The sequence below is a fragment of the Dipodomys merriami genome, unplaced genomic scaffold, assembly GCF_024711535.1.
Source record: "Dipodomys merriami isolate MVZ:Mamm:240054 unplaced genomic scaffold, mDipMer1.0.p SCAF_637, whole genome shotgun sequence".
Classification (NCBI taxonomy): domain Eukaryota; kingdom Metazoa; phylum Chordata; class Mammalia; order Rodentia; family Heteromyidae; genus Dipodomys; species Dipodomys merriami.
In genome coordinates, this window is record NW_027206221.1 from 9,802 (window position 1) to 153,980 (window position 144,179).

Below are 144,179 nucleotides of genomic sequence, written 5' to 3' on the forward strand. Positions count from 1 at the left end.
GTTTTTTCAGTTCATTCTGTCAGTGTCTTTTGATTTTAGTAAATTGGGATTGTTATCATTTAGTTTTTATTGGAAGTTATGTTACAATTTGTATCATTTGTTTTGGCAGTGTTTGATTCTTCATTTATCTCCCATTTGCTTATCTATCTATCTATCTATCCATCTATCTATCATCTATCTATCTATCTATCTATCTATCTATCTATCTATCTATCTATCTATATGAGATGTGATTTTTTTTTCATGATTGCATTTATCTCCCTCTTCTCTGTGTAACATTACTTTAAATATCTCCTGGTCATTAAATTTTTTTCAGATTTTATCATGTCAGGTTTGCTTTTTTTTCTGTGCTGGGGCTTCTGCCCTGGGGCTTGAACTCTGGGCCTGGACACTGTCCCTCATCCTATTTGCTCAAGGCTAGTACTTTACCACTTGGACCATAGCTTCACTTCCAGCTTTTCTGGTGGTTAATTGGAGTTACAAGTGTCATGAGCTTTTCTGCCTGGGCTGGCTTTGAACTGTGACCCTCAGCTCTCAGCCTCCTAAGTAGCTAGGATTACAGGCGTGAGCCACCAGTGCCAGAATCATGTAAGTTTTTTTTTTTTTTTTAATTTGCCTTCAAATATTGAAGGTTAGCTTTGTCTGGGAACAGTAATCTATCTTGGCAGTTATTTTCTTTTTTAAAAAAATTATTTTCTTAGCCGGGTGCCAGTGGCTCACACCTGTAATCCTAGCTACTCAGGTGGCTGAGATCTGAGGATCGTGGCTCAAAGCCAGCTAGGGCAGGAAAGTCCATGAGACTCTTATCTCCAATAAACCACTAGAAAAAACAGAGGTGACGCTGTGGCTCAAGCGGTAGAACACTAGCCTTGAGCTGAAGAGTGCAGGGACAGCACCCAGGCCTAGAGTTCAAGCCCGATGACAGACAAAAAAAAATTTTTTTTTCTTGTAAAGATGCTGTACAAGGAGGTTCCAGTTACATCAGTAAGGTAATGAGTACATTTCTTGTCAGGCATTGTTACCTCCTCCTTTGTTTTCTCCCACTATCCCTTCTCTCCCCTATTTCCCCCACACCTAACCCCCCAAAGTTGTAAGGTTCATTTCCAACATAGTGTCTTGTATCATTGTTGCAATGGGTCATCCTATGACCTTGTTTCGGCATTTTGTTATTCCCCTTCCCCTCCCCAAATTAGATAAATGTATATATACAAGATATAAAGTACCAAAATCAAATACAGTGACAACAGGAATATAGCATAGGAGGAAGAACATACAAAAGAAACAAAGAAAAAAATCTCATAGTACATTAAAAACAACAACAAAGAAACCTCTTGTGTCCACATCTTGTGGCTCATTTTTCACTTAGCATTTTTCATTATATGGTTATATGTACATAGCTTTTGAGCTTTTCTGTTCATCTGATAAGATTATCCTAGATATATACTAATTATTGCAAATAAGGGAAACTATGGGACATATTTTTTTTGGGTCTGACTTACTTCACTTAATATGATTTTTTCCAAATCTTTCCATTTCCTAACAAATGGGGCAATGTCATTCTTTCTGATGGAGGCATACAATTCCATTGTGTGTGTGTGTGTGTGTGTATACACACACACACACACACACACACACACACACACACACCCCACATTTTCTCGATCCATTCATTTACTGAGGGACAACTGGGTTGGTTCCACAGTTATGAATAATGCTGTGATAAACATAGTTGTGTTGGTAGCTTTAGTATGGCTTTGTTTGTGATCATTGGGTAAATGCCCAGAAGTGGGATTGCTGGGTCATAGGGGAACTCTATGTGTAGTCTTTTGAGGAACCTCCATAGTTCTTTCCAGAGTGGTTGAACAAGTTTACACTCCCACAAAAAGTGCAGTAGGGTTCCCTTTTAGCCATATCTCCTCCAGCATCTGTTGTTATTAGATTTCTTGATTATAGCCATTCTAAATGGGGTGAGGGGAATCTCAATGTTGTTTTGATTTGCATTTCTTCATGTGTCTATTGGCCATTCTTATTTCTTTTTCAGAGAAGTCTCTTTAAGTCTTTTTTGTTTTAGTATGTTTTTTATTGTGAAAATACTGTACAGAGGAGTTACAGTTACACAAGTAAGGTAATGAGTACATTTCTTATCAAGCATTGTTGCCTCCTCCTTTATTTTTCCCCTACCATCTCTTCCCTCCCACCTCTACAACTACATTCCCTCCCGCCTCCCCAACCCCCCACTCCCCATCTTTGTCTTTAGCCCACTTACTAATGGGGCAGTTGTTTCTTTGAGGATTTGTTTTTGGTGGATTTAATGTTTTCAGTTCTAAGTATATTTTAGGTATAAGGCCCTTGTCTGTTGTATGGCTAGCAGAAGATCTTCTTCCAGTCTGTGGGCTTTTTATCTTACTAGCTACATCTTTTGCCATGCGAAGCTCTGCAGTTTAATGCAATCCCATTTGTCCAATCTATCTTTGACTTGTGCTTCTGGGTCTTCATTATTTTCTTTAGAAATTTTTATTATTATCTTTAGTTGTACAAAGGAGTTTAACAAAGCAGGTTATAAATTCAATACATCTTGATCATTGTCACCCCTTTCAACATTCTCTCCCATCCCTCCCCTACCCACCACGTCTCTCTTCTTATTTTTGTAGGATATACATTAGATTCTTATCCACATTTCCCTCTCTTCTCTTCATTTGTCTACCTTTCCCCCTTGATCTACTTCACCTCTTTTGAGTATTTGCTTCATAGTATTTTATTTTGCTGAACTATGATTTTGGTTTTCTAAGGAATTACCTATTTGAGATCTCCTTTGAATCTACCATATTTAACTTAATACATTTGTATACACTTGCATACCACTCAACATATTTACTTGTTTGTAAAACTAAATCTAGCTTCCACATAAAAGGGAAAACATGGATCCTCTGTCTTTCTGAGCCTGACTTACTTATTAACATCATTTTTTCCAAGTCTTGGCAGTTATTTTCTTTTAAGCCTTTCAATACATTATTTTGTGCCCTCTCTGCTTTTAGAATTTTTCTTGGTACATCTCTCATTTTTGTGATTTTTCCTTTTTTTTGGGGGGGGGGTCAGTCGTGGGGCTTGAACTTTGGGCCTGAGTGTGATTTTTCCATTGTATGTAATTCGATTCTTCTCCCTTGGAGTTTTCAATATTTTCTTGTTTTGTATAGTTAGTACTTAAGGTCTTGTAAATATTCTTTTCTGGTCTTGTCTGTTTAATACCCTAAAAGCCGCCTGTATTTAGATGACCATCTCTTTCTCAAATTTTGCTATTACATTTTGCTATTATTTTATTGAATGTTTTCTTTGCCTTTAGCTTGCACATCCTTTTCTATGCCTGTGATGTCCAGCTTTGGTCTTGTAATGGTGTTCTGAGAGGGCTTGCCTTTTCCATTCCTGTTCTCCTAATTAAAAAAAACTGTATCTCAGTTTTCTAATTCATTTATGTTGTCCCCAGACCCTGAAATCTTCAACCTGATCCAGTCTGCTGGAGGGGCTTTAAAGTGAGTTTTTAAAATTTTTTAAATTATATTTATTGAGCCTTTTATTTCCAGAATTTAAATTTGATTGAAGATATATCATTATTGATTTTTCTCTTTTAAGAATTTTGTAATTTGACTTAGCAAAATTTATAGCAGTTTCCTACCTGCCTACTTAGTTTCATTGATTCCATTTTTTTTTTTCTTATCTATCCACAAGATGTTTGAAAAATGCTGGAACAACCACAGTACTTCTCTGTTTTCTATTGTTTCATTATAATACAGGATGAACTTTCAGACACAAAAAGGACAAATATAGTACGATTTCACGAATGTGAGAACAGAATGGTCAAATTCATAGAGAAGGTAGAATTTATCTTGATTATGTAGAAAAGAGACTGTGTTTATTATTATGCTTATCCAGGTGATATTGTGCTTTCTTTTACAAACTTGCTTATATGAATTTAACCTGTTTTTATAAGAATACAATACATAACTGGCAAAGTAACAATACAATAAAGGAGAATATTATTTTTGTAAAAAAATAATCTTAATACCTATTTGGCTGATAGCCCATCTTAGACTATGATTAAATAGTTATATATTATATAGTGCCAAAACATTAGAAAAGAAGAATATTGGGCTGGGAAGGTGGCTCAGTGGTAGAGTGCTTGCCTTGCATGCATGAGGCCCTCGGTTTGATTCCTCACCACCACATAAACAGAAAAATCCAGATATGTGGTTTGTCTCTGATCCAAAAAAGCCCACACAATATCTACCTACCTTTTTTTCTTTAAAAAAAAAAAAAAGGACATTTTGTTTTGGATACACAGTGTTTGTGCAGACATAGAGTCAGCCTGCTTTGTTTTTAGTCACTGGTCCACACTGCCAAGAAATTCTCTCATATCTGCCTGCAATGGTTGCAATGAAGTCCAATGGCTTCTTTCCCAACTTCAGTGTCACATGGGAAAACAGTAATCATTCTGCATTCTGTTCCCTTTTTCCTTGAAACTAGAACTTGGGACATTTCTTTGAGGTAGTTTTGGAGTAAGGAGGATAGTTTGGGAGTGTTGATAGGATGGGATTAGCACTTCCATGAACATGGTAAATTACATGGCAAAGGGGAGACTGTTCAGGTAAAATCTAATCGTGTATGTGTGTGTGTGTGTGTGTGTGTGTATATGCGCGCGCACGCACGTGTGCAGGCCAGTCTTGGGGCTTGAACTCAAAGCCTGATGCTGTCCTTTAGCTGTCAAAGGTACTCACAACTTCACTTCTGGCCTTTTGGTGGTTAACTGGAGATAAGAATCTCATGGACTTTCCTTTCTGTGCTGACTTTGAACTATGGACCTCAGATCTCAGCCTCCTAAGTAGCTATGGTTATAGGAGTGAGCCACTAACACCAGGCAACCAACATATCTATTTAACATGTTTCTCTGGCTGATGCCAGAAGCGGGAGTTTTCAATCCTGAGGTCTCAATGCATGACAAATTCTAGCCAATAGCTAGCAAATAAATGGGGAAATCAATCCTGCCAATGACATAAATAAATTATCAAAAAATAAATAAAAGTAGCTTAGACTTTTTTTAGTTGGTCATGGGGCTTGAACTCTGGGCCTGGGCATTGTCTCTGAGCTTTTCAGTTCAAGTGCTCTACCACTTGAGCCACAGCACCATAAGAGTCTCATGGACTTTCCTGTTCGGGCTGCCCTTGAACCATGATCCTCAGATCTCAGCCTCCTCAGTAGCTAGGATTACAGGCATGAGGCACTGGTGCCCAGTCAAACTTTTAAAAATAATTTAAAGTGCATGCAAAGGAGAGTTCACAAACTGAGAGCATTATAATCACAAGTTAGAAGTTCAGATTAGAGCAGCTACAGTACACTTATAAAGCATAAGTAGCTGTTAACCATTAACATTTCCTTGCAGGCAAGCAGAGTTGTTTAAGCTGATTTGTCTCTAGCTGGTCAATTTAATTTTATTGCATCACCATGATTGGGATACAATGTGTTTTGTTTATGACTAAGCTAACAGTGTTTGAGGCAAGTGGGATGAATTAAGTTATAGCTACATGGCTATACTCAACTGAGCTTTCAATGTTAAAACTGTGGCCTCGGGCTGGGATGTAGCTCAGTGGCAAAGCGCTTGCCTAGCAAGTGCAACGTCCTGGGTTCGATCCCCAGTACCAAAAAAGAAAAGACAAAAAAAAATACAGTTAACCCAAACAACAACAACAAGAAAACTGTGGCCTCTACCTCTACCTGTCTTTAACATTTGGAAGCAAATTCTTCCCAGAGTCACCAGATAAGAACCCTGCCTGGTCAACACTCTGATTTAGTCTTGCTACAGACCTTCAACATTGAACCTAACAAAAACTGCCCAGATTTCTGATTAATAAATAGATGTTTTCAACCACTATATTTGTGGAACTTTGATGACGTGGCAGAAACTAATATCAAGGGGGTTATAATACAGAAGCATAATTACCAGGAGGCAAGAACTATGCTGACCACTTTGAGTTTGTCACTGGAGTCTTGCCAAAACTAGCAAAATGGCCCAGTTAACTCCTGGCATAGGAGCAAAAATAAACAGTGGTTGTTTGAAGCCCCTAAGATTTAGACTGATTTGTTAAGCAGTGGAGAATAAGTGTGAGAAGTGCAAAGCCAGTCCTCTGAAGCAAAAAGTCCCATCATACTTCCAAAGATAGTGAATGGAAGGAACATGGGATCTAAAACATGGGATCTAAATTTAAGTCCACTACTTATGAAGTAGCATTTGTTGAATGTGTGTGTGCACACACACGCATGTGTGTACGCATGTGCATGTGTGTGCTGCTCTCAAATTCATAATCCTTCTGCCTCTATTTCCTAAATGTTGGGATTACAGGAATGTGCCACTATACCTTCTGTATAATGTACACTCTATTGCTCTATTAAGCAAACAGATATTCCTAAAACTATATATTTTATGCTATATTTTGACTTAAAAAAACTAAGGTATATTCAATTCACAAGATGAGCTTTTTTTGTTGTTGTTGGTCATGGGGCTTGAACTCTGGGCTTAGACACTGTCCCTGACTTCTTCAGCTCAAGGTGAGTGCTCTACCACTTGAGCCACAGCGCCACTTCCGGTTTTCTAGTGGTTTATTGGAGATAAGAGTCTTACAGGGTTTCCTGCCTGGGCTGGGTTTGAACCGAGATCCTCAGATCTCAGCCTCCTGAGTAGCTAGGATTATAGGCATGAGCCACTGTTGCCTGGCTAAGATTAGCTATTAACTGTGAATTTCTGTGAATAAGAAATAATAAATTTCTAGTAAATACTAGAAATTATGAAGAGTACCAGTTCAAAATTCAGTTTGCACAGAAGCACACAGTGGTGACATCAACACACTACATATGTGCAAAACATACTATTTCATCATGCGTATCAACACTTGGCTTCTGAGAGACATAACTCACATGAGCCCATCAGCTTTCTTACCTGATAGCCAGATGACCACTAAAAGAAGCATGAACAGAAGCTACTTGACAGGTTATCATTAGGAAGAGCTAATATTGCCAGGGTTTTTGTTTCCTGCTAGATGGCTGGCTTACATCAGTTGATTATGAGGAAGGTACCTGGGCTAAAGCCCCCCGGGTAGTTTCAAAAGAATCCCCAGGCAATTCTACTGTGTCTCTCTGACTGAAGATTACCAACAGGTTGAACCCCATTAATTCTTTCAGAAATCCTTTGAGACTGTTCATGTTTGTGCTTAGCAAACTTCCCCAAGGTCACACATCCTGTAAAAGCAAGCTTTATTACAACTTCACCAAAAGGACACATAGCTCAACAGAGGGGACATTCACTCCATGTCACTTTATATTTGTACTTGTGTTGATCAAGGCCACGCTGAACATTTCCTAGTCTCCAAACCTGATGACTGACTGGTAGATCATAGTGCTCTAGATTTGGGGTGAAATCCACTTGGGTACACACTGGAAATACTGATATGAAGCATTTTATACTTCTAAAATTTAGTTTTGAGCTAGGCACCAGTGGCTCATGCCTGTAATCCTAGCTACTCAGGAGGCTGCGATCTGAGGATCATGGTTCTAAGCCAGCCAGGCAGGATAGTCCGTGAAACTCTGTCCCTTAACTTTCCTGCCCCAAGGCCAGCGCTCTACACCACTTGGGCCGCAGCTCCACTTCTGGCTTTCTGCCGATTAGAACCTTGAACCTCAGATCTCAGCCTCCTGGTGAACTAGGATTAGAGGCGTGAGCCATCAGCTCTCAGCCAAACATTCCGTACTTTTAGAACCATTACAACCTAGTGAATCAATACACACCTTGACCAACCTAAGCAGAGTGCAGTCTATCCCAAACCCAGGGAAAGCGGTGAGTGGAATTAGACCTTTGGAGGTGATCTGTTTTCCAACTCAAATGCCCTTACATTTAGGGAAGTCAGGAAACCTAGCCGAGGTTGCTATTTCTGTCCTTCTGAGCAGGTTTCCAGAAAGTTATTTACCACAGAAAATCATTACATTGAACAGGGCACCTCCCCCTCCCCCCATTCCACCCCTTGCCCTCTGACCCGGAGGAGGGGCAGAGGTTTCTCTTTACGGTACTTTGGCTTAGGGAGGCGGGTAAATCAGGGAGGCTCCGCCCCCCTCCACCCGCTCCCGGCTGGACGCGCGGGGAGGTGGGCTGGCCGCAGAGGGAGGGCCCGGCCGCTGCCCCTGCCCCTGCCCCGGCGCCCGGTCCCTTTAAGGAGGAGGGCCGAGCGCGGCCCGCAGAGCCGGCGCTGCCCCCGCCTGCGCCCCAGAGCAGCTGCAGCCCCGCCGCGGCCGGCCCTCGGAGAGCCTCGTCCGTCCCGGGCGCCCGGCAGCCAGTCGCCACCATGGTGAAGATCGTGACCGTGAAGACCCAGGCGTACCCCGACCAGAAGCCCGGCACGAGCGGGCTGCGGAAGCGGGTGAAGGTGTTCCAGAGCAGCGCCAACTACGCGGAGAACTTCATCCAGAGTATCATCTCCACGGTGGAGCCCGCGCTGCGGCCGGACGCCGTGCTGGTGGTGGGCGGGGACGGCCGCTTCTATATGCGGGAGGCCGTCCAGCTCATCGTCCGCATCGCCGCCGCCAACGGGGTAAGGGGGCGCCCCGAGGCGGGAGGGGGGGGACGGGCACCTCCGCCCTGCGGGCCGCCGCGTGCGCTGCGTGCGGCCCCGGCCCGGCCCGCGGCGGCCCCGCCACTTCCGCGCGCCGCGCCCGGCCGCAGCGCCCTCCCGCCCCGCTCCGCTCCGCGGCGCTCTCTCTCTCCCGGCCGCCCGCTGCGGAGTGCGATGGAGGAGGGCACACGGGCCGCCGGGCGAGCGGAGCTGGGGGAAGAGGTGTCGGGAGGCGTGGGCAGCCTTGACCTTGGGAGGCCGGACCCCTCTCTCCGCCCCCTGCCCCTCCCTCCGCCGCCGCGGTCCTGGCTCCCCGCGGCTCCGCGGCCCTCTGACATTTACGTGAACCTTTGCTGCCTCTCCAGATAGGGTTACAGCCGTCACCCCGAAAGGTGAGGCCGCCGCCGTCCTGCTCGGAGCCCCTCGCCTCGCGCCTGCTATTCTGGGATGCGCCTGGCACCTCCCTCTGGCTCCCAGGCGGATGCGTCGGGGCCGGGGCGGCCGGGGCGGCCGGGGCGGCCAGGGCGGCCTGGGAGGCCGGGACAACCACTCCCCCCGGGGCAGCCGGGCCCGCGCACCGCAGCGGACCTCGGCCCAGCCTCGCGCTCCTCCCCTAGAGTTTGCTTTGGCCGGGCAGAGCTTCTGCCCTTGCTCGGCCTACTTTTTCCCCCGGGGCACACACAGGCTCTTGAAAAGTCTAGTCTCCGCGGAGGGGTACTCTGGATGGGAACTGAATTTTCATTCAAACGGAAACATGCCCAAAGGGCACTCATTCTTAGGCAAACAGTTTTGGCTGGCCAGGAAATTAATGCAACATCCTGGTTCCTCGCCTTCCACCCCCCCCCAGCCCCCCCAGCCCCCACCAGGGAACACTGTCTTAATTGGGCAGAATCATTAGGAGAGTTGAAACTTGAACAAGTGTGTGTGTGTGTGTGTGTGTGTGTGTGTGTGTGTGTGTGTAAGCCCCCGTTAGTGAAAATATGGATTTGTAAAATTGGTCATAGGGATTAGTTACTCAGTCATCCAAAGTTTCCTAAAGAGGTCTAAGGAGCAAATTTTCTTCCAATATTTAAAGTAAGATTTGACTTACACGTAACTCTTCTGGATTTCACTCTCGTTGGCAGTGTCTTTATTTTTTAAAAATTTTATTTTATTGTAAAGATGCTGTACAGACAGGTTACAGTCACATGAGTGAGGTAATGAGTACATTTCTTGACCAGCCTTGCAAGCTGTTTGGCCAAGTAGGAGGATAAGCTCTCCACTTGCATGCCATCCACCCTCCTGCAGTCCTTTCTACAAGGTAGTTGCCATACTACATTGAAGTCATCCATGAGAGGACTGAAGCCTGGGCAGGCTCAAGATCTGTAATGGCAACTCTAAGAACCCAACACACCAGTTCCAAGACCTAGAACACCTTCTGTGAATGTGAAGGGACCTTTGAATCTAAAGATCAATTTTCCAGACTTTATAATCTACACTGGGATCTATCTACACCTGGCCCTCTGGATCAGACATTGATAAACATTTGTGAGGGAAGTTGGGATTTGTTTTCTCTTTGCTTCTTTTTCAAACACAAATTTCAATGGAGAAGAGCAATCCGTGGCTGTATTCTAGCACATCCTTTAGTTCCTTATTACCGCATTCATTCATTCAACTGACCTCAGGAGGTATAGAGAAGTGCATGGACAGAAAGGCACAGGTCTTGTCCTTAAACAGCTTGCAACGTAATGGAAGCTTTTGGTCCAAATGGAAATCTATCCTTTTGAGAATAGTGAGAGTTAAGACAAAAAATGAGGAGATCTTAAAAGCTACTGCCCTATTCTCTATCCTCTTTAAGTCAAACTTCAAAGTTCTCTGTACTTACCATTTGATTCTTTTCCCATCCATTCACCCCCTCCCTGCCTTCTGACTTCTACTTCCTCCATCTCTACTGAAATGCTCTTGCTGAAGTTACCAGTGGTTGCTAAATCCAGAGAACAGAGATCTCATCCTGACCTTTCTCTTGCATTTGGCATGGCTGACTTCACCCTCTTAACAGTCTTACTTCCCAGCCTAGGTCATTCTTAAGATCTCACATGTTTTGCAATGTTCTCCATGGACTGTTCTCCAAGTTTCTTTCCTCAACTTTCTGATTTCTGATTTTTTTTTCTTTCTTTCTCCTCTCCTTTCCCCCTCTCTCCCTTGTCTCATCATGAGTTTAAACATACTGTTCCTCTTCCAGTACGATTTAGTTCACACAGTATCTTCACAAAGCCTTTCCTCACTCAGCACCTCTCCTTCTGTTCCCTTCTGCCTAACTGCTCCTTTCCCATAGATACTTCTAGTATGGATTAATGAAATCCAGTGAAAATGAAATTAGGTTTTCAGACCATAGGCCTAGACCCCAAGAAGCCCAAGTTAGTTCGGACCATTCACTCCCATATGCAAAAGAAAAAAGAAAAAAAAAAAGAGAGACAGGATGAAGGGCAGAGAAAGGAAATTTATTACATAGTAGCCATAGGAAGACAGCACCTCAGTACACCTTCAGTTATCTTTGAGGTACAGATAATTGGCTTCCTGTTAAAGAGGGAGAATTGGGGGCAGGGGATGAAACAGTTATGCATAGTTAAGGGGCTGGGAAGGTGGCTCAGTGGTAGAGTGCTTGCCTTGCATGCATGGGGCCCTGGGTTCGAATCCTCAACACCACATAAGCAGAAAAAGCCGGAAGTGGCGCTGTGGCTCAAGTGGTAGAGCGCTCGCCTTGAGCTGAAGAGCTGAGGGACAGCGCCCAGTCCCAGAGTTCAAGCCCTACAACCGACAAAAAAAAAAAAAAAAAGAATAGTTAAAACAGCACCAGGTCACATGTGACCTGGTTGACCTCTGGCTTGGTCTTTGCCCTTGGAGGAGTTCTGGAGAAGTTGTTATTATTTTGTTACTGGAACAGAACAGGAACACCAAAAGCTCCTGAATTTTTGGCTCTTTGAGGGGCCATTTGCTTTCCACACAAGATGCTTCCCTGTGAAACTGGTCTTTCTTGGAGTCCATGGTGATTGCAAAGCCGACTGCAGTAGAGAATACCTCAGGTCAAAGGTCACAGGTTCAAAGTCTTTTAATTAATTCAAAGCCTTTTCATTAATTCACAGGACCCAGCAGAAGCATCTTTTAAGTTGCCTCATATGTAATGATCTATTTACATATGATAGTCCCCCACTGGAGTGCAGGAAGTTTCCTTAAGATAGGCTATGTATTTTACCTTGGTAAAGCATACTCTTGGTATCCGCAGAGGGTTGGTCCAGGGCCCCCTACAGATAACCATGCTCATGTTCTTCTGTTTAACTAGGGTGATGAATGCATGTAACTCAGGCATATCCTCCCATATGTTTTTAAATATTTATAAGTTACTTGTAGTAGCCAGTACAATGTAAGTGTTATAGAAGTAGTTATATTGAATTTTTATTTTTTCTTTTCTGTGCTGGTCCTGGGGCTTGAACTCAGGGCCTGGGCACTGTGGTTAGTTGGAGGTAGCATTTCATGGACTTTCTTGCCTGGGTTGGCTTCAAACTGTGATCCTCAGATGTCAGCCTCTTGAGTAGGATTACAGATATGAGCTGCCAATGCCCTGCAATGCATTTTTATTTTATCATATTTTATTGTTGGTTTTTTTTTTTAAATCAGTCATGGGGCTGGACGCTGTCCCTGAGCTCTTCAGCTCAAGGTAGTACTCTACCACTTGAGCCACAGCACCACTTCCAGCTTTTTTCTTCTTGCTTGTGTGGTGCTGAGGAATTGAACCCAGGGCCTCATGCATGCAAGGCAAGCACTGTACCACTGAGCCACCTTCCCAGCCCCTTTATCATATTTTAGTGTTTCTGTTTTTTCCAAATATTACTAGTCTGTGATTGGTTAAATCCATGGTTGTAGAACCTATGGATACAAAGGGCAGGCTGCATGTACAGTATCTGGGAGAAGGTAGCCTTCAATGAATTCTTACTTAGTTGCCCTGATTTGCCACTCACCTATGTATTCCAGCACTTAACTTGAAGCTAGCAAATAGTTGGTGGCCAATAGATTTTTCCATTAAATGCTTTGTATGTGTTTGTTTTGTATCAGGAGAGAGAGAGAGAGAGAGAGAGAGAGAGAGAGAGAGAGAGAGAGAGAGAGAGAACGTGAGAGATTGCTGAATTGAATCTTAATGTGTGTGTGTGTGTGTGTGTTTGTGTGTTGTGGGTCCTGAACTCTGGGCCTGGGCACTGTTCCTCAGCTCTTCAGCTCAAGGCTAGTGCTCTACCACTTGAGCCACAGCACCACTTCCAGCTTTTTATGCTTATGTGGTGTTGAGGAATCGAACCCAGAGCCTCATGCATGCAAGGCAAGCACTCTATCACTGAGCCACCTTCCCAGCCCTTGAATTGAATCTTAAAGGAGGAATTGGAGTTAGATGTGCTACAGGAGGAATTCTGGGCAGAATGAGAGTGTTACTGTTCTCTTGGGCAAGTTAGTTACTTTCTGATCTTTGTATTTTCAGGGCTAGGAATTGAACCTAGGACTTCACTAAGGTAGGCAGTCACTCTACTAAAGTACACCTCCAGCATCATTGGTAAAAGTTAGGAATGCTCAGACATACTCAGAGAAGCTATTGTGAAAATTAGATAAAACACGTTTAAGCCAACTGCTGATGGCTCATGCCTGTAATCCTAGGTACTCAGGAGGCTAAGAGCTGAAGTTCCTCATTTGAGTCAGTCTGGGCAGACAAATGGAAGAGACTTATCTCCAGTTAACCAGAATGATGCCAGAAGTGGAGATGTGGATCGAGTGGTAGAGTGCCAACTTTGAGCAAAAAAGCCAAGTGAGAGCATGAAGTCCCTGAGTTCAAGCCTCACATCAACAAAAAGAACAATAACAACAGCAGAAAAACAAACAAAAACACCATACATTTAATAATGCCTGGCAGGAAAAATCAAAACAAAAAGCCTAGTGTTGGTGGCTCATACCTGTTATCCTATGATCCTGACTGGTCAGGAGGCTGAGATCTGAGGACTGTAGATCAAAGCCAGCCCAGACAGGAAGGTCTGTGAGACTATTATCTCCAATTGGTCATCAAAAAAGCCAGAAGTAGAGCTGTGGCTCAAGTGATAGAATATTAGCTTTGATCAAAAAAGCTCAGTGATAGCACCAAGGCTGAGTTCAAGCCAAAGGACACACACGCACACACGCACACACACACACAATTCCTGGCCAAAGGACACACACACACACATACACACACACACACACACACGCACACACACGCACACACAATTACTGGCAGGAAGCTAAAACATTTTGTAAGGGTTGGGAGTTTTAGGGGTGGGGGCTTGATGAATAGACTTGGCAAATACAGTCATAGTCAATGTATTTATGTGAAAATGGAGCCATAGATCTTGAGGGTGCAGATGGGGTTGGGAAAGTAGGGGGAGAAAAACGGAAGGGTTGATATTGATCAAGATGTATTTTCCTTGAAACTGATTTGCTGAATTAAAAAAAGAATATATGGCAGCTTCTTTTCATGTGGAAATTGTTAGACTGACATTTGTGAATGTTCTGCTGATATTAGCACATAGTTAATCCAAGTTTGTGCAGATACTATTACCCCCTTCCCATAAATAACAACATTGTCGCCCACTTTCTTTAAACTTTCAACAGCTTACCCAATCTAGAGGGACTCTGTGTCAGTCAGAACCACAGGGCTTAAGCTCAGGTTAGTCCAAGGGCAAGCGATGCTGAACAAACGCCTTGGTTCTGTTTTTCCCTACTCTCAATCACTTTTGGTTTATTGATTATGTAGGTGACCAATAGTAGAAACCAGAGAGAGATCATGTTCACAGATAAATGAATGTGTGGATTTTTTTTTTTTTGGGTAAGTCATGGGACTTGAACTCTAGGCCTGGGCGCTGTCCCTCAGCTCAAGGCAAGTGCTCTACCACTTGAGCCACAGTGCTATTTCTGGTTTTCTGGTGGTTTATTGCATGTTCCTTTCTTGCCATATTCAATTACAAAATGGAAGGTTTAGTGCAACTCTGCTTCAGAGCAGTAATGGATATTCATGATGTTTCAATATGGTAATTTGATATGACACCATTTATTGTTTCTTTTGATGATAAAGGTGCAGGTAGGAGTAACAATAAAAATAATAGTACTAGCCAACATAGTGTTTTACACCTGTAATCCTAGATACTCAGGAGATCTGAGGATTGTGGTTAGAAGCAGGAAAACCCAAGCAGGAAAGTCAATGAGACTCATCTCTAATTATCCATCAGAAAAGTCAGAAATGGAGCTGTGGCTCAAGTGGTAGAGCACCAGCCTTGAGTGCAGAAGCTCAGAAACAGCACTCAGGCCCTAGTTTAAGTCTATGACTGGCACACACACACACACACACACACACACACTCACATACAACTTGTGGCTTACTCCTTGCGTTTATAATTAAGATAATGTTAAATTTCAATAGAATTTAGTGAAATCAAACTTTTATAGTTTCTTTTTTCTGTGGACCTCTTGGAAACAGGAGAGGGTGCTGTCTAAGCATCCTAAGTTAAGAGCCCTTGTGCTAAACAAATGGTCCCCTTTTAGCATCAATTGCTGCTTGCACTGAAATGGCCTCACATGTATGTCCCAGAAAGTTAGGGTCTTAGGTTCTCAGACCAAACCAGCAAAAGGGCTTGTAGGTATGGCCCAAGCAATACAGACCTGCCTAGCAAGCATGAAGCCCTGAGTTGAAACCTCTTCCCCTAACCACACATACACACACACACACACACACACACACACACACACACACACACACACACACACACACACACACACACAGAACTTCTTTAATTTTGATGGGCATCTGCATGATTGTTTTCCCTTTGTATACGTGTTGTGATTTTTATATCAGCTTAAGAAACCAGGATAAACAAGATACTTTTTCTATCTGGAAGTATACAATTCATATGAGACCCAAGAGAAAGTAAGCAGAAATAGAAAAGTAAGCATAGTGAAAGTAAGCAGAAATAGAAAAAACCAGCTGACTTTAGAAAAGGGAGGGAACATTCTGGGCAGGGGAAAGAAGTAGAGTCAGACACTTAATTACAAAGAATCTTTGTCCTATAAAGTTGCATTTTATAATACACACATATAATATACATATACACAGCCCATTGTTACATAAAGTCTTTCAATCAAATTGTTGGGAGATTCGTTTTCTTGGTTTCACTAATATATGCTCAAAAACATTTTTTTCCTTTTTTTTTTTTTTTGGTAGTACTGGGCTTTGAACTCAGGACATAGTATCTCATATTTATGCTGGGGCTGATCTGGACTACAATCCTCCTATTTATGTTTCCTGAGAAGGTAAATGGACAAACACTTTGTACCATCATAACTGAGATGGAGCCTCATGGACTTTTTGCTGAGGTGGCCTTGAACTGTAAGCCTCCCTCCCTCTCTAAGTAGCTAGGATGCTAGGCAGGAGCCACCACACCCAGCTTTTCCTTCTTTCTGAGGCAAACCTAATTTCCACAAAGCCTTAACAAACTCTGAAGAAAAGCAGTCACGCTGTTTAAAGCTTTCTTTTTATCTTCTTTTTTGTAAACAAGACTAGATAAGGAAGAGTGACATATTAACCTGTACCAGGCAGAAGCAGAAGTAAGAGACAACAAGGTGAAGAGATAATGTGGTACTTCCCCTGTCATGCCCCTAACTTTATATTTGGGTTTTATACTCTACAAAAAACAACAGCTCTAAAAACATGCTTCATGTTGTATTTTGCAAGATGCTCTGCATGCATTGCTTCACTTCCTCTCCACAGTAAACCTTTTAGGTGTCTCAAGTCACAAAGTCAGGAAAAGATGTTGACTCCGATCTGCCCTCCTCCTTGCCTGTCCTAGACTTTAAGAGATTGCAGTAAATAAAGCCCCTCCCCCCACACAGAATCATGTTGCAAATGGCAGGTCCTTCTGGGAGAGGGGCCGAACACAGCCGGTGAGGGTGACATTTTAAGCAGGAAATGTGCATTTTATGCAGGGAAGTTGCATGCAGGTCATTGAGCTGAAGCCATTTTTTTTTACCACCAGATTAAATTAGAACCAGGTTATGGAATCCTGATGAGGAAGAGGAGGCAAAATCTACACAGGGACAACTATTCTCCCTTTGATATCCCTATTTTAAAAAAACAAAACGAAATGACCCCTCCCCCCCCACAAACCCCTGAGCTTGTTGACAACAGTTCTAGGACCAAGTGTTTCTCCTGAGATCAGTAGTGACCAATCAGCAACTACCATCCAGTTCATACACAGAAGTGACTTTTTTTTTGCAGTCCAGTAATTTTTATTAGATATTTTCTGTAGTTCCTTTGGCGGAAACATAAGAGAGAAAAATATGCTGTGTAAGTTCCAGTAATAACAGTCATAGCATGTAATTCCACAACAATAGGAAAGATAGCCAGGCTGAGCCAATTGGGGATGCCCAGAAACTGTGGAAGCATAATGCATTCCTATTGGTGATGTGGTAGGCAGCCATTGGGACGTGAGTTGATGATGGTTTGAGGAAATTCTTGATGTTTGATCATGTCAGTATCATCCTCAGGAAGAAGAAGTGGAAGTGACATTTTATCATGGGATGGGATCTATAATTGGAGTGGAAGGTGGCACTTCAGTAGAGTCCGAATCTTCCTTCTCATCCCTTACACAAGTATCACATTGGAGAACTGTGTGACACAATATATACATTGCTAAAGATCAGAAGAACACTCAGCACAGCTCAGACTTTGAGAGACATAGAGACCAGGACTGAACAAGGGTCTGTGGTCATTAGGAGAAATGGTAGCAGGATTGCCTGTATTTTTTAATCCTCTCCTTCCTCCGACCTTTTCCTCGCCATCTCTTTGTCAGTTATATGTAGTTAAATTTGTGCAAGAGAAATTACATGTGTGATGGGACTAAAGTGCAAATTCCTGTTGTCACTCAGTGATGCGCATATGGGAAGTATCACAATCGTAATTCAACACGTGTGACCTGGAACGTGATGCCCTTGGGGCTTTCTAACGGGCTCATATTTGAAATCTCTGTTAGATTTTTCCCATCAAAGCTTGGTTTTCCCTTTGTAGCTTAGTTTTGGCTGCTCTGTAAGATGACACTTTGAGATTCCTCCAAAAGTGAATCTGATGTAGCCTATATCTTAAGCCAAATAATTTGTACACTTACGTAAATTGAACTCTTATAGCAAAGACTCAATGCAATTGACTAAACAGATTTTTTTCCTTCTTAATCTGATGTAAACAGACTAGAACTGGTGTGATAGATCCATGTTTGAACCCAGCCTACCTTTAGCCTTGGTTCTGCCATCTAAAGGAGTTGAGCACCTGATTACCGGTGGCTTCTTATTGAACATCTGTTTTTTAGCCAGTGGGAAGATGAGTGTGTTGGTCAGCTTTCTGTTACTGTAACAAATATCTCAGGTAAATTCACCATAAGAAGAGGAAAGGTTTATTTTAAGTCACAGTTTCAGAAATGTCAGTTGATCATCAAAGGTTCTGTTGCTTTGGGCCTTCAGTAGCACAGTACTGGCAGTGTGGCAGTATGTGGTAGGGAGGGGGCCTATATACCCCTCAGTTGAGTGCAAAAGCAAGCAAGAGAGGACTGGCATCCCTTTTTCCACTAGAGGGCATCCTACAATGACCTAGAAACTTCCACTGGCCTTCCCTCAAAACTTCTACTGCTTCCCAATAGCCATGGGCTAGGGATCAAACCTTTAACTATGGGTCTTAGCCCTTTAAAATTTGGAAATTTTGTTGGGCACTGGTGGCTTACACCTGTAAATTTAGCTCCTGAAGATCATGATTCAAAGCCAGCTCAGGCAGGAAAGTCTTTGAGACTCTTATCTCCAGTTAACCACAGAAAAGCTGGAATTGGAGCTGTAGCTCAAGTGGTAAAGTGCTAGCCTTGAACACAAAAGCCCAGGACAGCACCTAGACGTCTTTCAAGCCCCTGACACACTCTCTCTCTCTTTCTCTCTCTCTCTTTCTCTCTCTCTCTCCTTCCCCTCCTCTTCCTTCTTCCCCTCCTCCTTCCCTTTCTCCCAACCTCTCCCTCTCCCTCTTCCTCACCATCACCATCTTTCTTTCTCTCTCTCTTGTGCACGTGCACGCACACACACACACACACACATACACACACACACACAATCTGGAAAGTGTTCACTTCATTCCTGTTACCAGTCCACTGGTTTGATCTATCGTTCAGGATACATTTATCCATGAGAAAAGCTAGAAAATACTGACTTTACATTGGGAGGCATATGGTCTGCTAAAATGACATTATTACTTTAAGAATGGGAGGAAAAACTCAAAACCCATATCCTGAGTGTGGCCTCTTATGCTATATAGACAGCCATGCCTATCCATGAAACACATCAGTCTTCCTCAGGGGAGATGTCCTGCCTTCCTTCCTGTTAGGCCGTTTAGTGTCTCCATTTGTTTTGTTTTCTCCATCAGGCTCCTTGTGACTCGACTTCCAATAAATTTAAAGATAAATTATCAGTCCCTTCTACCCCATTAATTACATGTATGTGTGTATATGGATGGATAGGTAAGTAGGTAGGTAGGTAGACAGACAGACAGACAGACAGACAGACAGACAGACAGACAGACAGACAGAGAATTTCATGATGCTAAATGGTGGGGAGAGGAGAGTGCTGTGCAGGTATATATGGCCACATGTGTAGGGTAGCCACCAGCCTAGATTTTGTATTGTACTGGCTGACAATAGGCTCCCTTCCTGGTTATGGGTACGTCCACAAACAGCTATGATTTCACTTAGTAGTGGACATTGGCAAATAGACCCTGAGCCTTTTTAAGGGTTGCCTAGCTTTTTATACTTGCTTCCTGTTGATGGAAGATGGGAGCTAGGAGGGAAGGAGCTGCTTTTATAGGCTTGGTTTGCAGTAACACACACACATGCACATGTGTGCATGGAAGGGGATAGTGTAGTTCTTTCTGGTTTCTCAGCAGACTCCCTATCCAAGGTGGACTGTGAAAAAGAGAAGGGGCAATTAGTCCAGGAGAATAGCTTCTTTGTTTTCATCAGTGTAAGCAGTCAGATTTCTTCTTCTTCCTCCTCCTCCTCTTCCAAATATATTTGAACTTTAGATCTCAATTAGTATTGTACCCTGTCAAATCTCCACTGTGGGAACTGCACATTTACTCCAGCGATGCGTCCAGCACTTGGAGCATTTGAAACTCCTCTGTGGGAATTATTTTTCAGCTAGTCAGTTTATGGGTCACCAAGGAAAGCCAGTCATATTACTTCATAGTCATGCCTCATTTTTCACGTAAAACGATGTAACAAGATTTGATCACCCACTTTATTCATTAGACAAGGCTCCAACCAATTTTTGTCTCTTTCCAAAGTTCAAACCTATTCTCAAAGGATGAAATTTGTCATGACTGAAGACTTTCAAAGAAAGTGCCACAGACTAGAAAGAGTTAGTGTAGCATGTGTGTTGTTTGAATATACTTTCCGCTTCTCTGGGTGGTTGTTTTGAAGGAGATAGGCTGATCACCATAAATATACTCAGGCATAACTGTCTCAAATGAGTCATACGTGTACTCTTTAAGCACTGCCTTATAGAAGATAGCTTGTACTGAGGGGACTGCTATTCCAGTGTGTGTGGTGGCTGGGGACATGGTCTCTTCCATTCTGGTGAACATTGAAGTGTGTGTTTAGACATTTAGGAGCCATTCAGAGTGGGAAAGTTTGTTAAAACACAATGTGGCTGCATACTATCCCAGTCCTGACTTAAGAAGAGAGTCCTGTCAGTTCTGAGCCACAAACCCAAGCATTAAGCCAGTATCTACATCGACTCTGAGATAGGGTTCTATGGCAGCAACAAGGCCAGAAAATGGAGCTGCAATGGTATTTCTGGGTGGAGATGAGGAAAGGCTTTGTGATTTAGCAATGCAATTATTATGTGATAAGACTTCCATGGGCCTTTGGAAAAAAATGCATTCTGTGCAGCCACATGAAATATAATTTTTTTGTGTGTTTATGAGCTGTCAGGCTTTTTTCTTTTATTATTTTTTAATGTTTTTTTATTGTAAAGATACTATACAGAGGGGTTACAGTTAGATGAGTAAGGTAATGAGTACATTTCCTTTCGAGTATTATTACCTCCTCCTTTGTTTTTCCCCTACCATCCCTTCCCTTCGCACCTCCCTGACTCCCCCCACCCCACCCAGTTGTAAAGTTCATTTTCCAGCATAGTGTCTGGTACATCTCATTGTTACAATGGGTAAACTTATATCCTTATTTCAGCATTTTGTTATTTCCCTTCCCTTCCCCAAATTAGAAAAATGTATATACAAGATGCAGGCCACCTATATCAAATACAGTGAAAATGGGTTATTCCATGGGGAAAGAACATACAAAAGAAACAAAAAAATCACCTAGTACATTTAAAATACATTAAAAACAATAGCAAGAAAGAAAAAACAAGTTGTGTCCCTATCTTGGGGTTCATTTCACTTAACACCATCCTATATGGTCATATGTACATAGCTTTTGACCTTCTCTGCTTGTCCTAGACCTATACTAGTTATTGCAAATAAGAGAAACCATGGGACCTATATCTCTGTGGGCCTGGCTTACTTCACTTAATATAATTTTATGAAATACAATTTAAGTGAAGATTTTCAGTGAAGCAAAGTAAAATCAGGAGTAAGAATGGTGTCTGCCAAGAAAGCTGAACTTCCTCTGTGGGCTGGGCCACACAGTTAGTTAGCTTTAGCTCTTTGAGGTCAGTTCACCATGATTTGCTTTTCTGTCTGTAGATTTGATAGGAAGAGAGTACTAATACCTGCCTTGAATGACTCATGTGAGGATGTGCCGTAATTTATGAACCACTGATACTGTATTTAGTAAACAGTATACTCTGATCACAGAGATTTTTTTTGTTATTCTAAATACTGAGGCCATTGGAAGGCATCAGGAAGGGACCAAGAGCTGGACCAAGCAGACATGTCTTCTGCCAGCCACTCCGTGGATATCCAGTTCTGTCTATCTGCCCACAAGTTATCTCTTGAATTTGCTAGTTCCTATGAAGATCCATTGCAGACTCCATCAGCCTCTGCCTGATTTGAGTCATGAGCTAGCAGCTCAGGATGGATCTTTCTTCCTTCCTTCTTTCCTTCCTTCCTTCTTTCCTTCCTTCCATCCTTCTTCCCTCCTCCTCCCCCCTCCCTCCCTTCTCCCTCCCATCCTTTCCTCCGCTCCCTCCCTTCTCCCTCCCATCCTTTCCTCCGCTCCCTCCCTCTTTCTCTTTTTCCTTTTTTCTAAAAATATTTTTTCTTTTTTCTTTTTATTGACGTTGAGTAGTTGTACAAAGGGGTTACCATTCAAAATATCAGTTTATGAGTACAATGCATCTTGATCAGTGTGACCCCTTTCATCATTCTCCCTCATTTCTCCCAAACCAACCTCCCTCCTCAATTTTCCTAGTTTCACAGGCTATGCATATGAATATGCATAGGCATTTATATGAATGTTAAGACTGCATTCTCCCCTATCTTCTATTCTTCATTAGTCTGCCATTCCCATTCATCTGCCACCTCCACACTTCCATTTCAGGTACCAGCATCCTGGTATTTATTTTATTGGACACTGAGTTTTTCTAAGGAGTTAAATTATTTGATTCTCCCCTGCATACGCCATAGTTGAGTTAATATGTTTGTGTACATGTGCATATGACCCAGTATGTGTTTGTCTACTTATCAACTAGATCTCATTTGGGGGTGGATATTTCAAGATGGATCTGAAATAGTTCCTTTCTCCAGGCCAGTGTCATGCAGTAGATGGGAAGCTTGTAAGAAGTGCATATCGGCCTTGGTGTCAACACAGGATTTGTTCATTCAAACAGTAGTTGAATATTGTGGGGCTGGCACTGTGTGTGCTGGCTGAGAATACAAAGATGAGCGTGACCAAGCCCTTCAGCCCTGGATGTTCATGTTAGTGGAGGAAACACGTCTGTGGTAGTTACAAGAATGCCGGGTCCATGCTACAATAGCTTCATTAGGATGATGAGACAACTGACCACTAGTTAGAGGCTTGAATATAAAGAAATTTATCTGGGTGCTGGTGGCTCACACCTGTAATCCTAGCTACTTAGGAAGTGAGATCTAAGGATCGCGGATCAAAGCCAGCCCAGGCAGGAAAGTCTGTGAGACTCTTATCTCCAATTAACCACCAGAAAACCAGAAGTGGCTCTGTGGTTTAAGTGGTAGAGTGCTAACCTTGAGCTGAAGAGCTCAGGGACAGTGCCCAAACTCAGAGTTCAAGTCCCATGACTGACCAAACAAAATTAAATAAAATAAAGAAGTTTATGTTTTCAAGGTATTAGTAGTCCAGGTGCTTCAGGAGCATGTCCTTCCCTGCTGCATTCAGCCTCTGGTAGCTCTGGATTTTTCCCTGGCGTATGTCTGTGTGACTCTAGTCTCCATGGATTTTACATGGCATCCGTGTTTGTCTTTCATGCTGCTTTTATCCTTTTCTTCCTTCTTCCTTCCTTCCTCCCTCATTCTTCTTTTTATCATTCTTTCCTTTGCCTACACTGCAGGACAGGAAGAGGCAGGCAGCCAGTGACAGGGTTACCGCCATCCTGATTCTTGACCCTCCCCAGGCTTTCTTTGAAAATTATTATTTTTTGCTATGTAATAATTGTATGTAATTATGCAGTAGAGTGTGATAACTTGGTAGATATATACAATATGTCCCATGTATTTGGAAACTTCCATCTCCCTTCTAATTTTTTATAAAATGTATAATAAATCATTGAAAGTTACCATTATTGACCGTGGTGTAGAGCATTAGAACTATTTCTCCTATGTAACTGTATTTTGGGACCCATTACCCACCTACAGCTATGAATTTCTGTTCTCTTCCTAGCCTCTGCTGACCACTTTCTACTCTCCACTTCTATGAAATAAGATTTTCAGCTTCTACAGATTAATGAGAACATGTAGCTTTTGTCTGGCTATGTCTGCCTGGCTTGTTTCACTTAACATCATATTCTCTAATTCTACAGTGTTACCACAAACGACAGAATTTATTATTTTTTTATGGCCAAGTATTCCATTGTGTACCTACATCCTATTTTCTTTATCCATTTACGCACTGATAGACACCTCAGTTGATTCTATATCATGGCTAATGTGAACAAGTGGTTGAAAAAAACCATTAGATTACAGGTTTAATTTTGTTTTAGATATAGAACTAGTTGTGGGTAGTAGAATCATGTTTTTGTATTTTTGAAGACTCCATATCCAAAATAATCAAGCTGAGCAGGAGGTGTGGCTCAAGTGGTATTATGTCAGCCATGACCAAGAAAGCTGAGTGAGAGCACAAGGCCCCAAGTTCAAGAGCTGGAACCAGCAAAAAAAAAAAAGTTTCGCTTTTTCCAAATCCTCACCAGCGTTCGTTGTTCTCAGGCTATTCTTTATACAAGCCAATCTTAGACCCAGTAAGAATTACCTCATGACTCTGAGAGAACAGTCTTAGGGACTTGGTTAACACACCAAAAAAACTACTTACAAGTGAAACTGGCCCACCGTATTGGTTCCACATTAAGACTGCAGTAGTTTGCTGCAGCTCTTGTCTAACCAGCAGGTTACGTGACATGGCCCACGTGACCTGAGGCCTTCACCAGGGCAAACCATTGATCTGAATTGGCATTTTGAAATACATGATGTGTACTTAGATTACACACTGATAGATGTAAAAAAAAAAAAAAACCCAACAACCAACCAAATTATCAAATTAAGCCAGACAGATGATAGGTGTGGTTTTCCTACAGAGCTCCCTGACAGGGTCCATGGGGTCTGCTGTCTCCTTTCTTCTCTTGTTTGCTTTGCTCTTCATCTCTGCTCAGCTCTCACTGGCAAGAGCCACCCTTTTCATCCTCACAGCCCAATATTTGAAGAACACTGTCTTTAGTCTGCCCACAGTTATTCAGGGTTCTTCCAGGAGTAGTGGGGAGCTCTCAGCCACACAGACCAGCCATTATTCTCTCCTCACCACTGTGGGGCTAGTTCTCTTCCTAACTGCTGTTGAACACATGTGTACGCTCTGAAGCTACTTATGATGCAGTTCTCAGGTAGAGAGCCCTCAGCCGATAACCCCAGATGTTGGGAAATTGCCTTGGGAAATATCCCAGAGGATGGGGGAGTAATTTTATAATTGAGGATGATCCAGGAAAGGAGATTTCTTATGTGGCTGCCGTCTAGACCAAGTCCTATGTTCATTAGACACCTCATTAGTTGCAGAATATTTAATACTGTCATTTCAGTGGTTTAGTCACTCAAACATGTATTGATTGTCACGTGCAGACTCTATTGTAGGTGCTGAGGTTAACAATGACTACGATGCAGTCCCTCTTCTTCCTTGATCAAAGGAGAAAGTGTTATTGTATATGCTGAGTAATGGCTCATACTGTGCTACCTGATGATAAGGAGCAAACTTTAGGACATCCAAAAGGTATGTGGGCTGGGCATGGGGAAATTCTACCCTAACTGCCTCTCTCAGACCAGCCACCTTGGTGAAAGATCAGATGTCCCTGGGGCTGGGCTTGTAGTTATTCTTATGATTATTACTATAATTTAAATTTGCCATTAACCATAAAAAAGCACTACTCTGTGGTTTCAAACAGCAGTTATTAATCCTTTCCCAGTTTTGGAGGCTTAGAATTCCAAAGTCTAAGTAATAACAGGACCGTGCTGCCTCTTTTTCTCCTTCTTCCTTCTTTCTTCACACATGCTAGATAAGCACTCCACCATGAGCTCCTAGAGCCTGGCTTCTTCTGCAGCTCTAGGGAAGAAACCTTTCTTGCATCCTCCCAGCTCCAGTCCAGGATAACTCCCATCTCTGCTTGTCTCTATATAGCACTTTTTCTTGTGTGCTTCTCTATAAATCTCTGTATTCAGATCTCCTCTCCTTACCCAGATGCCAGTCCTAATCCAGTATGACCTGGTTACGTCTAAAAAGATGCTATTTCCAAGTAGGAGCACATTTGCTAATACTTGGGGTTAGGAGTAGAAGAGGGTGGCACAAAATTCAACCATAACACTGTTCTTCAACCAACTGCAGTGGTCAGGACAAGCAGTGACACATATTTTGCACTTGGCAGTATTTCTTTGGGATTACCCTGGGGTTTATTTCCTCTTCATTTTCTCTGAGTTCAAACTAGCTTGGTTATCCAAAGGAGCCATACAGCCTGCTGATGAGAAGCATAGACATATACACAGATATACACAAACATAGGCATATATGTAATACATATATACATAAATCTATATATACATATGTGTGTGTATATATATGCATACATATATAGACATTAAGTATGTATGTCCCTATGTGTATATAAATGCATCTATCTCCATATCTCTCTATAACTAGAGTTATAGTTCTCTATAACTATATACAGTTCCACTGTAGTCTTGATGAAGGGGCCTCCTGGAGTTGTGCAGGGTTGCAGTTCTGGGAAGGAGTCAATGCCATAGCCGGTTAGCAAGGCCTCCTTATGAGGCTACAATAAATCCAGCCTTAGTATTTTTCTCTTTTCCACCACAAGAGGGAAACATACAACCATGAATGATTTGAAAATAAAGTCATTTTATAGCTAGACCTCTTTTTTTTCCTTTTATTTATTTAAAAAAATTTTTTTAGTGTTAACCTTTCAGGATCAGGAGTTGTACAGAGTTGCCATTCAATACACTAGTGTATATATACAAGGAAACTTAATCAATCCTCCTTTTATTTTTTAAAGTTGATTCATAACAGTTGTCTGTATTTATGGGGCAATTAATATGGTAACATGTATTATGTTATTGGTGTCTGACGATCAAATCATGGTACCCAGCATTTTCCTCTCCTTAAATGTTCAGAGTTGGGAAGCTTTGAACTTGAGCTTCTTTTCATCAAGAGATTTGAATGACTTGGTTCCTGGTAATAGCTAGAGGTGGAGAATTCTTGCTCCAGATAAATATTCTTAAGGTATTCAAATGAAAATTGCCTTGATAATATTCCAAGAAAGAAGGAAATAAACCATTAAATTAAGCATTCAATATGAACCATATAAATTTCTGTTTTCATCAGTCCAGATGGTTGACTACTGGTAGCTTTCTGAAGAAAATACAGAAGTTTTCTTCTCAATTACAGTACTTAGGAAGGCGATTCCTGAGCATTCTGCATTGTCAAGTTGGTTGCAAGGTGGGGGTGGGGGGATAGTTTTAATCAACAGCATGAATTTGTTAGCCAGGCACTGGTGGTTCATGCTTGTAATCCTAGCTGAGGATTGCATTAAAAGTCAGCCCAGGCAGACAAATATGTGAGATTCATATTTCCAGTTAACTAGCAGAAAGCTGAAAGCAGAGGTATGGCTCAAGTGGTAGAGCACTAGCCTTGAGGAAAAAAACAAAACAAAACTAACAACAGTTTAAACCCCAGTACTGATAACAAACTGTACACTCCTTGCCCCTCACCAGAAAAAAAAGATCGAGAATGATGTGCAACTTCTCTTTTGAGCCCACAACTCCCTTGTAAGCTCCTACACAAGCCCTTTTTACTTCTTTTTTACTTTCATGTCTCCTTCTACACCAAAAGTCAAAGGAGAAGGGTAGGGAAGTGCTTCTCTTCTTCCTGCCTGCCTAGGACAGCAGGGGGAAGCTGGCACAGGACTAGCAAACAGGAGCCATCACTACAGAGCCTCTATCAACAGTGAAGAGGGGTAGGTAGTTGCAAGTAACAGAAGCCTAGTGAGATTCCAGTGAGCTGCCAAGAGGACTGGCTCCATGAGGCCTAGGGGCTCCTGGAAGCCAAGGCTAGGTTGGACAGGCAGCTCCCTACACAAGAGCTCCCAGAGTCTGATGCAAGAGAAGCCCAGGCAGCTGCCATCTCTCATCTGCTTGGGGTTCTTCCTTCTGCTGACTCACTTGTCAGCCTACATTGAGTTTTTGTATATGTGTGATTTTATCTATGAACTCATTTATTCAAGCTTTTAGGAGTATTTCAAACTTACAAATCAAATGTTTGTTTTCTTCCAAAATCTTTTGAGTGGAGCTGGCTGCCAGTGGTGGCTTACATCTGTAATCCTAACTATTCAGGAGGCTGAGACAGAGAGGATAACTGTTCGAAGCCAGCCCAGGCAGGAAAGTCAGTGAGACTCTTATCTCTAGTAACTACCAAAAAGCTAGAAGTGAAGCTGTGGCTTAAGTGGTAGAACACTAGCCTTGAGTTTAGCCCCAGGACCAACACAAACACACACAAAAATTCTTAGTATAACAAGATAACATATTCAAGTTGTTCTTGTGTTATCTGTAGTGGTAACAGCAGGTACTTGTGTGGGGTGTACTGTATCAGCCCAGTTGTTGGGGCATTGTTTTTGGTAAAGTCCTTTCACTAAACGTTAGAATTACACTTCTAAATGTACCTAAGTACATGTTATTGTTACAATCACAAGATAAGCTAATATCACATATTTTTTTCTTTTTTGTTCCATTCTTTGGCAGTACTGGGATTTGAACTCAGGGCCTCATACTTGCTAGGCAGGCATTACACCACTGAGTTAGGCCTTTAGCCCCTTTTTTTTTGCACTGTTTTTGTTTCGCTTTGTTTTTCAATAAGGTTTCACTGCGTACCTAGACTGTGACTCTCCTCTTTATGCCTCCCTTGAAAATAAGATGACGGGCACACACCCCACTGTGTCAAGCTGTTGATTGAGAAGGGACCTTGCAAACCTTTTTATCTGGACTAGCTTTGAACTGTAATCCTCCCTACTTACCTAGAAGTCCAGAATGCTCCTGAGTTTGAATTTTTTTTTTTACCTGACATGGAAAGTTCCACACCTAACCTCATGACAGGTCACCATCAAAGCGCAAACACACTAAAAAGATTGCATAAAATTACCTTCATGCTTTGTATAATTGATGCATATTCTACATAAATTAATTTTATCTAGAATTTAGTTCCATCCCCAAGATCTGATCTAAGTATAGTATACAGATAACCCAGAATCCAGAAAAATCCAAAATACTTCTGGTCTTGAGACTTTCAGATATACTCAACATGTACTCTAACTTGATTTCTTATGTCTTTATACTAGGAGATAAACTTTGTCATCTTTGTAATTAATTATGAATCTATTTTTAAAATGTTCACTTTAAAAGAAAACATATGTTCGCTAACTTCAAGCGATTGGGATTTCCTTTTCTGGCTGAATGGGGATGATGTCAGCTGGATAAGGTGCATTTGGGCCAGGGGTCTGGATGTGGAGCTATTCTGGTCCAAACACTAGTGCCTTAGTGATTCTCGAGTGACTTGTATTCACAGAACATGTCACCTCATTCTCATGTCTGATGAATCTGAACCTGTACCTTAAAAAGATTCATCTAACCTATTTTCTGCTTGATTCTCTTCTGAATTCGTTTCTGATTCTTCCCATTTATCAGTGCCAGAACTCTTACACATGTATAAATGATCTCAAGTCACATCCTACTCATCTCTCTTGTATCCTCATGTGTCATCTGGCTGTCAGTAACAGTTCTGTGGATATGTTCCTGACATGACTTTTCTTGCTCCCCCAGAACACCCTTAGTTTACTTGTCTTTCTGGTCTAAGGGCTAACTGGATCTACAGTTCTAAATTCCAAGAACAGCTTTGATCTGCTTGCTCCTGGGGATTATGTCCCAGAACTAGGGTCCCCTAGTAGAAACATGGCCCCAGGGCTCCACTTCTGTAGGATAGAGTAAGGGACAGTTGTCGGAGAAGAGGAATGAGTAGAAGACGAGGTCAGACTACCGCTCTGTGAATGGACCTCCAGAGCAGCCCCCAGGTCACCACACCACCATGACGATGGCTCCTTATGTGACTTCTTGAGAACACATCCTCACTTCCCTGGGTTTCTGTCCCTGCTGTTCTTCAGAATGTGGGGAAAAAAGATCATGGGTCTTCTAACTGACAGAGACTTGGGTCTTGACACAGTCAGTGAGATAATAGTCTTTACCAGTCTTCATCTTCTTGTGAGGCAGGTATTAAGATCCTACTTGAGAGGCATGGAGGAGTAAAGGTCAAGGGCTAAGATTTACTGACAATCTGTGGTGTGTTGAGCACACCACTAGGTGTTCCCAGGGTGGGTTACCCGTTCCATTTTACAGGCTAGATTCAGTGAAATCACTTGTTCTGTAGCTAGGCTTATACACACAAGGGAAAAAAAATGAAGGAAGGTGCTAAGGAGGAAGAGAGAAAAGAGGGAAGGGAGAAAAGGAGAACAGGAGGAAGGCAGGTGGAAGGGAGGTAGATGGATGGTCTATACTTCCTGCTGCATCCACTAGGAAGGTATCGTTGCTGGTAAGAATGGAAGCCAACTCTTTGTGAGGCTGGAAATGAAGAGGTTCATAACTCTGCCATTTTGAAATTGATTGGACCCAAGACCAGTGTGAAAGTTCCTTGTCTGAAGGGAGTAATCCTTAAATCCCCCATATGGTTTCAATGTAATTTGTGTCATTGTGAAGGAGTACTGGCAATGCAGGCGAATTCATTAGGCCAAATTGGGTTTGCTATGCTCGACAGTAACGTTTCTGAAGATGAAGTTTAACCTTTGCTGGAGAGCTGAAACAAATGAGTTTCTTAATAGCAGCCCCAGTTAGTCTCCATGTCTCGGGAAGCTTAATGTTTTTAATGCCTTTTCTTTTTTACCATACTTCACAGTCCATCTAATATTGCTGCTTCTGGTAATATTTTTATATGGGGTTGAGTTCTATAGTGTCCATAAAATTATGACTCAGGCCCATTTTTAGAATAGAAGCTTTTCTGCAGTAAGAACAAACATCCTTCTGGCTTGCATATTGACAAACAACAGGCCAGACATATGCAGTTGCTCAAAATGATGCTCTCATAGTTCTTAAGAAAGAGCTTTACCCGAGAGTAGCAGACCACCAGCAGAGAACATGCTAGAATGTGATGAGAAGCTTTGGTGGGGGATGTTGGAACCTTTTTGTGCCCAAGTACCCCCAAATTTCCCTTGGGATTCTGAGATCTCATTAAGAAAACATAACAATTACATGGTTGGTTGCTTTGTTATTCCAATGAAGAGATTATTGGAATATTTCATAAATCTGGATCTCTTATTGACACATATGACAGCCACATTGGCAAGCCTGTATAAAACTAGAGGAAACTTGGCACACAGCTTCAAAAGTATGAATTTAAAAATGTATTTGTATTAAGTTGAAAACCGTGGTTATGTAGCTTGTAATAATGTAAGCTTGCTTTTAAAATTCATTTGTAAGGAATTTTCTTTTGAAAACTCATTAAGAGCCCCATTATAAACTGTAAAAATGTAGGGTTTTTTTTGTCTGACTGGTTTTTAGTTGAATAGTGGTGTGAATTTTCTATGTCTTGAGGGATTCTCTGCACATGAATTGTCCTGCCTGTCATTTGCAGGGCCCTAGGCGCTCTTGCCAATATCCTGCTTTCTCCTGATGAGTTCTTCTGGTCCTATGCAGAGCAAGCCCCACAAAACAGGCTGCTGCTCCCTCACATAGGCAGTTAGCCACCTCCAGAGTCTATACACTGGCAGAACTTGCTTTACATGTTAGGAGGAAAACAGTTTTGGCTTAAGGGAGGTCTCTCTTTACTTAAAAACTTTGGTTCTTTGGTGCATGTCACTCTCCAAACATGGGATGTGACTAGTTTTGGTTTACTTTTGAAGAATCTTTAACAAGTTCAAAACATGGATAACAGAGCTACTGTTTTTGGTTTTGTTTTGTGCTGGTTCTGGGGATTAAACTCAGAGCCTCATGTTGTCACTTATCTTTTTTTTTTTTTTTAACTCAAGGCTGATGCTCTACCACTTTAGCCACATTTCCAGTATAGCTTTTTTTTTTTTTTTTTTCTGGTTAATTGGAGATGGAATCTCTCAGACTTTTCTGCCTGGGCTGGCTTTGAACCTTGATCTTTGGATTTCAGTCTCCTGAACAGCTAGGATTATAGGTGTAAGCCACTGGCGCTCTAGCTACAATGGAGCTTCTTGTCTTTTCTTTTTTTCCTTTTAGCACTGGAGATTGAAATCAATGCCCTGAGCTTGTTAAGCAGGTTCCCTACTGCTTGAGCCATACCTCCAGTCCAGCAGAGCTTCTTAATTGACAGTTGGACCAAGTAAAGAACACATCTGTAGGGGCTGGGGGTTTAGCCCAGCGGAAGGGTGCCCGCCCGGCACGCACAAGGCCCTGGGTTCAGTCCTCAGCCCTGGGGGGAAAAAACACATCTGTATATAAAAAATAGATTATTAAGAAATCTCAGCTGGGCTGGTGGTGGCTCATGTCTGTAATCCTAACTACTCAGGAAGCTGAGATCTGAGGATAGCAGTTCAAATCCAGCCTGGGCAGGAAAGTCCATGAGACTCTTATCTACAATTAATCACCAGAAAACCAAAAGCCATACTGTGGCTCAAATTGGTAGAGTGCTAGCCTTGTGCAAAAAAGCTCAGGGATAGCATCCAGTCCCTGAGTTCAAGCCCTACAACTGACTGAAAAAAGAAAAAGAAAAAAAGAAAATCTCAAAGATCAAATAGAATTTTGTAATACATTCAGTTTGGTAAAATGTTTTTAAACATTTTGCTTTCAGAAATGCAAAAGACAAACTGCTTCACTAAAATTGTTTTCTTAAAAGTCAGATGTGTTTAAAACAGTTTTTTAAAAGAATGTTTTAAAAATGAATCTTACATTCCTATCATTTTTCTAAATATAATAACCTCATGTACTGGGAAAACATGTATCTTTCCTCTCTCTCCCCTCAACCCTTGTTTTTATATTTCTCAAAGATTTGATAGATTCTCATCATGTTTCTTGGTAAATTTAAGTGAATGGTCAAGCTGTTGGCCATTCAACATATTTGTATGTATCTCTTCTTCTAGACTTGAGTACTTACTATTGGTTATTATTAGTATTTTTTTAATCTCTGAGTGTGACCTCTTCCCCCCCCCCCCCCCCCCCCGATCTTGGCATGCTAGCTTCTTTGCTAATGAAGAGACTGGAATAAGCTCGTCACCATTGAGCTATATACCCAGCCCTATTCTTAGTGGCCATTGAATGAGTTTGTTCTGTTAGATGATTGTTTTTCACCTACTATTTGGGGTTATAGGTGGGAAATAAAAAGTCCTTTGGGTATCAGAATGAGTGAAATAAGGAAACCAACAGTCATGAGATCCCTCACTTCCATTTTAAGCTTGACCTTTAGCTTGCTAGGTGGCAGGGAGCAACTTTAGCTGCAGATGGCATTCTCAGTGCTCCCTGCCCAGAGGCTGGCTCCAGTTTAAGAGGCAGCAGGGGCAGTGAGAGATGCACCTGCTGTCTTTTTCACTAACCTGCTTGTTGGGGCTGTAGCCGCTCTGTCTGGGAGTGGAGTCCGGCAGTCTTTGGTGACTGTAACTGAAGGCCAGCAGTACTCTTGGAACTCTCTCTGCCCTAACAGGGAGATGAGACAAAAATAATTGAAGAATATCTGGCATAGTTGTGTGGGCAGAAGTAGCTTCACTGAAACATCTTTGAAGATTTACTTTGTGCATGGCTGTAGGTGGGTATGTGGCTCTTAAGTTTTTCACATGGGACAAAACCCACATGGAATTAACCAAGCTTTCTCACTGAGAGTGATCGTGTAGGCAAAACCTGTATGCTAGTTCCTCAGACGACACCGTGGCAGCTTCATGTTGGACAGATTATCTGAGAGAATCTCAGCTGCATCCTGGAACCAAGTGGTATAAATGAAAGATGAGTGATTTTGAAGAATGGATTTCTGGGAAATATAGGAAAATGGAAGAAGGTCCTCTCCCTCTGTTGACTTTTGCTACAGCTCCTTACCATGACCAGAAACCAGGAACAAGTGGATTACGGAAGAAAACTTATTATTTTGAAGCAAAGCCATGTTATCTGGAGAATTTCATCCAGAGTCTGTTCTTTTCCATAGACCTAAAAGATCGCCAGGGATCATCAATGGTGGTCGGTGGAGATGGGCGGTATTTTAATAAATCAGCAATAGAAACAATAGTGCAGATGGCAGCTGCCAATGGGGTTGGTATACAATCAGTATTGTTTTATCTCTAGCTCTCCAAATAACCTCTTAATTCTGCAGCAAGATACAACTATCCAAAGATGGGCACATAGTCTACAGCTCAATTCTACTAACAGCCACTTAGGTTTCATTGTGACTTCAGCCATTGAATGTTGTGAAAATACTCCAGAATTATCTGGGAACGTAAGTTCCACTGTGTATGTGTTGTGCTGTGGTCCTGTTGTTTCAAAATACTTGTTGCTTTTCTGACATTCACAGCACATTCCTGGCCTTAAGCTTTTGTGTCTGTTTTCCAGCTGGCTTCCAGGGCACTCCTATGTAAGAGAGTTGTCCTGAATGATGAGAAGAGGAGGATTTTGTTATACTTTCTATGGCTTCCTTGTTGAAGTTCAGTCATTTATCAAACAGGAAAACAAAAACCAAAGCATGTTGTTGTTTATGAAGCCTGGTAGTCATGTAGAAACGCTAGGAAGGGAATGGGAAATTTTAGATGTGAGCCTTTCAAAGGGGATTTACTTATAATGACCCTGGACACAAAGAAGCCCGGTGCATGGTGAATTTGTGCAGTAGGATAAGATAACAACTAGAATATAACCAGGCTCACTAGAACTCTGCATCATGAAAAAAAAATGTGTTGGCTGGATTATTAAGCAAATCAGAAGGAATATTGCACCAGAACACATTGATCTTGATAACCTAACAATTTGCACAGCCTGCTAAGTTATAGGAGTGAGCATCAGTACATTGCTGGCTCTGCTCTGCAGATTCCTCTGTGGGACCAAAGATAGATTTTTAGTGTTTTAGATAATGCTTAGCAAGAGTTTTCAGCACACGGTCCTTTGGTACCTGTAAATTTTAAAAGATTCAGATTCTGAGAACATAAAATTTAGCATTACAATCCAGTGTGTTAGGCATTCATTTTCAGTCTATCTCAATAATACACCAAGCAGGTGTTTATAAAAACCCAAGTTAAAAAAAAATCTCACCAAATTAAACTTAAAAAATGTTTGTGATTCATTATCTATAATATGAAGTTTCCTTTGAGGTTTTAGAATTTGAATGCCTCTCATGTAAAAATTGCTGATAAAGCACCCAAATATGAAATTATTATGAAGCATACCACATTTTTAAGATAAAATGTGACATGCCGTAAATTTCATTTTTGAGGAGGGCTGCACAGGGAATGGTATTAAGATGCTTTTAATCTTTTGAGAGGGACAAATGGAACATTATTTCTCCGCATATATCTAGACTGTTGAGTGGGTCTGGTACACTGTCCACTTTGCTATGATGTATTTGGCTTCATTTCATTTTTGTGTGGGGCAGAAGGATGTGGATGAGGTGGTCGGAATATGTAATTTAGGCAGGCCCTATAGGCTAGCTCAGATTTACTATCTGGAGGTTTGCTAAATAATGCATTTCCGTGATAATAATTGACTAAGTATGGTAACTGCCTATTTGTTAGGATTGTGGCAGCCCAAGTGATATTTTCACATCTTTTCAAGGACATTCCTTATTAAAGAATGGCATTGCATTTAAAACAGTCATGCAATCCATCTGAATTACTTGAAACATTTAGTGGATAGATAAAGCACATTAACCTGATTAAAAAAAAAACAACCTCTGGAATTCTTAAAGGTTGGGTTTCTTCTTCTTGTAACATATCCTATATTCTGTTTGAATAGCCTCTTGGTTGTGGGCACTACAAGAAAACAACAATAATAACAAACAATAACTCTTGCCACAGATTTGGGCAAAAGGTAGTGTTCTTCACCCCAAACCTCACTTACTCTGCTCATGGGCCAATCTGTGAGGGCTTTTCAAACTGAACTAAATAGAGAGCATTTTATTTTCTCCTCTTAATATTCTTTTTATCTGGTGCATTTATTGGCTGCAGAATATAATTAGCTTTCACTAGAAATTTCTCTTTGTTCTCATTTGCATAGAACTGTCTACTTTTACAGGACATTTTAATGTACCCAATAAATCACCAGTGGGCTCCATTTAGAATATAGGGGTCTCACTCAGTTCCAAGAGCTTTGAACTTGGAAGGAAATTTAAAACTCAGACAAGAACCATGTGTGTGACCAGCAAAACAAAGAAATTTGGCTTGATTTTTTTTTCTAATGAGACATGAAAACACCATGCCCTATTTTCAATTAGAAGGAAAATTTAAAACTTTGCTCTTTGTCATGCTTGATTATGGACCAAAGTTTGACTTTGGGTGACAGTGAGGTACCCATTTAGGGGGTGACATGTGAGTCATGAGGAAGGGAATGATGGGAGAAGAGGCTGGGGGAATCATGATGAACTTGGAAGCTAGGAAGGGTAGCATACAAATAACATCAGACTCATCATTTTAACCATTTTCAGTCCAGGGGTAGTCATGACCATTTCAGTGTTGGGTAGCCATCCTCACTATCCATCTCTAGAAGTATTTCATCAGTGTCTCCCTCCCTCCAGTCTCTGGCCACTTCAGTTCTACTTTCTATTTCTGTTAAGTTGCCTTTCTAGGACCCTCTTCTAAGTGGTATTATTCAAGACTGGCTCTTAAGTGTCTGGATTATTTCCCTGAGTATAATGTATTCAAGCTTCATCCATGGATGAGAATTTTATTCTCTTTTTGAGTTTCAAAAAGAATATCCCACATATGTCCATCCAGGCACAACCATGTCTATAGATAAGCAATGCCGTCTTTGAATACAGTAACAGATTTATAAGCCAATTTAATTTTAGTAAGAACATAGTTTACCATATTAACCACTGCCTACATAGTTCAACAGTTTCAACTGTACTCACATAGTTCTGCAGCAGATCTGAAGAACTTTTTCATCTTGCCAAGCTGATGAAACTCTACACTCACTGAATAGCAGTTCCCCATTTCATCCTCCCCTGAGTCTCTGGAAACCATCATTGTCCTTTCTGTTTCTATTATTTTGATTGTTTTAGATACCTCATGTAAGTGGAATCCTGCAGTATGTGTCTCTTTGTAACCAGCTGATTTCACTCAGTATCTTATGCTCAAGGTTTCTCCACATTGCAGTATGTGACATGATTTCTCTCTCTCTCTCTCTCTCTCTCTCTCTCTGTTTCTCTTTATCTCTGTCTCTGCTCTCTGTCTCTGTCTCTGTCTCTCTCTCTCTTTGTGCCAGTGTTAGGGCTTGACCTCAGGGCCTAGGCACTGTCCCTGAGCTTCTTTTGCTCAAGGCTAGCACTCACTTGAGCCACAGCACCACTTCTAGATTTTTCTGTTTATGTGGTACTGAGGAATTGAACCCAGGGCTTCATGCATGCCAGACAAGCACTCTACCACCAAGCCATATTCCCACCCAATTCCTTTCTCTTTTATTTATTATTATTTTGTTGCTGTTGTCAGTCGTGGGGTTTGACCACTGGGCCTGGGCGCTGTCCCTCAGCTTTTTAGCTCAAGGCTAGTGCTCTACCACTTGAGCCACAGCACCACTTCCGGCTTTTTCTACTTATGTGGTGCTGAAGAATCGAACCCAGGGCCTCATGCATGCAAGGCAAGCACTCTACCACTGAGCCACCTTCCCAGCTACTTTCTCTTTTAAAACCTACATTATTTCTTCACATTCCTGCTCATCAACTCTGTGTGTAACATCCTCTAAACTGATTTCTTTCTCTTGTAATTCCATGTTGTATCTGTGCCATATTTTGTTTAGCTGTTCATCTGATGAAAGATATTGGTGTTCCCGCTTTGGGCTATTATAATACTGCTGTAAACATTGGTATGCGAGTTCCTTAAGTCTGGCTTTCATTTCTTTAGGGACATCCTGAAAGTCACATTTCTGTATCACGCAGTATAAGGAAGATTTTTGAGAAGAGGTACACAGAGTTATATTTAGAAATATGAAGTAGGTGGTCCAGAGTAGGTGAGATGGATTCAACCTGGAAGATTATGCGAGGGGCTGTTACAATGGTCTAGGCATCTTTAAGGGAAGGAAGGTGATATGGAGTAAAACTTCCCCTATGTTAGATTGAGGTATAATATTCCTGAGGGAGATATGTAGAAGGATGCCCTGAAAGAGGGAAGTATATTGACCAAATATACCTCAGGCTACTTCTTGTTTTGTTTTGTTTTTGTTTTTTGTTTTTTTGTTTCTTTTTTGGGGGGGGGTCCGGTTGTTGATCCTGAACTCTGGGCCTGGGTGCTGTCCCTCAGCTCTTCAGCTCAAGGCTAGCACTCTACCACTTGAGCCACAGCGCCACTTCCGGCTTTTTCCTTTTTGCTTATGTGGTGCTGGGGTATTGAACCCAGGGCCTCATGTATGCAAGGCAAGCGCTCTACCACTGAGCCACCTTCCCAGCCCCTCGGGCTACTTCTTTTATCCTCCTTTCTTTTTTTATTTTGTCGGTCATGGGGCCTGAACTCTGGACCTGGGCACTGTCCCTCAGCCCTTCAGCTCAAGGCTAGCGCTCTAACCACTTGAGCCACAGCACCACTTCTGGTTTTTTCTGCCTATGTGGTACTGAGGAATCAAACCCAGGGCCTCATGCATGCAAGGCAAGCACTCTACCACTGAGCCACCTTCCCAGCCCCTTATGTTTCTTTCTTATACTTCCCCCTGGCATAATTCCCTCTACTGCTGATCTCACCATAAGAAATTATGGAAGAAAGGAGAGTGAGTCTGGCAGTGTAGCTTAATGTTCATCATCCTCTTCCATACATACAGTTTCTAGATAACTCATCGGCTCTTCTGATTGGTTAAATGGTCACTGCTAAGTCCCTCTTACAGAATTCTGGAACTACCAATCTCTAAACCTTTAATCTCCTGGAAAGATGAGATGTTGCTATTCCCACTGTATGGAGTCAGAGGATTTCAGTGCCTTTTCCACCATGACTAACCTGCTGTTTGATCTTGTCATATCATCTCCCGACACTGTCATGGCACCCTTCCATGAGTGCTTATTGCTATCAGGGTTGAATGGGTGCGAGAGTGAAGGAATGAGAAGGATCATAATAACTGGCTGTGGTACTTGGGAGCAACAATTATAAGAATGGACTAAAAATTGCTATGAGATGTACAAAGTAGATGGTAGCTCAGTACTAACCATCACTATGGATTCTGTATCATCTGTTGTTTCTTCTAGCCTCTAACAGAGCCTGCATGTAGCACCTATCCTTCTGGTTACCTCTTCCTGGGGGCGGCAGGATGTAGCAAATGCCTTAGGGAAGCTGCGATAAAAATTGTTGAGAGATAGACAAATGGGAGCCCAGAGGTGATGGAAATAAACCAACTGTTTCCTGGGAAATTCTTGGTAGTGGGGGAAGGATAAGGATGTCAAGTTTTCAGTGACCTGTACTGAAGCGTGAGGGTAGTGGCAAAGTTAATAGTCTCAGAAAAACATTCTTCAGGAAATCCAGATGTCTAGTGGCCAGATGTCTAATGGCATTGTGTGTCCAAATACCTCATGGCAGTGTGTGTGTGTGTGTGTGTGTGTGTGTGTGTGTGTGTGTGTGTGTGTGTTTGTGTGTTGTGTTATAGATTGAATCCAGAATTAGTGCATGCTTAGCAGTCATGCTATCATTCAGTCTGTACCTGAAGCCCTTTATTTTTGTTTTTATTTTGCAAATTCTCTTTTACTTTCCATTTTTAAATATTTTTATTATCTTTAAGAAGTTATACAAAGGAATGTTCATTCAGCTGAGCAGTTTATGAATACAGTGTGTCTTGATCAATGTCATCTCCTTCAACATTTGCACCCATTCCTCCTAAACCTTCCCTCACTCTTTTTTAACTTTTTAGCATATTTCTTAATTTCATAGGAGTTTTGAGTGCATTCTCCCTCTTCTCTTTATTCATCTACTCCCTTTCCTTCATCCCCCCTCACCCCTTTCAAGTACCCATTTCCTGGTGTTTATTTTGTTGAACTGTGATTTTGCCTTTCTAAGGAATTATACTGTGTTCTCCTCTGAATCTACCACATTTCAGTTTATACACTTGCATATACTTGCATTCCACCCAGTGTGTTTACTTAAATATTTCTAAACTAATTTTAGCTTCCACATATGAGAGAAAGCATGCAACCTTTGAGACAAGATTTCATTGACCTTTGCCAGGGTGGGGCTGGAACTCACAATTCTGCCTACACCTTGCATGTAGTCAGGATTACAGATGTGTGCCACCTTCCTGGCTCTCTAGTGGCATTTTCCACATTAGAAACACATCTTCCACCATCAAGTCATTTCTTCAACCATATTTATCTTGGGGGAAAGGGGCCAAAAGAAATAACTAATGGAAAAAATTTAAACATTCCTGTCCCTGTCTTCTCTCAGAAAGGAGAATGTAGGAAAGGCAAAACTCCAAGATTATAAGTCTTTTTCATATAGCAGTCCCATCTTCTCCAAGTTAAAAGAATAGACAAAACTTGCAACCTGGGTTATGTTGAAACAGATGTAAATTACTGTCATTGTAGCAAAGGAAGAGGCAGGCTGATAACATCTGTGAGAGATGGAAGGAAGTAAGGAATGCAGCAAAAGCCCAAGCTGTTGTCCCACTGCATGAAAAATCCAAAGTTGATTGGATACTACATTTATAACGTGCATTATAGATTATGATTTATAATGTTTGATCTATTTAGTTTTAAAGAATCTTATATTACAAAAGCTTTCTCTTTGGGTCAAATCCCTTTAACTAGCCCAACCTGTAACATTTTCCCCATTGTGGGTTGAAAGTATGACTGGGTTGATTAAAAATGTGGGCCTTCTCACTATTCTTTAGTATATCTAACTTATGAACCAGATCTGGAAAGGCTCTGTTATGCTTTCCTGCCAGAGTCTTACAGCACCCCCAGACCACACACTGTTCTAAAACTACAAAGTCCCCAAAAAGCTATCTGGAGGAATGTCTTTGTTCAACAACATTGATTCTATTTCAGTAATATGGTGAAGACATTCAGGATGTAGATGTTCACAATGAAAATGTTTTCTGGTCAAACAGTGTTTGGTTTGTCCATTTTCTTATTGCTCTGGTATTTTCATGCAATAGCTCTGGATTTCTGGGCTGTTCAAGGGTATACTCTGGATTTCTTCTAGATTGGTCGCTTGGTTATCGGACAGAATGGGATTCTCTCCACTCCTGCTGTATCTTGCATCATTAGGAAAATTAAAGCCATTGGTGGGATCATCCTAACAGCTAGCCACAACCCAGGAGGACCTAATGGAGATTTTGGAATCAAGTTCAATATTTCTAATGGAGGTAAGCTGACTGTTATCTTGAGATATATTTTACATTGAGTTTTATATTGAGTTGATAAACCACTACCAGAAACCTTGGGGGCCATGGTTCTCACTCTCCTTTGCAAGGAATCTTTGCTTTTTTTTTTTTTTTTTGTGACATTGAAATGCTTCTCCTGAATAGGAGCAACCATCACAAACATTTTCTGTTAGAAAAATCCTGTTACTCTGCTGTGTGAGTGAAGCAATTGTCAGTGTGTTAGGGAAGAAGAACCTGAAACTTTGGAGGTTTTCTATTTTCAGGTGAACCATATAGAATGGCTCATTGTTTACTATTTGATTTCCAGGTCCTGCTCCAGAAGCAATCACTGACAAAATTTTCCAAATCAGCAAGACTATTGAGGAATATGCAATTTGCCCTGACCTGAATATAGACCTCGGTGTTTTGGGAAAGCAGCAGTTTGACTTGGAAAACAAGTTCAAGCCCTTCACAGGCATGGTTATTTCTTCTTCCTGCTCATCTCTATTCAGATTTGAGCAATTTTCTTTTCATGATTTTATTAAAGTGGCTCTATGGCTTTGGAAAGATGGTAGACACTGTGTTTTAAATGTATTAATTTATAATCAGGTCTGGAATTAACTTTCACCAGTCCAGAGATTTGAGCTCTCTGAGCTTGTGACTTAGGTAACTCATTCCCAAATTTCCCAAGGGTTCATTTCCACAAGCAAACCGAATGGCTTTGCTGTGTGCCATAGGCTCACACGTGTAATCCTAGCTGCTAAGGAAGCTGAGATCTGAGGATCATGATTTTAAGTCATCCCAGGCAGGAAAGTCCATGTGATTCTTTTTTTTTTAATTTTTTTTTTTTATTTTATTTGTGAACATACTGTACAGAGGGGTTACAATTACATGGGCAGGATAATGCGTACATTCTTACCAAGCATTGCAGCCTCCTCCTTTTGTTTACCCTTCAGTCCATGTGATTCTTATCTCCAATAAACCACCCAAAAATCCAGAAGTGGAGCTATGGCTAAAGTGGTAGAACACTAGCCCTGAGCAAAAAAAGAAGCTCAGGGACAGACACCTAGGCCCCAAATTCAAGGCCCAGGATTTGCACATGCATGTGTGTGGGTGCATGTGCACGTGCACACATACACCTTCACACCTCCCCCAAAACAAAGTGGCCTTGACTAGGAGACTGGGAGATCACTGTGATTGAGCTCTTCCTGTACCCCAGGCTCTTTCATTGTGTTATTCCATTTATTCTCACAGTAGCCCTGGTAGGGATGTACTGTGTATTTACAGAGGAGGAAACAAAGGCCAATAAAGGTTAAGTGACAGATTCCAGGTCACTCACTGAGTGAGTGAATGGTAAAAACACGACTCAAACTCAGTGTGAATGATTCTCAACCTGAGCTTTCAGTTTTCTTCCTGCCCCAATACTCAGTAAAATCAGACTGATTTTGAGCTGCATTTAAATGCCTTACAAAGGTAGCTGTTGATAAATTAACATTTTGTTGAATGTTAAGGCATTGCAGTAATTGATGGACTAAATGTTTATGCATTTATTTTTGTTAATAAAATGAAGATGTCATGGTTAGCAGTGAAACCTGGGTTTTAACTTTGCCCTGTCATGGGTTTTCTCCTCTAGTTTGCAACTTATATTTGGCAGTTGCATTCTAACAAACATAAAGTGGCCCTGTGGTGTATCTCAGAGATATTATTGGTGCTTATAATACCCTACTAGAGTGCTTCATCAGCTGTTCAATGTTGAAAATATTCAGAAACCCAAATGTCCAGTAATTAGGATAATACCAACTTTCTATGTTTCTTTTATTCCATTATCAGGACATACAAAAACTGACCCTTTCCTTTTTTCTCTCTTTTTTTAATGCCAGTATACTAGGTCTTGAAAAGCTGTGCTCTCACTCAGCTTTTTCACTCACATCTAGTGCTCTACCATTTGATACATGTCTCTGTTCTGGCTTTTTGCTGGTTAATTAGAGATGAAGTCTCTCAGACTTTTCTCCTGGCTTCAAACACCAGTTCTCAGATCTCAGCCTCCTGAGTAGCTGATGTTATAAGCATGAACCACCAGTGCTTGGCTTAAACTTATTCTTTAAAGAAAAAAATTCCTTGCTTTTTAATTATTAAGTCTTGATGAGAATGAACTTGTAAATAAAAGTAGGTATTATCTTTTTAGTTATACATGACAACAAGATATATCCATCATGGGGACACATACGGAGGCAGTGTGGCAGCAGAGTGGTTTATACAGAAGCTGTTGAAAACCTCATGTGTGTCCTATCCCAGCTGTATATTCAACTTCCTTAACTTTTCAGATCCTGAGTTTTCTCATCTATAAAATAGGACTAATAACATTTACCTTCAAAGAGAATGATTGGTAATGAATAAGATGTCATGAACAGTTTTTCATATTGGAGTTGCTCAGTAGTTGTCCTTTTGAAACAGTTACAGTTTCATATCAATATACTTGTTTCACTGTTAACGATTTCTAAATGTTTCATCCTTTATTCTTCCATTATTGCTTGTTCTCACAGTGGAAATTGTGGATTCAGTGGAAGCTTATGCTACGATGCTAAGAAACATCTTTGATTTCAATGCACTGAAAGAGCTACTTTCTGGTCCAAACCGACTGAAGATTCGTATAGACGCCATGCATGGAGGTACGGACTCACCACTCTTCTGTTCTCTCCTCTCAGAAACAGGCAGTTGGTTTCTGCGGTGGGGATCATAGCCCCTCACAGCTTCTTCTCAAGGCTCTGATGGTATCAACAGTGATTTCACAATCATTTCATAGGTAAAAATCTAATGGTAGGCCCCCAATTAGTAGAGGCACTTCTTGGGATAAGCTAGTGCAAAGGTCATGTTTCCATATTAAACATCAGGTTTTAAGTCACTTGCAACTGTTACTGTGGATGTTGCATGTCCCTCTGTCGATCACTCACATTCTTAGTGGGTGCTTCTGTGGATTTCTGAGGGAAGTAACCATGTTTCTGAGCTGTAGTGAACATCCTCATGAGCACTAACCCTCTGCACCCCTCACCCCATGCTTCTTTTCTTAGAAAAGAACAAGAGCAAGCTGAAGATTTAATTCAGGGAACAAGAGGATATGTGTCTCTCTCTCTTCCTCCTCTGTGGGTTACTTGTATGACTACACCAGTGGAGACAGCAGCCATGACTGTGAACCAGAACTGAGAATACAACGATTTGCTTTACAATAGTTAAAAAAAAAAAATGGATCCTCTAGCTAGTGAGGATTCTCCCTTGCATGGAATCAGCACTTTGCACCAGCCTCCCAAGACAGTTTGCAGTCCCACTGTTGCCATAGTGCTTTTCCAAGAATGCATGTTTGGGTTCTGATCCTTCTCACTTTCACTTGTGCTTTATATAGTCGTGGGGCCATATGTAAAGAAGATCCTCTGCGAAGAACTCGGAGCCCCTGCAAACTCAGCTGTTAACTGTGTTCCCCTGGAGGACTTTGGGGGTCACCACCCTGACCCCAACCTCACTTATGCAGCTGACCTGGTAGAGACCATGAAGTCAGGAGAACATGATTTTGGGGCCGCCTTCGATGGAGATGGGGTGGGTACAAGTGCATGGAATGCCACAGCTTGCAGATGGAAAAACAAAACGAAAACAGGTGCTTCTGCCAAGCTCAGGATTCTTCATTGTGCTTGGTTCAGAAGTACGTTATTAAAAGACCCTCTTGAACAGAAACAAGAGTGTTTGGAATAAAATTCATGCATTTGATTTCAGAAATGTGTTAAGAATGGCGGGGCTGGGGCTGGGAAGGTGGCTCAGTGGTAGAGCGCTTGCCTTGCATGCATGAGGCCCTGTGTTCGATTCCTCAGCACCACATAAGCAAAAAGAAAAAAAGCCGAAGTGGCGCTGTGGCTCAAGTGGTAGAACACTAGCCTTGAGCTGAAGAGCTGAGGGACAGCGCCCAGGCCCAGAGTTCAGGCCCCAAGACCGGACCCCTCCCCCCCCCCCAAAATGGCAGGGTTATTAGGTGCTGGTTATGATAGAAGGATAGGTACATCATAAGCTGATGGAATTCTGGATAGGTTTCTCCTATTGACAAACCTTTTAACATCTAGAAGAGATTTTGGTTTTATACCTATTCTCATCACAGCTGAACAGTGAAACTATAATTTTATTGCCTATATAAAGACTAAATCGAGAACTACATTTTATTAAAACATTTATAAACATTGTTTTGCTTATACTGGCGACCAGGTAAAGACAAAGAATATATGTGTCATAGTCAAGTTTATCTCCTTGTTATCTCATAAGCATTTTGTACTCAACTTTGTATTTTTTGATGTTAATGTTCTTTATAATAAGAGTTACTAATTTGGAAAAATTAAAGGGACTTCTAGCAGACATGATTTTGTGATATATCTTTCTGATGCAGTGCATGCTGGGAGTTTCTCCCTCTTACAGTTACTTGAAGGAAAGAGTATACTAGGCAACTCAGAAGCCATGAAGGTAGCAGCATATTTTGTGGGGTCCAGTACCAAATGGAGGGACCATGATTTAGAAACCCTATCTTAAAGAAACCTGCCTTTGTTTCTCTCTGGATGTCTGGAAGACCTATCAAACTGTATAAACAGCCAATATTTCCTTTCTGTGCATCCTCTCTTCTCCTCTGGGAGAGGCATGATTGGTTCCAGAGTTTGGAAAAGGTCTAGGAGGTTAAAGTTAGCCAGCCTCTGGAGGGAGAACAGAGGATTTAGCTCACAAGGAGTTTGTGCTCACAGTTTAATTGAAACCAGTTTTAACTCTTGGGCATGGAGGTACCTTTGGCTCATTGGTACTATTCAAATCCAATAATAATAAAACCCCATGTTTAAAGCTCAGGATGAGATAATGGGTCAGTTTTATAAAGCTTAAAGGTCTTCCTTTGCCTCTCTCACTTATTCCCAAGGATCGGAACATGATTTTGGGCAAGCATGGCTTCTTTGTGAACCCTTCAGACTCTGTGGCCGTCATTGCCGCCAACATCTTCAGCATTCCATATTTCCAGCAGACTGGGGTCCGAGGCTTTGCACGCAGCATGCCTACAAGTGGTGCCCTAGATCGGTAGGTCTGCCAGCCCCTCAGCCCTCCCTTCTCAGATCATCCTGGTGGTCACCATGCCCTTCACTGTTCCTGAAAGCCTTCCTCCCTTCTGCGTAGCCATAGTTCTTGTATGAGAGGATGGGTGAGTGTTTTCAGGGTTAGAACTTCCTTCTGAGCTTCCTCAGCAACCTGTACTTCCTCCATCCTGGCAATTACCACACTCCTTATAGACCATCTGCTTGATTGGCTGCCCAAGAAGCCTACCCACTCCTGTGGAGAACCTGTCTGACTATAGCTTGCCTGAAACAGTAGGTCACACACATTATTTAAAAAATGAATGAATGATTGCATGTTAGTGAATGAATGGATAGATGGCACTTCCACCGTATCTAAGACATTATTCTAAAGGATTATTTCCTTCAGCAGTATGCAGTGACTTAGCAAAGGAAGAGTTTGAATTAATATTAAAGTTTCAAAAGAACTAGATTGGCCATACACACACACACAATTGGACTTATTTTTTGTCCAAAATCTAAAACAGAAACATGAAATTGGTAAAAAAAACAAAAACAAAAAACAAACTTTTAAATTACATTCAGTTTTTGTGCAATAGAAACCAGTGACAGTAAACAATTGATATCTCAGATTTGCTTATTGGTAATTGTTATATTTTTCTATTCATTATATATGACTTTATTATATGAAGGCTTTAAGGGGGCTTATGAGACCATACCCATAAAAACTAAAAAGTAAGAAGTAATAAATAACAAATAGAAAACAAGGAAAATGTTACTAGAATATGTCAGATGCCCTGGAAATTTTTGCTAAATGAATAGTCAAAAATGAGTGAGTAACTGGGCACTAGCTACTCAGGAGACTGAGATCTGACGATCTGGACAAGAATGTCTGTGAGACTGTTACCTCTAATTAATAAAAAAGTCAGAGGTGAAACTTTGGCTCAAGTGGTAGAGCCCTAGCTTTGAGCCAATAGCTCAGGGACAGCATCTGAGTTCAAGCCCCAGGACCTGCACAAAAAAAGGAGGAGGAAAGTAAAAGGTCAAGAAATAGGGAGAAAAGTTGAGTATATAAATGTAGTCTCTTATACAAATAGCTAAGCTTTTCCTGAACATTACCTTCATGCTAACTACTTTGAATGTTTTAGTCATTTAATCTCATACCAACCCAATGAGGTAAAGGCTAGGTATAAACTCATTTTACAGGTAGAAGACAGAAGAACAACAGAGTTAAGTTCTTCAAATATCATCCAGCTAGTAAATGGCTGAATCAGGACTGGACTCAGAGCCTAGCCCCTCACCACTTGCCCATACATTTTCCTCTTAAACAAGCTACAGAATTAGTTCTGGATTCACTTCAGCTAACAAGAGTCACTAATATCTACATAGTCTTTGGGAGTTCCCATACTCCTTAGGTTCTTCACCTCATCTGATTCTCCCAGCAGTCCTTTTTTTTTTTTTTTTTTGGTTGCCAGCCTTGGGGCTTGAACTCAGGGCCCAGGCACTGTCCCCAAGCTTCTTTTGCTCAAGGCCAGCACTCTACCACTTGACTCATGGGACCACTTCTGACTTTTTCTGTTTATGCAGTACTGAGGAATTGAACCGAGGGCTTTGTGCATGCTAGGCAAGCACTCTACCACTAAGCCATATTCCCAGACCCTCCAGCAGTCATTACTTTAAAGAAGGGAAAGTTAAAAGTCAAGAGTTAGCAGTCTTGTCCAAGACTTCACAGCTAAATTGGAGCAGGAACTAGAATCTGGTGCTTGTGTTCTCAGTTCCTACACGTGAGGCTGAAAGTCAGTTTGTGGACATGTGTTTGTTGAGCCTTGAAACACCTCCAAGGAACAGTATAATTCCAATTTTTGAAATAATAAGATATACTGAGAGACTTGTAACCCAAACACCTTATTGCCCAAATTAAAATTCAGAATTCTAGATTTGATTGTCTTTAAATGTAAGGTTCCAAATATGATTGAGCTTTGTTAGGAAGAAGACAAGCTTACTTGAAATAGCACATGAAACTTAGCAGCTAACATTTTCTGTTCCAAGGGAAGAGGATAGGTTATTTTCTAAAAAGTCACTTAAACATTTTATTGTGTATTTACATATTTTATTTATTTATTTATTTATTATTTATGTGCTAGGGATTGAACCCAGGCCCTTGCATATACTTACCACATACTCTACTACTAAGCTCCAATCTCCACCCCAAGGTTGTAAACAGCCTAAAGCTACCTGCTGAGGAGTAGAAGATGTGTCCGAGGAAAAGAGGGTTGGAGAGGCTGGGGTAAATAGGAGAGCCCACTTGGTGCTTTCATTGGGAGCCTGCTGATGAGATGAAAGGAATACTGGTTGCAAAGCTGAATGCAGGCTGTCAGTCGTCCTGCCTGTGTGACCCAGGCTGATCTGGACCCTATTCTCTCCTCTGTAAAAATGCTGACATTCCAATTCTGTGATTATGTTTGTCAAAACACCATTCTTTTGTCTTTATAGATTGGGTAGACACAATCTGTACCCAAGACATAGGAATTTAAATATCTCTCCCAAGATATCCCTGTGTATTTTCTTGCTGTTGCTTCTTTTCTTCTAAAATATTAAACTGTAATTTGAATGACTTTTTTCTTTCTTCTTCATCTCCCCTTCCCTCTGAGTCCATATAGAAGAACCCATTGTGCCCAAGTTTTCTCTTATGATTTTCCACCAATCTTAGAATGCTGTCTACCCGAGCAGTACTGAATGGGACCCTTGATTACAATAACGGTTGCTCTTTTCCATCCCTCACACGGCCCTGCTCACAGTCCTGCTGTGATGTAACTTTGATTTCATGCCTTTGAAGGGTGGCTAATGCTACAAAGATCGCTTTGTATGAGACTCCAACTGGCTGGAAGTTTTTTGGGAATTTGATGGATGCAAGCAAACTGTCCCTTTGTGGAGAGGAGAGCTTCGGGACTGGTAAGTTGCACCCCTGTGCTAGCATTTTCTTCTCCACATCTGCCACCTCCAGTGAAAACTTAAACTGCTTAAGATAGCACTGAAATAACCAGGGTAGCTGATGTGTTCTAAATCAAAGCACAATTTATTTATAACAACTCCAATGAAGTATACATATCTGAAAAGCAGCAAGTGCATTCAGCCAGGAGGGCTAATTTTACTTTCAGAGGATCACATCTACTGAGACAGGAAGTTTGGGGACCACCTTAACAGCCTGGCCATTGAGTCTGCAGGGATTAAACAGAGTGATAAACATAGATTTCTTGCCTCAGTGGCCAAGGAAGCCTTAAAAAATGTTTTCATTTCTGAGAAGAAATATGGTAGAGCGAGTCAGCTTTTCCTTTGTATTTAAGAAGAGGTTTCAGAACAGCATTAAATCTTTCACTTTCATAGGCCCAGGTTTTCCATAGCAACTAGTTATGATTTATCAACGCTAAGTGAAGGGAGACCATTAGGGAAATAAATTGGTAGGTGGTCAAGAAATTAAAAATACATCCTTGTGCATGTGTAGCACGTTGAAAGAGTACAATGGGGTATGCTCTGGGGGTGATCCAAGACTTAGATTCTGCTTTTTGTGCTCTCCCTCCTCCTCTCTACCCATCCAAGTACTGATCTGAGCTCCCTCCTCCACCATGACTTTTTCTACTACCCCATGATGCCTTTATCAGTCTCTATTTCCCTAAGATCATCTCAGGTGTGTGCTTTGCCCTGCGTTGGTCTCCATCCAGGTTGTAAGGTATATCTCTTCTATTGCTCCTACCCAATATTTTGAAGTAAAGAAAGTAATCTTCTTATGCTTTGTTATTCTATAGCCATCATTCAGCAAAGCAAAGGGGATCAAAACTCAGTATTCTCTCAACCTTGCAATTGAGTCAGAATTCCTGCTATGATGAATAGATCAGAGTATTGACTTCCTTTCCCACAAATGCATAGGTAGGCTGGGTGGGAGGAACTGGTAGTTCTGAGGCCCATATTTACAAAGTTCTAAGCACTTTAACATCCTTGGGAGACTGGTGGCACTCTTTGACAATGAATAGATATGATAGAACTAGAAGGTATTTAAAAAGATAGATGAAGCTGGGAGCTGGTGACTCACACCTGTAATCCTAGCTATTCAGGAGGATGAGATCTGAGGATCATGGTTCAAAGTCAGCCTGGGCAGGAAAGTCCGTGAGACTCTTATCTTCAATTAACCTCCAGAAAACCAGAAGTGGCGCTGTGGCTCAAGTGGTAGAGTGCTAGCCTTGAGCTGAAGAGCTGAGGGACAGTGCCCAGGCCCAGAGTTCAAAGCTCCACAACCGACCAAAACAAAACAACAACAAAAAAAACGATAGATGAGGCCAGGCACTGGTGGCTCATTCCTGTAAACCTAGCTACTCAGGAATCTGAGATCTGAGGATCGTAGTTCAAAGCCAGCCTGGGCAGAAAAGTCCATGAAACTCTTATCTCTAGTTAATTACCAGAAAACTGGAAGTAGAGCTGTGGCTCAAAAGTGGTAGAACACTAAACTTGAACAAAAGAGCTCAGGTATAGCTTCTAGGCCCAAAGGTCAAGCCCCACAACCAAAAGAAAAAGAAAAAATAGATGATTTGGTGGTTTGTACTATGTCCACCAAGGGTCCTAAGTAATTTCCCAAAGATGTAGGTCTTTAATCAGAATACACAAGACTACTGCTTAGTCTTGTCATACTTCAGAAAAGGTGGGTAATACTACATTCTCCCAAGAGACACTAGATGAATGCTTAGGGAACCTAGGAGGTAGTCTCAGAATATACCTCACTGTCATGGATATTCATGGTAACAAAAATATTTGAATGTTCCAGAACATTCTCCTGCAAGGAACTCTGTTAGTACAGTTATACCCAAATGTAGAGGATCACATCTACTGAGACAGGAAGTTTGGGGGCCACCTTGACAGCCTAGCCTTTGAGTCTGCAGGGATTAAACAGAGTGATAAACATAGATTTCTTACCTCAGTAGCCAAGGAAGCCTTAAAAAATGTTTTCATTTCTGAGAAGAAATGTGGTAGAGTGAGTCAGCTTTTCCTTTGTATTTAAGAAGAGGTTTCAGAACAGCATTAAATCTTTCGCTTTCATAGGCCCAGGTTTTCCATAGCAACTAGTTATGATTTATCAACGCTATGTGAAGGGAGACACCCCCCCCCCTGCTCCGCCCATGGTAGTACACCCAAGTAACATCTTTTTTCATTCGACCCATGTGGAAAACACTGAGCAAAGAAAATAAGAACCCCAGAGCCAAGCAGAAGTGCCTGGTTTGTTCACTAGCTGGGGAGAGGCCTGAAGACAAAGCAGCTATTCTGTCACACACACAGTAGGGCTTCAAGTATTAGAATCAGCTTTCAGGTTCTGCCTTCTCCAGACCACCTATCTGTCTGTCAGTCTTTCTTCATTAATATTGTTTATAGACCCAGCCCCAGTTTCTAGATATTTTGACCTTACTAGTATTTGCTTTGGAAATTTATGCCTAGAGCTGAGCCCAGATTTTCCAAAGTTAGCCTGGCAGATGAAGAGTAGGTAGAATGATTATTTCTAGAGAGTTGGACATTGTACTTCTAAATTTTTCTTGGTTCAAACCTAGGACCTGTGCATGCTAGGAAAGTACTCTACCATGAAGCTACAAACCTAGCCCCATGCACTTTTCTTAATATAAATTTCGTTTTTAAGAAGTTTTATAGTATTGTTGAGGTTTTAAAATAGTGCACTAGGTTTTGGATAGTTAATTCATAGTGGCAGAGGGCAGAGAGCATCAGCCCTGTTCTACTTTGGGCTTCAAAGGGAAATCACTGAATAGTACAGAATGTTGCTATTTTTGAAACATTCCTTCAGGAAAATGAGGCATTTGGGGAAAAGGAGAAGAAACCTAGTTGAGGTTGAACTTGATAGAATATACCAGTAAGTTATATTTTTTTAGATGTAGAGATTGGAAGTATTTTTTCCTTGTCCTATCTATGAAAGTGATCAAGTATCATATAGAAGTGATCATTTGAAGAGACATACTATTAATGCTTTGTATATTTCCATTGTCACCCTTTCTTTCCTTCTTACCTTTCATCCTTTTTCTTTTTCTCTCTCCTTTCCTTCTTTCTTTTCTCTCTTTCTCTCCCTTTCTCTTTCTCTCTTCCCTCCTTCCCTCCTTTCCTTCTTCCCCTTCCTTCCTTCCTTCCTTCCTTCCTTCCTTCCTTCCTTCCTTCCTTCCTTCCTTCCTTCCTTCCTTCCTTCCTTCCTTCCTCTCTTCTTTCTTTCCTTTCTTCCCTCCTTTCATCCTTCCTTCCCAGTACCAGAGTTTGAACTCAAGAGCCTCATGCTTTCTCAAGTTTCTTTGCTGGTGTTCTACCACCTGAATCATACCTCCAACCCAGTTTTGTAGCTTATTTTAGAGATGGAGTCTTGCAGACATTTTTTTTTTTTTTTGGCCTAGGCTGGCTTTGAACTGTAACCCTCTGGCTCTCAGCCTTCTGAGTAGCTAGGATTACAGGCGTGAGCCACCAGTATCTGGAAACATGTTTTTTTTTTTGTTTGTTTTTTTTTTAAAGTCTGTATTTGCCCTTCTTTGTACCAATTTATCCTTCAAATACGAATTGAAATTTGTGTCTCAGATACTGGGTTAGGCTGACAGCGAGTAAGGTCTTCAAAATGAATTTCTATCTGGGAAGGGAAATCTGACTTTGCTAGGTAATTACAATTCAGTTGTCTACTGGGTATTCTGGGAGATTGTACTCAGGGTACCCAGCCTGGTTCTGTGGTATAGGGGCCTAGATGTTCTGTCTTGTTCTCTGGCCATTCTCCCTTGCATAGCTGTGAGTACATTTTCCTTTAGGCAAAGGCCCCAGGCAATATTGCTGCCTCCCATATCTGGAGGCATCCCACACAGAATATCCCAACAGAACGAGATTTAGAACTTAGTTGGAACTAACTTGGTTAAACAGCATCTGCCTGTCTCTTACCTGTATGTATGAACTCATCTATGAGAGCAGAAGACATGCCTTTTACTCATATTGATTGGTACTCGGAACATGTAGGCACTGATTCATGTTTATTGGGTATAAAGTGAGGTTTATGTTAAAGATACCTTATGGGAAGGAAACCAAGTCCCACGGTGGTCACAAGTGCAGAAGGAGTGCTGAGGGGAGCCCCTGGGGCCACCTCCCCAAGTGAGTAGCCAGGCGAAGGCTTTCTGCAGAGCTTACCATCCTTCCCAAGTGACAGTGTCCATTTTTCAAGCAGAGAAGGAAGCAAAGGAGGGGACTGGACAGAGTCTCCTGGTCATTTACCACTCTGGAACCAACTGCAGGCCCTGCAGGGGTGACCGTGGGACAAGATAGTGACACAGAGTGGGACAAAGAGGGTTGAGTTGAAGGTTGTTGGAGGAGATCTTAGCCAGGTTAATAGTAGTATGTGCGATGGAAATCTCTAGGCAGAGAATAGCACATTCAGGGAATTCAAGGAGAGAGAGAAATGGGCAGGGAGAAGAAACAGACATTGATGCTTCTGAAAGCTCCATGTAGCTGTTTGTCAGCTGTCCTATCCCTGTCCTGCTGCCACTTCTCCCTTCCCCTGTCCCCACTCCCCCCAGCCACCCGGCTGTCACCTGGCAGGGACAGAAGCCAGGGCAGCTCCAGAGATGACTGTGCTGGCTAGTGTAACCCAATCCCTAACCGTTAGCTCTTGGCTCCCTCAATGAGAGTTGACATTTTTCTTGGCTGTGACCCAGAGCATGCCCTGACTGAGTTTGTACTTAACACAAGGTGCTGATTAGGCCAAAGTGCAGTGACAGGTGTTTGAAGATGCTGAAGGGGTGGAATTCCCGGGTACTCAGTTGCTCCCTGAGCTGGAGTGAAAATGAAGAAACTCAAAGCAAAACCCAGATTACCTTTGTGCAGGCTGGGACGGCAGCCTGCTGCTCAGAATGCTCTCCCCGTCCTCACACTGAAGTGAACTTGGCTTCCTTTACTCTTTAAAAGTTAAACCGCAATGAGGCAGGCTAATTTGTGTTCATCAAGAGAAAAGAAGAAAGAACTAAAAAAATCTGTTTGCACTGTCCAAAGCATGTTGGATTATATTGTTTCCATCTTTTTCTCCAGTATGTATAGTTGAGGGACATTATTTTTGAAAGCTTAATGAGGCCATTGGAAAACATGACATTTCCCTAAAAGCTGAAAAAAATTGTCTTTCTTCATAGTGGGTATCTGGAATTTGTGTAGTCTTTGACACAAAGTACTTCTTGTTATATCATAGCAATGTCATAACAATGAGAGAGGTTTTTATAATTGATAACATAGATGCTCAGAAAAATTGTGATATACTCCATTTCAAAAAGCTCAGAAATGACAGAATTCAGTCTCATGGACCAGCCTTTCTAGTCCTCAGATATAAATCTGTTGAACTATATACATGAACCATTGTTGTTTTTTTGCACTAGTCCTTTTGGTATTCATTGCACTACTGCAGGAAATAGAATTTACTCAGTCTTCCCGAGTAATAACCAAATGACTTAGAGTTTTTAGATATCCAAGATGACTAATGAAATTAATCAAAATACCCAAACAGACCAAGGATCTTGTAAAATGAAATGGAGTGTTTGTTCCTTTTACCTAAGCAGATACTTTATTTATAATATTAGGTGTGTGGTTTTGTTATCTCCAAACAATTGGGTCACAGTTGAGTAAGACTTAGATTTTTATTTCCACATGAAAGAACAAAAATCAAGTCTCTCATTTGGAGGAGAAACATTACCTCCATGCTTTCAGTCTTGTCTCTTACAAAAATTAATGTATATTTTTATGTATCAGTTAACTTTTTTTAAATAAAAAGGGAAGTAGAACATGGACAAATAGTTTCAAGTTGTATACTGCTGTTGTGAGCTCTTTATATATTGGGGAAGCTGCCAGAATTCTGCTTTATGAAGAACTGTTGCCAAAAAATAATCATCGTTTGCAAAAAAATGTGTGTAGTGGCAAAGTTATTAAAAATCAGTAAGGGTAAGCTGGGTGCTGGTGGCTCATCCCTATAATCCTAGCTACTCAGGAGGCTAAGGTCCAAGGATCATGGTTCAAAGCCAATCTGGGCAGGAAAGTCTGTGAGACTCTTACCTCCAGTGAACCACCAAAAAGCCAGAAGGGGAGCTGTAGCTCAAGTGGTATAGAGCTAGTTTTGGCCAAAAAAAAAAAAAAAAAGCTCAGGGACTGCATCTAGGCCCTGAATGCATGACCTGGGACCAGCACCAAAAAAAAAAATAATAAAGCTACAAAGGCACATAAAAGTCCATCGCAAATAAAACTGGGTAAACATTGCCAAAATTCGTTGTATAAAGCATGACAAATACTACCTGTTATCTCTAATTTGCCAGTTCTCGGTCATGAGGATTATTACTTTTATGAGTGATATCTGATCAAAGATAAAAACTTGGGGGGCTGGGAAGGTGGCTCAGTGGTAGAGTGCTTGCCTTGCATGCCTGAGGCCCTGGGTTCGAAATTCCCCAGTACCACATAAGCAAAAAGAAAAAAGCCGGAAGTGGCGCTGTGGCTCAAGTGGTAGAGGGCTAGCCTTGAGCTGAAGAGCTGAGGGACAGCACCCAGGCCCAGAGTTCAGGCCCCACGACTGGACACCCCCCCCCAAAAAAAAAACAAAAACTTGGGGAAACTGGGCACCCGTGGCTCATGTCTGTAATCCTAGCTATTCTGCTGAGATCTGAGGATCATGGTTCAAAGCCAGCCTGGGTAGGAAAGAAGTCTAAGATTCTTATCTCCAATTACCCACCAGAAAACCAGAAGTGGCACTGTGGCTCAAGTGGTAGGGCACTTGGCTTGAGCTGAAGAGCTCAGGGACAGTGCCCAGGCCCAGAGTTCAAGCCTCACAACTGACAAAAAACAAAACAAAAAAGAAACTTGGGGAAAAGTTGCTTATTTTTATGAACCAAAAAGAAAAAGAGATAATGTTGAAATTGAGGAATGAATGAATGAATGATTCATTCATGTATGCCCTTTAATTTTCTGCCACATTCCATGTACTTGCTAGTCATCAAACTTAGTTACAAAGATAAATAACATATGCCTCAAGAGGTGCATTGTTAGTGGAGAAAGCAGATGATTGGGGCTCAAAGATGATGGCACAGCCTGTCTTGTCTCGTACAGGTTTCTCAAAGACATCTGGGCTCATTTTGCAGTTTAAATAAGCTGGGAGCTTGTCTAAAAGAGGAAAGGCCATTTGGTCTGGGTATAAAAGGAGGAAGTCAGGAAGGAAGGGAACTTACCATTTGCCTACCGTGTGGCCAGTGTTTTGCTAGATACTTTGAAAGCTCCAAAAACCTGGTGGGAAATCACATATGGTAAGAAGACCCAGAAAGGACACAAGATAGGACACAAATTTTTTTTACACATAATTTTTGCACAATATGACACAAGAGGGATTGTATTGAGTCATACTCATATCAGAAAGAAGAGCTCAATATTATCTGTATTTTATATTGTTTAGAGTAAGGAGCTTAAATAATAAAAAATGAAAATTCTGCTCCATACCTGACTCTTGGAATAGTATTTCCCTGAACACAAGTGCATCCAAAAGAGCCTTTTTTTTAAAAAAAGAAAATATTTTTGGTAAAGATTTTTGCTACGCCTGAGCATGAGAAAGATGTGGCATGGTTTCTTTGACTAATCCCTACTGCTTAAATTCAGATGATTTAGAATGGGAATTGCTTTTCTATCAGAAGGCTTAATTTTAAGGCTTTGGAACTTTTTGCCACATTGGATATCAGTGCATTCTCCTACTGGATCCTGTTAGATTCCCATTTCCCTTGTATCTCCCCTAGTTTCAAAACTTGTGGCATCAAGGAAGTAGCATTGTGGTTCTCTCTTTTTCATCACATTGATTTATTACCTGTAAATTTTTTTGTGTGTGAGTTACCTATTTATATCTTTGTTTTTCTATTGACATTTTTCTGAACTGAGTGTATGAAACATCTGGCTTATAATTATGCATATCCTTTTTTTCTTCAGACTATGCTAGTGGCCTTTTAATTTAGCTGTAGTAATGTAATATGTAATTGGAAATTTTTAAGTAAATTATTTTCCTGCATGAATAGAAAATTTGCATGTACTTATCCCCCCCCCCCAAAGTTTAAAAGAGTATATGTGTCTTTTAGTATTTAAGTTTTCAATTTTTGCCTTGAAGGTTTTATGTCAGATAGAATTCTCTTTGATATTGTTTTGTAGGATGAATAAACATTTTTTTTCCAAATGAACCAGTTATATAAACACCATTTTAAAATTAATCCATTTTGAGGTAGAAATCAGGAAGATCATGGTTTGAGGACAGCTCAGTCAGAACTTTGGAACTACCTGGGCATGGTGGCTCATATAGCTGTCATTCTAGCTATGCAGGAAGTATAAATAAGCGGCTTACAGTCCAGAACAACTTGGGCATAAATTCAAGACCATATATGAAAAGCAAAAAAGAGATAAGGGCATGGCTCAAGTGGTATAGGGCCAACTTCAAACCCCAGTATCCAAAATTTCTAAAGGAAAGAAAAATTAATCTGTTCTTTCCCTACTGCCTTGAAGTGAGACCTATTATGCAGTCAAATCTTTCCCTGACTTTGGGTCTCTCTCTCTGTAGATTTTATTTTTGATTTTTTTGATTTATTTATAAAGACAAGATCTTACTATATATCCCAGAGTAACCTAGAACTCACAATACTTTTGCCTCAGCCTCCTAAGCACTAGAATTAAAGTCATGCATCACTTTCTTTTGTTAAATGATGCTATAGTTTTATTTGTGTAGTGTTTCTCTCCTGCTTATTTAAGCTTTATTTTTTCCCTTAGTTTTTTTTGGTAATTGATACATGCATTTCTGCCAAATTATTCTACCTATATTTACTAACATTTGTCTTAAATTTCTGAATTACTTTGGGAAGCAGAAACTTCTTGCTTAGTATTGTGTTTCTTTATTCAATATGTGACTCTGTTTACTCAAAATTTTAGGCAAGTTTTGGGACTATTTTTATTAGGTTTGTTGTGATCACTGTTGAGTTTATGCCCCATTGGTGGAGCCCCATTTCTGATCAAACGTGTCCCTCCTGCCAGGTTCTGACCACATCCGTGAGAAAGATGGGCTGTGGGCTGTCCTTGCCTGGCTGTCCATTCTAGCCACCCGCAAGCAGAGTGTGGAGGACATTCTCAAAGATCATTGGCAGAAGTTTGGCCGGAACTTCTTCACCAGGTGAGACAGGCCACCTGTCTGGGGTTTGAGGTGGGGGGGGGGGCATGGGCAGAGAAATGTTTTATACATACAATGTCTTTTTTTCTTGTTTGAAGCAATAAGGAAGCTTTAATTGATCCAGCTTCTACCAGTTGGGAGCTTTTAAAATGATTTGTTCACGGTCAAGATGAAGTATTTTTTTTATCACCTATAAAGAAAGAAGCTTAAAGTATTTTGTCAACATAATCAAATGCTTTCATAGAAGCATTTAAAAATGTACCTGTTGGATGAGCATAAAGAATAACATTGGATTCTGAATGAGAAAAATGGATTTGAATTTCATTTCTTCCCTTTATTTAAATTAGGAAGACACTTAACCTCTTTTTATACTTAGTTTTCTCATTTGTAGAAATGGGGATTAGTCTACCTACTGAAAGAATCAAAGGAAATATGAGTTGGAAAGTGTTTTCTAAACCATCAAACACTAAAGAATAGAATTTTTCTTTAATTATGGAAGTAATTATGCTTAGGGCAAATAAGAATAGGTTCTCAAAGACTGTAGACTTGTCAATATTTCATTGATTCAACAAATATCTACCATATATATGCTTTCTGCCAGGTTCCAGGGATTCGGCAGTGAATAAAACAGAACCTTTCATCTTTTCCGTGCATACTTCTATTTTGAAGACATATGCATCTGAGCCTGTAGGTCACACATAGCACATTTAAGTATGCTCAGTGTTCATGAGACTCAAGAACACAAAGAAAAATTTCTTTACCAGTACAGGTTTTCACCAGTTCCAATGTGCCTGTCCTCTAATAAGTGTAAAATCCCCTCCCCAAGATCTCAGTATAAATTATAAAGAGAAAATATATAAATTATAAAGAGAAAATGTTAAAAAAAATTTAAAAAGAAGTATAGTAAGAAATGGATGGATGTAATTTCTCTGGACTTCAGTCACCTTTTTATAAAAATAAAATTAAATGGGTGAGTTGGACTAGGTCATTATTTAAAAATGTATTTCAGATTCAATATCCTTGATCTTCAGAGAGTCAAGAAAGAATGCAGAAATAGGCAACTTGGGCTCCTTAAGAGGAGTATCATCATAATCAAGGATACTGGTTAAGAAGCATAAGTCACTGAAGTTAAGACACTTCCTTGTTGAAAGCTTAGATAAAAGCTACTACTATGTAGCAGTCCTGTCCAGGAGCCAGAAAGCCTGGTGGTTCACAGCAGCAGTTATGAATATGCTAGAGTCTAGATTCTACAAAATCAAGACCAGATCTGTTTTTGCGTCCCCTTGTATCCTCTGAGTCATAGAAGTCACTGTGTAAATATGTTCTGAATAGATAAGTGAATAACTCAATGCATGAACAGCAGTCAGAGTGAAATCAGGTAAGAAGCAGTTGTTCAGAGAGTTACTTTTTTGGGAAGAAGTGGTAGTAACTGGGGTTTGAACTTGAGGCCTGTGCTTGCCAGACAAGTTTGCTATCACTTGAGCCATAGTTGAGGTATGCCCCAACTCTTTCTGCTCTTGTTGTTTTTCAGATAGAATGTCATTTTTTGCCTAGGCTAGCCTCAACTACAATCCTTCAGTTTATGCTTCCCATGAACCCGGGGTGAGAGGAGCATGCCACTGTACCTATCTTTTTATTTGTTTAAATAGAGTTTTACACACTTTTTTTGCACAGGCTAGTCTTAAATTGTGATCCTCCCAAGTAGGTAGGATTACAGGCATGAGCCACTGCATTTAGGTAAGAGAGTCATTCTTAAAGTAGTTAAAAATTTCCATTCAGGGGCTGCGAAGGTGGCTCAGTGCCTTGCATGCATGAGGCCCTGCGTTCGATTCCTCAGCACCACATAAGCAGAAAAAGCTGGAAGTGGTGCTGAGGCTCAAGTAGTAGAGCACTAGCCTTGAGCTGAAGAGCTCAGGGACAGTGCCCAGGCCCAGAGTTTAGGCCCCACAACCGACAAACAGGCCCAGAGTTTAGGCCCCACAACCGACAAGCAGGCCCAGAGTTCAGGCCCCACAACCGACAAAAAACAAAAACAAAAACAAAACCCCTTCCATTTAGAAACTATTTTACCATATTTTCATTAATGATAAACTAATTGGGTTGTTTGCTAATGATAACTGCTAACCATAATTACAAATCAAGTACTCAGAATTTCCACTTTTTGAATCACAATACTAGTAGGCACGTTATATTAATTATGTCGCATCTGCCTCTAAACAGTTATTGACAAGGTAATTGATGTTCCAGAAGATCAGAAAACTGCTAAACGTTACAGTTAGCAGCCAGCAGAGGCTGGAGTCATAGCTTGGTCTACCTGACAGTAAGGCCCAAGTTCTTACCATTCCACCCCCCTGTGCCTAGGATTCATAAAACAGTTCCCTTGGACAACCAAAGGGGTCATAGACATAAAGCATAAGCACCTGGTTGTAATTTCTTGCTCTTTATCATATTCACTGTGGGGAAGAGGCTGACTTCAAGATTAAGAGGTCTGTCTTATTCTTGACTCATAGACTACTGGAATAAGTTGACCTTAACCCCCTAGTATTCTCATGTCCCAAAGGTGTCATCTTATATATATTTGTATAGTATTTGTTTTACTATTGCAAACAAATACAGACTCTGTTCATTTGAGCTTCTGAAAAAATTATTCTCTTAAGAGAGAGTGCGACAACTGGATCAAGAAAACCTGTAAGAGGGGCTGGGAAGGTGGCTCAGTGGTAGAGCGCTTGCCTTGCATGCATGAGGCTCTGGGTTCGATTCCTCAGCACCACATAAGCAGAAAAAAGCCAGAAGTGGCACTGTGGCTCAAGTGGTAGAGTGGTAGCCTTGAGCTGAAGAGCTGAGGGACAGCGCCCAGGCCCAGAGTTCAGCCCCCCCCCACCAGCAAAAAGAAAAGAAAAAGAAAACCTGTAAGAGTCTTTAACCTGATAGGAACAAAGTTAAGGTCAAGTTTTAAAGGAAAAATAGGAAAAAGGAAAAATTTCATTTTTGTCTTGGCCCCTTGGCATCCTCAAGGAGCATCTTCTATCAGGGTGAAGTCAGAGCATTTTGGACCTGAATCCATCCCTCTGAAGCAGTATGGGCGGATTTTCAAGTATAAAAAGTTAGCTGGTGGCTCCTTGTTCTGATCAGTGAAACCCTGGCTTTGCTAGGAGGCTCCTGTGGAGCCTGGCACTCTCCTTAGCCAGACTCAGCAACCTGAGGCAGGTCACAGACTGGGAAAAGTCCCAGCCTTCATCCCAAAATGGTGGGAAGAGATGGGCTTGAGCGCTGAGCTTGTTGGTGTGGAGTTCTCTGGAGATAATAAGAGCTTTGATTTTTTTTCTTCCTCAGTAGGTGAGGGTACAATGTTAGTTGGTATCTCTCCAGAGCCTTTAAAGCATCTTTGAGCTTTACTCCATACAGAAGCCAAGATAAGAGTTTTCTGCTTATTCAGAAGACCCTGCCTTTTCTATGAAATCATCCATTGATTCTGGCCTGCTCCATCCCAATGGCTAACAGGCTGTTTCTGCCAGTTGAAGTTAGAGAGCTCTAGAGGTGGGCAAGGAAAATGATGAAGACAGGGCTATGTACCTCAGTGTGCTCTGAAGTCAGCCTAGAGTTTCAACAATGTGACTCCTTCCAGGTATGATTACGAGGAGGTCGAAGCGGAGGGCGCAAACAAGATGATGAAGGACCTGGAGGCCCTGATGTTGGACCGCTCCTTTGTGGGGAAGCAGTTCTCTGCAAATGACAAAGTCTACACTGTGGAGAAAGCGGATAACTTTGAATACAATGACCCAGTGGATGGAAGCGTTTCAAAACATCAGGTAGGACCAGATTGGAGAATGGTGAGGAGAACCCTGGGATTGTATCTCTGAAACTTCAAAAGAAACTTGAACATGCCCCTGGCCAGGGTATCCTAGGCTGGCCTATTTTTTTCTCTGGGGTAATCATTCTCACCTGATTTCCCAGAAAGACTCTCATGCACTCCTATGGACAATGGATTTTGCCCTGGTTTTGTGCAATCACCTGTGCTCTGGAATTTGGAATCAACATGCAGAGGGACTTTTGCATTCTCTGGAACCATGCATAGATTTCAAGTGTATGTGTGGAAAGGAGGCTAGAATCTAGGAAAGGTAAACTGTAGCCTTCCATCTCAACTCCTCTCTTTCTCTGACCAAAGATTATAGATGAAGGACTGTGAAAGTAGTATTGTCTACATGTTTCTTTCATAGGATCAAAATTCTTACTAAACATTCCTGGACTTAGAAGTATTAATGGTTTGATGTCTGTGACTCAGCCAACAAGGCAGCACATAACGGGATACCACAGTGAGCAACTGGACGATCCTGGGTGGTGACAGAATTGTTAAGGTTTCTGTCATTGTGTGCCAGGTACTAAGGGCTGGAAAAAGTAGAAGCAGGGATTATCTTCGTAACTATGGGCTGCTCTATGTAAGGAATAGGCTGCAGCATTGTTTTGTAGAATTTGAAAACCTGAGCATTTACGAGGAACACCAGCTAGGATAGAAAATATTCCAAAGAAGGCAGAGCTTCTGCAAAGTAATCAAAATAGAGTTTAAAATTTAGAATTTCGATGTTGTGGGGGAAGGAGACTAACCTAGTGTGTCCCTCTCTCTGGAAAACAAAAAACAGTGAGTGAGAACTGAGCACATTTTTATGACAATCAACTGGAGAATGTATTCAGTATTCCATTTGTCTTTTCTGAGGATGGTTAATAAATGGCAGGATTGAAACTAGATGAGGATTGGTGCCAGCAACAGCCTCTCCTTGCACGAACACAGTTCACCCTCTTATGCACTAATAGACTGACTGTCTAAGGACAGTGGCCTGGCCTCGTCTTCCTCCCTGTGGAATATCTACTCCAGAGTCCCCAACTTTTCCTTGAAATGAGTCTCAGGTACTTCCAGAGAGGGAAAAGAGGACGATGGCAAGAAGGATGGGCTCATCAGCCCTGCCCCTCATGGGACCCCACTTGGAATTATCACACACACGCAGGACATTGGCCAGCGGGTCCTGTCTGATAGGTTGGGCACAGCTGTCACCTGCAACACGTGGCCTCCCGTGCTCGCCCTTTCCTTCATCTGTCTGGAAACTCTTCTGCTCTGGTTTCAGCCAGACTGAGAATCAAATTTCTGTACCCAGCAGTTCTACTTACTTGTTTAGTAAGCTTCACATTGGAATGGGGAGTCCATAAATCAGAGGGGAGGGGAGAGGAGCCCTCCTGTTCTCCAGCCTCACCCAGATCATATCTCCCGCCTGACCTTGGAAATGCATCTCCCGCATTAGCTAAGTCCCATGGTCTGGATGCAGTGAGAGGCGGGCAGAAGGCAGACCCCTGAGGCGCAGTTGCTGCCATTTATCAAGTAGCTAATCCTCTGATGGGTTGAGTATGGATGAGATTAGGTCTCTAAATGGACCTCTTCTAGTTTGCCAGTCCTCAATCTCCCTTCCTGCCTGTTGTGGAGGAAAAACAAAACAAAACAAAAAACCTCTGCTTACCTTTTGTAGGGCTTGCGGCTCATTTTTGCAGATGGATCTCGAATCATCTTCCGTCTGAGCGGTACTGGGAGTGCAGGAGCCACCATTCGACTATACATCGATAGCTACGAAAAGGACGCTGCCAAGATCAACCAGGACCCCCAGGTAATACCCAGTCCCTGCGCCCTGACTACTTCAGTGCTTGCACTGAGTTGTGCGCACTTTCCTCTATGTCTCATTCATTAGGTCAACAGCAACAACAATAATAAGAAACAAAGATCTGAGCATTTGCCCAACTATTACTTTAAACCTATAGCACAGATGTATTCATTTAATTCTCAAATGATGTGAAGTATTATACTCTCAACTAACAGATTAGGAAACTGAGACATAGAAAGGTTAAGCAATGCTGAATAGGTTTGTATGCCTAGAAAGTAGGAAACACTGGATAGTGTGTGTGTGCGCGCACGTGCACCACTACTGGGGCTTGAACTCAGGTCCTATGTGCTGCTGTCCCTTAGCTCTTTCGCTAAAAGTTGCTAGTTCTCTACCATTTGAACCACAGGTCTGTTTCTGTCTTTTACTTGGAGATAAGAGTCTCATGGACTTTCCAGCATTGAACTTTGATCCTTAGATCTCAGCCTCCTGAGTAGCTAGTATTACTGATGCGCACCACTAATCTTCATATCAGCCCCTCTCTGGTGTTCTGGCCTGTCACTCGTCACTTTGCTTGGTGGATCACCTGCTCCACAAGGAGAGGCAGTTTTATGAGTATTCAAAGAAAAGTCTGCCAACTTGTAGCCTGATGAGTTGAGTTCCCAATCCTACTCACAGAGTCTCCAGGGGTAGGTCAGAGTGGGAAGGTACCCGGGGTGAGACCGTGAACTTGGAGGATAGTCACTAAAGTGGAAGAATTAGGAGGAGTGGGGCACAGGGGCATTTCCCCAAGTGAGTTCCTCCTTCTTGCCACATGCCCTGCAGCCAGAGCTTCATAGCTACAGAACATTTATGCATGCTACATTCCCTCCTCTTGGCCTTTCACAACACATACTGTACTGTAAAGGCGCCAAGAGGACTTGTACTGAGATGCCCTGTTAAATGGCACCTGCATACAAACGGTCAACATGTATGCAAAAAGTTGACCAACATCACTAATCACTAGAGAAATGCAAATCAGAACCACAATGAGATATAACCACACCTGTCAGGATGCTTATTGTCTAAGATAAATGTTAACTGTTGGTAGAGAAATGGAGAAAATAGAACATAATTGCACACTGTTGTAGAAATATAAATTGGTGCAGCCGTTTTGATATCAATATAGAAGTTTCAAAAAAAATTGAAGAATGGGGTCAGTGGCTCATGCCTGCTATCCTAGCTGCTGAGAAGGGTGAGATCTGAGGATCACAGTTTGAAGCCAGTCTGGGCAGGAAGGTCTTTGCAACTTACCAAAAAGTCATAAGTAGAGCTATGGCTCAAGTGGTAGAGCCCTAGCCTTGAGCACAAAAGTTCAAGGACAGCCCCTAGTCTCTTAAGTTCAAGCTCCAGGAGTAGGACAAAAAAAAAAAAAAGAGAGAGAGAGAACAGAACTACCATGTGATTCAGCATTCCCTCTTCTAATGTATATCCAAAGGAACTCAAGTCATTACTCTCAAAAACATCTGCAATCTATGTTCATTGTAGCATTATTCACAACAGCCAAGTAGTGCTAACCTAAAGTGTACATCAGCAGATGAAAGGGATAGAGATGGGTCACAATCACATCACCAAAAATGATTCCATCTTAGAAAGATGAAGAAGTCCTTCCATTTGTGGCAACCTGGGTGAACCTGGAGAACATTATCCTTAGTGAAATAGGCCAGGCTCTGATCAATTCTGCATGATCTCATGCATATATGCAATCTATAAACAAAGAAATAGTTAGTAGAAAGGTAGTTAGCAGGAGCTGGAGGCTGCAGGGATAGGGAGATTGTGGTTAAAGGTACAGGATTTCAGATACATAGGCTCCCAGTAGCTGAGATCTGAGATTTACTAGATGCCTATAATCATTCATGTGCATTGTATGCCTAGACTTAACAGAGTTAGAAGAATCTTGTGACATCTGGAGTAGACTCTGGAATCAGGGGCTGTTAGGTTTGAAGCTAAGCATATATTTAAAACGGTAGAAAAAGTTCTTTGTTTTGTGTTTCCCTCAGGTCATGTTGGCCCCCCTCATTTCCATTGCTCTGAAGGTCTCTCAGCTCCAGGAGAGGACGGGACGCACCGCGCCCACCGTCATTACCTAAGAAAACCGTCCCTGGGGTATGTCCCTCCACTTACAGCAGAGCCACGCCATCTGATTGAGGAGTATGGACAGACACAAAAATGCATTCGCCCAGGCTTTTTTAGGATTTGATTTGTCCACTTCCTAGTTGTTGACAAACGGTGCATTCATAAGACACTGCCAATGGGATACCCTTGGGAGCTGTGAGGGTGAGGAAAAGAGGACCTGTGGGCTCTTTTAATGTCCACTCCTCCTCATGCCCTTCTGCACTGCCGCTGTGTGGGTGTTTGTCTCCTTAGCATCAGGCCCTGTTTACACCGTAGCGGAAGCTGAGGCTGAGTGCCAGCCCTCCAGGCCATCTTTCGTCCCTAGGATGCACCCATGAAATGACAGCAAATGTTCCTCTCCCTCCCCCAGTTTACTGTTTACATGTAAGTCAACAAAGTGCAAATTCTGGTGCCTTCTCTCCAATCGGCTTTCTTCTGAGTGAGACGTACTTGTCTGTGGATTTCTGCAATATAGTTCCATTTGCACATATCTTTGGGGATATTAAAGCAGAATAAGCTACTATTGTTTGTTGTCTTTTTTTTGTAGCTATAAAGTGTTCTTTTGACTTTAGAAAGAAAATACTTTGGGTTTTTTTTGCAGATGGGAGTAGATTATATTTTGTTTTGCTATCTTAGCTAGAAAGCAAAATGGTCTCTGGTCTAGGTTGAAAATCCTTAGACTCAGAAACCATAATTTTCTGGGCTGGGAAGGTGGCTCAGTGGTAGAGCGCTTGCCTTGCATGCCTGAGGCCCTGGGTTCGATTCCTCAGCACCACATAAGCAAAAAGAAAAAAGCCGGAAGTGGTGCTGTGGCTCAAGTGGTAGACCGCTAGCCTTGAGCTGAAGAGCTGAGGGACAGCGCCCAGGCCCCACAACCGAACCCCCCCCCAAAAAAAAACCCCATAATTTTCAATGTTAATAATGTCATCCTAGCTCTGGATCCTCCCAAGGTAGACAAAGAAGTTAACTTGGATCCAGGGAAAGGAGTTCAAATTGACCGAGTGAAGCAATGCCTTGCAGTGTTGAGATGCTATGTACCTATTAAAGGATCAGAGGCACAACTCTCACAATCTGAGAGCAGGATTGCTGGCATCTGGCTGGAAATCAACCACTGGCATTCCAGCCATCTTGGAAAGAACATTTCTGTTTAACCCACACATGACTGAGGAGATACAAACACAAACCTGAGAGCCAGCAGATCTGAGTGTGAACTCCATCTGCAACCTTGAGTGATTCTGTGGGTGTCATTCCCCACATCTTTAAAATGGGGGAGGAAAAGAATCCTAACATTTTGGGTGCTTGAGGAGCATTAGGTGAGTAGACCTATGAAAGTCAGTGAGCACAGTATTTGGTTCATAGAAGGTTGTCAGGTAAACAGAAACTGCGATCACATTTATGTTACTTTGTCTAGATTTTGAAATATTACAGTACAAGAGCTATAATACTGATAGTTACAATACATTTTATGGCTTGCAAGTCACTTTGCCACATTGGCTCTTCCAGAAAGGCAACCCAGCCCTGCAGCCCTCTGCCATGCAGTGTGGACTCTGTGGTTAGGTGGCAACATTTTTACCTGGGATGAGATTTTCAGCATTGCCAGTAAACAAGGGAGTCCAGCCCAATACACAAGAGTTGAGCGTTCATGACTAATGATGATGGTTGTGTTGGTAATGGTGGTGGGGCTATTGAGGATAATACAGTGATGGTAGTGGTGATGCTAGTGGTGCTAATGATGGTGGTAGTAGTGGTGGTAGTGTGATGCTGAAGGTTGGTGCGGGTGATGATTATAATGAATGATTGTGATGATGGTAATGATAATGACTGATGGTAATAAAGAAGAATACTTATTCAACATTAACTCTAAATGCTTTTTACATACCCTTTTTTAAAATTATTATTAATTAGGTTTAATTAAGTTGTGGGGCCTAAAATCTGGGCCTGGGCACTGTCCCTCAGCTCTTCAGCTCAAGGCTAGTGCTCTACCAGTTGAGTCACAGTACCACTTCCAGCTTTTTCTGCTTATGTGGTACTGAGGAATCAAACCCAGGGCCTCAAGCGAGGAAAGCACTCTACCACCGAGCCACCTTCCCAGCCCTAGTTTTTTTTTTTTTTTTTCTTTATCGGTCATGCAACCCAAACTCAAAATCTCAGGGCTCTGTTCCTAAGCTTCTTTGCTCAAGGCTAGCACTCTAGCACTCTACCACAGGGCCACTTCCAGTTTTGGGGTGGTTAATTGGAGATGACAGTTTCATGGACTTTCCTGCCAGGGCTGGCTTTGAACTATGATCCTCAGATCTCAGCCTCCTGAGTATCTAGTATTACAAGCATGAGCCACCAGTGCCTTGCTCCACATAGTCTTTAAATGCTCCCAATGACTTCATGAGGCAGGTACTCTGAATATCCCCATATTATAGGTGAGTTCCAATTATTCACAAAGTCACACTATTGAGAAATGGTGGATACTCCAGACAGTGTCACTCTAGCCCTGTGCATAACTCGCCACTGCTCTACCTGTTCTGTGGACTGGCTACTTGTAAGGAAAAAAAATAAAAGTTGTACAATATCCCTGTATTTTATTCATTAAGGGGAGGATTCTGTGTGCCTTGAGTGCTAGAAACAGCTAAGCACTATTGTCCCCTAGAAATCTCAAAATCTGGATAAATCAGTCTCCTAAGATATAGATACTAAGCCACATTAAATGTGAGAGGTATGGGAAGGAAGGGTGTGTGTCACAGTTACTGCCTTCACCTGCCCATGAGAGTAACTCGGGTGGGGCTGGGGGGTCAAGTCCAGCACCAGTAGAAGATAAATGTAGGATAAATGTCATGAGGCAAGTAGGCAATAAAATACTTGCTATTAAAATGAGTATTTCCCAGGCACTTATTTTGTTGTAGATGCTGGGAGAGATGCAAGACATTATTTTTCCTATTTTATAATCAAATCATCCGAAACGCAATAGAAGCTTAAGTAACGTATACCAGATCCTCAGGGATTGTGTGGTGGGACTGGAATTCTGTTTACCTTTCATGGCTCTTTTCTGCCTCTCCATCCAGTCTTGTGGCCCCTGGAATGGCTTTGAAAATTGTCTCCTCATCCCTGATTATAATTCAACTACTTTTTCCTGACCCCATTTGTCTACAGCTTGGGAGCTGAAAGCTTAGTGGATGAATGGGAAGGTGGCTAGATCCTAGGGAGGAGGTGTGGGTGTGGAGAAGGGCTGGTCTTTCTCTTTCTGTGGCTGTTAGAGAGACACCAACACCTGAGTCCTGTGGAGTGTAGGTCAGACAAGGCTGGCCTACAGCAGCAACAGGCCTCCGGCTCCCGGGGCTGGTGTGTTTGGTGAGTCACACGTGTCTTTGGGGTAAGGCTTATAATAAGAAAACTGGATTGGAAATTTGAAATTGAAATGTTAACTTGCCCCTTGCTTTGACGTTTGACGTTCAATTCCTACTGAAGAAGTCCAGGATGTTTCCCATGGCCCAGGTAAGGCCTGGCTTCCCAGGCCCGCCTCATCGAGAAGGAAAGCTCAGCCCAAGTTCTCCGCAGCGCTGAGGATGCCGTCCCCTTGGCCTTTCTAGGCCATGCTCTGCAACCTGGGTCTCTTCCTGGGCCCCAGAATTCATCCATGCTGCTTTCTGTTACATGTCTTGACTCTTAGAAGCCAGGCTTTCTGTAAAAGAATCCTCTGGAAGCCAGTCTTCAGACATACCCCACCCCCCTCCAGAGGCCCCAGTGAAGGGGTGGGATGTGTGAGTTAGATAGCATGTGGGGGGTCTTCACTGCATTCCCTGCAAGCCGCCCCCTGCGTGGCCTGTGCTCCTGTGCCCAGTGATGCATTCCCCCAGCACCTGCCAAGTGCTCGAATGCTGAAGCCCAAAGACTCCCCACCTGCTGCTTACCCCATCAGCCCTGCTCATGGTTGACTTTGTGCCTTACTGGGAGAATCTTGGGGGCAGCCTTGTGGGAATGCTTGTAGTTTCTTATAAATACCATGCCTCCTCGCATTTTTCTGCCTGAGCTGCTTCCCCCTCTACCTCATCCTCCACCATACCTTGAAGATTTCCTGTTCATTCCCCAGGTCTCAACCTAAACAAACATCCTTTCCTCTGAGCTTCTGTGTCTATCTAGTTGAGCTTTTTCTAGTGCCCTGGACTACTTGCTTGCTTGCTTACATTATTTTGGAGATAGTCTCATGGATTTGTCTGCCCACGCTTGCTTTGAATTATGATCTTTGGTCTCTGCCTCCTGCGTATCTACTATTACAAGCCACACTGGTGCTTGTCTAGAAGGATTATCTTTATTTTACAGGTGATACCTAATACAATCAGCCTTCACAGGTAGTATACCAGCTCAGTAAGAACTCTTCTATCAGGAGCTTTAGAGGCTGAAGGTGGGAAAGTCTCAGAGGACAGGGATACTAGCCACAGTCAGGAGATAAGCATCATAATCATTTTAAATAGACTTAATTTGCTAGGTGCCAAGACGCACACTTGTAGTCACTGAATACTTAGGAAGCTGAGGAAGGATTGCTTGTGCCCAGGAATTCAAGGCTAACCTGGGCAACATAGCAAGTCCCTAACTCAAATCGACAACAAAACCATGTTAAATATCAAAAGACATGCGGTTAACTGTTGCTACAACAATTAGTTAGGGGATTAGTTGCAGAAAAGTGATTAATTGGAGATAATTTTCTATTTCTATTGAAGACAGAAAGAGGTGGTTTTTCTTCCAGGAGTAGAATCAATGGAGCCAGGCCTAAGCCCTGAAGTGCCCATTGAACAAATTTGCATAAAGGGACCTGGGGTCCTGGGCTGTGTGTTTCAGAGCACAAAGCAGGTACATGGAGTCTTATTGGTTCCCATCACCAGAAGGAGATGCACACATTCCCACAAGTTGCCATGTTATCATGTAAGTGCAGGGTCAGCATTGCCTAGTGAGTCTGCCTGCCATCTGTCTGACAGTCTGTCTGTCTGCCTTTGGGAACTTCTGAGAGTTTGGCTTTGGTTTTCACCCAGTGTGGAGAGCTCCACCTAGATTCATTAAGTCAGATCTGAGGATATGGGCTAATAACTTCCCAGAAAGCACATCTGTGAGTCACAGCCTGCTGTTCTTCAAGCTGCCAGAAAGCTCTTCTGAGGAGCAGTCTGCACTGCTGGCTTTTCACAAGCTTTGGTGCAGAAAAGCTCTCTGTCTTTATTGTTCTCTAGCTTCATTCTACACCATGACAGGAGGGCTATTCCTATCCTAGGGAATGTGATGTACAGTTTGAGAATTTATGTGGCCCATGCAGAGTCCTGCCCCCATGACCCACCATCTCCACTTGCTATTGGGGGCGTGGGAATTTTTCCTGGCTGATTCTGATCTGACTATAACTAAGCACCCCAAATCTAGTAATATTGAAGATGGGCCTGATTTCCTTACTCTCTGTTGGCCAAGAGGTCAGACAGGACACAGTGGGGACAGATTATCTCTGCCCTACAATGTCTGGAGCTTCATCTGGGAAACAAATGGTGGGGAATGTCTAAATGGTTGAGGGCTGGAATTTGTGAGCGTGGCATCACTCACATGCCTCTGATGGCTCCAAGTCTGGGTGCAGCTGGGACTGCTAACATGGTGCTGGCCTCAGGAGGGAGCAAGAGAGCAAGTAGAAGCTGGACTTGCCTTTCTGTCTAGCTTTGGGACTCCTGCAGTATCACTTCAGCTGTATCCATCTGATTCCCATCAACCTCCTGAAGCCAGCCCATGTTCAAGGGGAAGAGCATTGCATTCTATCTCTTGTTGGGGAAGTGGCAAGGACATATTGCAGAAAAATATGTGTTTTTGAAGGGAACTATGGTAGCCATCTTTGGAAAATATCTATCACATTCTCAAATTAGTATTCTCTCCACAAATTAGTATTCTCTGGGTCATGTGTAGATGAGAATGAATGTAACTTTGAAGTAAGTTTTACCAAGAGAATCTTTTTTGTTTTTTCTTGGTATTAGTCCTGGGGTTTGAACTTAGGGCTTGGGCGCTGACCCTGAGGAAAGAAAGACAGAAGGAAGGAAGGAAGGAAAGAAGAAAGGAAGGAAAAGAAATGCCAGTAAAAGATTTTGCCACCTGGCATGGTGGTACAGGTCTGCAATCATAGCTATTGGGAGGTGGAGGTAAGAGATCAAAGGAGACCAACATGGGCAAAGTGTGAGACCCTATCTGAAAAAACAAACTAAAAGCAAAAAGACTGGGGACATGACCCGCTTAACAAGTGTTAAGACTCAGTTCAGTCTTCAGTACTTAAGATATTTGCATATAAAGGGAATAATCCTACTTCTTTTACAAATATGTGGAAGTGTGAAAGCCTATTAAAAATGGACCAGATAATCTTCAAACTGATGAAGAATCTGTGATCAATATGGAGAAAATTAGTGGCTATTGTTAAGTGAAATAAATCACAATTGAGTCTCAGAAGTGGTATAAAATAACTTCACTGACTTTAAAAACAGATGTAAATTACAGCTTGATTTCACTATTTTGTTCCATGGCTTCAGCTCTTTTTTGAATCTAGGATCTTCCTGCCTTCCATGTTGCAGCCTTGACTTTTAAGAGTTCCCACATCTAACATCAGCATCCCTGAAGCTCATGTGGCACTTTTGAAAACACTTGAACATGCATTCTTCATTTGAACTTCACAGCTGTGTGATGAAATAGATTTGCAGTAGGCATGACATTGAACGACGAGTATTTGCTAGATTCCCACTTTAGTACCCAGTACCATCCCATTAACAATAATTAATAATAATGACTTCTATGTAGTTGGGGCCATCGTTACTTTATACTGTTTAATCCTTATTACAATCCTAAAGGTTACTTTGTGTCTGGCTTACTTCACTTAATATAATTTTTTCCAAGTTTTTCCATTTCCTAACAAATGAGGCAATGTCATTCTTTCTGATGGAGGCATAGAATTCCATTGTGTATATATACCACATTTTCTTGATCCATTCATCTACTGAAGGGCATCTGAGTTGGTTCCATATCTTAGCTATGGTAAATAATGCTGCAATAAACATAGTTGTGCTGGTAGCTTTAGTGTGGTCTTGTTTGTAAACATTTGGGTAAATGCCCAAAAGTGGGATTGCTGGGTCATAGGGGAGGTCTATGTGAAGTCTTTTGAGGAACCTCCATACTTCTTTCCAAAGTGGTTGAACAAGTTTACATTCCCACCAACAATGAAGTAAGGTTCCCTTCTGTCCACATCCTCTCCAGCATCTTGATTTTTGCCATTCTAACACAGGTCCCATGGTTTCCCTTATTTGCAATATCTAGTATATGTATGAGTCAAGCAGAAAAAGTCAGATAATGTGATGTTAGGAAAATGAATCCTTAGATAGGTATTTTAATGTTTTTTTTCTTTCATGCATGTGTTTCTAACGCATTTATAAGTTTATTTCTTTGTTGCTTTGTATGTCCCTCCCCCACAGTATAACCCCCGCTTTCAATATATTTGATGTCAGTATAACTTATGGAGGAGATGGGGAAAAACAAGTCATTTAAGGATTCAGGTGGACCTGTTGCAACAATGAGAAGTACAAATTGTCATGTCAAAAAGGAGCTTTACAATGTCGGTGCTGGGGGAGTGGGGGGAGGAAGGATTGGGTGGGGGGGGAGGCTGGGAAGGGAGGTGAAGGGTAAACAAAGGAGGAGGCTGCAATGCTTGGTAAGAAATGTATGCATTATCTTGCCCATGTAATTGTAACCCCTCTGTACAGTATGTTCACAAATAAAATTTTAAAAAAATTAAATTAAAAAAAATCCTAAAGGTTAGTAGTGTTAGTTTATGGTACAGGTGAGGCAACACAATCTGTAAGACAAAGTAATGCTTAGAAATGAGGGCACTAGGGCTGGGAAGGTGGCTCAGTGGTAGAGCGCTTGCCTTGCATGCATGACACCCTGGGTTCGATTCCTCAGCATCACATAAGCAGAAAAAAGAAAAAAGCTGGAAGTGGCGCTGTGGCTCAAGTGGTAGAGTGCTAGCCTTAAGCTGAAGAGCTGAGGGACAGCGCCCAGGCCCAGAGTTCAGGCCCCACGACCGGACCCAAAACACACACACACAAAAAAAACAAAAAAGAAAAAAGAAATGAGGGCACTAGCCTGCACCCAGGCTAGTGAGACTCTAAAGTCAAGTTAAAAAAAATAAAAAACTAGAGTCAAGGTTTCAGGTACTTCCTGTGGGATATAAAGTTTTATTCAGGTCTTATTTTTAGGGTGAGATATTCACTTAATGCTCATGTTTTTGATTCCAATATATATATATATATATATCACACACACACACACACACACACACACACACACACACACACACACACATATAACTAGTACTTGGGGGAGATATCAAGATCAGTGTAAAACAGCAGCCCCGATTTAAGAGTCCCAAGTATCTTTTTTTGGGGGGGGAATGGGGGTCCGGTTGTGGGGCCTGAACTCTGGGCCTGGGCGCTGTCCCTCAGCTCTTCAGCTCAAGGCTAGCGCTTTACCACTTGAGCCACAGCGCCACTTCCAGCTTTTTTCTTTTTGCTTATGTGGTGCTGAGGAATCAAACCCAGGGCCTCGTACATGCAAGGCAAGCGCTCTACCACTGAGCCACCTTCCCAGCCCCCCCAGGTATCTTTATGAGAGAGCCCTTTGAAGCCTGTACCAGTGGCTCATACCTGTAATCCTAGCTACTCAGGGGGCTGAGATCTGAGGTTTGCAGTTCAAAGCCAGCCAGGGAAGGAAAGTCTGTGAGACTTATCTCCAATTAAACACGCAAAAAGCCAGAAGTAGAGCTGTGGTTCAAATGGTAGGTACTAGCTTGGAGCAAAAAAGCTCAAGTATAGAACCCAGGCCCTGTGTTCAAGCCCCAGGATCAGTGCGCACCCCCCACCCCCACCACACACAAATGGGGCTAATAGAAGAAAGGGGACACTTGGGTGTCACCCATTTGCCATGCTTCCTGAGCCAGTGTGTTCCTGGCTGCTCACCTGTAGAAGTTGGGCATCATAAGGACCAGGTTCATCCCGGGATACCAAAATTCATACTATATTCCATATTCAGCCAGCCAGATCTTTTCTGTCATAATTCCCAGAGAATTAAGGATTTCCCCTCAAATAATCTTTTTTGGGGGGGTGATGGTCATGATCTCTGACTATAATGACCAGAGATTTCCATTCTGGCACCTGGGGCAGACCCCAATTCACAGGGGACCCCATCTCAGAAAATTCCCTTTGACTATCACTTCCACCTCACAAGGAATGAATGTCCTGACTTCCAAAGCCAGGGGTTAAAGGCCACCCCAGCCAGCCCTTCCCAGCCTTCCTTTCTAGCCTCACCACCAGTCACAACCAACCCTTCTGTCCTCCACCTGCACACTCCCCCACACCTAGCCCATTACTGTGCCACACTGACTTGACTTTGCACATGCTGTTCTATCTGTTGGAAAACTCTTCCCGTGGTAGAATAATGTCCTGGTGTCTGCTCTGCCCAGGTCCTCTCTAAGGGAAACTGGCTTCTGTGGGGAGGCCCTGGCCCCGGTGGCATTGTACCACAGCCAATTATATCATTTCCTGGTCACAGCTAACTGAAATAAAAGCAGGATTGACAGTTCAACTTTGTGGGCTGGCCAACAGCCAAGTACCTATGACCAATGGTTTGATTCAAAGAACATCCAACTCTTAGGAATTTGAAGTAAGATAAAAGCAAAATGCTATATTTACCTGGTAGGGAATAGGATTGTCACTTTTGAATGATGTTAGCCCTTCATTCCTCCTTACAGTCTCTGCAGGAGAAAGAAGTGGTATCTTGCATTGTATCCTTAGGGTAAAGCTTAATGCCTGGCCCTGAATTGGGGCTCTAGAGTTATATAGCTCACCCACAGATGGAAAAAAGCAAGAAAAATGCACATTCCTTTCTTAGCTTAAGGCAATTTAAACCTAGCTTTGACCCCCTTTCACTGGACCTGACATTACTCCTGTAATATTCACAATAGAGGCAATGTAATTTTTATTCTCATTTGGTTGATGTATAAAATTTATTCTAGGGCATCCATTACTTAGATTTGCATTGTGAGAGCATTTCTACAATTCACCAGTACATCTCATCAATCCATTCTTCTAGTCTACAATGGTCCATTCTGTGAGAATGCGTTCTGTGGTCTAGTCTACTTTTTATCTCATCCTTGAACAACTGTGAGATTAAATGTGTCTCTGAACATTTAGTGGGCTAAGAAAGAGGAAATTCAGTTTTTCTTTCATACTTATTTACTCTAATTTTTTTAGATGAAAAACAGAGGTACAGGAAGTTCAGATAATTTGCAGAAAGTCACAGTGAGTATAGGAGATCACATCCCTGCTCTTTCCACTACCTCTCAGATTCCTCAGTCACTGTATTGAAGCACAAATGAGTGAGTGAATGAATGAACACATGAATATGATGCTTTTCAAATCTACAAGTCCTTTCCAACATTACTTAGTTCTTGATTTTTCACGTTTCCTTTGTACTTTTTCATCCATATTTACTTTATTCCTGTACTGTAGTAATCAGCTACAGTACTGGGCACTTGAGCCACTTGTTATCCTAGGAAATATGGAGAAAAAAATGATTAAAGATGGTGGGAAATGATATATTTTGAAATATTAATCCAAGTTGCCATTCGTTTGAGAAAGTTTTTATTTTTAATGCTTGAATTCTTTTTCCCTTTGTTCCAGATAGTTGGCTCTCGTGTGAGTTTGCTTTCCTTTGGAAGGTAGAACATGAATCATGGAGTGGGATAGTTCCCAGTTCTGTAGGTCATGTGATGTCCAATGTGACAAAACCTGAGCATTATGTTTGTAAAAGAATTTTTAATGAACTTTATTCTCACCCCACCCTGCTTGGTGCTTTGGGATGGTTTTGTGGTACAGCAGATTAAAATCACCCTGGCAAAGCCCACATGCTGGGTGAGTCATTTGTGTCAGTGCTCCATGAGATGACTCTCTGGTCTGTGTCTCCATTTTACTGAAGAGGAAACAGTGACACAGATATGCCATCTATCTTGTCCGAAGTCAGATGTCTCTAAGTGACAAGAAGGCAGATGGTAGAGCTCTTGGTAAGAAATTGCTGGTGGCTCACACCTGTAATTCTAGCTAGTCAGGAGGCTAAGATCAGAGGATCACAGGTCAAAGCTACCCCCACCCCCTGCCCCCCACCCAGGGAAGTCCCTGAGACTCTTCTCTCCAGATTAACCACTAAAAAGCCAGAAGTGGAGCTGTGGCTCAAGTAGTAGAGCATTATCCTTGAGGGGGAAAAAACAAGCTGAAGGACAGCACCCAAGCCCTGAGTTCAAGCCCCAGGACTGGCACAAATAAAAAGCGGAGATATAACCACAAACCATAAAAGCCATCCTCTTAAGGTGCACAGTTCATTGGTCTGTAGTATATTCATAGGTTGTGAAACCATCACCATTGTGTGATTCCAGACCATCCTCTTCACTCACACAATAGACCTGGGGCCCGCTAGCAGCCACTCCCCATGCCATCTTCCCTACAACTCCTGGCCCCCACAAATGTACTTCCTGGATTGATTGATAAGCCTGCTCTGTGCATTTCACGTCAGTGGAATTATAAAATATGTGCCCTTTTGTGCCTGGGATTCTTATTTCAGCCAAAGACCCAGACTATGAGCTCCTCTAGCATCTTAACCTTTGGCTTCATGGTGCCAACTTGACCAGGGTATCATGAAGCAAATGGATGTGGAGGTTAAGCTCCATGTCTGATGCTCCCTGTCCAGTGCTTACTGTGAGCCCGGCATGACGCTGTGTGCTTTGCACAGTGATCATGTGATACCTTCCTAAGCCTCATGCAATGACCACTAGGTACCCGTGTCCCAGAGGGCAAACACAGGAGGCCAACCATTTCTTTCCTGCAAGTACTTGAGAATGGGTGCTAGAGCCAGATTTGAAATTCTCTCTGTGGCCTTTGACCCTGTGCTTCTAAATTCTATGCAAGGCAAAGTCTTTTGGAGACGTTGAACCTTTCCATCCCCGGTGGAACTCTTAAAGTCACTGAACCCCTACAATCAGCAACAGCCTGCATGATGGCGGAGGCCAAAGACCAGCCATCAACAAAGCGTAATTGAACTCACAATGGGAACTCGCAGTGCCAGGCACTGGGGGAAGATCTGTGCTTGGAAAATGCATGGGAGCAGAGGGGCTTGTGGTTCAGGGCCTGCTACAGTTAGCCTTGTGTGGCTGCCTCCCGGCCCCCACAGGGCTGCCTGGGAAGGGTGCCGCACTTGCTTATGTTCCTGCCTGTTAAGGCCAGGAAGAAAGTCCTGTCCTAGCCATTGCTGCCAAGGCCGGGCCTTTGTCTCAGGAAAGCCTCCTCCCTGCTGTCCAGGAGGGCACAGCTGCCAGTCTGGCTACTTTGTAGTTTCTGGCTCACCCAGGGCTTTTCTCCTCTCACAAAGACCACTGTGTTGGATCTGTTTTTATAAGCCAGATAGGTATTTGCTTTCTACCTCAGAACTCTGTGCCAACCTGGCTGCCACAGGCTGAGGTGTGAGGAGGAATTTACATTCCCGGAGGTGGTCAGGGAAGCTACTCCACATGTGAGGGGCCCAGGAAAGACTCCCACAGTTACAGTCTTGCCACCCCTTCTCAACAGGTGGATGAGGAGACTATGGAGAGAGGAGGGGTGATGCCACGTCCAACATAGCATTAGGCTGGAATGAAGAGCCACCCAGAGCCAGCTCCTTCCTAATTCTCCTGTGCCCTCTGTCATGGGCCAGCATGCCTGGCCAGGGAAATGAAAGAGGCACACATCATGTAGGATCCCAAGGCCGTGCTGGGCTTCAGTGGTGAAGAAAGCTGTCACTGGGTGCAGCCTAATGGTGTCCTAACTGAAAGGGGACCCCAAATGAGGTTGAGGGAGAGGCAGAGGCCTAAATCAGAGAGTGACATAAATCCAAGGGCACAGTGCAGGCCTCAGGCAGGAGGAGGAGCTCTGAGCACACACACAGGTCAGAAAGGAGTCAAGAAGGCCGAGGTGGCTGGTGGCCAGGTCCTGGGTCATTAAAGGAGAATTGCTGGCTGAAGGCACAGGCATGGAGCTGTGGGCCTCTGCTCAGGGCGATGTTTCTTGGGGAATTCTGGCATCCGAGGTTGAGAGTCTCTCAGGGAAGCTGTGCTTAGTTTTCCAAGGACCTCCCGGGCATTTGACTAGTCCGGAACAGTTTTATCAGCTTGGGGATTTCAAGGCCATATATGTAGTAGTGCAGATTTTAACTCAGATCTATGGAAATGTTGGGTTAAGAGCCATGGAAACTTGTTTATAAAGTCTCCACCGCTTTTAGCTAGCCACAGTTTAAGCCAAGACACGCTCATCCTCTCCTTGGCCCTGGCTTAATTCTTCCTTATCCAGCTCCATTATTTCACAATTGCTGAAGTGCCCAGCCACATGCAGGCTTTGACTTCTCAGCTCTAACCACACCAAAGCTTTCACCTATCTAAACAAATACATTTTTTTTTAACTAAGAAAAAAAAAAAGAAAATTAGTTGGCATTCAGTTTTTGTCACTGGTAACAAAAAAGTCTTAGCCAATAGGGAGCTGAGTCCTTACTTACCATACCACTTTGCAGCCCTGTGTGGTTGGTCCTTGCTTATGGACACCCTCAACTCACACTACTTGTTCTTACTTTCAGTGATCCACAAACAGAAAACTTGTCTTGGTTGTTCACATGTTCTAGGCTCCATCTTGTCTGAGGGCCTTCACACATGCTGTTCTCCTCATTGCATTACTTAGATAGTTTCCACATCTCCTCCAGGTGTAGATCATGGCCCTAAGAAAGGCTTCCTAGACTGCCTGACTAGGCCTGCGACCTTCCACCCCCCACCTCCCACCCACTGTGCTTTCCTTGCTTTCCTCTCAAGGACACACCACAGCTGATGAACAATCCATTGCCTACAATAAGGTCATTACTTGTTGACAGCCCATCTTCTCTACTGGCCTGTCAGCTTTATGAAATTTGGGACCATTTATCTTGATCATCATGTATGGTATATAGTAACACAGTGCCTGGCACCAGAACAGGTATCTCATTCATACTTGTCAAACAGAACAAAAAATAGAATGGTTGAATGTTTGACTTGGAAATTTCTGATCTTCGTGGGCTTGTTGACAAATAAACACTGGTTGTCATGAATCACCATGTGACCATGGAACAATCCCTAGAGATACTGGTGGCTTCAACTCTTCAGCCAGGGAACCTGAGCTGGATTTTCTTTCTTGTCTTCCTAGGCCAAAAGTGGACCTTGCTCCCAGGAGATGGCAGTGTTGCATAGTATCTGACTTCTCAACGTTTCCAAACATTTTTCTGAGGCCCTGAGAGCCATGGAGCTGATCTTGTCCCCCGGAGCCACAGACCTCCGCCAAGTGCAGCTCTGAAGGAGCTGTGTATATTTAAAGCAGCTTGAGCCTTTGTTCTGGAGATGGCGGGCCCTACGTCCAACATAAACAACCCCCTGATAGATCTATCTAGTTTCCTCTTTGGTTCAGTAACTTAACCTTTGTAAGCCTGTCTCAAAGGTGCCTCCCCAGCCTTCCAGTTTTACTATCTCCTAGGGAGAAGAGTTACTTCCTGGGGCCATGGCAGATTCTCCCTCCTCATAATTCCTCTCAGAGACCCTGAGGCTCGTGTTGTAAGTGCAAGCTGGCACAACTGCCCCACACATAGACAGTTCTCTGCCGAAATCCCAGCTCTGTCACTTAGTGTGCGACCTGGGACGAAACCCTAACCTTGTCATCATAAAATAATAGTAATGCTTATTTCCCAGGCTGAATGATTCAACCACGAGTGTGGAGAATGTGCGACTTCATGCCTGGAGCATAGTAGATGCTCAGGAAACACCTCAGAAAACACCTTCTTCTCTCAACTTGGTATACTCGTTGAGAGAGAGAGAGAGAGAGAGAGAGAGAGAGAGAGAGAGAGAGAGAGAGAGAGAGAGAGAGAGAGAGAGGGTAAACATGAAGCCTCTTCTTAGCTGGGTTTTATGAACAAATGTCTGAAAACAATTTCCTTCGTTTCCAAGCACCTTCCCATCCCCAGCGTGACATGACGCCAGATTACAAAGCGCCTCTGGTTATGGGAACTCATCGCAGGCAGGTGGCCCCGGTCCACGTGAGGCTGCCCCCTGCTGCTCCCATGATGGGTGTCCAGGTGCTCCTGGGAATCTTGAGCTGCACCCAGAGGCTTTGGCTCCTTTTCAGTCTGTTTCTTTCTTCTGTGGCAGAGCATGTGGGCTGGAGTGCTGGAAGCGTTTTGGCCCTGGTGCTGGGGTTCTTATCTCCAAGCTGACTGAGCCCCATTTCTCCCATGTCAGAACCCATTAGAGACTCCTCTGCTGCAGCTTTTGAAGGAGTAATGGGTCTGTGGAGGCCAGGGATTGTGCCAAACCCAGCCAGATGGAGTAAGTAATGAAGGCCCCAAATTAATCTCGCTTGTCTCTTCTTTGCAACATGAAGGCTGAAGCGGAGCACTTGGCAGTCTCAAGACAAATTATACATGTCAGCTTCAAAGCCTGACTTCTTTTCCAAGCCAGAATACTTGCACTTTCTCTTTCTCTCCCCCCCATCTCCTTCTCCCTCTCTGAAAGAAGAAACTAGAGTAATAAATGGGCTGTATCTGAAATGTTATGACATTTTTGCATCATTGTAATAATAAGGACTTCCATTGTACATTTACTGTGTGCTAGCGACATCCCTAGTTCTCTCCATGTATCCCCGTTTTTGATTTCTCAACACAATCCTACAAGAGAGGCATATGCTCCTAGCTCCATTTTTCAGATTAGAAAACCGAGGTTCAGAGAATGCCTGCCTTGAGCTCATAGAGCGAATAAGTTATGGAGGGAGGGTTCAAACGTGTGTTTTTCTTTTCTTTCTTTCTTTTTTTGGTTAGTTGTTAGGCTAACCTGTGTTTTTAGTACTGTAACTTAACCATGAACACATTCTTTTGCTGTTAATCTCTCTAAGGTCTTTGCCTGAAGGGAGAGTCCAGCTCTGAACCCCAAAACACAGTTCCTACTCTTAATCATTGCTAAAATTGCCCCTGGAATCATGGGCTGAGAGTAAGTGGTTAAGGATTAGGCTCCCAGAAAAGCATATCCTGGAGGTGTAGTCTGAAAATCCTAATCTTTGAGATGTGTAGGAACAAAGATCCAGTGGCTCAAATAAACTGGGGAATCAAAACTTATAGTTAATTCCTTCTTTGAACCAAAAGATATATTGGGCAAGAGGTTCTCAAAGTAGAACCAGAGGTGGTGGCACACAGTTTGTAATCCCAGCATTCAGGAGGCTGAGTCAAAAGGATTATGAGTATGAGGCCAGCCTGGGTTGCATAGTAAGACCGTGTCTCAAAATTCTGAACGTTCAAAAAAAAAAAAAAGAATTTTGCTGTACTCAGTTTCCCCAAACTATATTTGAGTTATATTTCTCAAAGTACACTTGGAAGCATCCATGGAACTAAGCCCTATGAAATGGGTCCATTCTAGGTCTTGCTACTTAAAGTCTAGCCTTAAGCAGCCCTGGATGAAAATTCCCTAGAAACAGAATTGGAGGCCACATGTCAGTCTTGCTGCATTCCTAGGTGATTGCAGGCACTCATGTAGCCAGTAACCGAAGTCAGGTCAGGAGACTGGCTGGTTTACTAAGTAGCCACACATCCTTCTGTTGTCTAGTTTTTGGAAACATCAACAGGAGTTTTGTACATTTGATAACTAAATTAGAAAGATGACTTGATTTCTACTTGGTCTGGGGCCTCAACTGAACATAAATAATATGGCATGGTAATTCCTTATTACAAAGGTTGAGTTCTATGAATCATGATTTTCACCTCAATTTCATACATCCTGTCTCAGAACTGAGTTCCTGTCATTTTGGTTAAAGATTTGTTACTGAAGCAGACCTGGCTACCCTATCACCTGCCATGATCCGCCCCCATCCCGGCTTCTCTTCCCCAGTTCTTGACTTCCTTTCCCATAAGCATCTCCCATTGGCTGAACCCATTCTGTGGAGAAAGGAGTCCGAGAAACATTGCCAGCATGGCTGAGCAAATGACTTGCCAGAGCAGAAGGGGAGGGAGGAGCTCTGAGAGCATGTGGACAGTGACAAACACAAGGCCCAGCACCCAGAGGCTGAGTCCAGATGGCTTTTGCCCCTGAAGAATGAGGCTGGGAGCGGATGAGAATACTATTGCAATGCACAGGAACCTCCAGTGAAGACATGGGGAACCTGTACTCCAGTGTCACCTGCAAGGCTGGCCTTCACATGCTTCCAGTGTGTCCAACAAGTATACTGCCAAGAGCAGACCCAGTTAATCTGCCCAGTCCACCACCTTGCACTTACATCTCCCCTTCCCTGCCCCGGCATTACCTGTCTCTCCCTGCCTTCCTCTCTTCTTGCCTTGCTGTCTCCCCCAGTTCTTCTGGCCACTCTCGTTAAGGGGATCTAGGTCGCTTGCTCCTCCAGGGTTTGGATCTGGTTGCAAAATCTTTCATTACTCATTTCTCCAAAGGCTGATGCAGGATGGTGCCAAAGGGAGGATCAAAGTGGCAGAGTCGCTGTAGGGGGAATCTGCCAAACATCTTCTTTTTGGGGGGGGCGGATTTAAAATCTCACATGGAGACCTAGACATTCTAATAATCTTATCTGGCAGATGAAGGAAAAAGCAGTTACCCGGTGGCTACTGTGTGCTCTGAGCTGTGTAGGAGCACGTGCAAGGCACACGGGTCACTGGACAGGGCATATCTCTTTTGTTCTAGACAATTCTTTCTCAAAGACTACTGAAAACTTTTTTCTCTCTCCCTCCCTGCCTTCCACTTTGCTTGCCTTCCTGTTTCTCTCTCTCTCTCTCTCTCTCTCTCTCTCTCTCTCTCTCTCTCTCTCTCTCTCTCTCTCTCTGTCTGTCTCTCTGTCTCTCTGTCTCTCTCTCTCTCCCTCTCTCTCTCTCTCTGTCTCTCTGTCTCTGTCTCTGTCTCTGTCTCTGTCTCTGTCTCTCTCTCTCTCTCTCTCTCTGTCTGTCTGTCTGTCTGTCTGTCTCTCTCTCTCTCTCTCTCTCTCTCTCTCTCTCTCTCTCTCTCTCTCTCCTCTCTGTTCTCTCTCACACACGAGTTTAAGACTGGAGCTTGAACTCAGAGCCTCATGTTCTTACTTGGCTTTCTTACTCATGGCTGATTGATACTCTTTTACTTGAGCTACAGCTCCAGTCCAGCATTTTTCTGGTTAGTTGGAGAAGGAATATAGTAGGTTGGCTTTGACCTGTGATCTTCCTGTATAGTTAGGAATACAGGTGTGAGCCACTAGCACCCAGCAGGTTGTTTTCTAATTAGGTGACCTCATCCAATTCCTTTTCTTCAAAGCCATTCTTAATACATTTCAGATTTAGGCCTCCAGTTATGGGCTCTTCCCAGAACTTGAAGCTTCTATATCCCACTGTCCATTTATCATTCCAGGATTTCTTAGGCATCTCAGATCAATGTGGTTTAGACAGAAGTCTTAATTCTCTGCATTATTTTGATCATCTTCTTTTTTTTCCTTTGGTATGGTATTTAATTTTATGTGTCAACTGGATAGGGTCATGAGATGTCCAAATATTTGATTAAACATTGAGTGTGTGCATGCAAGTGTGTGTGTGTGTGTGTGTGTGTGTGTGTGTGTGTGTGTGTGTGTGTGTGTGTGTGTGTGTGTTTCTGGAAGAGATTTGAACATTTGAATCAGTGGAGTAAGCAAAGCAAATTGTCCTTCCAAGCATGAGTGGGATTCCTGGTGAAGGAAGTAATAGAATAAAAAGCTGAGTAAGAAACAAGTATTATTTTTCTTTCTGTCTTTGAGCTGGGTCATTGATATTCTCCCAGCTTCAAGCTAAGACTTAGAGTTTACAGCATGGGCTTTCCTGGTTCTCAGGCCGTTGGACTTGGACTGGAATTATAACATTGACTATCCTTAGTCTCTAGTTGGTCAGCTGAAGGTATTGGATGACTTAGCCTCTATAATTGCATGAGCCAATTTCTTATGGTAAATCAATCTCTCATATAATAGGACATATCTAGGCTATGTATTCTATTTCTCCAGAGAACTCAAACTAACACATCTGGTTTTCCCCATCTCAATAAATAATCCCTCAGGCATCCAGATGCTGAAGCCAAAATTTTTGGAGTTATCTTTCCATTCTTTCTATCCAATACTGAAAGTGCTATGAAATCAACCTCCAAACTGTCGCCTGTATTACCCACTGTCTTCACTGTATTTCCATCACAGATCATGGTACTGTGGTCTGCCACCCAGGTTACAGCAGTGGCTTCTCTTTACCACTTTTACTGCATCCCTTCTGTGTCACTCAGAGAAGTAGCCTGTTCTGCTTTTTGGCTTACCTTCAAGTAAACTATCTGCATATAAATCTTTGTCCTGAGCTCTGCTTTCAGAACTACCCAAACTATAATAATTCAAGTGTGGTAGATAATTTCAAAGCAATTTAAGAAGTGTTCTCTGCTATATGTTTGAACAATAGTATTAAGCTATTTTCAAGCTGGGCACTAGTGGCTCATGCCTATAATCCTAGCTACTCAGGAGGCTGAGAACTGAGGATCATGATTTGAAGCCAGCTCAGGCAGAAAAATCTGTAAGACTCTCATCTCCAATTAACCATCAACCTGGAAGTAGACCTGTGGCTCAAGTGGTAGAGCATTAGACTTGTACACAAAAGCTCAGAGATAATACTCAGGCCCTCCTTATATAATCTATAGATTTGTATGGCTTTTTATGGTGTTCTGCTTTTGTTTTTTTGTTTTTGTTTTTGACTCTTGCCAGGCAATGGTGGCTAACGCTTATAATCCTAGCTACTCAGGAGGCTGCGATCTGAGGATCATGGTTCAAAGCTAGCCAGGGCAAGAAAGTCCATGAGACCTTTATCTCTGATTAACCCACCAAGCAAGAAGTGGAGCTGCGGCTGAAGTTGTGGAATATTATCCTTGAGCACAAAAGCTCAGGGACAGTGGCCAGGACCAGAATTCAAGCCACAGGAACAGGATACACACCCACACCTGTCTCATCCAGCTCTCATTTTACTGATAATATCCATTTACAAAAGGATAACGTAGGTTTGCATACTTAAAATTCCCAAGTTTCTTTCTATCTCTTCTTCTTCATTTTTTTTTTTTTTTTGGTGGGTCGTGGGGCTTGAACTCTGGGCTTGGGCGCTGTCCCTCAGCTCTTCAGCTCAAGGCTAGCGCTCTACCACTTGAGCTGCAGCGCCACTTCCTCTTTCTATCTCTTCTAAGTCATTGGCCAGTTAGGTTCTAATTATTCTAGACTGTGTGACCTCAATGAATATCCTCCACTTCTCTCTGCCGTCACACAGAAAATCCATGGTTTAGATACTTTCTGAAGTATATTTCAGGTTCTAGAGGTCTGCATGTAAAAGTAGACTGTATTGACAACTGAGGGCAAATACAGTCCTGTTTAGAAGTAGAGACATACTTCCTCTGGCCACAGCCAGATGTACTATGAGGCCAGTGGAGTCTAAGTTTCATGAAGTCTAAGTTGTTCAGTTGCATTGCTCTGCTATGGTTCTACATGTGCTTCACAGCCATCTGCTTTCACAAAATGTGAAATTATAATATAGATCCTCATAGGATACTTCAGGTTGCAGATAATACTGAACCAGCACTGCCAATGCCACAGTAGTTCATCTGATAACTGAGATGGCTTCTAAGTGACTAACAGGAAAGTAGGTTATACAGCCTGGATACACTAGACAAAGGATTGATTTATACCCTAGCAGGACAAACCAGACTGTGTGAGACCTCATCATGCTATACAAATGGGGCACGAAGGAAAAGTTATGAATTATTTATTTCTGAAAAAGTCCCTACAGTAAAACTCAGCCAAATGAAAACTTGAAAAGAGAAACTATAGGTAAATGTAGACCACTGGATGGTTTCTGTTTTTCTGGATGAAGGTCTCCTAGTTTTTATGAGTCTGGCTGTGCAAGCCTGGATATGCCCCAGCACTGTCTGGTGCCCTGGATAAATTCTGCTATAGCGTGGCTGAGTGGTTCCAATCTAGTGCAATGGCTGTGGCTGATGGGTGCAGATAGAGAGCACAATGAGGCATTCAGAATTTGAAAGACTCTATTTGCAAAGTCCCTGAATTAAAGTCCTCACATTGCTGAATTATCTTTTAAATGTTAGGGTCTAACTGGCTCTGTTTTCCTTCTTCTCCTATGTTTATTCAGAAGCATTAATTAACACCCTTTTTATCTAAATTACCTCTGTGTCCTTGAAATTGGTTTTTAACAAATGATAGCTCATGCCTGTTAAATCAGCTTCTGGCCATAGATGAGTCAGTTCTATGGTATTTGTTTAGTTTTAAAGTTTACTTACCATTTATTGTGTGCCAGACACTGGGTTAGAGTTTTCCACGTTCTTTTCTCCTCTGAAAGATGTTGTAAGATAGTATTCACATTATACAGATGAAGAAACTAATTAGGAAATGGTGAAATATAGTCACCTCAGTCTTTGAGCTTCACTATGGTATAATTTTACCTTTAAGGGCAGATAAACCACCTCCTAGCAAATCTGTAGAGTCTCATAGGTGACATATTTGAGGGACAACACATTTTCAAATTGAGGTAGGTTTTTTTTTCCATGTTGGTGACTACATTCAGGATCTTATGCATGCTAGGCAAGTGTTCTACCACTGAGCTACATCCCCAGGGCTACATATCAGAGCAACTGATCTTGGTATGTAGTAATCACTTCCATTTTTGTGTTCCATTTATAAGTGACTATCATGTTTATATACAGTGATAGTATCCTTTCATTCATCCATTTACTGACCCACATATCCAACCTTCCCTGAATATCCATGGATATTCATGTATCCATCTACCTGTGCATCCAACTATCCATCCTTCCTTCCATCCATCCATCCATTCATCCATTTGTCCATCCATCCATCCAAACATCCACCCATCAGCCCAGGCTGATCTCAGTGTTATTTCTGTGACACTGACAGTTTGTGAGACCCACAATCTGCTGTTGTTCTGAAAACTGGAAAACAAATGTATAGTTAGTGTTGTTGACTGGGAACTTAGGACTTAATTTTATCATTTAATTTTACAAAACTTTCATTGGCCTTCCCCAAGTCTACTTCAAGAATTCAGTGTATCTTACATAATGAAGAGTGAGGGAAGGGGTGGGTTAGGAGGAATGAGAATGTGGAAAGGGGTGACCATGATAAAGATGCATTGTACCCATAAGTTGCTTTCCTGAACGGCAACTCTTTTGTACAATGACTTAAAGATAAAAAAGTCTGTGAAGAAAATTGAAGAGAGAACCAGAATTTCAAAAAGTGTCCAGTTTTTCTGTGTATTTATTTTGTTTTATGTTTCAGCTTTTAGTTCTTATAGATAAAAACTAGTAATAGGTTGTTTCTGTAAGCACTATTTATTCATAGGAACATGTTATTCATTTCCAAGTCCCACTTAATAGTGGTGGAATAATTACAATGATTTGGAGGCATAGCATGTGGCTGCTCTGTGTGTGTGTGTGTGTGTGTGTGTGTGTGTGTGTGTGTGTGTGTGTGTGTGTGTGTGTGTGTAAAGTCAGAGGTGGGGGCTTGGAGCACAGACACAAACCCAGAGCTAACTTTCATGTGCAAATAATTGACTTAGCAGACTTCAGTCAGCTCAGGTAGTGGGGGTGGGGGTGGTGAGATAAGGAAGGAAAGGGGCCAATGAAGAATGTTGTTTTAATCACTTTGCTGTTGTGGGAAAACGCCAGGAACAAACTCTGGGAGTACTGGTCTTAGAGATAATCGGTTTGATCAGTGAGGGAACTAGGATATTATTTGTTTACTTCTAATTTTTTGTGGTGCTAGAGATAGAATTCAGAACCTCATAGAAAGCAAGTGTTCTTCTATTTGAGTCACACCTTCAGATTCTTCCCCTCTTTATTGGCTTTTGCTTTCTTTATTCAGATAGTCTCTCTCTCTCTCTCTCTCTCTCTCTCTCTCTCTCTCTCTCTCTCTCTCTCTCTCTCTCTCTCTCTCTCTTTCTCTCTCTCTCTCTCTCTCCTCTCTCTCCTCTCTCTCTCTGTCTATTGGCCAGGGGCTGGCTATCCTCTGACACTGATTCTTCTACCTTCACTTTCTAAGTAGCTTTGGATAACAAGCATGAGCTACCACACATGGCATGTTTCAAAGCTGGAGTTTCCCTTTATTATTATTATTAATAATAATAATTTTTCCAGTAGAGCCTCAAACAACAATTCTCCTGTCTCTTCTTTCTGAGTGGCTTGGATTACAGGAACAAGAGCTAAGAGCTGGCATTCTTATACACCAGCAGAATCAAATCAGCAGAAGAGGGTTGCTGATGGGTGTTAATTTTAGGACTTGTCTGTACTGCCTTATACACACACAACAGCTTCCTGTCATTAAAAAAGAAATAAAGGAAGGAAGGGGGGAAGGGAGGAAGGAAGGAAGGAAGGAAAGAATAAACAAAAAGGAAAGGAAAGAAAGCTTTTAATGCAGAGATACAGCAATATGGAGGCTCTTCAGGTCCTGTTTGTTCTGAAGTGGGAGTCCTGGGAGGGATGCAGCAGGTTTTGCTTCTCCGTGGTTTTCCCCAGCCACACCAGGCACTCTGTATTTTTCCACAAAACAAATGAATCCACAGACACTCTGTTTTCAAATGGCCACAGTGCAGGCCTATGGCGGTGGCACACATGGCAGAGTACCCAAGTGCAGACTGCTGCAGGCCTTTGCACACAACCACAGCACAACCTTGAATTAGGGTTTATGCCTCCATTGTGATTGAGATGAAGAAAGGATCAGAAAATTCTAAACCCAGCTGAAGCTAGAGGGTCAACAAGATGCTCACCAAAGTCCAGGACACTTTCTCCAGCCATCCAGGAAACCCTACCAGATTGGTTCAGTGTGTGCATTGATCATTTCACAATGGATCCATCCATTGTAGGAGGCAATGTTTCATCGAATTAGAATTGGGCATCAGAAGAGGTAAGGAAATGATGGGTCCACGAGAGGCAAGAGTTTGAGATGGGCCCAGGAGGGGTAAGAGTTTGAGAAAAAGAAGCCAACCACTCTCCATGGGCTTCAGGAAGGTTCTAACATGGTATGTTGATGTATCATGGCAGTTGGGCACAATGGTTAGCAAAGCTTGTCTAGATCCTCAATCTTATTTTATTATCTCGTGGCTGGTCTTGGACATCACTAAACTTTCTCACTCAGGAAGTGAATTTCCACCTCAGCGCTTTGTGAGAATGAGAATGGAATGAAAGAATGGATGTTAACAACTTTCTACATTGTTTACTAATAACCATGCCTTATACACGGTCAAGGTCATTCTGTCCCAGGGGCTCCCATCTGGTGGACTCTCAGACTCCTCAGCATCTAGCATGTTAGCTGGTACAGAGCAACTGCAAGAACAATAATGGTTTGTTGAACCATCTGTAGTCTCTATCCTTCCCCCTTTCTACCAACGAAACACTTTACCTCTGGTGTCTGAGTGTGTAGAACTTGAACAAACCTTGCTGAAAGGCAGGCTGGGGATGAGTTTATTCATCTCACTATTGGGCTGGCACAGGGGTAACTGCTTTCTAAAGAGAATTTTACTTAATTCTATAAGGAAGTGTCAGGCTGTACAATACGGAGTTGCTGTTTCTATAGACCAAGACGGTTACATGGTAACAATTTCCTATGTGTTCTCACTACTCTTGTACAGAGGAAAAATTGTAAGACTTGAGAAGGTTGCTCAACCCAGGCCTTAGCTGACCTGCCTCACAGATGCATTTCTCAACTATAAAGCACAGAGGAATCACTGGGGAACTTGTTAACAAGTGCAGATTGTGATTTAGCAGGTCTGAGGAGGAGCTGATATTCTGCATTTCTGCAAGTTCCCAGGTGGCTCCTGTCCATGTGTAGACCACACACTTTGAGTAGTTGATTTGTGTTTATCTGAGACTACCAAATAAGCTTTTTAAAAAGGACCCTCTCTTATCTAACTTTATTGAATACCTGCTATACACTGAACATGTGCTGGCCACCTATTTGCTAACCCAAAGAGGACTCTGGTTTCCTCGCCCTCTCCCTCTCTCCTTCCTTCTCCTTCTCCCTCCTCTTCCCTTCCCCCTCCCCCTCTACTTCCTCTTCTCCTTCTTTTTCTTCTTCCTGTTCCCTCCTTCCTTTTACCTTCTTTTCCCTTCCCTTCTCTCCTCTAGCCTTCCCATCCCCTTCCTTTCTTTCCTTTAGCTTATACATACCTCCATTCAAATCCTTAACTCAGTATCTCCTATGTCTCAAGACCTGTGCATATGAAACAAGGATGAAGAGGGAATTCTTTGTAGGAGCTTGGATAGAATGAAGTTGAAGTATGTGATTATTGTATGGTGAAAATAAGAATTATCTTAGAGTTAGTTCTGGAGTACTTTGAGAAGTGAGATATTTTCTTTTTTTCTACCACTGGTGGGAAGATTTACTATGAAAAACAAAATGCTTTTAACCTGCAAAGCCTCCAAGTTTTCAAGGTAAAGGACTCCAATCTTAACCTCAGAGAGCAAGTCAGTTTTCATTGTTACAAGTAGGGGGCGACAACATGATGGATTAAAATTTGAGAGAAGGACACCTACAGGAAACATCTAAATCCCTAGGAAGGAACTGAAAAAATAAAGTCTAGCAGTAAAAATCTCTCTCTCTCTCTCTCTCTCTCTCTCTCTCTCTCTCTCTCTCTCTCTCTCTCTCTCTCTCTCTCTCTCTCTCTCTCTCTCTCTTTCTCTCTCTCTCTCTTCACCCCCCCCTCATAGAAATCTGTTTCAAAACTTTACAGTCAGTTCTCAGGGAGTAGTATTTGTGAGGGAGGAAATTCACACAAAGAAATCCATCCAATGTAAAACCAGTGGTATTTAGGCTAAACTAACAAGAGTCTAGGGACCAAAAAACCTAACAAAAATATTCCTCAGTGTTAAGATACATTGTATCTTTATGGACTAATCAATCAGTAGTATTTATAGAGCAACTTCTTGGTGGTTTTCTAGGCAAAAAAGGCTACTCACATTTTAGAGAAATACCCATTTCAAGTTTTTTTTTTGAGCACATTATTTTTTAATCTATAAGATATGAGAAGTAAGTGAGATCTACAATAATTACTCTACAATAAAGTTTACAGTTGCTGATTTACACAAATGTCTCCACCCTCAAGAAAATGTGAGAGTATTTCCATAATTATCAATTAATTAATCAACAGTGCATAAATACCTATGTGTTAGTGACTCTTTGTTGGTGATCTGAGGATTTTGGGATCTCAGAGGCACATTTTCTGTCAGAAGGAAATTGCAATCTGATCAGACAAGTCAGATAGGGGAAAATGGTGTTATTAACAACAAAACGGGGGGTCAACAGTCATGATTCACACCTATCATCCTAGCTATTCAGGAGGTGGAGATCAGGAGGATAGAAGTTTGAGGCTAGCTCAAGCAAGAAGTGAGATTCCCATCTCAGCACATAAGTGGGGTATGATGTTTACACTGTGGGAGCCCATGATCTGAGGCTGGCTCTGGGCAAAACGACCCTTCCTGAAAAACAAGTAAAAATAAAAGAGCTGGGGGTATGGCACAAGGAGTAGAATGCCTGCCTCGAAAACTCAAGAACCAGAGTTCAAACCCAGGTACCAGCTAGGGAAAAAGAAAGATGCAAGTGGGATGTTGTTTGGTTGGGCAATCCAGTGATAGAAGATTGTCTGGTGAAGTTCTAGAAACAGAAGGCCTGATCTCTGTGGAGACTTGGCCAGATTTAGCGCTCTGAGCCTCAGTTTTCCTCTCAGCCATTTGGAAACTGAGGTAAAAGCATCAGCATGATGGGGTTCCTGAGGAGATAACCAATGCAATCCTTGAAAAGTATTTAGTCCACTGCCTACTGTCTACTAGGTCTGGTCATACTGATGACCCCTTACCTGGGGGAAGGGAGAATAAAACAATGTTCCATATTTCATAGAGCTGCTGTAAGGGTTAAGTGTAAGGAATAAAGATTGTAAATTGTTGAGCATCGTTCTTGGCATGTGAGTACTCAGAGCCACTGCTAGTAGAAAAGGAGATTGCTTCCTGCTGGGGTTGGCAGGGGAGACTTCCTGGAGGAAAGAGACTTGAAGGATGGACAGTTTAGGGAAGTATCCAGAAGGGGAGGGGGCATTGTGGTAGGAGTTCAGGCATGCAGTGAGGTATGGAGACACAAAGGGCATGCTTCAGCGAGGGTAGGTTCCCTGAATGGAGAACTGGCTCCACTCAGAAACAGAAAAGCTGTGAGATTCCACAACAGATGCACGGAAGCCGAAATTGTGGCTGGGTCACAAGACATAACCCCTCCTCTCTCGGCTCCTCAGCTTCTGTGTTGGTAGGAGTGGACAGGAATGGTTTCTTACCAAGGGACTTGTACAAAGTGCTAACATTCTCAATCTCTGTCCAAGTTCATCCCACTACGGATTAAAATAAATATGTGAGCAAATATGTTTATACAACTCCTGAGGCATTTAAAATTCACATGCGAACATCTCAGTGGTGACGCCAGTAGGCAAAGTGTCCTCTAATTCCTTCATTCTTTCATTCCTCCATCTGTCAGTTCACCCACTAAACATTCACTTAGCACGCGTTATGTACAAAATACTGCTCTAGATGCCAGGACCACTTTCTAAAACAGATATGACTAAGCCTCAGCTCTGTTTCCATGCTTTCAATCACATCCATTGCCAAGTGCAAACTCTAGGCCACATACACCATGTGCTTTCTTACCTCCTTGCTTTTTTTTTTTTTTTTTTTTTTGGTGCCTGTCCTGGGGCTTGAACTCAGGGCCTAAGCACTGTCCCTTAGCTTTTTTACTCAAGCCTAGCACTCTACCACTTGAGCCTCAGCTCCACTTCTTGCTTTTTGGTGGTTAATTGGAGGAGAGTCTCACAGACTTTCCTGCTTCAGTTGGCTTCCAACCCTGATCCTAGATCTCAGCCTCCTGGGCAGTTAGGCTTACAACTATAAGCCACCAGCACCTAGGTTACCTGCTTGCTTGTTATCATGCAGTTTCCCTCTTTAGATTATACCTCCTAGTGAGCAATACCAACCGACACTTTTCAAAATGTCCCTTCTGGGGCTGGTAAGGTGGCTCAGTGGTACAGTGCTTGCCTTGCACTCATGAGGCCCTGAGTTTGATTCCTCAGCACCACATAAACAGAAAAGGCTGGAGGTGGCACTGTGGCTCAAGTGGTAGAGCACTAGCCTTGAGCCAGAGTTCAAGCCCCATGACCGATCAAAAAACAAAAACAAAAGCAAAACAAAATAAATGTCCTTTCCCCTGAAGCTGTTACCAAACCAGCCTTGGATCTCATCCCTACCCCATCCCAACACAATGCTCCTTCTTTAGTGTCCATATAGCTGTTACTATATTTGTCACATTTCTAGCTCATTGTGTGGCTTTCTCTCTCATTAGATTTTCAATGTAGTGAGGCAGGAGCCATGTTTTCCTCTCTTTGTAACCTGAGCCCTAGCATTCTGTTTGGCACATGTGGGATAATTAAGTATTTGATGAATGAGTTTGTTGAAGCTTTGGAAGTGGATCAGAAGGGTGCTATGAATAATAATGACAATAATACTGACTACCTTATATTATGTAGTTCTTATATGCCAAACTCTGAGCCAAGAGTTATACATCTATGATCTGTTTAGTTTTAATCCTTCCATCATGTCATGATGTTGGGGCATTGGGGTTTGCTGAGAGAGTGTGTCTGGAGTCAGAGAGGCAACAGTTTGGAATTCTGCTCTGTAAATACATTGGATACTCTCACACTTTGTGGCCTGTAGAAAAGGGCCTGGTTAATGGGACATGTGCTCCTTCCTCTGTTTTAGTAACCCAACTCTGCAACAGAGTTGCATCTGTCCAGAGGAATAGAATATCTGTTTTCAAACATAGAAAAAAGTACTCTATGAGAGATCATGGCCTTTTCCAGTTCCACTCATTACCAGCTGTATAGCCTGGCACAAGTTCCTCAGCCCCAATTTTGACCTTGCCTTGCTATCTATAGAATGAAGTCAGCAGTGTGACTTCTCAGGGCTCTTGTGAGGGGCAGGTGGGACAAGGCAGGTGATCTGCCCAGCATACATGAACTTTTAAGAAGCAGTCATTAATATTAGGACTTCTACTCAATATTTCTGTTTGCCAAAGTAGAAAAATGAGAGAGAAAAACGTTGATCAAGAATAGAATATGGGAGCACACCTTGGATGAGAAAAAGAGCCAAAATAGACAAGAATGAAGATAGAGATGTTATCAGGTCTTACTGATAGATTCAGCTAGGAACAACCTTACAGAAGTCCCTTGGACATGATGAGAATCAGTGTAAAAATAAGTTGGCAGAAAGCCAGATCACTGTGGTTTAAAGAGTCAATGAGTGATAAGGTAGAAATAAGAATTCTGGCTTATTTACCACAAATTACTTTGTGGTAATTTACCACAAAATACTTTGGTTTTTATGTTTATGTCTGCCCACATTTATGTTTTGAAATCCTAAACCCTAAAGTGATCATAGTCTTAGAAATCGGGCCTTTGAGGAATGATTAGGTCATGGGTCTGGGCCTTCATGAATGGAATTAGTGCCCTTATAAAAAGCTGTGAGAAGCCCAGGGCAGGTGGCTCATGACTGTAATCCTAGATACTCAGGAGGCTGAGATCTGAGTGTCGTAGAGCTCTGAGGACCATAGTTTGAAGCCCGCCCAGGCAGAAAAGTCTCTGTGAAACGCTTATCTCCAATTAACCACTGGAAAACTGAAAATGGAGCTGTGGCTTAAAGTGGTAGAGCACTAGCCTTGAGTGAAAAAAGCTCAGCAACAGCACTTAGGTCCTGAGTTCAAGCCCCATAGCTGACAACAACAAAAAGCTGCTAGAAACACTTTGTCCTTTCTACCATGTGATGACACAGCCAGGAGTTGAGGCCTCACCGAACATCAAATCTGCTCTGATTTTGAACTTCCTACCTCCAGAGCTGTGAGAAACAAATTTCTGTTGTCTATAAGCTGGTCAGTTTATGGTATTTTGTTGTAGCAACCTGAATAGATCAAGACATGAAGGCTCAAAGCAAGCCAGTTGCTTTAGGGAGAATCAATATTGGTAAACACTTCCCCCTTCCACATATTTTATTATTATTTCTTTTGTCAGTCAAGAGTTGAACTCTGGGCTTGGGTGCTGTCCCTCAGTTCTTATTCAAGGTTAGTGCTCTACCACTTGAGACACAGCACCATTTCTGGTTTTCTGGTGGTTAATTGGTGATAAGAGTCTCATGGACTTTCCTGCCCAGATTGTCTTTGAACAGCAATCCTCAGATCTCAGCCTCCTGAGTAGCTAGGATTACAGACGTGAGCCAATGGCACCTAACCCACATACTTTATTTTAAAAGAGTCAAGCCTCCCTTTCAAAGGGCAAGATCAGGGCTGGGAATGTGGCTTAGTGGTAGAGTGCTTGCCTAGCATGCATGAAGCCCTGGGTTCGATTCTTCAGTACCATATAAACAGAAGAAGCCAGAAAGTGGTGCTGTGGTTGAAGTGATAGAGTACTAGTCTTGAGCAAAAGAAGCTCAGGGATAGTGCCTAGGCCTTAAGTTCAAGCCACAGGACTGAAAAAAAAAAAAACTAAAGGGCCAGATCAATGAATTTTAGGGGAACCCAAACTCTTGCCTGAACCACAAATCTGCTTGGAGAATCTCTCATCAGTCCAGAATCCTGGGATGACAGGAAGATGACTTGCCACAATTCTTCAACTTCTGGATATGACTCCTTTAATCTGAGGTGAGTGAGGAGTTGAATATGTGTGTGTGTGTGTGTGTGTGTGTGTGTGTGTGTGTGTGTGTGTGTGTGTGTGTATAGTTATATATAATTAACAGAATGCAGACATAAAACAAATTGGGGGATGAAGAATCCAGGTGAGATGGGAATGGAGAAAGCCAAGGTATAGTTTACAGATAAGTCAAGGACAGAGCGGAATGAAGTTGAAGGGCCCTCTGGATGGCCTACCTTTCTTCAGTTGGAAAGAGGCAAGATCTATTGCAAGTAAAATGAGAAAAAGGTAAATGGCAGTGCCTCAGTCAGGATGATTAAATGCTGCCACAAAGAATTCGTACGTTTCAGTGACTTGTTATTATGACAGCTTATCTTTTCACATCAAGTCCAGGGATGGTAATCCATTCACTATGGCTCCCTCCTCCTGTGAAAGCTCAAAGTCCTTTCCCGAGCCTTTGTGTCCACTGGTAAGCACAGGAAAAGAAAGATGATGGAAGATTGTGTAGGGCACTTCTAGGTCCCCCTTGGAGGTGTTGTATATCACCTTTGTACTTGTTTAGGGGCTAAATCATGATACTGGAACTATCACCAAGCTGTATACAATGCTGTGTTTGCTGCTGCTCAGGGCCTAGCTTGTGCCTACGGGAGAACTGGATGTTCAATAAACATCATCAAACAAATACACATTTGAACAGGATCTTGTTTGCTCCTGACTGCTAGGCTCTACCAAAACACTGCTTGACATTCAGACATGATATAGACCTAAGGACCTAGAGATGAGCTGAAAGCTGGCCCTAGACTTAGAACTGTTCTTTGTGCAAAGGCTGATGTGCTGTGGGGCTCCAGTCCTATTTGCTGCACCTGTGCATTTGCTACCTGGGTCAGGCCTGAAGTCTGTGGTTAGTGAACCTGGCAGAGTGAGGCTGATTTAACTCTCAGTGAGATAAAGATCAGGGTCTTTCTTCCAAAGCCCAGGGCTATAGGAAGTTGAGCTAATCAGGTGCCAAGTACATTCACCCACTACAATTTCCAAATCAAATATGAGATAATCAGTCCTTGATTTTATTAGCAATCCCTCCCTGAGCTCTCTAGTCTCTGGCTAAACTAACTAGTATCAAGAGTAATGGACAAATTACTGCCTGAACTAACCAGTGTCTGGTTAATCCAAATAGTTCCTAATCAAGCTAATTGGCCAGAGTGCACGGATTCAAATGTATTCTAGAGAGAATGTTTGAAACTCAGGACTGGGACTAATCTTCTCCATGACTTGGTAATGGGTCCTTTGTATGGATAACATGAGCTCTGGAAAAGGAAGGAAATCTGGAGATATGAGTCACAACCTCCCTAAAGGGCAAAAAAGGGCTCCTTATCAGGTTGGCAAAGCAGGCCTACAAGTGGAGTGTGACTGGGAACATTGGTGGGCAGGGGATGCCAGGGATATTTTTATAAACAACTCCAGAACTGTTAACAACGTAGGGCTGGTGCAGAGATTCCCATATTTGCAGATGACATTTCATGAATGAGGGTGTCTGCTAAAGAGAGGAGGAGCCAATATGCCCAAGAAGGCAGCAGAGGCAGGCAGATGGAAAACAAGTCAGTGTTACATTCTTGAGAGAACACAGGGTCAAGATTGACATCTCAGATTCACTCAACCTGGTGCTGGTCATGGGGCTTGAGCTCAGGTCAGGGCTTGGTTATTGTCTTTGAACTCTTTTGCTCAAGGCTAGCACTCTATCACTTTGAACCACAGCACCACTTCCCGCCTTTTCTGTGATTAATTGGAGGTAAGGGTTACCATTGACTTTCCTGCCCAGGCTGGCAGGCGCCAGTAGCCTGTGAGCCATGGGTGCCCAGCACCTAGTTCTTTTATGTTTCTCATCTCTCTGGCCTCCACTGGAAGCCAGACTCTACAAAGACAGAATTTCATTATGACCACAGTTTCTATAAGATCCAGGCTCCTGATTGGTAGGCCTTTAGCAAACCATAGATAGTGTAATTGGCTTTTAATTTGGAATGCACTTGGCTTTTAATTTGGACTGTTGTGAATAGAGAAACAGGTAGGAAAATATCATTTATTACATTATACACATGAAGAAAATGCATTTCAGAGAGGTTAAGTGGCTTGCACAGTGAGTTGCCAACTGGTTAGAGACGACATCATAGCCACAATCCAGGTATCCTGAATTGCACTGAATCATGTGCTACAAGCCGCTCATGTCTCCTTGTCTTCAGCCCACATCCTGCAGGACAGAATGTTGCTCTCCCAAAAAGACTGCCTTAAACAGAGCACTGACTCCATTTAAGCTTGATTGATTTGGCTCCTGAACATGTCAGAAACTGAAATTTAGAGGTAATCAGGAGTGACTAAGTATTATTTTTTCTTGAGTACATACCACTTTTCAGCTAAACTAGCCTCTATTCTGAACTTTGTTTATTCGGGGGCTAATGCAGAAAATTTATGTACTAAAAAACCAATTAAAATAATTAATTGAAAAAAATAATTAATTGATAAGTCAGTTCGAAACTGCCTAGGGTGATCAGGAACTTATGCAACAGGCAGTACAAGGTTTAAATAAATATGCTACTGGGCTGAGTACCATCTAGTTGAGCTCTGCCTTTGACTTGTTGGGCAAATTTGCACAACTTACCACCCTCTCCAGAACCTGTTGCCCTGAGCATCCTATGTCTTCAAGAGAGGCCTTGAGAGAGAGCTTCCATCCTTTTCTGGTCTGTAAATGACTCCAATGGGAGTGAGGGTGGTGAAGAAGGCTGTGGGAACTTTAGCCATCTCTTCCTCTGTCTGTTTCACTGAGTCAGCTCTTCCATTTTGATTTTGACCCTCAAATTAAGTACCTCTTTCTTTTTTTTGGGGGGGTCCGGTCATGGGGCCTGAACTCTGGGCCTGGGCGCTGTCCCTCAGCTCTTCAGCTCAAGACTAGCGCTCTACCACTTGAGTCACAGTGCCACTTCCGGCTTTTTTTCTTTTTGCTTATGTGGTGCTGAGGAATTGAACCCAGGGCCTCAGGCATGCAAGGCAAGCGCTCTACCACTGAGCTACCTTCCCAGCCCCTTAAGTACCTCTTTCTAAAAATCATACTTCAAGAAGTTGTTTAACAAAGAGTTACCATTCAACCAATCAGTTTACAGTTTACTAGTGCAATGCATCTTGCTTGATGTCACTCCTTTCCTCATTCTCCCCATCCCAACCTTCCCAAACCTTCCCCTCAATTTTCTTAGTTTCATAGGATATGAATTCAATACTATGTCAACATTTTTAAAATTTTTATTAGCTTTTTTTTATTGTGGAAATACCATACAGAGGGGTTACAATTACATGAGCAAGGTAATGAGTATATTTCTTATCAAGGATTGTTGCCTCCTCCTTTGTTTCCCCTTCCCATCCCTTCCCATCTCCCCCCTCCCATCCCTTCCCATCTCCCCCCTCCCCATGCCAACATTCTCCCTACTCCATTTCTCTCTTCATTTGTCTACCCACCCTTTCAGCATCTCTTTGCCAATACATTGTGACTAATACCAGAAACTTCTGAGAGCCTTCACCCTGTTCTTTAATGAGAGCTAATACCTGTGTCCAGAGCAATCTGAACCTATGGAATAAGTGGTTGTCTATGTGGGATGATGTGAGGAGGGGAGAGGTTTCTCCGTCTGAAAACATCACTCGAAGAAATCAGTATCCACTGAACATATTCAGTCAGGGATGATGTATTTCACACTCCTGTACAAAGATCAGCTCAGCCCTTCTGAAGCTTAAGGCCTGGTGATGGTTAAGGAATCAGCTGTATATTAATACTCGATGGCACCATTATAGGAAGTTATATACCTAACAGGGACAGTTAACAATTCAGTATTGGGGAGGAACATTCTGGAAAACTTTTCCAGGTAATTAGCATCTAAAACAAGATTGGAAACTGGGAGGATAGAAGTTATTCGGGCTCAGGTAGGAAAGGAAAGAGGGTAAAGATGAAAGCATGTATGAATGCAGAGGCCAGGATGAGGGGAACAGGGTTCAACTAAAGAAGGCAGAGAAGTGAACCCTGGGCTAGAGTCTAGAGTAAGAAACAGAGGGGTAGGAAGTGAGGTTAAAAAGAAACAGGAGCTGGGTAGATCTTGCCAGGAACCTTAGGAGCCATTTGTAAGAACTTGGGTGAAGATTCCTGAAGCCAGGAGGGTCACCTCTACCTTTGCATTTTAGAACCATCAATTCCCTTTTCAGAACATGAAGCCATGATGGAGGGAGACCAGTCTGGAAAACCTGAGCTTTGGTATCTAGTCAGAGAAAGAATAGTAAAGAAAGAACTTTTAATTCCAAGAACAAGTCTGGGCTTTGAACTTCTAGAACATTCTTTGGCTTCTGTCATTTCTCCAACCCTTATTATTCTCCTGCCCCCCCTTTTTTGTCTATGCAGCCATAGCATTGTTAAACTGGATTCCAATAAATTCTGGCATTTTGGTCATCTTAGACCCAACCCTTGTGAACATGAGAACACTTTATTAAGGTACAAAAAAAATTCACCCAATGTCATACTCATTATGTTTTTAGTATGTTAATTGAGAAAATACTTAAAGAACAAGGCCTTCCATTGACATATGCTTGCTGGGAAATTATACCTCCATTATATGGGAGTCAATGGTTAGCCAGCCTATGGACATGACTGTTGTAATGTACAGATCTCTAGAGAACTAACTCTGTACCTCCCCAGGGGGGTGGGAACCGCTGCTTTGGAACGTGTGTTAAGAAGCCACAGAGACATCTGTCCCCAAAGTGTAGTGCGTGGCTGCCTTCTCTGTAAACTGTGGGGTACATAAACTCAGCTGGTTCTAATTGTACAGGGCATGCCACATTGTTGCCCGATGTAATGTCAATTTTTATTTATTTGTGTTTGTGAAAAGCAGGGCTGATTAGACCACTTAAAACTACACACAGGCTGGTTAGAGCTAAGCTGGCATTGGTGATTTCAGCTGCCCTCCCTAAAGTCGTCAGAGTTCCCAGCTCTCAGCCTCCCTCTGAGAATGTAAACTTGGGGCCTTGTGCTATCATGATTTCTATTTCATCCGGACTCTTATAAACTACCATATAAAAAGAAGCCGCTGAAGGTTTTCTTTCCTTTTTTTTTTTTTAATTTCATTTTGAGGCTTGGAAAATCACAAAATAAAAATAGCCTTGAGAGTGGAAAGTTTGGGGGAAGTTTGTTTAGCTTTCTTTGAAATGTACTTTGCAAAGGAATAAGTAAGTCATAAGATCCCTCTTGGTGGAGTGCTTTAGTGTTTGGATAACTTTTTTACAATCCTTTTTTCCTGTTTGATTTTCATGGAGTCCCTAGGAGGTGTGGATGATTACTATCTTCATTTTGCAAATGAGACAGAAGCTCAGAGAGAGGAAAAGACCAGCCAGGGCTAAGATTACACCAACAAGTATTGGCAGTCTTTCCCCATAAAACTTGGGCCCAAATCTTGGCCTCCACTTGCAATCTTCTGTCTGTCCCAGTTGGATTGCCCAAGCTTGGCTTCTGCTTTTCTTTTCTTAGTGCCAGTCTTAGGAAGGGAGCGGTCCAGGCCATGTCTGGACAAGTGCAGGTCCTGGCTGGGCACCACACATCTGCCTCTCTCTCAAGGAACCTACCACTTAGTGTAATAGTTACTTACAAGTCTTCTGAGTCCCCTCATAGGCTGCCAATTCCCTTGAGGACACAACCTTTGCCACTGTCATCTTGTATCCTCAGAGCCCAGAGCCGACCTGACCACACGGTAGATAATACTCTATAAATGTTTTCTAAGCAGAGCCGTTATTGAATAAGAAAGTTTTTCTGATCATTCTAGTTTGTTCAATATCCTGATTATAATCATGAGTCAGTGATCAATGTCCTGATTATAAGTTGGCTATTAAGAGACTAATGAATGTGTTGAAGTGATTACTTTGCGCATTGTGTTCTGAGGCATGCATGTCATTGGGTGTTCCAGAAAAGGTCAATGCTCCACAGTTATGTAGGTTTAGGAAATAAGGATTGAATACATTCAACAGACTTTTCTTTTAATTGCAAATATTCTCAGGGCATAGATTCTTCCCTCTGGTCTGACTCCCTTCAAGATCTCTCCATCTGTGTGAGGTTCAGGAGCCTCTCACTATTCTGGAGAGTGTGTAATAAAGACTCTGAAACATACACATGTGCACTCATGCACAGAACTTCTCCCGCACCATCCTTTAGAGATGCTTTTCTCATTATGTTGGCAGTCTGCAGCAGCAGCAGAACGGTGAGTGCTTCGTTCTCTAGTCACCTCCCTGCAGCCAACCCATCATCGGACCTCCAGATGGTTGAAAAACTTCCTTCTCTTTAGTCTAAAAAGTATTAAAGTCACTGGGCACTGGTGGCTCACTCCCGTAATCCCAGTTAGGTAGGAGGTTGAGATCGGAGGATCACTGTTCGCAGCCAGTCCTAGCATGAAGCTTTTGATCTCCAACAAATCACTGAAAAGCTAGAAGTGAAGCTGTGGCTCAAGTAGCAGAGCACTAGCCTTGAGCAAATAAAGCTCAGGGACAGCACCCAGGCCTCAAGTTCAAGCTCCAGGACTGACACACACACACATACACAAAGTGCTAAAGTCCTTTATTTAAAGAAAATTTCTTGTTCACACCAAGTCCTCATTTGGCTCCTTTTCTCTCCTCTTGAACTTTACATGTTTTTGAGGATTTGAACACACCCTCTCCCTGGGGGCAGACTGCAGCTGTGGAGAAGCAAATGCTTAGGAATGAAGCCAGTCTCCTCACCTCATTCAGTACTCTGCTGATCCAACCTAGCTCTAGAGTGCTGCCTTGGGTTTGATGAGACTTTGGTTTGGCATGCCAACTTCGCCTCCCAGCCAGTTCTTTTCCTTTGTGTCCGTCAGAGTATTTACTCTGAGAGTGTTCACTAGAAAGTGTCCTCTACCCTAATGTCCATCCCAGAGTCGCAAATCTGACCTGCAACAGTTGGTTTTTGGAGTGTCTTAAGAATGCAAATGTTAATAGGAAATTTCTGGGCTGAGTTTGGAGCTGGCAATAAGAACACCATTACGATAGTAGATGGACTACAGATGGCTCCTGACTGCACAAAGTAGCAGTGCAGTTGTTCAAGTTTTACCACAATGAATTGGAAAGGCACCCAAGGCACTGTGTGCTGTGGTAGGTCAGGTGGGGTGGGGGAAATACAAAGTTACAAAGAACAGAATTGATGAGTATGGCTGAGAGCTTTCTAGAAAGACAATGAAAGGCTGAGGAAAAATGTTCAGCAGCATAGGAAAAGACTGTCATCTATGAGATTTTGAGTAGAAGGAGCTGAGGATCAAGCCAAGAGTTAATCCTAGGGTAACAGAGCTTCTAAACGGCAGAACTATCGCATCTGTGTTGGGCCTGATTAGGAAGGCATGGACCCTGGTTAAAACTGGAGGACTTCACGGTTGATGTGGTCTCAAGTCTCCACATTCTCTTGAAGCCTCTGGGCTTAGAGATGTAGTTCACCATGTCCTGTTAGAGGCAAATGGGTCCCCCTTTGATTTTAGGAAATGCAAAATGCCTTGAAAAATAATACGACTTCTCCTGACTACTAGACCTCATCACCCCACAAAAAATAATAATGAGATTAAATAAAAACACATCATAGCCATGCAAGTGCTGAATATGTGTTAAAGGAAGAAATGAACTTACTTCGAAGAGTTGCTGTAGGCTCTGACCAACCTGTCTAACAGAAGCTTTGAGAGACAATTTGTGGAGCTTGATTCCATCAAGGGGAGAGGGGGTGCAGATCTCAAATTTGGACAAGAATTCTGGCAGACACTTCCTGGATGACTCTACGAGGTTGGCGGCTACTATTCATGGTAAGTGAAGCTTTTAGAGGACAAAAAGATCAAACAGCTCAGAGAACTGTGCATAAACTATGTAAGGTTGGTGAATAACCAGAAGATAGGTTGCACAGGTGAGCTCAGGTTACATTCGATTCGCCAAAGCAATAAAAAAACACTCTGACCAAAAGAAGATCATCACTGAGAAGCTTGGTGCTGGCTGCCATTTGTAGATGAGGGTTAGGAGACTGGGCATCTCAATGTTATCTACCATAACAACAGGTATGATGAAGTCTCAAAATTAGAGGCCATATTTCAGCAGTTAACTGTGAGAAGCAAGATAGGTACAATGAATATAGGAAATGACAATACAAAAAGGCCCAATCTGCAGAAAAGTCTGGAGATGGTGTTGCATCCCCAGTAGGCTGGGTATGTAGGTCTAGGAACCAAGGAGTTTATGTATGAGTAGAATAACAATTGAACAGAGGGTGAGTAGAAAAGCAATCAACATAGTATAAACCAAAAGGATAAATAGAAACAGAAGACTAGAAATCATAATACATCAGTGAACAACATTAATGCAAATGGATTATATTCTCCTGTTGAAACACACCGATTCTTGGACTTCATAAGCTTCAAATCCAGCAATGGGCTTTTGTTTTTCCCAAGGGACTCAGCTACCATCCAAGAACAGGGAATGTTTGAAATTCAGAAGCTAGAAAAAATATGTCTGGAGAATAATAAGTATAAGAGGAGGCATCATTAAACCAATGAAAAGAGAAATAGATTTTGGGGAGAAATCAATATAAAGATAAGGAGATTCACTACATAACACTAAGCGACTCAATTTGTCAGGAAGATAATATTTGAAAACCTATATTTACCTAATAGCACAGCTTCAAAATATTAAACAAAAACAATTAGCTCCACAAAGAATCACTAGTAAACCCCTGTTGTTTTAATGCAGCTTTCTTAGTTATTAGCCTAACCAGTAGAAAATATTACTTGCAAAAGTGAGCAAAATTTGAAAGCACAATTAAAAATATATAGGAAAGCCAGATGCTAGTGCTTCATACCTCTAACCCTAGCTTCTCAGAAGGCTGAGGCCAGAGGGTCACGGTTCAAAGCCAGCCTTGGAAGCAAAGTCTGTGAGACTCTTATCTCCAATTAATCACCAGAATACTGGAAGTGGTGTTGTGGTTCAAAGTGGTAGAGTACTATCCTTGAGCAAAAGAGCTCAGGGACAGTGCCTAGGCCCTGAGTTCAAGCCCTATGACCAACAAAAAATAAAAAATAATATAAATTAAAAAATACAAAACAAATGTAGGAAATTACCTTGGTTTACTCTTTTCCCTTTCTTCCCTTTACCCTTTTCTTTCCTTCAACCTGACAATACTCCCAGGCTTCCTGCTCCAGCCTTTCTTTGGCTTGTCTTAGGGAAGTTCTTGATTGTGTTCTATATTACAGTTTTATTATCTACCTCTAGTTTGGGGTTCTACACAGACCCAGTTATTCTTCCCCAGTTTCTTACACAAAATATCTCCCTTTTTGGTATTCTTACTGAAGAGTAGTTTCTAGGCAGAGCCAAACTTAGTTCCCCTTGCTTTCCTCTTGCTACAAAGGGGGCTGATGGCGGGTCAGGTTCAGGTACCACATAAATGCTATGCATGGCACTACACACTAACTTACTGAAGAATTCTCTCCCAACAGCCTTTGTTTATATTAGACTCTGATCCCTCAATGCAGAGCTCTATCAGTCTTCCCTCTCCCAGCCCTGCATCATAGATATTCAAGGTCTACATCTATCTTCCCTATGTAGCGCTGATTTCCCACTATTTAATGCTAACTGCAGAATGAGAGTCTGGGATGGTTTTTCCAGTTGGGCTTGTGGCAGAAACAGTTCATAATATCTACCACATAATGCAGGTCTCAGAGCTGTCAGCTTTCTTAGAAAATGAGATTTCATATGGTAATAAATAACCAGGGGCATAAAACTGTTCCTAGTTTTGTCCAGTAATTTCACTTGTGGGAATTTACTCCTAGGAAATAACTTAGAGGGGGAAAAATGTATCTGTCCAAAGATGTTCTTGGCAGTTCAATTCATAAGAGAGGAAAAATGGAAGCAACCCAAATTCCCAATGTTGGGGAAATTGTAGAGCAAATTATGACACATTAGCACAATGGAATACTCTACAACTATTACAAATGACAGCTATATGAACCAGGCCAATTCTTAGAAATGCACTTGTGAACATTCAGTGAGAGAACATTCCAGGAGCTCCTCCAAATCTAGAAGGATCCTCCAGATCTTGGAAGCTGATAGAATCTTACAGGTTTAAGGATATGGAAGTTAACGTTCATAGAGTCCAATGCCCTGCCTAGATCTCTCTGGCCCCTAAGTCCTGTCTTCCTGTGCATGTAGCTCCAAGCTGAGTCTAATTTTCCAGCAAAAGCATAAAGGAAGGAAAGAGAGAGTGGATCAAGGAGATTAGATTTTGTTTTTAATTGTCTTATTATGATTTACATTTGTTAGGAAGAAAAAGAAGATTAAAAAAGACCTGTCTTATGCCCAGATCTTGATGCTGGAACATGTATAGCATAGACCATATGCAAATAATCTCCCCATATGGACCCAGATGACCCAAGGCAACTGTTCAGTCCATATTTGCCCTCTTCCTGCCATCCTTGCCTACATGAAAAGTCTATGTCTAAGACATAGTGAGCTACTGTTCCTGGTAGAAACATGAATATTTATTTTTTGGTTTGTTTATAGCCAAGGCCAAGATATATAAACAAAACCAGTTAGATCTACAGAGAGTTATTAATTTGTTATTTTTAATACCTCTTCTTATTGTACATCAAATAGAAGACATTGTTGGCAAGAATGGTCAAGATTTAAATAATGCAATTGAAAAATTTGACTTGCATGAGTCAGAAATCAGGTTGGGACCTGTAGAAAACTAAAGCAAGATCCTTCTATATCACCCTGTACCAGAATCAACTCCAAATGGATCAAAGACCTCAAAGTCAAAGCAGACACCCTGAAAACATTACAGGAAGGAATAGGAGAAACTTTATGGCTCCTTGGCACAGGCCAAAATTTTCTTAATAAAGACCCAGAAACACAACTAATCAAAGAAAGGTTGGGTGAATAGAATTGCATGAAACTGCAGAACTTCTTTATGGCAAAGGACATAGCTAGCAAGATGAATAGAAAGCCTACAGATTGGAAGAAGATCTTCATTAGCCAAACAATGGACAAGGGCCTCGTAGCTAAAATATACTTAGAACTCAAAAAATTAAATCCCCCAACAACAAATCCACAAAGAAACAACCGCCTGATTAATAAATAGGCTAAAGACTTAAGGAGAAACTTCTCTGAAGAGGAAATAAGAATGGCCAATAGACACATGAAGAAATGCTCAACTTCTCTAGCCATAAAAGAAATGCAAATCAAAACAACATTGAGATACCACCTCACCCCAGTTAGAATGTCTATAATCAAGAACTCTAATAACAACAGATGCTGGAGCAAATGTGGCCAAAAGGGAACCCTACTGCATTGTTGGTGGGAGTATAAACTTCTTGAACCACTTTGGAAAGCAGTATGGAGGTTCCTCAAAAGACTCCACATAGAGCTCCTTTATGACCCAGCAATCCTACTTTTGGGCATTAACCCAAATGATCACAAACAAGGCCATACTATGCTTATCACAGCATTATTTACCATAGCTAAAATATGGAACCAACCCAAATGCCCCTCAGTAGATGAATGGATCAAGAAAATGTGGTGTGTATATATATATATACACAATGGAATTCTTTGCTTCCATCAGAAAGAATGGCACTGCCCCATTTGTTAGGAAATGGTAAGACCTGGAAAAAATTGTATTAAGTGAAGTAAGCCAGGCCCAAAGAAACATAGGTCCCATGGTTTGTCTTATTTGCAATAACTAGTATATGTCTAGGCTAGTCTTACCAGACAAGTAGAAAAGGTCAAAAGCTATGTACATATGACCATATAAGATGATGCTAAGTGAAATGAACCCCAAGATAGAGACACAAGAGGTTTTATCTTTGTTATTGTTGTTTTTAATGTACTTATAATGTACTATGTGATTTTTTTGTTTCTTTTGTATGTTCTTCCTCATGGTATAACCCGTTTTCACTGTATTTGATTCTGGTGCCCTGCATCTTATATATATATATATATATATTTTTTTTTTTTTTTTCTAATTTGGGGAGGGGAAGGGAAAATAACAAAATGCTGAAACAAGGATACAGGTTGACTCATTGTAACAATGAGATGTACAAGACACTACTTTGAAAACAAACTTTACAACTTTGTGGGGGGCAGGGAGGGAGGAGTTGGGGAGGTGGAGAGAGGAGGGATAGTAGGGGAAAAACAAAGGAGTGGGTAACAATGCTCAATAGGAAATGTACCTTACTCATGTAATGGTAACCCCTCTGTACAGTATCTTTACAATAAAAAAAAGAAATCAGGTTGGGTTAAATTGTGTTTCATAACAGCTCACTCTAAAATCTCAATGGTATATCTTTTTGTGTGTGTGTGTGTGAGAATACCGTACAGAGGAGTTACAATTACATGGGCAAGATAATGAGTACATTGCTTATCAAGCATTGTTGCCTCCTCATTGTTTCCCCTTCCCATCCCTTCTCATACTCCTCCCCTTCCCCCCCACAATCTTCCCCCACCTCCCACCAAAGTTGCTAAGTTTGTTTTTCGACATAACGACTTGTACATCTCATTGTTGCAATGGGTCCACCTGTATCCCTAGTTAAACGATTTGTTTTTTTCCTTTCCCCTCCACAAATTATACCAACATCAAAAACAGTGAAAGCAGGGGTTATACTGTGGGGGAGGGACATACAAAGCAACATAGAAATCATCTTATAAATATGTTAGAAACAATTGCATGAAAGGAAAAATAAAACAAAAAAACATTTGAATACTGATCTTGGGGTTCATTCCCCTAATGCCAACTTATCTGACCTTTTCTGCTTGACTCAGACATATACTAGTTATTGCAAATAAGACAAACCATGGGACCTATGTTTCTTTGGGCCTGGCTTACTTCACTTAATATAATTTTTTCCAAGTCTTTCCATTTCCTAACAAATAGGGTAATATCATTCTTTCTGATGGAAGCATAGAATTCCATTGTGTATATATACCACATTTTCTTGATCCATTCATCTACTGAGGGGCATCTGGGTTGGTTCCATATCTTAGCTATGGTAAATAGTGCTGCAATAAACATAGTTGTGCTGGTAGCTTTAGTGTGGTCTTGTTTGTGATCATTTGGGTAAATGCCCAAAAGTGGGATTGCTGGGTCATAGGGGAGCTCTATGTGGAGTCTTTTGAGGAACCTCCATACTGCTTTCCAAAGTGGTTGAACAAGTGTAAATTTGTTCAATGGTTTATCTTAACAAAACAAATGTTAAGATAAACACCCAGAGGATCATTGTAGCAACAGTGAACCCTGGAAAGTTCCTGTGCTGGAAGTTTGGTCTCCAGCGTAATGGTATTGAGAGGTAGTGAGAATGTTAAGAGGTGAGCCTAGGGGGAGGTAGTTGGGAGGTGACTCTTCTTGTGAAACCATTAGTGCTGGGCGGGGGGGGGGGGGGGGGCCTGACCTGCACTAAGTCTTTCTTCAAGAGCAGGTTGTTAGAAAGGAGTAGGCCTGGCTCTCCCCAGGCTCTAGTTTCTCTCACCTTATGAGCTCTCTCGCATGTACTTCCACTATGTTATGATGCAGCCACAGGGCCTTCATCAGCCACTCCTACCACTCTGGCTTGACATTCCAGCCACCCAACCATTATCTAGTGTCAAGAATTTTGTTTTAGTAACAAAATAGACTAAGACAATTAGTTAAAACATTGTCCTCAAAAAAAATCCCTGTGAAAATTCTGGAAGCTTCTGACAAGAGGTGGGAAAAATAAGTTTTTTCTTAGCTTATCACCAATTCAGGCAAAATGGCAGATGCATGGTTTTTAGGAATAAGGGTGAGTTGGGGTCAAATCTTGGTTCATTGTAATTGTGGGCAAGTTCTACACCTGCCCTTACCATCTTCCCTTAGAAACTCTTAAAACAGCATGCTTTATGGTGTCCTTACCCAAATAAAGTTGTGGTTATAACCAAGAAAGTACCCTAATTCTTGAACTAGTTATGTCTCAGTAAAAGATAGGATTGGAAATACTTTGTTTCTAAATGTCTGCTCTCCTTTGGCTGATGCTTGTATTTTGATTCCTTAGACTTTCCATGTACTCTTGCCAACCAGAGCTACAATGACAGAAGCCCTCTAACTTTCCTCAGGGATACTCATAACTTCAGGTGAGATGGCTGACGTCACCCCTTCCTGACTTTCTCCTGATTGGAGAAGCAATTAGATCACAAGCATGGGCTGACCAATGAATAAAGAGCAAGAAGTTACTTCAGGGTATTTTGGTCCTAAAGAAACTATAAAATCAATGTAAGAAAAGGGCTGGAGTGTAGCTCAAGTGGTATATACAACACCTGCTGAGCAAGCATAAGGTCCTGAGTTCATACCCAAGTAATGCCACAAACAAAACATCATCCAGGTAAAGAAATAGTAGAAGCCTCCAGGTCTAAGGGCAGTGTACCCAGAGTACATCTTGCCTTTAGCATACCAACTTCTGAACTGTCCTTGGTGGCTTCTCTTCAGAATTAGATCTATTCCTTTAATGGCTTTGCAGGGAAAGAAAGATGAGGTCAGTTAAAGAAGAGAAGTGACAGGGATTTATCACTTGTTATCCACTGATTTGCTGCCCTGAATTTGTTGTCATGACCTTATCCTTCCTGCTGAATAACATGTGGTTGGGCTGTTAAACTGCAAACACATAGGAAAGAAACAATAACCTTAATGATCAGGAACAAATAGAACAATTTAGATATTAAAGTCAGAACTTGGCCACAGGTAGAAATGGAAAGATCTCTTCTGTACACTTTTAAGAGACTTTAGCAAATAAAATATCTTACCTGCAGTGTGACTTTGACGTTAAGTCAGCTGCCTTACCTCTCTGAATGGTACTAATTCTTCTCATGGTATAGAACCCTTTGTTTTGTCGGAGATACTGGGCTTTGAATCCAGGACCTCATGCTTGCTAGGCAGGCACTCTACCACTCAAGCCTGATGCCTAGCTCCAAAGTTGTTACAAAGATTAAACTAAGAAAGTATCCTAATTCTTGAGCTAGTCATGTCTCAATAGAAGATAGGATGTGTGGCTATTAGTAGTCACTGGATTAATGACAGTTGGAGTTGTTTTTGACATTGTTGTGTATTTGTGTATTAGATTCTTTCCCTCTTCTTTCTGCTTCCAAAAGTCAGCTAGCTGTGAATCAATGGGAAAGCAGGCAAGACAATATCCCCAACTTGAAGGTTCTAATTTTGTATGACAAGCTTAAGGGAGGACCTGTGGAGCTAGGGGATGGAGGACTCCCCCATTGGAAGGGGAGCCAGCATGTATGTGGCCAGGAAAGAAGGAAAACTGTTCCCTTTCTTTGCCTCCTGTCCAGTCTGACCAAGTCTCCATCCTGTGTGCATCCTAGGAATGCCCCATCTTGGCTAAGCCCAGAGTGATATTAAGATGGGAAGATCATTCAGAATGAAGTGTCCCATTCCGTGTGTCCGAGCACTTTGTACACAGAATAACTATTACCATGCAATACTCCCATCGTATTTTAATAGCACGCCTGTCTCTTTTGCTGGATTGTGCATTCTGTGAGGAGAGATTGAATCAGATTCATTGCTATTCCCTCAGGGTCTGGCCCTGGTCTTGGCACCATGCCTGGCCCAGAGTGGATACTTTTGTTCTTTGAAATGGTAAATTGAGATTTGGGTGATGGAAAGACCTCATGCTTCCATTTTCCTCTGCATTCACTTCTTCTGTTTTTCAAGTGTACAGGAATTTCAACCTAATAGACTTTTTTTCTTTTTTTAAACTCAGGTTGGGTTCGGCTGTGTTTCATAACAACCCACTCTAAAATCTCAGTGGCTTAACTTAACAAAAGTTTATTTCTGACTCATGCAATGTCCCCTGTGGTTATGGGCAGTTTTCCAAGACAGCTGTTCTCCATACAGTGGCTCATCAATCCCAGATTCCTTTGATTTGGTGGCTCTATCATCTCAGCACAAGGCAATGCAGGAGCTGGTGGAAAGCATGCTCCTCTGCAGTGTCTTAGCCAAGAAGTACTTCCTAACATTTCCCCTCAGTGTCCAGTGGCCAGTGCCCAGTCACATGACCACACCCACTGCAAGACTCTGGGAAAAGTTGTTTTCTGTGTGCTCAGAAAGAGATGACTACATATTGGTGTGAACTAATCATACTTACTCAAAGGGCTAAAGCTGAAATACAAGAAAGCCTAAGTTAAATGTGGGACATAATTGCCAGTGAGCATACATTCATGATTTTTTTTTTTATCCAGAGAGTATTTCTTGAGTACCTACTAAGTGCCAAGCATTGAACATTTGTGGAGCCACGCACAGCTCTAAGTGCTAGGGCATGTCATGAATTTAAAACATTTGCTGACATCATGAACTTGTATTTCTACTAGGGACTATCAATAGATGTGTGTAAACCGTTAGACCATATGTACAATGAGAGAAAAATGAAAGAACTTAAGAGAATAGAGAAGGGTAGAAGAACGGTTTGGAGTGTCATAGGAGAGGATGTCCTTGCTAATAAGAGACTCTAAGAAGTAGAAAGATATGTCAACCCATTGGGTGGAGAAAGAGGTAGTATTGTTGGCAAAGAGAAGACTCACTGCAGTGGACTGTTTACTTATTCATGAAATGTTTGTCAAGCTTTGGCCACACTGTCCAGCATTCTCTTATACTGTTGGTGATGTAAACATGAATACAACCCACATAGTAACCTCCAGTAGTCTCCAATCCATTTGGGCAGATAGACTGAAAAACAAATACATACAATGAAAAATAAGGAGTCTTTGGGAATGGTGGCTCACGTCTGTAATTCCAGCTATGCAAGAGGCAGAGATTGGAGGATCATAGTTTGAAGCCAGCTGGCTAAAAAACTGATATATAAGCACAAGAAGTAGGGGGCATGACTGAAGTGGTAAATCACTTGCCTAGCATGCACAGAGCTCTGAGTTCAAACTCCAGTACAGTTCCCTGTCTCCCCCCGCACCCCACCCAAAGAAAGGAAAAGTAGGAAGTCAAAGGGAATACAAAGGAGAGAGCTATAATTTCCATTTGAATGGAAAAGGATCAAGGAACATATTATATAAAAAGCGATTTGGTTGTCTAAAGTAGAAATTAGGAAATTCATCTATTAGCAGAAAAGTGTTTTATATATGTATACATATGCTCTATTGTTGTATTAAGAAAACAACTTGTGGCTTTGAAAACACATGTCTTTATTCTGATTTGATTCTGTGGCTTGTGTGGGCTCTGCTGATTGTTCTGGTGCCGTGGTATGTCACTCATGGATGCATTCAGTTGGGGGCTGGCATGGGCTAAGTAGCCAAGATGATTTCACTCCAATGTCGGTGGCTCACTGTGATGGGAGGAGCACCTGGGGCTGACTCGACCTCTGTCTCTCCACACCAGAACTCTCATCTAATCTAACCTCAATTACTTTACTTGGCATTTGGATCCCAAGAGAGTAAACAAATCCTGCAAGGCTTTTTAAGGCCTGGAAGTCAGAGCCTCATTTTCCCTGCATTTGATTGGAAGAAGCCAAAGGGGGAAAAACAGTCAAGATTTAGCTGGTGGGGCACTCGTGGCTTATGTTCATAATCCTAGCTACTCAGGAGGTTGAGATCTGAGGATGGTGATTCAAAGCCAGTCCGGGCAGGAAAATCTGTGAGACTCTTATCTCCAGTTAACTCTCAGGAAACTAAAAATGAAGCTGTGGCTCCAGGTGGTAGAGCACTAGCCTTGAGTAAAAGAGCTCAGGGACAGAGCCCAGCTGCTCTGAGTTCAACAACTGATTAAAAAAAGAAAAAGATTTAGCAAAGGACCTGAATTTCTACCCAGGGATAGGGGAATCTGGAGAGATCATGTTTTCAGATAATCTACTACAAAAGTTAACCTTAGCATAAGCTGGTGTGTCTGAGTGCTCCTATACTTCCTTCTCCTCACAACAAGGGAGGAGCACAGGCCCAGACTACTGAGTGCTGACAGGCACCTTCTGAATGGAGGGTCTTTGAAGCCAGATCCTCATGAAGATTCACCAGAGTCAGGGTAAGAGATGAGACTAATTTGCCATCCCAACCACATTAGGGTGTAGCAATTGCCAAAGCTGTGTCTGCAGCAGGTAAGTGTCATCACAATGGCTCTCTGTCTGTAAGTAAACAACTTGAGGAGAAATGGTAGGGTTGTGGTTGATTCTTCTCTGTCCATTTTATAAGTAGGAAGCTTCAACTGTCCAAGGCATGTACCAATTTGAAAAACAATTATTCTTCCAAGCACATTTTTTTAAAGTTGGGTGGATGATGCTCTTGAGAAGGGCACTAGGTAAAGAAGACTAAGCATGGCCTAGAGAGCGGAATTTGAAGGGAACCAGAAAGGAAAGCAGGTGACACAGGAGTGGTAAGGGTTCTGGAACAAAGAACATTGATCCAAACTCAGGAAATAGTACTTGGTCTCTAGCCAGAATGAACTTGGCACTCCCAACACCCTGGGGTTTGGGGAAATAGTCTAGCTGGGCTTAGAGGTATAACAGGTTGGAATGTAAAGGCAGCCTTCTGTGTCCAAATCTTCTAGCTGAATTCTACTCCAAAACCAAGCTTCCATGGGGTTTTGATCCCCACGTGGACCATAATGTGCTTAAATGAGTTTTCTGCTCTAAACTGAGTAGAGGGTTATATTTCAGATATCTCATTGTAAAAGCAAGTTATGGAACAGTTAGGACTGGATTCTTAAGAATAATAGGAAACATAGAAAAAGGTAAAACAAAAGCAATCTGTGCTCTTACCTTTGATGGCAGGACAGCTGAATTACCAGGCTCCAAAGCAATGGGCTGAGGGGGTTTCTTGAGAGATCAAATATATATGGTATCTCCTGACCTATTAAATTATAAATATTTTAATCCTACCCCCCCCCAAGCCCCGCAAAGAAAAATCCTGATGCAAATTACTGTGTGTAATTTAAGACAAGAATATCTTCCCTTTTCCCCCAGATAGATATCTGGAGTCTGGAAAGTTATAATCTCAGCCATACCACTAGGGCAGAGGGGTCTCTTAGTCATCTAGAATTTGAAATTAAATTTGAAGCCAGACTCTGCCATCTTCCAAATGGACGACTCCCACATCTCAATTGACAAGTTCTGTGGATCGATCATAACAAACCCGCCTTTCAGAATTGTTGTGAAGCAAATGATCTTCAGGAATCAGAGCAAGGGAATAATATCGGCAGAGCACTTGACATCTAGGATGGACTCCTGTCACATTATTAGTGTTTGTCAGTAAGTTTCCTTCTTAGCTGAAAGAACTTGAATCCTGTCACAACCTTGGGCCATTTACTGAGTGACCCCCAGATGGAGAGGTCCCAATCTCCATCCCTAACATGGAGAAAGATTCTTTGTTTTCAAGGGTTCAGATCAGACTGCTAGGGCCAAGCTCACTATAGTTCTGGAACGCAGGGGAAAATGTTTCCCCAAATAAAACAGAAAATTGCATTTTGTAACTTTTCAACCAGCATCTGGATATTTTTTTACACGTGTCATATTTTGGCTACCGTACCCTGTTGAAACACTTAGCATAGAATCTCCCTGGGGATATTTCAAACTCTCCTCATAAAACTCCTTAACCAGAAAAATCCCTTGGAAATATAAAGAATGGTCACAGATTAGGAGAAGGATCAAACATTTGAATTCATCACACAAGAAACCTTCTCTAGTGGGGACTTCCAAAGACTGCTTTATTAGGAGATTTCAGCTTTTGTTTTTTTTACAGGCACAATGCTATTTTAAGTTAAAAAAAATCTGTGTCAGAATTGGCAGTTAGTGTTCATCTGGTCCCTGGCTAGGTGATTCTTAAGACTTAAGTTTGAGGTTCTCCCCTACACATTTTAGAAATGGTCCATGGGTCACTGGTAACAAGATACTTGTCCAAAGTTTCAGCCTTGTAGCCATTCATAGTGTTTGGTGACAAGTAATGCCTGGGGAATTTCCTGCTCAAACACAAATCCAGTGTCTACTGCAAGCCAGGTGCTGTGCTATTGATAGCGAGGATTCAGAAGGCAAAGAGACAGTTTACCATCTAGTGAAGGGTCACCTCCAACCATAGGCCTTTCCCATTCCCAGACAGCATGGTTAACCTTTATGTACCTTCATTGTTTTCCTGACTCTCCTGGAGGTGGATAAACTAAGTTCCACAATAACCCAGAGCTTAGTCTGTGGGGTTCATCAGCCATATTTAGTGAAGGTAATACTAAATGCTGTAACAACAAAATGGAAGTTCATGTCGCGCTCATAGCAAGTTCTAGTAGGTTTCTGTTTGACAAGCTGCTGTTCTCCAAGCAGAGATGTAGCAGCCCAGTGTTTAAAGTATCCTCTGGTGACTGTCAGTTGTTGGGAAAAGGATAAATAGGGAACAGAGGCCCGCTCTGGCTCAGAAGTGGCACACATCTCTTCTGTTCACATACCATCTCCCAGCAGAGAACCGGGAATGCCGGTTATACAGGAGAAAGGGACCAGAGACCCCAGCGATCTGCCTTTGTCAGATCTGCCTCCCACAGAATTTTATTACCTCCTCACCCATTTGCTTGGTCCGCACTATTTTGTAAATTTGTTTTGCTCAAGGTGTTGTGGTTTCCTTTGTAGGATGATGGAATTAAAAGAGCACTGGAGCTGGGTAAGGGGGTCTCATTCCTATAATCCTAGCTACTCAGCGAAGCGGAGATCTGAGAATTGTGGTTCAAGCCATCCTGGGCAGGAAAGTTGGCAAGACCCTTACTTCCAATCAACTACCTAAACTCCAGAAATGGAGCTGTGGTTTAAAGTGGTAGAGCACTAGCCTTGAGTGAAAAAGCTCAGGGACAGTGCCTAGGCCCTGAATTCAAGCCCCATGACTGACAGAAAACAAAAAAATTAAATAAAAAAAATAAAAGAACACTGGATTACCTGGGTTCAAAAATTATTGTCTCATGTGATACTCTTGAGCAAGTAATTTTCCTATGTGTACCTCTATTTTTTTTTTACCTGTAAAGTCAAGATTATAATATCTACTATACAGGGGTGTTAGAAAAATGAAATGTAGTTCACATCCAAAATGCCCAGCAGAGTATCTGAAAAACACAACACTTAATTAGTTATTGTTAATTGAGTGAAATGAGAGAAAATTCTATCAGTCATTTTCCCACCAGCTGGCCCTGACGCCTGTGGCTGTGTTTCTGGATACTATTTAGGTACATGTGTGTGGTGGGGGGTGATGGGAATGAACTGAAGCTTTCCCAGCTACCCAATAAAGTTGCAGAAGGCAGGAACTGTGTGTGAGTTCCCTTACGTGTGTGCTGCCTCTCCTGTGTACATATGAAGGAATGTCTATTAAACCTATGCTGGGCAAATGAGTTTTATTGAATCATGGATGAGTGATCACACTATTGCCTCCAAGGGGCTGAACACCGAAGTGGCTACAATATGGCTACAGAACAGAGCAATGGTTGTCTAATCTCCCAGATTTAGGCTATGTTTTTCTTCCTGCTTGCAAGGTGGAGAAGGTCAATGCTGGTTGTCCCTTGGCTGCAAATGTGAGAGGACCCTTCTGTTCACCAGACAGGTGGCTTTTGGCTTCTGGGCTGACCTCAGTAGTTAAATTGTCCATTTGGGTATTCAAAGCCATAAGTCTTTCTGGAAAATCATAGCCAACTATAGTTGGGCTTGTGTTGGATGTTGAAAGGCTTGGTTTCCAGTCTTGAATGCGCCACTAACTTAACAGAGCTGAATGGAAGTATCAAAACAGTTCATGAGGCTTTAACAGCTTTGGCTGCACATCTGGGCCTTTTAAGTGTTTTTTGTGTACCTGTGTGTGTGTGTGTGTGTGTGTGTGTGTGTGTGTGTGTGTGTGTGTGTGCACGTGTATGCGCACATGCACACACATGCACATGCCAGTACTGGGGCTTGAACTCAGGTCCTGGGTGCTGTCCCTTAGCGTTTTGCTCAAGGCTGGCACTCTACCACTGGAGCCACAAATCTACTTTCGGCTTTTTAGTGGTTAAGTGGCGATAAAGTTCTCATGATCTTTCCTGCCTGGACTGGCTTTGAATCATGATCCTCAGATCTAAGCTCCTGAGTAACTCATTCCTATATTCCTAACTACCAAGGAGGTTTTTGAGCAACATATTCAATTATTCAAAGCCTCAGTTTCCTTATCTGTGAAATTGCTTCAAAAACTGTAAAAAAAAAAAATCACATGTGGGAAATTTCATTAGTATCACTCAAAGTATAATTTTATTAAATATTTTAAATAAAGCAAAACTGCAGGCAGAGTGCCCTGCTTTCTCTCCATTGTCTTCATTCAGTTTTTCAAGCCAAAAATGTTGGATGAACCTTAACACCATTCTCTCCTAACATACACCCTCCTTTGCCCAGAGCCTCATTCCTACTCATCAGCTGCATCGCCAATTCTCTGGCCAAGCCACTACAGCGCTTGTCAAAATGGTTGCAAGTCTTCTCCCTGGCCCATCTGCCTCCATTGTCCCAAATGCTCCACTTAAACCCTGAGTTAGGTTCTCATGGTCTGCACAGAGCCAGCCTTCCAGTGGCTTCCTTTCTTCTCAGGCGGAAACTACACTTCTCTTGGTAACATGTCCCCCTCTCATTTTTTCTCTATTTCTTGGATCCCATTTGCTAAAATTTTTTTCCTGTTCATCTTGTCTGACTCTAATGCTTTCCTACCACTTTTCAGACACAACAACGATATGTCCTTTTCTTTTAATTAAAAAAAAAAACCCTGGATGTGGTGGTACATAACTGTGATCCTGGCACAGATATATCAGAAAAATAACCTATTTGATGTCAGCCTGGGCTATGTAGCAAGACTTTGTCTTAGAATGCCAAAAACAAACATTAAAAACCAAACAAGAACACTTTCCCCTGATTTTCTTCAGACAGAAGGAGTCAAGACACTGAGCCAATGCCTCTTTGGTGTGACTGTTGGCTTAAATATGCATCTGGGAATGCCACCCATACACAAGTATTTACCAGTAAACTGTATGACCACAGATCAAAGCTGGATGCCATTCCAGAAAGCACTCATTACCAGAAAATAAGCACAAATTGAGGTGCCTGTCATTGTTACCAATGACAACACAGATTTTAATTATTAGTATCTATGAGAACATCTTGCACCCCTGTGGCTACTCAGGGTTTCACTTGGCCTTAACAACCACGCAGTAGTTGGATACTGTTTCCCCCTTTTTATAGCTAGGAAAATGGAGGTTTATAGGAATCAATTGACTCACCAGTAAAAGAGCTAGTAGTGGACAAGGCAAGTTAGCTGATACTGGGCTCCAAACTTTCCATATTCCTAGGAGCTGCTTGGAGGCACATCTTGGTTATAATAAGGGGCAGATGGAAGGAGGGGGAGAAAAGTTGTATTTGCCATTGCCACCATACATGATTCAAAATGTTCCCACAGTGTCCAAATTTTTATACTTCCTCTAAATATCCCTGGGATTTCTATGCTGGCCTGGCCAGCTTGCTTTTCCCTTGAGAATACCATCAAAGAAGGGTGACTTTTTTCCATGAAAATTGAGGAAGAGTAGTAGGAGTAATCTGTGACAATGATTCTTATTTGGCTAAATGTTAATCAGAACAGTCTTCTAGGCCATCTGCACATAACCTTGTAACATACAGTTTTAGTAAGACACCTTCCCTGCTCTTGATATTTGATCAGGTTCCATACCTTTATCTATCTCCAGTTTAAAAAATTTATTAGGCCTAATTAGGCAGAATCCTTTTACTCCTGATGTTGCCTCATAGTAATTTTCTACCCATCAACCCCTATCCTGCTCCTTGGCTATAAATTCCCATTTGCCCTTGCTATACTTGGAATTGAGCCCTATCTCTGTCCCAGTAAACAATCCCATTGCAGTCCCCCTATATTTACCACAATTGCCTTGAAGGGACTTTTTCTTACTGCTTTTTAACAAGGATAATTGTATACTTGTTCTTTAAAAAGTAGTAAGTCCATCATTCATGTAAAGTTGAGTTGGTGTATTATTAAACTCATTTGTGAATGGCCAATAAAAGTCAAAGTGTTGAAAGGAACACGTGAGCTGGGAAGAAAGATATTTTCTTTGTAGAATAAGGGTGTTGGATTAAAATATCCCTAAGTCCACTTCTATATATATATATATTTTTTTTTTGTAAAGATACTGTACAGAAGGGTTACAGTTACATGAGTAAGGTAATGAGTACATTTCCTATCGAGCGTTGTTACCCCCTCCTTTGTTTTTCCCCTACCATCTCTTCCCTCCCCACCTCCCTAACCTCTCCCTTCCCCCCCAAGTTGTAAAGTTTGTTTTCAACATAGTGTCTTGTATATCTTATTGTTACAGTGAGTTAACCTGTATCCTTGTTTCAGCATTTTGTTATTTCCCTTCCCCTCCCCAAATTAGAAAAATATATATACAAGATGCAGGGCACTGACATTAAATACAGTAAAAACAGGTGTTATACCATGCAGGAAGAACATACAAAAGAAACAAAAAAAATCGCATAGTACATTATAAGTACATTAAAAAACAACAATAACAAAGATAAAAACCTCTTGTGTCCCTATCTTGGGGTTCATTTCACTTAGCATCATCTTATATGTACATAGCTTTTGACTTTTTCTGATTGTCTGATAAGATTATCCTAGATGTATACTAGTTATTGCAAATAAGAGAAACCATGGGACATATGTTTCTTTGGGCCTGGCTTACTTCACTTGAGTGAAGTAACCCTAAGTCCACTTCTAACACACTATGAGCCAATTGATTGAACTTTTGCAGCAAAGTTATGACTAGAAAGCTGTCAAGACATTTATCCTTTGTGAAAGTTAGGGAGTGTCTATACTTTTCAGCATGCTTTAGGTTTGGGCCTGTAGCTGAATGGTAGAGCACTTGTTGAGCTTGAGTGAGGCCCTAGATTCCATTCCTAACCCCAACACAAACAAATAAACCAACAAACACGCAATTTGTCTGTCCCTAAAGTAGAAATGCTGATGATATCACTGGAACATTTGTCATGGCTTCAGAGAAATGTCTGGCCAAGTAGAAAAGATTCTGGCGTGTAGAGCCAGTAATATTTGTGTGTGTTGTATATGCTTGGTTCTCATGATTAATTCCAACCGACTGTTGCTATTACAGAACACTGATAACAAATATTGTACTTTACCTCAATTAGTATAGTACTGTCTTACTTAATTAACACCAGTCCTCTAAATCCCTATTGGAAATGCTTCATTTACCACTATTTTATAAATCAAGAGCCTGAGGCTTAATGCAAGGTGAAATATATGATGTTTGAAGTCTTGTACTGTTTGTTTGTTTGTTTATTATCAGATCCTGCCTCAGCTTTGTAGAAATAGCATAGGACACTAGCATCCTGTAGATGGCAGCCAAGGGTGAAACCAGATCATCTGTCCTTTACTATGAAGCCTTTGATAACTTGGCTTGGAGCAGGAGCTGGAGTTTGAACAGGACCAGAAGTTGGAACTGTAGCTTGACTTGAGGCCTTTGCCTTTGGCCAATGGAACCTGTGACCTTTGGCAGTGTAAGCACAAATATACTTCCCATGCTTGGAGTAGGAAGGGTAGGCAAGTTGTTGGAGTTGGTGTCTCACTTTGGGATCTTGCATTTATTAACCTCTTTGAGCTTTCCAAGGGCCTCGATAGCCTTAGCACCCGCACTCATGACGTTGGCATTGGTTGCCTGCACCTTCTTCAGGCTATTCTTGTTATTCTTCTTAGCAAAATGCATGCTCCTTAGGAGCGCATTCCCTTGGGAGATCCATATCTTCATGATCTGAGTTTCATGATGCAATTTCTGTGTCATTTTTGGGATTGATTGTTCATGGTCTGGTTCTTAAACTTGGCTGTTTCTGCACCATAACCCAAGGCTCCTGCAGCATCCTATTTACACATTAAACCACTCATTTCCTGATGTGTTTTGAGAAGTTCTAAAACAAAACAAAACAACAAAAAAAGAAGCAGTTCCACAACTGTTTTGATTCCTAAGGATGAAATTTAAATAATGCAACCTTTTTATCAGCATCTGGGAATTGATAAATCTGCCTACCTAGAACAAATTAGTAGTTGCTCCTTTTACTCTAAAATTAAGGCCAGTGTGGGAGCTGTTGTGAGTAATGAATGGGGAAAGAGGTACACATCACATTTGCTAAAGGCCCTCATTTTCAGTGATTTCCTCTGTGTTATGAAGAAGACTCAGTCACCAGTTGGACCCAGTGTTTCTCCATTTCCTATGAGTTTATGTCTTTGTATTTTCTAATATAAGCTGTCTATACTGTTCAGTGAAAATGAGGGAAGAGATTGTGTTTGTTGCAATGACTGCCACAATGGAAAAGAGCCAGGTTCAACATTAGTAGTTGCTCAATGAATACTTGTTGAATGGAAAAAAGATTTGAATGGGAGAAAATCCTCTAAAATGTTATTATTGGTTGATGATAGGATTAGTGGTAATTTATGTATTTTCTCTATTCTCCAGAGTTTTGGCTTGTGGTGATAACATAATTATAGTGATAGGTAATTACAACCGAAAGAAAATTAGAGCCAAAATGATGGGGTCATTTTTATACGAACCAAAGGCCCATTTGCAGAATTGGAAACTCAGCCATGGGAACCAAGACCTGTTAACTCATCTGTTTTTGCTTCTGCTATGTCTCTTCATAAAGAACTCTCTAAATGGACACATGCTGATCACCTTCTCTCCTAAATTAGTTAGTGCTCAGTCTAAAGCCCTGACAAGACACCAGAAAGGCCAGGGTTTTTTTTCATAGTTTTTTATTGTGAAAATACTGGACAGAAGGGTTACAATTACATGGGCAAGATAATGAGTACATTTCTTATCAAGCATTGTTGCCTCCTTCAAGGCCAGGTTTAAAAAGTTAAGACAAGAGGCTTTAGAATAAACAAGTATCCAAAAACCTTGCAATGGATTGTTAATTCTGAAAAATAAAATCCTCATTTTTTTCAAAAGACATTGCCTCTTGATTTTGAATGTTGAAGACTAGATGTCAGTAAACAGCCATTTTACTTGGGCTGGTTACTGCCTTGACTGACTGTTGTCCAACCAGGAACAGCTTAGAGTGAGGGCGACACTATTCCTTTATGAGGAGTTAGTCCCAAGATATGTACATGTTATCTTCTAACCTCATCACGATCTAGATTAACAGAAAGCCTGCCAAGGGAACTATGGCCATTTAAGGATTAGACCAGAAGACCTGGCTTCTGTGCTATCTGGTAACAAGATTCCAGAAACAAGATAGCATCCTTTCTGGAGACCTGGTTCACAGTTCCAGCTTGGGGAAGGCACTGTGACTGTGGGGACAGCAAAAGCGTCATTTGAAAAGGAGATCACATTTCCTTAAACCACTCACAAGCCCTCTTTATCATAGGGTAGAACCTCTGAACCTCTTGAAGTTTTGTTGTTGTTGTTTTGGTGCCACTACTGGGGCTTGAACTCAAGGCCTGGCCACTGTTCCTGAGTTTGTTTGGTTTTTTTCCCTCAAGGCTTGTGTTCTACCACGTGAGCCACAACTCTACTTCTAGCTTTTTGGTAGCTAATTCTCCAATAAAGTTTCATGGGCTTTCCTACCCTGGCTGGCTTTGACCCTTGAGCCTCAGATCTCAGCCTCCTTAGCAGCTATGATTATAGGCGTGAACTCCCCATGCCCAGCTTTGAATTTTTTGATTAAAGAACATGTCTGAGAATTCCTAACAGAGGAAATTCCTGACATTCATCCTCCATAGTGGGAAATTCCTCATTGAGTACCAACCAGGGCGATTTGGATTTAATATCTGATTCCGTTGCTAAGATAGGTGATATCCATTATACTTGTTTTGCTTTTTGAGGCCTCTGCTTCCTTCCTTCCTTCCTTCCTTCCTTCCTTCCTTCCTTCCTTCCTTCCTTCCTTCCTTCCTTCCTTCCTTCCTTCCTTCCTTCTTTCCTTCCTTCCTTCCTTCCTTCCTTCCTTCCTTCCTTCTTTCCTTCCTTCCTTCCTTCTTTCCTTCCTTCCTTTCCTCCTTCCCTTCTTTTTTCTCTTTCTTTTTTCTCTTTCTTTCTGTCAGTTGTGGGGCTTGAACTCTATGCCTGTGCGCTGGCCCTGAGCTCTTCAGCTCAAGGCTATCACTCTACCACTTGAGCCACAGTGCCACTTCCAGCCTTTTCTGGGTATGTGGTACTGAGGAATCGAACCTAGGGCCTCATGCATGCAAGGCAAACATTCTACTGCTAAGCCACCTTCCCAGCCTGAGGCCTCAGTTTTCTTGCCTGGAAATCAAGAATAATAATACTCATCTTGCACAGGCCGAAATTTTCTTAATAGAGACCCAGAAACACAACAAATCAAAGAAAGGTTCGACAAATGAGATTGCATGAAATTGCAGAGCTTCTGCATAGCAAAGGACATAGCTAGCAAGATCAATATAAAGCCCACGAATTGGGAGAAGATCTTCACTAGTCATACAACAGACAAAGGTCTCATATCTAAAATATACCTGGAACTCAAAAAATTAAGTCTCCCAACAACAAATCCTCAAAGAAACAACTGCCTAATAAATAAATGGGCTAAAGATTTAAAGAGAAACTTCTCTGAAGAGGAAAGAAGGATGGCCAATAGACACATGAAGAAATGCTTAACCTCTCTATCCATAAAAGAAATGCAAATCAAAACAACATTGAGATACTACCTCACTCCAGTTAGAATGGCTATAATCAAGAACTCTAATAACAACAGATGCTGGAGGAGATGTGGACAGAAGGGAACCTTACTGCATTGTTGGTGGGAGTGTAAACTTGTTCAACCACTTTGGAAAGCAGTATGGAGGTTCCTCAAAAGACTCCACATAGAGCTCCCCTATAACCCAGCAATCCCACTTTTGGGCATTTACCCAAATGATCACAAACAAGACCATACTAAAGCTACCAGCATGACTATGTTTATTGCAGCATTATTTACCATAGCTAAGATATGGAACCAACCCAGATGCCCCTCAGTAGATGAATGGATCAAGAAAATGTTGTATATATACACAATGGAAGTCTATGCCTCCATCAGAAAGAATGACATTCCCCATTTGTTAGGAAATGGAAAGACTTGGAAAAATTTATATTAAGTGAAGTAAGCCAGGCCCAAAGAAACATAGGTCCCATGGTTTGTCTTATTTGCAATAACTAGTATATGTCTGAGTCAAGCAGAAAAGGTCAAATAAGTTGATGTTAGGGGAATGAACCCCAAGATAAGATTCAAATGTTTTTTTGTTTCACGCAATTGTTTCTAACATATTTATAAGATGATTTCTATGTTGCTTTGTATGTTCCTCCCCCACGGTATAACCCCTGCTTTCACTGTATTTGATGTTGGTATAATTTGTGGAGGGGAAGGGAAAATATTGTTTAAATAGGAATACAGGTGGACCCATTGCAATGAGATGTACATGATGTTATGTCAAAAAATGAACTTTACAACTTTGGTGGGGGGCGGGGGGTGGGGGGATAGGGGTGGAGATGGGAAGGGATGGTAAGGGGAAACAAAGGAGGAAGCAACAATGCTTGATAAGAAATGTACTCACTATCTTGCCCATGTAATTGTAACCCCTCTGTACGGAATTTTCACAATAAAAAAATAATACTTATCTCCTAGAGTTGGAACCATAGCAGATAAGGGATATTGTGGGAGGCTGATGGTAATGGGTCCTTGATCCATTAGCTCCCTTTCTTTCATTTCTTACTGAAAAGTAGCAGGACTGTGCCTGTCACACAGTGATGTTTTTCTTGGTCCAGACATCATCCACGTCATCAATCTGGGCAAAGTCCTTGAACATTCACCACCTGAGTGGGAGCTTTTCATTCAGGCCAGGTGAACTTCAGCTTGGCTCCATCAGTCAAGGAGCCAGGAGCCCCATTCCTTAAGAACCCTTGCAGAACACTGGAAAGATCTACTCTGGCCACACCCTGGTACTGGAAGTCAGTGGCAGTGGTTACATTTTGTTGTTGGGTTGTTTGTTTTAAAATATCCGCATCCTGTTACACAGCTGGGGCATAAAAATCAAGCTTTAGTTGTTTTTTTTTTTTTTGGTTGTTGTTTACTTTGTTCACTAGTAGGGTGGTCAGGAGTTCAACTGAGGTCAGTGCCTTGGATTTTGTAAAGGGACTTCTGGCAGTTTCTGGCTACCAATTCTGTTGGTGTTAAAAGGAACATAAAAAAAAAGTGGCCTACAGAGTCTGGTTGTTTTTAAGATAAATTCATTTTTTGTTTTTCTTACAAAATAACAAATATCCAAATGTTTATATGTTTTCATTTTGTAGGCAGCTTTGGCAATGGGAGTCATTGGTAGATGAAAATATGGAAGATCACACAACTGCAAACCATTTATTTATCAGGGAGAGAAGAGAAGAGGGGAGGAAAGGGATGGGAGGGAAGAGGGAGAGAAGAGAGAGAGAATAGAGAAGGGAGGGGAGGTGAATGAGAGGGGTTGGATGAGAGGAGAGGGAATGGAGAGAAGGGGAGGGGTGGGGAAACAATGAGAGGGGAGGAGAAAGGAAGGGAGAGGAAAAGAGGGGGGAGAGGAAGAAGAGAAGGGAAGGGGATAGGAGGGGGGAGAGAGGAAGGGTGGGAAAGGAGGAGGGAAGTGGCAAGGAAGGGAGAGTAGGGGAAGAGAGAGCAGGGGAGGAGAGAGAAAGAGGAGGAAAGGAGAGGGGAGGAGGGAAGGGTAGGACAGAGGAGGAGAGGGTGGGGTGAGGAGAGGGAACTAGACAGGGAGAGGGAATAGGAGGAGAGAGAGAGAGGAAGAAGGGAGGGGAGGGGGAGAGGAGTGGGAAGGAGGGAGGAGAGAAGAGAGGAAGGTGATGAGCATTGCTGCCTTAGGACGGCTCCCTGTCAGTTTTCCTAGTCTTCTTCATGTAACTTCTCTCAGACCATTGCAGAGGTCTGGAAAGGGATTCATAAAATTAGACAAAATAGAACTTCTTAAAAGGACCAAAATGTAATAACACGTTGTTGCTTTCATGGTACAAATAATACTTGTTTATAAAAGTGAAATGAGAAAAGAGGGAAGAGAAGAAAGGAGGCATTTCTGGCTCCTGATGCCATGTTCTGGATACTTCGGTGGGCTTTCTAGCAGACTTTTACTTACACATGTTTCCTCATTTGTTCTTCATCTACACCCTGGATGGTGGGATGTGCATGCTTTGGGGCGTGCATGCTTTGCACCCTGAGTCTTTCACATAACAGATAACAGCATGTACTGCAGCCTTGTCAGCTACTGTCTGCCACCGCTCAGTCTCTGAGTCAAGTCTGACGTTCTGGCATAGCCATTGCTCATCACCCATCATCAGCTACATAAACATGAGTTGGTTCTTCTCAGTTCCTTTGGCAGTCCCTGTGAAAGCAGCTAGATGAATTTCCAACAAGTTTGCAGGGTCTTTGATGATGGCCAACTTTCACATATAAGCTCCAAGACATAAAGATTTCATCCTGGGAAGCCTGGGCATGGGGTGAAAAGAAGCCTCTGTAGGTGTTTTTTCCCCCCCTTTTCAGAAAGAATATTGTGGTACTTCATTCTGAAGGCTCATTCAATGTTTAGACATTAGATTTTTGTTTGTGTTTCCTTCAGCACTAGAAATTGAATTCAGGCTTCTTGCTTGCTAGGCAGACACTATAATACTTGATCTATGACTCCTTTTCCATTGGTTGTTTTCAAGGTAAGGCCTCCCTCTTCTGAACAGTCTAGTCTTGGTTGAGATGGCGCCTTGAGAACTTTTATGCCCAGGTTGGCCCTGAATTTCAGTCCCCAAATCTCTGCCTCCCAAGAGTCTAGGATTGTAGGTAAGAGCCAGTGGTACTCGGCAACACTTACATTTTTATAAGGTTTCCTTTAATTCTATGGTAAGGAAGCCCCATTTGGGTTTATTATACTTCAAGATATCTACTCCAGTAGATATACATAAGAAATCTAACTGGACTGAATTCTCCTTAAAGGCATAAATTCAATCATGAGAAGAACTCTTTTTAAGAGAACTTTAAAAAGTGTTAGTAAAATGGGATAGTTATTTGAGGGCCAAAGAAAAGGTACATGAGATTTCTTAGGGCAGTTGGCTGAGAAAGGCACACCTTTAAAAGGCATCTGGGGCAGATGTCTGGCCTGGATTGTTGAAACCCCCAAGTAGACAGGTGTTCATCTTCATAGCAATGAAACGAGGACAAAGAGAGGCATCAATGACGCCAATTAGGAGAGACAGATCACTGGTTTCAGCTGCCAGAGCTGTACAAGACCAACAGTGATTTCACACATGAGGCTTAACCAACATTCCTGTGGGCAAATACTCTACTACCAACGATGAAACTGCTTCTCAGTGGGGACTCTATGCCATCTGCAGTCTGAGATATGAAGATAGGTTTCTGTTTCACAGTAGGACAACAGATGTACATTTTAAAACTTTTTCTACTACGTTTAAGATTGTTAGGGGTCTTTTGAATTATTACAACTGCAAACAAGTATTTATTTTCAAATAGTTTCTATTAAACTTAATGATTCCTTGAGCAATGAAATCTGAAATGATAAGGGCTACATTTATTGAGGTAAAGCACAGATTAATAATTAGAAGTATTCTAGTTGGCATGCTTAGCAAATAGTATGCTTCATTTCAGATAACACCACAGAAATCTCATGAGACAGATGCCAATATCTCCCCTTTTTCCCTCCCTAAATCTGGATCAGGATGGAATGAGGCAAGTAACACCCAGAGTACAAAATTTCAGGCTCCACACATTTTCCTTCCCCTCCCCTTTCCCTCCTCCTCTTCTATCTCCTTCCCATTCTTTCATTTCCCCTCCCTTCCCTATAGCCTTCCTCTCCTCCTTTCCTTCCCATCCCATCTTCTCCCCTTCACCAAGAAACTCTGAATGTCTCACCTGTGGTACCATAGTTTTGCTGCTTTTACAAGTGAATAAACAGACTTCAAGTGGTTAAGTAACTTATCCAATGCTCCCAACTAGCAAGTGGCAGAAAGAGAATCTGAGCCAAATCTTTTTCACAATTGAGTGACTTCACAGTTCAATTTTCTAAATGCTGACCAAAGATGATGGCCATGGTAGATACATAGCCTCTACTCATAAGACATGAACAGGCATGGGATAGGATACAGGAATAGCTGTAGGTGTTAAAAGATAAATGAAAATCATCTTCACAGTGAATAGGAATGAATCTCTTCCTCCAGAAGGGACAATCTTTGTCAAAAATGCCTTGATAAGCCACAGAGGGTAAGGTGAAACTTGGCATGTTGGTAGGAGGAGAAAGAAGAGGAAAAGCTACACCTAGGAAATGAGAGAGACAAGGGAGGGAGGAAGAGGGGAAGAGAGAAAAAAGGGAAGAAATAGGTGTGTGTGTGTGTGTGTGTGTGTGTGTGTGTGTGTGTGTGTGTGTGTGTGTGTGTGTGTGTATGTGTGTATGTTATTATACAAAGGCTGAATTGAGTGAGAATGCAGCTAAGGAGACATTTCATGGGAAAGGATGTAGTGTATTTGAGGGATGGAGGGAAAGTCAATGTTGTTGCAAAGACTTCAGTATGGGAAGTGATGTGGGGATGGAGGAAGGCTGCCACTGAGCTTTATAAGACCATAAATGCAAGGCTTTCATTATCCATAGAGTCTTGGGAACCATTAACAATTGAGTATGTAATTAACAGACTTGCTGGGGCATCAGAGAAGAGGGTGGAGCAGGAAGGAAATACTTGTCCTGTTCCAAGTAGATCACCATGAGTGCAAACTAAAGAAATTGTCATGAGGATGGCAAAGAACCGTGGTACTTTGGGCAGGTGTCAATTAATTCAAGTTACGAGGAGTAGGCAATAGTGCCTAAGAAGCATATTAGCCAGTATTGTATAAGAAATTTTTAACTGCTGTTTTTGTATATTGCTAATTCTTGTTGAATGTGGAAGCCCAGCCATTAATAAATCTCCTTTTAGAATTAGGAAAGTACTAACATCTCTCTTTCCAAAGAAGAAGAAGAAGAAGAAGAAGAAGAAGAAGAAGAAGAGGAGGAGGAGGAGGAGGAGGAGGAGGAGGAGGAGGAGGAGGAGGAGGAGGAGGAGGAGGAGGAGGAGGAGGAGGAGGAGGAGGAGGAGGAGGAGGAGGAGGAGGAGGAGGAGGAGGAGGAGGAGGAGGAGGAGGAGGAGGAGGCGGCAGCAGCACATTATTGTTTTTCAGTCCTGAGATCAAAGTACACAGGGCTGTGTTTTGGCATCCCATGTCCTCCATGACTTTCTTTCTGGTCAGCAGAGAGGGTATTTCTCAGCCCTTGGCTCTGCACTCTTCAGTCTTCCCCGGCCTAGGACAAAGAAGGGGAAGCGCCAGAGGTTAATGACTCCATGGACAGGGAAGTTGTTTAAGCCTGTTTAAGCTGCCTTTTTCCTATGGAGTCAGGAATAGATTAGCTGCAGGTCAACTGAGGTGGACATTTTGTCTTTCCTGATGGTGGCTGATGGGACAGGGAGTGGACAGGAAGTGAAAAGGAGTCCTCCCATATGCCTGTCCAGTTGAGTGCCACATCTGGCATAAACATGGAACAGCAAACCCCACAGAATCCCTAAGGCCAGTAAGAAAGGAAAAGAACACCAGTAGAAGAATGACCAGATCCTCTCCCTTTCTTTTGTGTCTTGTGGTGGTGTTGTTGTTTTTTAATAGGTTAGCCTGAGCCAAGGCATGGTTCCAAGGTACTTTCAAGGACAGGAAAGCCCATCTGACCTCTGAAGTTGAAGGATTTAGTGGGGACTACAGGTTGGACATCTGTCTCACAGATGATGATATTTAGCACCAGAGGGGTTAAGCAATTTGTTTACCCCTCAGCAAGCCATCTGAGTAGTCATCAAGTCAGCAAATGTTACAGCCAATAATGATAGGCTACACTCTGGTGCAGTGTACCATGAAGATGTTGTCAGCATTTTATTTGAGTTATGGCATCTCTTGAGGTGGGTACTGTATATCCCATTTGGAGGCAAGGGAGGTAAAAATCACCTGTGGTGGGTTACCAAGCATTTATGATGAAGCCAGAACTCAAACCCAGGCAGTCTGAAGCCAGAGAATGCAACACTGACTTCCTCACTAGCCAAGTCTTCTTGCTTCCAAGCCTGCTGCTCTTTCCGATACATTGTAGCAGTTAGTTCTTGGCATAAAAACGCCAATTACCATGCCAATAATTTCATGTAGAAGGGATTCCAAAGGTACAGTGCTGGAGAGTCTACGATCTCAGCCATGTTGTAGGAAATAAAATGCAGGAGTTTAGTGCCTTAAGTTCAGATCACAAACAGTACGTGTGGTGGCGTAGAAGTATCAGTAAAAATTCATCTAATTAAATGAACATCTGTTTCTTGGAATTTGGCAACATTCGTGTACAAGTATATGGCAAGACTGGACAGCTCATTGGGAAGGTTTAAGTATACTTTCTAACAAAACTTTGTTATTTAAGAACTATAGAGATGAAGTAATGGGTAAGTCATTTGAAATCTACTACCTCTAAAAAAAGAAGTGAGATGCATTCTCTTATCTACTCAGTTCTAGAGCCATTCTATCTCTCCCTCCTAGTCTAGTTATAGAGGGATTGGGCAAGGGAATGGCATTTAATAGACAAAGGGGATTTCGGCAGGGGAGTGGGCACAGTTCAGAATTCAGAATGCTGGGTAACACCATTGCCTTTTGTCTGCTCTGAGGATGGGAATTAAGTCCTGTGTCAGGGTGACTGCAAAAAATGATTGCAATTCTTTAAGCATCTTGTCATGTGACTTTGCCAGTAACTCTACAAAGAGGTGGAATGACTTACTTGCAGAAGAGATGGCATTCCAGTTGCAAGCTGAAGAGATCAGTTCTAAGTTGTTGAACCACTCTTTAGCTTTACAATAGGGCCATGATGAGCTAAGCCTGCTGACAGCTGAGTCATTACTGTGGAGCAGGGCAGAGCATTCCCAGCTGAGGCCTTACTACATCAGCCATCTCCAGCAGACACGCCCACTGTTGGCAGATATGAAGGCAAGTTTGGGTGACATCATCTAAGTCCATCCCAGTGAAGCAGCAAAGCCAACTCCTAGATTCTTGAGAAATTCAATATAAATGCTTGTGGTTTAAGCTTGTAAGTGTTGGGATGGTTTCTTCTGCAGCTTTATTGTGGCATTGGATAACTGATGAAAGCACCAAAGGCAAATCTCAGCCATGGCTGGCAGTTGTCTTATGCTGTCTTTCCTATGTCCCTGCTGGCTATGTCTGCATTCATTTCTCATAGAGGCCACAGCCCTACAGAAGACTAGAGGCCAAGCCCTGTATATTACCTACCAGGGAAAAGTAGACAACTCTTTCATTATAAAGAAGAAACCACATCCACTCACCCAGCCAGGAAGAACAAGCTATCCACACTTCAGAAATCCAGACACCCACTTATCTCTCTCTTATTCTCATCATGCATGCACTTAGATTTGATACTCTACTAATTTAGAGATGGGTGTAGCTGAGAGTTTAGAATTCAGAAATCTGGAATCACACAGATCTGGATTCAGACTCTACTGTGGCCATACACTAGCTGTGTGCTCTTGGAAAAGTCACTTAAGGTATGATTATGTTTCTTTGTGCATGAAATGGAAATTCACAATACTTATAGAGCAGTGTAATAATAGATTCAGAATTGTAGCTACTCAGGAGGCTGAGATCTGAGGATCATGGTTCAAACCAAAAAGCTGGAAGTGGAGTTGAGGCTCAAGTGGTAGAGTGCCTGCCTTGAATGAAAAAAAAAAACCCAAAAAACTAAGGGACAGAGGGGCAGTGCCCAGATCCTGAGTTCAAGCCCCAATATCCAAAGAATAGTGTGCCCTTAGCATGTGTTAAGTACTCAGAGAACAGGTATGACAGCTAGTTGGTGGATTTTTCCTGTCCTGTTCTCTCCAGGACAGGAAAGTCAAAGCTGGAATTCAACGTGCCTCCTGTATCCCTCTGCTATTCCCATAGAATCTGGTCCCTTATGTCCTGGATCCAGTTTCCATTCCTGCGAATGTGAATCCTCTGATACCTGCTCATAGTAGCACAGAACGAAGTGTTGTTGCAAGCGGGTCAGTGGACAAGTTGGCCTCTCCAAGCCCTCTTGCTCTGCTGACCACTTGCAAGATTTTCACATGATGCAATGTTCCCTCCCCGTTTGCAGTTCCCATACACTTCAGAGATGTCTGCCCCTCTCATATTTCAGACACTGACCCTCTCCTTTGCACTTTTTCCCCATGCTTGTCTGGAGACCTGCATAATGAAACTCAGACACTGGTGACTAACTCCTCTACCCCCTCCCCCTCCCCCAAATGGGTGGCAAAGGCTGTACTGCTTGCATTGTGGGGAGCGTGCCTGTCCAAGGCTGAGACATAAAGCTGGGTGAGAGCAAGGCTGGTGATTTCATATCTGGGATTTTTTTTCTTTTTGGTCAGATCAGAGGTTCCTGGCTCTGAAGGGAAAGGCAAACACTGTTGATCTGAAGATTGCAGGGGGAGTTGGGATAGAGAATGCATGTGATATATAAATGAAACAAGCTCTCCAAAAACAACAAGCTGAATCATAATAACTTACATTTGGGAAATGCTCTGCAGTCTGAATATTCTTTTCACAGGCATCGTCAGTGGATTTCACAGCAGTCCTGGGAAGCAAGATCCCTTGTTAGACCCACTAGACAAGAGCTAAGATCACACAGCAAGTAGGTGACAGTGACTAGACCTGCATGTGACTCTCTAGACCCCAGATTTAATGTTCTGCTTCCTTGATTATAGTCATGTTGCTCCTATATTTCTGACCATGAGCATGACAAAGACCCATTGTGTGTGTGTGTGTGTGTGTGTGTGTGTGTGTGTGTGTGTGTGTGTTGTGCATGTGTGTGTTCTAGGGCTTGAACTCATGGCCTAGGAACTATTCTTTAGCTCTTTTGCTTAAGACTGGTGCTCTACCACTTGAGTCACAGCTCCACTTCCAGCTTTTTGGTGGTTAATTGCACATAAGAACCTCATGGGCTTTCCTGCCTGGGTTGGTTTTGAATCTTGGTCCTCACCTCTCAGCCTCCTGAGTAGGATTACAGGTGTGAGTCACCAGCATCTGGCTTAAGCTCAATGTTTTTTGAAACTATTCTATAGAAAGAGGAGAATAAATATCTTTTAATGCAAACTTTCTGCCAACTCTTGTGTTTTACCTAAACAATTCATTCATGCTATAAATTCTTTCATTAATTATGTCATACTTAGATTAAATATATTTTATATTCCTACTATGAAAGTGAAACTTTGTTTTAACTTCTGCTAGGTAAAAGTAACTGTTTCAGGAAGATGTTTTTCTTCACCCCTGCTGAAGTGACTTGGAACACCAAATCTATCTAGAAGATTTCAAGGCTGTGGAAGGCTGGGTAACCAGTCACTTGAAGAAAAGCTGTATACTCCTGCCCCTTGCCTCATGAAGTATGGGATGTGTTTCATTTTGCCTTTTTGATACTGGGTCTCATCATGTAGGTTGGGCTGGTGTCAAACTTGTGGTCGTCCTACCTCAGTTTCCTGAGTGTAATGATTGCAGGAGTCCACCCCCACATCCATCAAGAATGGGACTTTTTTTTTTTTTCACGTCAAGGTCTGCTTTATTAAAGTGAGGCAGGGTTTATATACCCAAAAGGACAGGGGAAGGGAGAGAATCAAGAATGGGATTTTTTAATTGGCGTGGTTGATGAAGCTTCCTTGAAACCTCATGCCCCAAGCATTCCCTTCCCTGCTCTTGACAATGGAAAGACCCATGTTTGTCAGGTATGTTTAGTGTCTGACAGGCTGAAGGAAGGCACTTTTGCATTCCAGGTGTGCTGAGTGTTTGCAGAGTAGAAAGAAAGCATGCTTTCTCAGCAGGCGTCAGAAATATTGGAGCAAGTGCAACCAGAGGCTTGCTGTGCAGGGAGCTCAGCTGCAGAGCCTGAAGAAGATGCGTAGGGCCTGGGAACTGCAATGCTATCTAGTATCAATCTTGTCCTCAGCCAGCTGTCTCCTGAGAAGTCTTGAGGTATCCTATTATCACAGAGGGGAACACTCCAAATCAAACTCAGATTCCCCAGGGCCCTGGAGCACAAATGTTGGTGGACTCTGTTGACCTTGGCAATCTTTGCTGTCCAGTCCAGAGCTGCCCAAGTCCTTACTAATGGTCTAATTTGCTCCAAAAGGATTCCAGGCATTACCAGCAATCTATCTGTTTGTAGAGACAACTGCAGCATACTCAGAACATATGGGATCTCAACCCCCTATCAGAAGTGAGGAGACTATTGTGGTAGCTGGCTTCTGAATTCCAAATGGGAATCTGCTCCTAATGGTCTTGGAATGGCTTGAAAATATGGATCTGGGATTTGCTGAAGGACAAAGAAGGAGACATCAAGGGAGCTGAATGCAATAGCTAGAGGAAGGAGGGCCTTTTGTATACCAAGCACTGCATTAGTTCTTACAGAATATGTACTGTTATCTCTCTCTCTCTCTCTCTCTCTCTCTCTCTCTCTCTCTCTCTCTCTCTCTCTCTCTCTCACACACACACACACACACACACACACACACACACACACACACACACACACACCCCTTCTCCATCACAGACAAAAACATTAAGGAAAGGGTCACTTGATCAGAATTTACAGCAGGTAGCATGTGACCTACCTGGGGTTTGAACCATAGAATGTATTATTTCTTCCTTATTATTTTTGTGGTGCTAGGATTCAAACTCAGGGCTTTGTGCATGTTTTAATGCTCTACTGATAAACTATACCCTCAGCCTCAGACTTTGTGCTTTTAACTATGATACTCTATTCCCTCTCAGTGCATACTCAGTGTACCCAGGAATGATGGTGGGACAAAGGGTGAACTAATTCAGCAGTGATACTTACTAGACACTATGCTGGAAATAAGCTCTACAACTTAGTGGGGAGAGGAGTCGGGAGGGAAAACCTGTGAGAAAATGAGGGAGGAGTGACACTGTAACACCTCTGTACATCACCCTTACAAAAACAATTTTAACAAAGAATAATGGCAACTGAACCTTTGTTAGACCTGTAACTGTGAATAGTTCAGGACCAATGAAACAGTTCTATAGGGAGCCACCAGCATAGAGCATGGAAAGATTCATAGGATTGAGATCTGGGAGGTAGGGAGCATTAAGAAGAGCATAGAGGACTGTGCTTGTGATCAGGAAGTCCAGGGTCAAGTTTGATCATTGGCACTTACATACCAGTCTGTTTCCTTATTTGTAAAATGATGGAAAAACAAAAGATACACATAATGCTATTGTTATTTAACCTAGGTATAAGGTTTCTTTTTTCTTTTAGCATAGCTCCTTTCATTTCATAAATGTTTACTAAATTTTAATTAGGTAGAAAACAAAAACTAGGCAGTGCAAGCCCATGGCTAGTTGGTTTGGTCTTAAATGCCAGTCTTTTACCTTCTTCTTATTTCTTGCACTGGTTTCTGACATTCTCTAGAGCTTACATTGTAGGATTTTCCTCTCATGACTTAGATTGGTTAAACTGCAACTTCTGTAGCTATCGAATTAGAGGTTGGGAAGAGTTGGATAAGGCAAATACACATTCTTGTACAACCATCTTGTGGGTTCACATTTTCCATTCTCTTCCTTGTGGACAAGTTTCAACAGAGCCGCTGAAACACAGCAAAATGGGCAAAAGATGTCTGTCTTCCCTGACTGCTGCTCCTCTTTGTAGAATGTGACCCAAATGCTGATATGAACAGTGAAAAAAGGAAGGCATAGTGAAATTCTTTAGGCTGATGTTATCTTCTCTGAGGACTGATATGTTGTTGAGAAATGGAATACTAAAGAAAAAAAAATCAAGGCCTGGGGAGTCTAGGCCAGTGGTAGAGCAAATATTTAGCATGGGCCATGCCCTAGGTTCAATTCCCAGCACCATAAAAGTATTAGAGTTCAACATAGAAATCCCACAGTTAGGCTTGTTTGTTGTTTTGTTTGTTTTAAATCAACTGAATCCTAATTATTTTAGAAACCTCACAATTAAGTTTACAAAAACAATCTATACTGAGTACAAGGAAGGAAGAAGACTCCTCACAAAAATGACCTTGAGGTTTTCAGTATTAAAAACTGGATAAGGAACAATGTGGCTATGGAGTTATCTACAAAGCAATTTCATTTTTAGATGTGTGATGGTTTGTCTCATTTGTCAACCTGACTCGGTTAAAGGATTCACAGGTGGTAAGACTATGTCTGGGTGTATGTGTGAGAGTGTTTCTGCAAGGTATTTGAATAATTAGAGGTCAGCTCTCTCACCAGTGTTGATGGCCCATGGACACGGGCCTAAACAAAAGTGAAGGAAAAGTGTGTTCATTCTCTTTCTTCCTGAGCTAGACATTTATGGCTCTTCCCCTTGGGCATTTGCACACCTTGTTCTCAAGATATTAGACTCCGGGACTCGAAGTAGTATGCTGCTACCCCTAACCACCCATATATACTCCACCAAGGTTCCCTAGCCTTTGGTCAGAGAGAGAATATGAATGAAAATATATGTTGTACATGTGTGGTTTTTTTTTCCTGATTTCTCTTTAGAAAGCCACAAGCATTTAATCATGGAGGATGACTTTATACAATCCTAATCATCACTCTACCAATCCATATCTAAACACAACAATTGGATTAAATGTTCACCCTGTTTCTGCATCACAATAGGAGTTAAATCTCAACACAGAAACCATTAAGGAGCGCAGGCAACATACCCAAACCACAATACTGCACAATCCACGTTGTGCCCCAGCTGCAGCAGCTCCAGCTGGTGGAAACTTGCTCCTGTTGTTTTCTCTTTCTTTTTGTGTTGCCTCCTGTTCTTTGACCAGTGATCTCTGGAATAAGCTTCCAGATAAGCTTTGTGTACCCAATGTCTGTTTCTGGGAGACTCCAAAGTAAGTCAATGTTCCTGATTTATGGGCACTGAGCTGAATGCTGAAGGATTTTCATCTCACTCCTTGGCTGAGTACTCCTGACCAAGTTGTTTCCCCTTTCTGGCTCTTTTTTTTCTCATTTGTAAAAACAAAACAAAACAAAAACATTGGACTTGATGACAGAAATTTGCATTATTCACATTCATGTCTATAATATATCTAGCACCTCTCTTTGCAGGGTTCTTCACATTTTTGAAATGTCCTTCATATCCATGCTTTATTTGGTCTCCAAATACCTCTAGGAGTTAGGATATAAAAAAAGTTTACCCATGTGAGGGAGGAAATCACTGAGCATTGTAAAGAATTCATTTCCTTTTTCCTTTCCTTTTAATTGTGTGTGTGTGTGTGTGTGTGTGTGTGTGTGTGTGTGTGTGTGTGTGTGTGTGTGTGTGTGTGTGTGTGTGTGTGTGTGTGTGTTCCAATTTTGGGGCTGGAACTCAAGGCCTGAGCTCTGTTCCTGAGCTTCTTTTCCTCACACTCTACCACAGCTCCACTTTTGGCTTTTAGGTGATTAACTGGAGATAAAGAGTCTCACAGACTCTCTCAGTCTCCTGAGTAGCTAGGATTACAGGCATAAGCCAACCAGCACCCAGCATCTCTTTCCTTTTTCTCAGTATTTTGACTAATCTGCGGATGTTGTCCCTGAGCATGTGTGATTCCCCTACTTTAATCGTCTAGTCTCCATTTCCAAATTCGATGTCCAGCAAGCATCTGGAATTGTGGCTAACATAAGAAAGCTCTAAAATCTTTGGACTACAGAGCTCCAGCTTCAACAGCCTACACAAGTTCAGGTGCTATGAGTGACAAGAATGTGGAATAAGTGTAATCCCTAAGTTAAATGAGGTGAATGTGAGCATCATGTACATGTATTCTGATAAGAGGCAGAATGGGACAATTTCATAAGTGATATGAAGTCTGGGCTCTGAGGGCTAGACTGTGTGTGGTGTGATGTGTGTCTGTGTATTTAATCTTTGTATCCTTGGTTTCTATAACTGTCCCTGGCATATTATAGTTATCAAATAAATATGTTGTTAATGTCAAGGAAAGAATACATGAATGAAAAAAAGAATCACACTATGGGAGTTTGGGGAGAATGCCATGTTCCTGTTGGAGTGGCCAGGGAAGCTTTCCAGTGGAGATGTATGGAACCTGTAGTAGTCCTTGAGAGATCACCAATATTTCAGTATATCAGAGGTTATACCACATAAGCAAAGACAAGGATATCCAATATATTTGAAGACTTGTGTGGCTGATTCACAGTGTTCATATGGGTCTTGGTGAAGTCAGATTAGAGGAGGCCTTTGTGGCCAGGAGTTTAGGGGACAAGAGAAACTGCTGAAGGCTCTGAGTAGAAGAGGGCTGGCCATGGCTGGAGAAGGAATGTCATTAGCTGTCAGGGCATGTGTGGATGGAAGAAGGGAAAGAGAGGTGGTAAGCCTGTGTAAATAAGATGGCAATAATTCTGGCAGCAAAGTGAGTGGTCTGAAGGAAGAATTGGAAATGGGGACTGGAAAAGGAAGACTAGATGCTGAATTCAGTAGAGCACAGAGGTTTAGAGCATGGACTTTGGGACAAGACAGCTCACGGCCAATTCTTTCTCTACTCTGTGATATTAAGTGGACTATTTATCCTCCATTGTCTCATTTGTAAGAAGAGGGGGTTATGATACTTAACTTATAGGGTGGTGGTGAAGATGAAATCAAATAGTGTATGTAAAAATTAAGACAACTAAGCAAAGGCCAAGCATTCTATCTCAAAAACCAATGTGCCCCCAAAGAACTACAGTGTCTTGATCAAACTAGGATAACTTACTGTTGGTAAATCCTTTCCAAACTCTCATTACCCCCTGATTTCAAAGGACTTCATGCTACCCACACTGGCACTAAATGTAATCGAGAATGAGTGACTTGTCTTTTCTAAGCTTCAATTTTCCCATTTGGAAAATGGAGGCAAAAATACTGATCTCAAAGAAGTTCAGTTAAAGAAGCTAAATCAGAAAATGCATATAAGCTGGCCACTGAATTATAGATATTATGATTATTATTATTATTACTTACCAGGACTACTAGCACGTTAGCCTGGCTTTCTTACTAACTCTCTTATTTCTCTTGATTATGTCCAGCAGGATGAATAAATCACCATTATGGGATTTTTCTGCACATGAAATAAAATTCCCATGTCATAACTGGAAATTCTTATAAACTTAAATGCCCAAGAAACATAACTCTTTTTTTCAAATGAACAAAAAGCTTTTGTGGTCTGTACTAAAAGTCCCATCTTCTAAGAGGATTGCAGTCTATAGTTCAATTATACCCAGATGATTTCTTTTTAGATTGTGAGAACAGGCTGCTATGAAACACACTATAAAATGGAAGGATTTAGATATATCTGGCACCAAGGGTTTAACTAGTGTCTATGCAGGAAAGCATGATTATATTTCACATATCATATCCAATTATGTATAGTACAGACGATTTGGGATATAGCTACCATCTGATCACATTTTTCTGTTGTCGCAGTGTCTGCCATGCACATCTGCTCTCTTGAATTATATAGAGTGAATTACAAAATCCAGCACTTCATCTAGATTTAGAAGGCTGCCTGTTCTCCCGTTGTAGTAGTTGGAGTGGGAGGGCATTGCATTTGAACCCTAAAACCCTGAGAACAGAGTCCTCAAACAGACTCTCTTTGTATCTCAGTGGGAAACTCTTCGCTTCTCTTCTTCAGTTTCGTCAGCTGATCTGGAAGGTTATTCAGAAACAAACAAACAGACAAATCCCTGTAGTGACAATATATGCTAGATATTGCTATGACTCAAGAGTGCATGTTTTCTCTCATATGTGGAAGTTAGATCTAAATTATAAATAGATATGTAAATATATATAGGGACATATGACAAATGCACAAACACATTGACTAAAATGTGTATGCAGGAGAGGATTGCAATGGTAACTCCTTTAACAAAATGAATACCAGGTAGCTAGAATAGTTGTTGTCGCGGGTTGGGGATGGGGGTGTTTGAGAGGTCAAAGGGAGGAAGGACAGACAAATGGAGAGAAGAAGAAGGGGGTGGATACAATAATAATATTTAATGTCATATGTGAAAATGGAACCAGATAATTTAAGAGGATGGGTAGTGTTTGGAGAGATAGAGAAGAATGATGCCAGGCATGACATTGATCAAGATGTACTCACAATCCAACTTGTGCAATGCAATCCCTTTGTACAATTACTTAAACTAAGTAATGTTGAAAAAGATGCATTATACTTATCAACTGACAGATTGAATTGAAACTCCTTGTACAACTACTTAAAGATAATACAAAATACATAAGAAATATTACTGTTGGGTGCCAGTGGCTCCTACCTGTCATCCTAGCTAGAATTCAGGATGCTGAGATCTGAGGACTGTGATTTAAAGCCAGCCTGGGCAGAGAAATCTATGAGACTCGAATTAATCTCCACTTAATTGCCAAAAAGCTAGAAATAGAACTGTGACTCAAGCAGTAGCGCAGCCAGGGGAAAAATCCCAAGATCCTCTCTGCTAAAATGGTGTTATTTCTGTTAATAATGTTTACACAACAGATTCTTTGCAATTTCTTCGGGGTGATCCTGCAAACATTTTTCTACTCTTTCCTAAGAATGACCTCCTCATGATGGTATAAGGGTCCCCTTTCCTGTGCTCCCCTTTTAGAATAAGTGCAGCTTCCTTCCTTTGTGTAGGGAGCGAGTCTGTACCTCTTTGGAAGCATGTTGATCAAAAGATGATCATCTGTGTGTACTACATTTCTTTGAGCGGGGGAAGGCAGAGTCATCAAAATGCTACTCCACTGAGAGAAAAACAGATGTACCCTGTGTGTAATGGGTCTGTGTTTGGAAAATAAAGCCAAGAGCCTGGGAGAATTATAATAGCAGTCTCTGCAAATGTGTGTATGAAGGCTGGAAAAGATACTCCACATGCCAGAGTTTTGGGTGTCTATGGCAAGAAGCAGATGACATGTGTCAATAAAATCTGGCATTTATTAGAGAGATAAGGCAGTCTGGAGTAAGTGGTGACTCTGAGTAAGACAAGAAAAGGAAAACAGAAAGATTTCTATACCCAGATATCAATTTCTGGCTTGGGTCTGCTGTTACCTGTGTTTATTTAAAATTCATAGCGTAGTCTTAAAATGATTGTGGATTTTTCAGAGTGCTTGCATCTTGGCATGGTAGTGTTTACAAATCACATCAGACAAAATAGGTCTTGAAATCAGTCATTAAAAATAATAATATAAAATGAATTGTGTGTAGTGCATTTTCTTTAGGGGAATGAAATTCATAAAAAATATTCATCACAAGCACTTCACTGTTTATGAAAACAAAGCAAAAGAAAAGAAAACAGACTGTAGACATAGTCAGCTGATTGTATCCCCTGGTGGCTCTTTCTTAGCTCTATGTAACTTTCTTGGGCAATTAGTCTTATCTGGATCTGTTTTATAATGGCAAAATCTGGTATAATCAGAATACCTAACACTTCAAGTTATTCTTTGGATTTTGTAGTTATGAGGAGAGAGAAATGAGAAGATAGATCTGTTTCTAGATTCTGGTTTTCAAAAATGTTTTTAGATTGCATAGTCTTATTGCTAGCTTCCTGATTCAGTGTTTCAGTTGAAAGAGGAAAAATATTTCGTATTGACAGAAGATCAAGAGCAGATGCATTCCAAGGTCTTGAGCATACGTTTTAACTTACATTTGTGTGCTGTGAGGAACGGTCTCAGAGCCAAAAAGTGATCTGTATTGGCTAATTGTAGGCAGTTTGGTAGTTTACATATGAAACAAAGTTTTTCTGCATTATTACAATTGGTTTTCCCTCTTTTAATTCTGATTATGTTTTGTGTTTAGCTCAGATGCTCAGTGAAGGTTTATCGGGAAGCTGACTCCATGTCCTGACCAACCCTAGGTTTTACCATGCTTCTTGGTTGGTCATGGGTCTTGAACTCAGGGCCTTGGTGCTGTCCCTAAGCTTTTTTGCTCAAGGTGAGCATTCTACCACTTTGAGTCACAGCTCCACTTCCAGTTTTCTGGTGGTTAATTGGAGATAAGGGTCTCCCAGACTTTCCTGCCTGGGCTGACTTTGAACCACGATCCTCAGATTTTAGCCTCCTGAGTAGCTAAGATTATAGGCGTGAGCCAACAGCCCCCTGATTAAGGTATTTATAAAAGAA

At 42.0% G+C, this 144,179-nt stretch overlaps 1 protein-coding gene across 1 annotated transcript; it reads left to right on the forward strand.

Moving 5' to 3' along the window:
• The first annotated feature begins 8,232 nt into the window (after positions 1–8,232).
• On the forward strand, positions 8,233–66,589 carry LOC138815313 (phosphoglucomutase-1). The gene is made up of 11 exons (XM_070004653.1): positions 8,233–8,624; positions 40,815–40,977; positions 41,303–41,449; positions 43,518–43,643; positions 44,372–44,562; positions 45,908–46,062; positions 48,892–49,007; positions 58,143–58,278; positions 61,901–62,084; positions 63,789–63,923; positions 65,954–66,589. Exons 1-11 carry the CDS (start codon positions 8,379–8,381, stop codon positions 66,041–66,043), a joined length of 1,689 nt encoding a protein of 562 aa, XP_069860754.1. The 5' UTR covers positions 8,233–8,378; the 3' UTR covers positions 66,044–66,589.
• The last annotated feature ends 77,590 nt before the right edge of the window (positions 66,590–144,179 follow it).

What these genes read in the sequence shown, in the direction of transcription:
- LOC138815313 (XM_070004653.1), top strand. Translation starts at nt 8,379, where the DNA reads ATGGTGAAGATCGTGACCGTGAAGACCCAGGCGTACCCCGACCAGAAG. An exon ending in CAAGTTCAAGCCCTTCACAG is followed by an intron (nt 41,450 to 43,517) that starts GCATGGTTATTT and finishes TTGTTCTCACAG; the next exon opens with TGGAAATTGTGGATTCAGTG. An exon ending in ACAAGTGGTGCCCTAGATCG is followed by an intron (nt 46,063 to 48,891) that starts GTAGGTCTGCCA and finishes ATGCCTTTGAAG; the next exon opens with GGTGGCTAATGCTACAAAGA.